We start from the raw sequence: 144,179 nt of genomic DNA on the forward strand, positions 1-144,179 counted from the left end.
AAGGCCTAGTTAAGAATTGTGAAACAGAAATTTGTTGAGGTGAAATCGTTAGATGCACTCCATCCGGAGAACAGTAAATTACAGCATTCAATTCTTTCAACAGATTCAACCCCAACACATTTTTGCCACAATTCGTCATCAAAAGAAATGGACATGAATCAATGAATGGCCCCAGTGAAATCAGTACCGGCTGATAGACTGGACTAACCTCTGGCTTAGCAGAGAACCCTACAGAAATGTTATTCTGCCCTGACAGAGGAATATCCAGAACCCGTGAATGATCAACAGAACACTTCTGTGCTCCTGTATCTATGAAAAATAGATGCTTCCTAATCCCTGCCTTCATTTCAACGTAGGGCCCTTTCTGATCGATGGGAATAGGTGCTGGTTCCAGACTCTGCTTTGGGCTGTCCTAACGGAACAGGACATCATCAAATGTAAGATCCTCTGAGAAATAGACAGTCGAAGGATTACCAAAAATGTTCCCATTATTAACACTGTGCTGCTGACTATCCTGTGATAATGACTGTTGATTCTGAGCAAACTGACTTCTACCAGGACCCCCTATCCCAGGACAGCCTATGGATCGTCTACCCATGGTGCCATATGTGTTTTTCAATCGCTGCTAAAGGATCAGGCATTGTGCTCGCCAATGACCTTCTTGTCTGCAATAAGCACATTGGTTCATGTGTACAGGACCCATCTGCGCATTAATCTGTGGTGCAAACTGTCCTCTAAACTGTGTATTCTCAAGTCTAGTTCCTCTTACCATTTTCTGCAAAAATACTTTTGTTTTTAAGTCTCCCTTCTTCTTTTCTATCCTTTCTTTTTCAGTATTAACCCTGTTTTCATAATACTGAGCCATAGGCAATTCTTCAGTCTGCAATTTTGCTTGCTAGGCGCTTTCGGAAATCATAATTTGTGATTGGATATCACTCAACAATCCGCGCAAAAATGTGTCTACAAACAGCCTTTTTCCTGACGCGGTACTTAAGTCCTTACCACTAAAATCTGAAAACACTTGTTTGAACCGATTAAAAAAATTGGTAGCGCCCTCAGATTTCCCCTGGATACAAGCTGTAAGCTTGTCCCAAACTATTCTTCTCTGGAACCAATGTTTTCAATTTAGTTACTATTCTGTCTGGCAGTGTCAATATCACCTGTGGCGGTTTCTCACCAGCCTTACTTTCTCTATCTATCTGTACCAAGTTGGCCCATGTATCGCCCGGTCCTGCCTGATCATCTACAGTTCTAATCTGTTTCCATAAATCAGCAGGTAGGATCACAGGGAACATCAAATCTATATCACCCAGCGTGAAAACGGACTAATGCAAGACAGATTCAATTTCTTTATAAAATCCGGTTGGATTTTTCCTGATATCTGGAATCATCTGTCTAATGGTATTCACTTCCTGTCTAGAAAATGGGACATGAACAAACTGTGAAACATAATGAGCTTCAATAGCAATGGCTGCTGCGCCTGTTGCGGCATTAGCTGGAATTTCTACTTTAGAAACAAATGTCGGAGGAACCTCCCTCATTGGCAATTGAGAAGTAGGCAATTCTGAACGTTCATTAAGCAACAAGGCTAAATCAAGTGACAAAGTAGTCAAAGCAGTATCGAGCGAAAATGCTCTCTTATAAATGTCCATCAAATCTGCGGGACAACAAACCTTTTTCTTCATAAACTCATCCTGGAGGTACTCTACCATTACCTGTAACACTTTCCTTTGCATTGCCAGAGCATACTGACTAAACGTGTCATATACTTCAATGGGAGAAATTGAAGCATACGAAATCCATCTAAGAGCTTCCCTTGTGCAAATGCGTGTTTCTTCACTCATTGGTTTCAATGAAGGAAGAAATTGTTTCTGCACATATGGGGCTTCCAATCTATTACCATCTAATTCATCATTCTGTAACCGATCTAGCTCCCTTTTAAATTCAAAAACCTTCTCAACATGCTCATGTACTTTCTCCGCAGTGTCCCTTGAATGGGCAAGGGCATTCAAATCTCTCAACCCCTGTGGGACATTCATGTCTGTCAAATCACTCCAAATATCAGCTAAGTGCATTCCCATCCCCTCTATTAAAATAGCCTGTTCGGGAATACTTTCTTGGACACAAATCGCAACTAAAACAGCTGATTCTTCACCATCTTCTATATATTTCTTAGCCCATGCACACAATTCTCTCTTTTTAGCTTTAGATACTGTACTACGAGCTACTATTCTTAAATCAGCATGCGCCCCTTCAATCGCTACAAGTGGAGCAGAATCACCTGGGAAAGAAAGTTCAGACAAATCTTGTACAATAGGCAGTGGAGACACTACTGCTGGCGGTAAAGACGGAATTAAGGGAACAGCAACTCTCGGTAAGGGCGGAGATGCAGAAGGGGGAACAACAACAGGAAGAGGAGCAACAACTGGAGGAGGAGAGACAACAGGAGGATCAGAAACAACGGGAGGAGGTGCAACAGCAGGAAGAGGTAAAACAACAGGGAGAGTCACATAAGGAGGTGGTGCAGTGGCAACAGTCCTACGCTCATTTAAAAGTTTATCAATTAGCTCGTCTGAGGTATGAAAATCCTGAGATGGATATATTTTCTGTACTCCAAGTTGAAAACCCCTATCTATACTTCTAATAGATTCCGACTGTTTCTGTTGATCATACAATAATGCTTTTTCAGAGTTGGACATATGTCGACGTGCATGTTTCTCTTTACTCTTAAATTGCTGCATAGCTTCCTTTCTCCAATCCTTAATTACATCAAATGCTGCAGGCCTAGCCTTTTTCTTCAACAATATAGACTCTAAATACTCTATACGGCCTATTTCAAAACTACCATGAACTGGCCACTGAAATCCGGAAGCATGTCTAGATTGTCTGTGCCAAATATCGCTGAATACAATACTACCTAGGCTGTACTTGCAGTACATAGTACAAGCCGACGAACCAACAGGTGGCGCCAGTCGGCCGTGTCTCAAAGATTGTCTGTCTCTGCGGAATAAACCCCTGAAACAGGCAGACAATTTCCCAGGCATGTCCGATTACTGGTGTTACCTGGCGTCGTTTGTACTTGCAAGTGCAAAACTGCAACCAATATCAGGATTCTTAGGAATCGGGAACGACTCACCTGATTTCAAATTACTAAGGAGGTACGATCAGATTACAATAGATCCTCATGGTTGGCGATTTCAGCAAACATACCCGCCTCGATATGGGGACACTCGTCAAGATGTCCTCTTGAACCGCTTGCTCACCGTTCAGGGATCAGATTATGCAGTACTGTCGAGGTGTCACATCTCATACAAAAAGGGGAACAAATGGTTTGCTGTGCTGAATTCCCCAATTTCCTGGCTTTCAAGAACAGATTGAATGGAAACGAAAAACCATTATTTTGATGTGGTTATCAACCGTTTTGTGAGAGGTAGGCAATTTTGGCCATTTTTGCCAATTGGACATGCATGGACGGAATGGAAGAAAAGGGTAGGAAAGCCGAATTGGAGGAAAGAAAGGCATATATTTCTGAAATGTAGACAAAATTCCAAGTTTAGAAAGGGGTGATTTGTGTAGGTCGGGCAACAACTATGTTGGGGGAAATGCCATACATTGCGGGAAAAGATGACAGAAAAAAAGGTATGTGTTGGACATGGTTGGCTTGGTATGGCAATGGCTTCTATGAATTTTGAGAAAAGCAACGCTCTGCTACATTCTCCCAACTCTTGCAGTTAGGAAAGCACACATTTTTGTAGTGTTTTACAAAACAAGCAGTACCACAAGCCAAACACTGAGCCATGGTACACAGGAGTTTAATGCTCACGGCCTGAAAAGATGCACTTAGCACGTGTAAATAGGGAAAACCAATGTGGTGAGGAATGGAAAGCATACATTTTTGAAAGAGCACAGGCAGACCTTTTCAAAGGTAGGTGACTTGTGGAGGTTACAAAAGTGTTAGGTGCCAAAAGCAGCGACTAAATGTAGGTCACATCTGGGAATTGAAAGGGTTGTGTGACAAACGGCACCAGCAAATGGGTCAAAACATTATGAAAACCACATGAATACAACAAATGTTATACCTTCCCGCGTTCCCACAGGAGTCCCGATTTGCGCAAATCGGCCCAAAATGTATTACCCAGAATCCCCCGCAATGTCTGAAATGTGGGGGAAAAAACACATTTTCCGCATATTTCACACATCTCACCCATCGAAACACGCTGCCAACAACACATGGCCTACCGTCCCACATTCCCACAGGTATCCCGATGAAAAAGGTACCTCACATGTGTGGGTCCACCTGCCTGGGCGCCAAGGGGAAAGCCTAAAACACAAGTAACCCCAAGTCTGTTGTCACACCTGAATTTCACACTCTCTGCAGACGGGCACATCGTACAGAAATGGGCCTCGGGTGTCCAAGCCACCAAGGAAAACAGGGAACCCCATGCATTTCCGAAAAGAGGACACCCGTGGGAATCCGCAGAGGTATGATTTGTGCAAATCTGCCCAGAATGTATTATCCAGACACCCCCGCAAAGTCCAAAATGTGGGGGGAAAAAACGCATTTTCCGCATATTTCACACATCTCACCCATCGAAACACGCTGCCAACAACACATGGCCTACCGTCCCACATTCCCACAGGTATCCCGATGAAAAAGGTACCTCACATGTGTGGGTCCACCTGCCTGGGCGCCAAGGGGAAAGCCTAAAACACAAGTAACCCCAAGTCTGTTGTCACACCTGAATTTCACACTCTCTGCAGACGGGCACATCGTACAGAAATGGGCCTCGGGTGTCCAAGCCACCAAGGAAAACAGGGAACCCCATGCATTTCCGAAAAGAGGACACCCGTGGGAATCCGCAGAGGTATGATTTGTGCAAATCTGCCCAGAATGTATTATCCAGACACCCCCGCAAAGTCCAAAATGTGGGGGGAAAAACGCATTTTCCGCATATTTCACTCAGCTCACCCATCGAAACACGCTGCCAACAACACATGGCCTACCGGCACGCGTTCCCAGAGGTTTCCCGGTGAAAACAGTACCTCACATGTGTGGGTGCACCTACCTGGGGCCAAGGGGAAAGCCTAAAACACAGGTAACCCCAAGTCTGTTTTCACACCTGAATTTCACACTTTCTGCAGACGAGCACACCATGTAGATATGGGCCTCGGGTGTCCAAGCCACCAAGGAAAACAGGGAACCACATGCATTTCCGAAAAGAGGACAGCCGTGGGAATCCGCAGAGGTATGATTTGCGCAAATCGGCCCAGAATTTATTATCCAGAAACCCCTGCAAAGTCTGAAATGTGGGGAGAAAAACGCATTTTCCGCACTTTTCACTCGGCTCACCCATCGAAACACGCCGCCAACAACACATGGCCTACCGTCCCGAATTTCCACAGGTGTCCCGATGAAAACGGTACCTCACATGTGTGGGTCCACCTACCTGGCGCCAAGGGGAAAGCCTAAAACACAAGTAACCCCAAGTCTGTTGTCACACCTGAATTTCACACTCTCTGCAGACAGGCACACCATACAGATATGGGCCTTGGGTGTCCAAGCCACCAAGGAAAACAGGGAACCCCATGCATTTCCGAAAAGAGGACACCCCAGGGAATCCGCAGAGGTATGATTTGCGCAAATCGGCCCAGAATTTATTATCCAGAAACCCCTGCAAAGTCTGAAATGTGGGGAGAAAAACGCATTTTCCGCACATTCCACTCGGCTCACCCATCGGAACATGCTGCCAACAACACATAGCCTACCGTCCCGCATTTCCAGAGGTGTCCCGATGAAAACGGTACCTCACATGTGTGGGTGCACCTACCTGGGCGCCAAGGGGAAAGCCTAAAACACAAGTAAGCCCAAGTCTGTTTTCACACCTGAATTTCACACTTTCTGCAGACGGGACCACCATATATATATGGGCCTCGGGTGTCCAAGCCACCAAGGAAAACAGGGAACCCCATGCATTTCCAAAAAGAGGACACCGGTGGGAATCCGCAGAGGTATGATTTGTGCAAATCGGCCCAGAATTTATTACCCAGACACCCCCGCAAAGTCCAAAATGTGGGAAAAAAACGTATTTTCCGCACATTTCACTCGGCTCACCCATTGAAACACGCTGCCAACAACACATGGCCTACCGTACCGCGTTCCCAAACGTGTCCCAATGAAAACGTTACCTCACATGTGTGGGTGCACCTACCTGGGCCCCAAGGGGAAAGCCTAAAACATAAGAAACCCCAAGTCTGTTTTCACACCTGAATTTCACACTTTCTGCAGACGGGCACACCATACAGATATGGGCCTCGGGTGTCCAAGCCACCAAGGAAAACAGGGAACCCCATGCATTTCTGAAAAGAGGACACCCATGGGAATCCACAGAGGTATGATTTGCGCAAATCGGCCCAGGATTTATTACCCAGACACCCCCGCAAAATCCGAAATGTGGGGAAAAAAACACATTTTCCGCAATTTTCACTCGGCTCACCCATCGACACACGCCGCCAACAACACATGGCCTACCGTCCCGAATTTGCACAGGTGTCCCGATGAAAACGGTACCTCACATGTGTGGGTGCACCTACCTGGGCGCCAAGGGGAAAGCCTAAAACACAAGTAACCCCAAGTCTGTTTTCACACCTGAATTTCACACTTTCTGCAGACGGGCCCACCATATATATATGGGCCTCGGGTGTCCAAGCCACCAAGGAAAACAGGGAACCCCATGCATTTCCAAAAAGAGGACACCCGTGGGAATCCTCAGAGGTATGATTTGCGCAAATCGGCCCAGAATTTATTAACCAGACAACCCTGCAAGGTCCGAAATGTGGGGAAAAAAATGCATTTTCCGCACACTTCACTCGGCTCACCCATCGAAACACACCGCCAAAAACACATGGCCTACCGTCCCACGTTCCCACAGGTGTCCCGATGAAAAGGTTACCTCACATGTGTGGGTGCACCTACCTGGGCCCCAAGGGGAAAGCCTAAAACACAAGTAACCCCAAGTCTGTTTTCACACCTGAATTTCACACTTTCTGCAGACGGGCACACCATACAGATATGGGCATCGGGTGTCCAAGCCACCAAGTTAAACAGGGAACCCCATGCATTTCTGAAAAGAGGACACCCGTGGGAATCTAGAGAGGTATGATTTGCGCAAATCGGCCCAGAATTTATTACCCAGACACCCCCGCAAAGTCCAAAATGTGAGGAACAAAACGCATTTTCCGCACATTTGACTTGGCTTACCCATCGAAACATGCTGCCAACAACACATGGCCTACCGTCCCGTGTTCCCATAGGTGTCCCGATGAAAACGGTACCTCACATGTGTGGGTGCACCTACCTGGGTGCCAAGGGGAAAGCCTAAAACACAAGTAACCCCAAGTCTGTTTTCACACCTGAATTTCACACTTTCTGCAGACGGGCACACCATACAGATATGGGCCTCGGGTGTCCAAGCCACCAAGGTAAACAGGGAACCCCATGCATTTTTGAAAAGAGGACACCCGTGGGAATCTAGAGCAGTATGATTTGCGCAAATCGGCCCATAATTTATAACCCAGACACCCCTGCAAAGTCCGAAATGTGGGGAAAAAAAGCATTTTCCGTACATTTGACTCGGCTCACCCATCGAAACACGCCACCAACAACACATGGCCTACTGTCCCGCGTTTCCACAGCTGTCCCAATGAAAACGGTACCTCTCATGTGTGGGTGCACCAACATGGGGGCACCAAGGGGAAAGCCTAAAACACAATTAACCCCAAGTCTGTTTTCACACCTGAATTTCAAACTTTCTGCAGACGGGCACACCATACAGATATGGGCCTCGGGTGTCCAAGCCACCAAGGAAAACAGGGACCCCATGCATTTCCGAAAAGAGGACAACCGTGGGAATCCGCAGAAGTATGATTTGTGCAAATCGGCCCAGAATTTATTTCCCAGAAACCCCCGCAAAATCTGAAATGTGGGGAAAAAAACGCATCCGCACATTTCACTCGGCTCCCCCATTGAAACACGCTGCCAACAACATATGGCCTACCGTCCCGCGTTTCCAGAGGTGTACCGATGAAAACGGTACCTCACATGTGTGGGTGCACCTACCTGGGCGCCAAGGGGAAAGCCTAAAACACAAGTAACCCCAAGTCTGTTTTCACACCTGAATTTTACGCTTTCTGCAGACGGACCCAACATACATATATGGGCCTCGGGTGTCTAAGCCACCAAGGAAAACAGGGAACCATATGCATTTCCAAAAAGAGGACACCCGTGGGAATCCGCAGAGGTATGATTTGCGCAAATCGGCCCAGAATTTATTACCGAGACACCCCTGTAAGGTCCGAAATGTGGGGAAAAAAGCGCATCCGCACATTTCACTCGGCTCACCCATTGAAACACGCTGCCAACAACACATGGCCTACCGTCCCGCGTTTCAAGAGGTGTCCCGATGAAAACATTACCTCACATGTGTGGGTGCTCCTACCTGGGCCCCAAGGGGAAAGCCTAAAACACAAGTAACCCCAAGTCTGTTTTCACACATGAATTTCACACTTTCTGCAGACGGGCACACCATACAGATATGGGCCTCGGGTGTCCAAGCCACCAAGGTAAACAGGGAACCCCATGCATTTTTGAAAAGAGGACACCCGTGGGAATCTAGAGCAGTATGATTTGCGCAAATCGGCCCATAATTTATTACCCAGACACCCCTGCAAAGTCCGAAATGTGGGGAAAAAAAGCATTTTCCGCACATTTTACTCGGCTCACCCATCGAAACACGCCACCAACAACACATGGCCTACTGTTCCGCCTTTACACAGCTGTCCCAATGAAAACAGTACCTCTCATGGGTGGGTGCACCTACATGGGGGCACCAAGGGGAAAGCCTAAAACACAATTAACCCCAAGTCTGTTTTCACACCTGAATTTCACACTTTCTGCAGACGGGCACACCATACAGATATGGGCCTCGGGTGTCCAAGCCACCAAGGAAAACAGGGAACCCCATGCATTTCTGAAAAGAGGACACCCATGGGAATCCGCAGAGGTATGATTTGCGCAAATCGGCCCAGAATTTATTACCCAGAAACCCAGGCAAAGTCCGAAATGTGGGGAAAAAAACGCATCCGCACATTTTACTCGGCGCACCCATTGAAACGCGCTGCCAACAACACATGGCCTACCGTCCCGCGTTTCCATAGGTGTCCCGATGAAAACGGCACCTCACATGTGTGGGTGCACCTACCTGGGCGCCAAGGGGAAAGCCTAAAACACAAGTAACCCCAAGTCTGTTTTCACAACTGAATTTCAAACTTTCTGCAGACGGACCCACCATACATATATGGGCCTCGGGTGTGCAAGCCACCAAGGAAAACAGGGAACCCCATGCATTTCTGAAAAGAGGACACCCGTGGGAATCCACAGAGGTATGATTTGCACAAATCGGCCCAGAATTTATTACCCAGACAACCCCGCAAAGTTCGAAATGTGGGGAAAAAACGCATTTTCCGCACATTGAACTCGGCTCACCCATCGAAACCCGCTGCCAAAAACACATGGCCTACCGTCCCGCATTCCCACAGGTGTCCCAATGAAAACGTTACCTCACATGTGTGGGTGCACCTACCTGGGTCCCAAGGGGAAAGCCCAAAACACAAGTAACCCCAAGTCTGTTTTCACACCTGAATTTCACACTTTCTGCAGACGGGCACACCATACAGATATGGGCCTCTGGTGTCCAAGCCACCAAGGTAAACAGGGAACCCCATGCATTTCTGAAAAGAGGACATCCGTGGGAATCTAGAGAGGTATGATTTGCGCAAATCGGCCCATAATTTATTTCCCAGAAACCCCTGCAAAGTCCGAAATGTGGGGAAAAAACAAATTTTCCGCACATTTTACTCGACTCACCCATCGAAACACGCCACCAACAACACATGGCCTACTGTCCCGCGTTTCCACAGCTGTCCCAATGAAAACGGTTCCTCTCATGTGTGGGTGCACCTACATGGGGGCACCAAGGGGAAAGCCTAAAACACAATTAACCCCAAGTCTGTTTTCACACCTGAATTTCACACTTTCTGCAGATGGGCACACCATACAGATATGGGCCTCGGGTGTCCAAGCCACCAAGGAAAACAGGGAACCCCATGCATTTCCGAAAAGAGGACACCCGTGGGAATCCGCAGAGGTATGATTTGTGCAAATCGGCCCAGAATTTATTCCCAGAAACCCCTGCAAAATCTGAAATGTGGGGAAAAAAACGCATCCGCACATTTCACTCGGCTCACCCATTGAAACACGCTGCCAACAACACATGGCCTACTGTCCCGCGTTTCCAGAGGTGTCCCGATGAAAACGGTACCTCACATGTGTGGGTGCACCTACCTGGGCGCCAAGGGGAAAGCCTAAAACACAAGTAACCCCAAGTCTGTTTTCACACCTGAATTTCACGCTTTCTGCAGACGGACCCACCATACATATTGGGCCTCGGGTGTCCAAGCCACCAAGGAAAACAGGGAACCCCATGCATTTCCAAAAAGAGGACACCCGTGGGAATCCGCAGAGGTATGATTTGCGCAAATCGGCCCAGAATTTATTAACCAGACAACCCAGCAAGGTCCGAAATGTGGGGAAAAAAATGCATTTTCCGCACACTTCACTCGGCTCACCCATCGAAACACACCGCCAAAAACACATGGCCTACCGTCCCACGTTCCCACAGGTGTCCCGATGAAAAGGTTACCTCACATGTGTGGGTGCACCTACCTGGGCCCCAAGGGGAAAGCCTAAAACACAAGTAACCCCAAGTCTGTTTTCACACCTGAATTTCACACTTTCTGCAGACGGGCACACCATACAGATATGGGCATCGGGTGTCCAAGCCACCAAGTTAAACAGGGAACCCCATGCATTTCTGAAAAGAGGACACCCGTGGGAATCTAGAGAGGTATGATTTGCGCAAATCGGCCCAGAATTTATTACCCAGACACCCCCGCAAAGTCCAAAATGTGAGGAACAAAACGCATTTTCCGCACATTTGACTTGGCTTACCCATCGAAACATGCTGCCAACAACACATGGCCTACCGTCCCGTGTTCCCATAGGTGTCCCGATGAAAACGGTACCTCACATGTGTGGGTGCACCTACCTGGGTGCCAAGGGGAAAGCCTAAAACACAAGTAACCCCAAGTCTGTTTTCACACCTGAATTTCACACTTTCTGCAGACGGGCACACCATACAGATATGGGCCTCGGGTGTCCAAGCCACCAAGGTAAACAGGGAACCCCATGCATTTTTGAAAAGAGGACACCCGTGGGAATCTAGAGCAGTATGATTTGCGCAAATCGGCCCATAATTTATTACCCAGACACCCCTGCAAAGTCTGAAATGTGGGGAAAAAAAGCATTTTCCGTACATTTGACTCGGCTCACCCATCGAAACACGCCACCAACAACACATGGCCTACTGTTCCGCGTTTACACAGCTGTCCCAATGAAAACAGTACCTCTCATGGGTGGGTGCACCTACATGGGGGCACCAAGGGGAAAGCCTAAAACACAATTAACCCCAAGTCTGTTTTCACACCTGAATTTCACACTTTCTGCAGATGGGCACACCATACAGATATGGGCCTCGGGTGTCCAAGCCACCAAGGAAAACAGGGAACCCCATGCATTTCCGAAAAGAGGACACCCGTGGGAATCCGCAGAGGTATGATTTGTGCAAATCGGCCCAGAATTTATTCCCAGAAACCCCTGCAAAATCTGAAATGTGGGGAAAAAAACGCATCCGCACATTTCACTCGGCTCACCCATTGAAACACGCTGCCAACAACACATGGCCTACCGTCCCGCGTTTCCAGAGGTGTCCCGATGAAAACGGTACCTCACATGTGTGGGTGCACCTACCTGGGCGCCAAGGGGAAAGCCTAAAACACAAGTAACCCCAAGTCTGTTTTCACACCTGAATTTCACGCTTTCTGCAGACGGACCCACCATACATATTGGGCCTCGGGTGTCCAAGCCACCAAGGAAAACAGGGAACCCCATGCATTTCCAAAAAGAGGACACCCGTGGGAATCCGCAGAGGTATGATTTGCGCAAATCGGCCCAGAATTTATTAACCAGACAACCCAGCAAGGTCCGAAATGTGGGGAAAAAAATGCATTTTCCGCACACTTCACTCGGCTCACCCATCGAAACACACCGCCAAAAACACATGGCCTACCGTCCCACGTTCCCACAGGTGTCCCGATGAAAAGGTTACCTCACATGTGTGGGTGCACCTACCTGGGCCCCAAGGGGAAAGCCTAAAACACAAGTAACCCCAAGTCTGTTTTCACACCTGAATTTCACACTTTCTGCAGACGGGCACACCATACAGATATGGGCATCGGGTGTCCAAGCCACCAAGTTAAACAGGGAACCCCATGCATTTCTGAAAAGAGGACACCCGTGGGAATCTAGAGAGGTATGATTTGCGCAAATCGGCCCAGAATTTATTACCCAGACACCCCCGCAAAGTCCAAAATGTGAGGAACAAAACGCATTTTCCGCACATTTGACTTGGCTTACCCATCGAAACATGCTGCCAACAACACATGGCCTACCGTCCCGTGTTCCCATAGGTGTCCCGATGAAAACGGTACCTCACATGTGTGGGTGCACCTACCTGGGTGCCAAGGGGAAAGCCTAAAACACAAGTAACCCCAAGTCTGTTTTCACACCTGAATTTCACACTTTCTGCAGACGGGCACACCATACAGATATGGGCCTCGGGTGTCCAAGCCACCAAGGTAAACAGGGAACCCCATGCATTTTTGAAAAGAGGACACCCGTGGGAATCTAGAGCAGTATGATTTGCGCAAATCGGCCCATAATTTATTACCCAGACACCCCTGCAAAGTCTGAAATGTGGGGAAAAAAAGCATTTTCCGTACATTTGACTCGGCTCACCCATCGAAACACGCCACCAACAACACATGGCCTACTGTTCCGCGTTTACACAGCTGTCCCAATGAAAACAGTACCTCTCATGGGTGGGTGCACCTACATGGGGGCACCAAGGGGAAAGCCTAAAACACAATTAACCCCAAGTCTGTTTTCACACCTGAATTTCACACTTTCTGCAGACGGGCACACCATACAGATATGGGCCTCGGGTGTCCAAGCCACCAAGGAAAACAGGGAACCCCATGCATTTCTGAAAAGAGGACACCCATGGGAATCCGCAGAGGTATGATTTGCGCAAATCGGCCCAGAATTTATTACCCAGAAACCCAGGCAAAGTCCGAAATGTGGGGAAAAAAACGCATCCGCACATTTTACTCGGCGCACCCATTGAAACGCGCTGCCAACAACACATGGCCTACCGTCCCGCGTTTCCATAGGTGTCCCGATGAAAACGGCACCTCACATGTGTGGGTGCACCTACCTGGGCGCCAAGGGGAAAGCCTAAAACACAAGTAACCCCAAGTCTGTTTTCACAACTGAATTTCAAACTTTCTGCAGACGGACCCACCATACATATATGGGCCTCGGGTGTGCAAGCCACCAAGGAAAACAGGGAACCCCATGCATTTCTGAAAAGAGGACACCCGTGGGAATCCGCAGAGGTATGATTTGCACAAATCGGCCCAGAATTTATTACCCAGACAACCCCGCAAAGTTCGAAATGTGGGGAAAAAACGCATTTTCCGCACATTGAACTCGGCTCACCCATCGAAACCCGCTGCCAAAAACACATGGCCTACCGTCCCGCATTCCCACAGGTGTCCCAATGAAAACGTTACCTCACATGTGTGGGTGCACCTACCTGGGTCCCAAGGGGAAAGCCTAAAACACAAGTAACCCCAAGTCTGTTTTCACACCTGAATTTCACACTTTCTGCAGACGGGCACACCATACAGATATGGGCCTCTGGTGTCCAAGCCACCAAGGTAAACAGGGAACCCCATGCATTTCTGAAAAGAGGACATCCATGGGAATCTAGAGAGGTATGATTTGCGCAAATCGGCCCATAATTTATTACCCAGAAACCCCTGCAAAGTCTGAAATGTGGGGAAAAAACAAATTTTCCGCACATTTTACTCGACTCACCCATCGAAACACGCCACCAACAACACATGGCCTACTGTCCCGCGTTTCCACAGCTGTCCCAATGAAAACGGTTCCTCTCATGTGTGGGTGCACCTACATGGGGGCACCAAGGGGAAAGCCTAAAACACAATTAACCCCAAGTCTGTTTTCACACCTGAATTTCACACTTTCTGCAGACGGGCACACCATACAGATATGGGCCTCGGGTGTCCAAGCCACCAAGGAAAACAGGGAACCCCATGCATTTCCGAAAAGAGGACACCCGTGGGAATCCGCAGAGGTATGATTTGTGCAAATCGGCCCAGAATTTATTCCCAGAAACCCCTGCAAAATCTGAAATGTGGGGAAAAAAACGCATCCGCACATTTCACTCGGCTCACCCATTGAAACACGCTGCCAACAACACATGGCCTACCGTCCCGCGTTTCCAGAGGTGTCCCAATGAAAACGGTACCTCACATGTGTGGGTGCACCTACCTGGGCGCCAAGGGGAAAGCCTAAAACACAAGTAACCCCAAGTCTGTTTTCACACCTGAATTTCACGCTTTCTGCAGACGGACCCACCATACATATTGGGCCTCGGGTGTCCAAGCCACCAAGGAAAACAGGGAACCCCATGCATTTCCAAAAAGAGGACATCCGTGGGAATTCACAGAGGTATGATTTGCGCAAATCGGCCCAGAATTTATTACCGAGACACCCCCGCGAGTTCCGAAATGTGGGGAAAAAAACGCATCCGCACATTCCACTCGGCTCACCCATTGAAACACACTGCCAACAACACATGGCTTACCGTCCCGCGTTTCCAGAGGTGTCCCGATGAAAACATTACCTCACATGTGTGGGTGCACCTACCTGGGCCCCAAGGGGAAAGCCTAAAACACAAGTAACCCCAAGTCTGTTTTCACACCTGAATTTCACACTTTCTGCAGACGGGCACACCATACATATATGGGCCTCGGGTGTGCAAGCCACCAAGGAAAACAGGGAACCCCATGCATTTCTGAAAAGAGGACACCCGTGGGAATCCGCAGAGGTATGATTTGCACAAATCGGCCCAGAATTTATTACCCAGACAACCCCGCAAAGTTCGAAATGTGGGGAAAAAACGCATTTTCCGCACATTGAACTCGGCTCACCCATCGAAACCCGCTGCCAAAAACACATGGCCTACCGTCCCGCATTCCCACAGGTGTCCCAATGAAAACGTTACCTCACATGTGTGGGTGCACCTACCTGGGTCCCAAGGGGAAAGCCTAAAACACAAGTAACCCCAAGTCTGTTTTCACACCTGAATTTCACACTTTCTGCAGACGGGCACACCATGCAGATATGGGCCTCGGGTGTCCAAGCCACCAAGGAAAACACGGAACCCCATGCATTTCTGAAAAGAGGACACCCATGGGAATCCGCAGAGGTATGATTTGCCCAAATCGGCCCAGAATTTATAACCCAGAAACCCATGCAAAGTCTGAAATGTGGGGAAAAAAACGCATCCGAACATTTCACTCGGCGCACCCATTGAAACGCGCTGCCAACAACACATGGCCTACCGTCCCGCGTTTCCAGAGGTGTCCCGATGAAAACAGCACCTCACATGTGTGGGTGCACCTACCTGGGCGCCAAGGGGAAAGCCTAAAACACAAGTAACCCCAAGTCTGTTTTCACACCTGAATTTCAAACTTTCTGCAGACGGACCCACCATACATATATGGGCCTCGGGTGTCCAAGCCACCAAGGAAAACATGGAACCCCATGCATTTCCAAAAAGAGGACACCCGTGGGAATCCGCAGAGGTATGATTTGCGCAAATCGGCCCAGAATTTATTACCCAGACACCCCCGCAAAGTCCGAAATGTGAGGAACAAAACGCATTTTCTGCACATTTGACTTGGCTTACCCATCGAAACACGCTGCCAACAACACATGGCCTACCGTCCCGTGTTCCCATAGGTGTCCCGATGAAAACGGTACATCACATGTGTGAGTGCACCTACCTGAGCACCAAGGGGAAAGCCTAAAACACAAGTAACCCCAAGTCTGTTTTCACACCTGAATTTCACACTTTCTGCAGACGGGCCCACCATACATATATGGGCCTCGGGTGTCCAAGCCACCAAGGAAAACAGGGAACCCCATGCATTTCTGAAAAGAGGACACTCGTGGGAATCCGCAGAGGTATGATTTGCGCAAATCGGCCCAGAATTTATTAACCAGACACCCCCGCAAGGTCTGAAATGTGGGGAAAAAAGCGCATTTTCCGCACATTTCACTCGGCTCACCCATCGAAACACTCCGCCAAAAACACATGGCCTACCGTCCCGCGTTCCCACAGGTGTCCCGATGAAAACGTTACCTCACATGTGTGGGTGCACCTACCTGGGTCCCAAGGGGAAAGCCTAAAACACAAGTAACCCCAAGTCTGTTTTCACACCTGAATTTCACACGTTCTGATGACGGGCACACCATACAGATATGGGCCTCGGGTGTCAAAGCCACCAAGGTCAACAGGGAACCCCATGCATTTCTGAAAAGAAGACACCCGTGGGAATCTAGAGAGGTATGATTTGCGCAAATCGGCCCATAATTTATTACCCAGACACCCCCGCAAAGTCGGAAATGTGGGGAAAAAACACATTTTCCGCACATTTGACTCGGCTCACCCATCGAAACACGCCACCAACAACACATGGCCTACTGTCCTGCGTTTCTACAGCTGTCCCAATGAAAACGGTACCTCTCATGTGTGGGTGCACCTGCATGGGGGCACCAAGGGGAAAGCCTAAAACACAATTAACCCCAAGTCTGTTTTCACACCTGAATTTCACACTTTCTGCAGACGGGCACACCATACAGATATGGGCCTCGGGTGTCCAAGCCACCAAGGAAAACAGGGAACCCCATGCATTTCCGAAAAGAGGACACCCGTGGGAATCCGCAGAGGTATGATTTGTGCAAATCGGCCCAGAATTCATTTCCCAGAAACCCCCGCAAAATCTGAAATGTGGGGAAAAAAACGCATCCGCACATTTCACTCGGCTCACCCATTGAAACACGCTGCCAACAACACATGGCCTACCGTTCCTGCGTTTCCAGAGGTGTCCCGATGAAAACGGTACCTCACATGTGTGGGTGCACCTATCTGGGCGCCAAGGGGAAAGCCTAAAACACAAGTAACCCCAAGTCTGTTTTCACACCTGAATTTCACGCTTTCTGCAGACGGACCCACCATACATATTGGGCCTCGGGTGTCCAAGAATTTCACGCTTTCTGCAGACGGACCCACCTTACATATATGGGCCTCGGGTGTCCAAGCCACCAAGGAAAACAGGGAACCCCATGCATTTCCAAAAAGAGGACACCCGTGGGAATTCGCAGAGGTATGATTTGCGCAAATCGGCCCAGAATTTATCACCGAGACACCCCCGCAAGGTCCGAAATGTGGGGAAAAAAACGCATCCGCACATTTCACTTGGCTCACCCATTGAAACACGCTGCCAACAACACATGGCTTACCGTCCCGCATTTCCAGAGGTGTCCCAATGAAAACATTACCTCACATGTGTGGGTGCACCTACCTGGGCCCCAAGGGGAAAGCCTAAAACACAAGTAACCCCAAGTCTGTTTTCACACCTGAATTTCACACTTTCTGCAGACGGGCACACCATGCAGATATGGGCCTCGGGTGTCCAAGCCACCAAGGAAAACACGGAACCCCATGCATTTCTGAAAAGAGGACACCCATGGGAATCCGCAGAGGTATGATTTGCCCAAATCGGCCCAGAATTTATAACCCAGAAACCCATGCAAAGTCCGAAATGTTGGGAAAAAAACGCATCCGAACATTTCACTCGGCGCACCCATTGAAACGCGCTGCCAACAACACATGGCCTACCGTCCCGCGTTTCCAGAGGTGTCCCGATGAAAACGGTACCTCACATGTGTGGGTGCACCTACCTGGGCGCCAAGGGGAAAGCCTAAAACACAAGTAACCCCAAGTCTGTTTTCACACCTGAATTTCAAACTTTCTGCAGACGGACCCACCATACATATATGGGCCTCGGGTGTCCAAGCCACCAAGGAAAACATGGAACCCCATGCATTTCCAAAAAGAGGACACCCGTGGGAATCCGCAGAGGTATGATTTGCGCAAATCGGCCCAGAATTTATTACCCAGACACCCCCGCAAAGTCCGAAATGTGAGGAACAAAACGCATTTTCTGCACATTTGACTTGGCTTACCCATCGAAACACGCTGCCAACAACACATGGCCTACCGTCCCGTGTTCCCATAGGTGTCCCGATGAAAACGGTACCTCACATGTGTGAGTGCACCTACCTGAGCACCAAGGGGAAAGCCTAAAACACAAGTAACCCCAAGTCTGTTTTCACACCTGAATTTCACACTTTCTGCAGACGGGCCCAGCATACATATATGGGCCTCGGGTGTCCAAGCCACCAAGGAAAACATGGAACCCCATGCATTTCCAAAAATAGGACACTCGTGGGAATCCGCAGAGGTATGATTTGCGCAAATCGGCCCAGAATTTATTAACCGGACACCCCCGCAAGGTCTGAAATGTGGGGAAAAAAGCGCATTTTCCGCACATTTCACTCGGCTCACCCATTGAAACACGCTGCCAACAACACATGGCCTACCGTTCCTGCGTTTCCAGAGGTGTCCCGATGAAAACGGTACCTCACATGTGTGGGTGCACCTATCTGGGCGCCAAGGGGAAAGCCTAAAACACAAGTAACCCCAAGTCTGTTTTCACACCTGAATTTCACGCTTTCTGCAGACGGACCCACCATACATATTGGGCCTCGGGTGTCCAAGAATTTCACGCTTTCTGCAGACGGACCCACCTTACATATATGGGCCTCGGGTGTCCAAGCCACCAAGGAAAACAGGGAACCCCATGCATTTCCAAAAAGAGGACACCCGTGGGAATTCACAGAGGTATGATTTGCGCAAATCGGCCCAGAATTTATTACCGAGACACCCCCGCGAGTTCCGAAATGTGGGGAAAAAAACGCATCCGCACATTCCACTCGGCTCACCCATTGAAACACACTGCCAACAACACATGGCTTACCGTCCCGCGTTTCCAGAGGTGTCCCGATGAAAACATTACCTCACATGTGTGGGTGCACCTACCTGGGCCCCAAGGGGAAAGCCTAAAACACAAGTAACCCCAAGTCTGTTTTCACACCTGAATTTCACACTTTCTGCAGACGGGCACACCATACATATATGGGCCTCGGGTGTGCAAGCCACCAAGGAAAACAGGGAACCCCATGCATTTCTGAAAAGAGGACACCCGTGGGAATCCGCAGAGGTATGATTTGCACAAATCGGCCCAGAATTTATTACCCAGACAACCCCGCAAAGTTCGAAATGTGGGGAAAAAACGCATTTTCCGCACATTGAACTCGGCTCACCCATCGAAACCCGCTGCCAAAAACACATGGCCTACCGTCCCGCATTCCCACAGGTGTCCCAATGAAAACGTTACCTCACATGTGTGGGTGCACCTACCTGGGTCCCAAGGGGAAAGCCTAAAACACAAGTAACCCCAAGTCTGTTTTCACACCTGAATTTCACACTTTCTGCAGACGGGCACACCATGCAGATATGGGCCTCGGGTGTCCAAGCCACCAAGGAAAACACGGAACCCCATGCATTTCTGAAAAGAGGACACCCATGGGAATCCGCAGAGGTATGATTTGCCCAAATCGGCCCAGAATTTATAACCCAGAAACCCATGCAAAGTCTGAAATGTGGGGAAAAAAACGCATCCGAACATTTCACTCGGCGCACCCATTGAAACGCGCTGCCAACAACACATGGCCTACCGTCCCGCGTTTCCAGAGGTGTCCCGATGAAAACAGCACCTCACATGTGTGGGTGCACCTACCTGGGCGCCAAGGGGAAAGCCTAAAACACAAGTAACCCCAAGTCTGTTTTCACACCTGAATTTCAAACTTTCTGCAGACGGACCCACCATACATATATGGGCCTCGGGTGTCCAAGCCACCAAGGAAAACATGGAACCCCATGCATTTCCAAAAAGAGGACACCCGTGGGAATCCGCAGAGGTATGATTTGCGCAAATCGGCCCAGAATTTATTACCCAGACACCCCCGCAAAGTCCGAAATGTGAGGAACAAAACGCATTTTCTGCACATTTGACTTGGCTTACCCATCGAAACACGCTGCCAACAACACATGGCCTACCGTCCCGTGTTCCCATAGGTGTCCCGATGAAAACGGTACATCACATGTGTGAGTGCACCTACCTGAGCACCAAGGGGAAAGCCTAAAACACAAGTAACCCCAAGTCTGTTTTCACACCTGAATTTCACACTTTCTGCAGACGGGCCCACCATACATATATGGGCCTCGGGTGTCCAAGCCACCAAGGAAAACAGGGAACCCCATGCATTTCTGAAAAGAGGACACTCGTGGGAATCCGCAGAGGTATGATTTGCGCAAATCGGCCCAGAATTTATTAACCAGACACCCCCGCAAGGTCTGAAATGTGGGGAAAAAAGCGCATTTTCCGCACATTTCACTCGGCTCACCCATCGAAACACTCCGCCAAAAACACATGGCCTACCGTCCCGCGTTCCCACAGGTGTCCCGATGAAAACGTTACCTCACATGTGTGGGTGCACCTACCTGGGTCCCAAGGGGAAAGCCTAAAACACAAGTAACCCCAAGTCTGTTTTCACACCTGAATTTCACACGTTCTGATGACGGGCACACCATACAGATATGGGCCTCGGGTGTCAAAGCCACCAAGGTCAACAGGGAACCCCATGCATTTCTGAAAAGAAGACACCCGTGGGAATCTAGAGAGGTATGATTTGCGCAAATCGGCCCATAATTTATTACCCAGACACCCCCGCAAAGTCGGAAATGTGGGGAAAAAACACATTTTCCGCACATTTGACTCGGCTCACCCATCGAAACACGCCACCAACAACACATGGCCTACTGTCCTGCGTTTCTACAGCTGTCCCAATGAAAACGGTACCTCTCATGTGTGGGTGCACCTGCATGGGGGCACCAAGGGGAAAGCCTAAAACACAATTAACCCCAAGTCTGTTTTCACACCTGAATTTCACACTTTCTGCAGACGGGCACACCATACAGATATGGGCCTCGGGTGTCCAAGCCACCAAGGAAAACAGGGAACCCCATGCATTTCCGAAAAGAGGACACCCGTGGGAATCCGCAGAGGTATGATTTGTGCAAATCGGCCCAGAATTCATTTCCCAGAAACCCCCGCAAAATCTGAAATGTGGGGAAAAAAACGCATCCGCACATTTCACTCGGCTCACCCATTGAAACACGCTGCCAACAACACATGGCCTACCGTTCCTGCGTTTCCAGAGGTGTCCCGATGAAAACGGTACCTCACATGTGTGGGTGCACCTATCTGGGCGCCAAGGGGAAAGCCTAAAACACAAGTAACCCCAAGTCTGTTTTCACACCTGAATTTCACGCTTTCTGCAGACGGACCCACCATACATATTGGGCCTCGGGTGTCCAAGAATTTCACGCTTTCTGCAGACGGACCCACCTTACATATATGGGCCTCGGGTGTCCAAGCCACCAAGGAAAACAGGGAACCCCATGCATTTCCAAAAAGAGGACACCCGTGGGAATTCGCAGAGGTATGATTTGCGCAAATCGGCCCAGAATTTATCACCGAGACACCCCCGCAAGGTCCGAAATGTGGGGAAAAAAACGCATCCGCACATTTCACTTGGCTCACCCATTGAAACACGCTGCCAACAACACATGGCTTACCGTCCCGCATTTCCAGAGGTGTCCCAATGAAAACATTACCTCACATGTGTGGGTGCACCTACCTGGGCCCCAAGGGGAAAGCCTAAAACACAAGTAACCCCAAGTCTGTTTTCACACCTGAATTTCACACTTTCTGCAGACGGGCACACCATGCAGATATGGGCCTCGGGTGTCCAAGCCACCAAGGAAAACACGGAACCCCATGCATTTCTGAAAAGAGGACACCCATGGGAATCCGCAGAGGTATGATTTGCCCAAATCGGCCCAGAATTTATAACCCAGAAACCCATGCAAAGTCCGAAATGTTGGGAAAAAAACGCATCCGAACATTTCACTCGGCGCACCCATTGAAACGCGCTGCCAACAACACATGGCCTACCGTCCCGCGTTTCCAGAGGTGTCCCGATGAAAACGGTACCTCACATGTGTGGGTGCACCTACCTGGGCGCCAAGGGGAAAGCCTAAAACACAAGTAACCCCAAGTCTGTTTTCACACCTGAATTTCAAACTTTCTGCAGACGGACCCACCATACATATATGGGCCTCGGGTGTCCAAGCCACCAAGGAAAACATGGAACCCCATGCATTTCCAAAAAGAGGACACCCGTGGGAATCCGCAGAGGTATGATTTGCGCAAATCGGCCCAGAATTTATTACCCAGACACCCCCGCAAAGTCCGAAATGTGAGGAACAAAACGCATTTTCTGCACATTTGACTTGGCTTACCCATCGAAACACGCTGCCAACAACACATGGCCTACCGTCCCGTGTTCCCATAGGTGTCCCGATGAAAACGGTACCTCACATGTGTGAGTGCACCTACCTGAGCACCAAGGGGAAAGCCTAAAACACAAGTAACCCCAAGTCTGTTTTCACACCTGAATTTCACACTTTCTGCAGACGGGCCCAGCATACATATATGGGCCTCGGGTGTCCAAGCCACCAAGGAAAACATGGAACCCCATGCATTTCCAAAAATAGGACACTCGTGGGAATCCGCAGAGGTATGATTTGCGCAAATCGGCCCAGAATTTATTAACCGGACACCCCCGCAAGGTCTGAAATGTGGGGAAAAAAGCGCATTTTCCGCACATTTCACTCGGCTCACCCATTGAAACACGCTGCCAACAACACATGGCCTACCGTTCCTGCGTTTCCAGAGGTGTCCCGATGAAAACGGTACCTCACATGTGTGGGTGCACCTATCTGGGCGCCAAGGGGAAAGCCTAAAACACAAGTAACCCCAAGTCTGTTTTCACACCTGAATTTCACGCTTTCTGCAGACGGACCCACCATACATATTGGGCCTCGGGTGTCCAAGAATTTCACGCTTTCTGCAGACGGACCCACCTTACATATATGGGCCTCGGGTGTCCAAGCCACCAAGGAAAACAGGGAACCCCATGCATTTCCAAAAAGAGGACACCCGTGGGAATTCGCAGAGGTATGATTTGCGCAAATCGGCCCAGAATTTATCACCGAGACACCCCCGCAAGGTCCGAAATGTGGGGAAAAAAACGCATCCGCACATTTCACTTGGCTCACCCATTGAAACACGCTGCCAACAACACATGGCTTACCGTCCCGCATTTCCAGAGGTGTCCCAATGAAAACATTACCTCACATGTGTGGGTGCACCTACCTGGGCCCCAAGGGGAAAGCCTAAAACACAAGTAACCCCAAGTCTGTTTTCACACCTGAATTTCACACTTTCTGCAGACGGGCACACCATATAGATATGGGCCTCGGGTGTCCAAGCCACCAAGGTAAACAGGGAACCACATGCATTTCTGAAAAGAGGACACCTGTGGGAATCTAGAGCGGTATGATTTGCGCAAATCGGCCCATAATTTATTACCCAGACACCCCTGCAAAGTCCGAAATGTGGGGAAAAAAAGCATTTTCCGCACATTTTACTCGGCTCACCCATCGAAACACGCCACCAACAACACATGGCCTACTGTTCCGCCTTTACACAGCTGTCCCAATGAAAACAGAACCTCTCATGGGTGGGTGCACCTACATGGGGGCACCAAGGGGAAAGCCTAAAACACAATTAACCCCAAGTCTGTTTTCACACCTGAATTTCACACTTTCTGCAGACGGGCACACCATACAGATATGGGCCTCGGGTGTCCAAGCCACCAAGGAAAACAGGGAACCCCATGCATTTCTGAAAAGAGGACACCCATGGGAATCCGCAGAGGTATGATTTGCGCAAATCGGCCCAGAATTTATTACCCAGAAACCCATGCAAAGTCCGAAATGTGGGGAAAAAAACGAATCCGCACATTTTACTCGGCGCACCCATTGAAACGCGCTGCCAACAACACATGGCCTACCGTCCCGCGTTTCCATAGGTGTCCCGATGAAAACGGCACCTCACATGTGTGGGTGCACCTACCTGGGCGCCAAGGGGAAAGCCTAAAACACAAGTAACCCCAAGTCTGTTTTCACACCTGAATTTCAAACTTTCTGCAGACGGACCCACCATACATATATGGGCCTCGGGTGTGCAAGCCACCAAGGAAAACAGGGAACCCCATGCATTTCTGAAAAGAGGACACCCGTGGGAATCCGCAGAGGTATTATTTGCACAAATCGGCCCAGAATTTATTACCCAGACAACCCCGCAAAGTTCGAAATGTGGGGAAAAAACACATTTTCCGCAAATTGAACTCGGCTCACCCATCGAAACCCGCTGCCAAAAACACATGGCCTACCGTCCCGCATTCCCACAGGTGTCCCGATGAAAACGTTAACTCACATGTGTGGGTACACCTACATGGGTCCCAAGGGGAAAGCCTAAAACACAAGTAACTCGAAGTCTGTTTTCACACCTGAATTTCACACTTTCTGCCGACGGGCACACCATACAGATATGGGCCTCGGGTGTCCAAGCCACCAAGGAAAACAGGGAACCCCATGCATTTCCAAAAAGAGGACACCCGTGGGAATTCACAGAGGTATGATTTGCGCAAATCGGCCCAGAATTTATTACCGAGACACCCCCGCAAGTTCCGAAATGTGGGGAAAAAAACGCATCCGCACATTCCACTCGGCTCACCCATTGAAACACGCTGCCAACAACACATGGCTTACCGTCCCGCGTTTCCAGAGGTGTCCCGATGAAAACATTACCTCACATGTGTGGGTGCACCTACTTGGGCCCCAAGGGGAAAGCCTAAAACACAAGTAACCCCAAGTCTGTTTTCACACCTGAATTTCACACTTTCTGCAGACGGGCACACCATACAGATATGGGCCTCGGGTGTCAAAGCCACCAAGGTAAACAGGGAACCCCATGCATTTCTGAAAAGAGGACACCCGTGGGAATCTAGAGAGGTATGATTTGCGCAAATCGGCCCATAATTTATTACCCAGACACCCCCGCAAAGTCCGAAATGTGGGGAAAAACACATTTTCCGCACATTTTACTCGGCTCACCCATCGAAACACACCACCAACAACACATGGCCTACTGTCCCGCGTTTCTACAGCTGTCCCAATGAAAACGGTACCTCTCATGTGTGGGTGCACCTACATGGGGGCACCAAGGGGAAAGCCTAAAACACAATTAACCCCAAGTCTGTTGTCACACCTGAATTTCACACTTTCTGCAGACGGGCACACCATACAGATATGGGCCTCGGGTGTCCAAGCCACCAAGGAAAACAGGGAACCCCATGCATTTCCGAAAAGAGGACACCCGTGGGAATCCGCAGAGGTATGATTTGTGCAAATCGGCCCAGAATTTATTTCCCAGAAACCCCCGCAAAATCTGAAATGTGGGGAAAAAAACGCATCCGCACATTTCACTCGGCTCACCCATTGAAACACGCTGCCAACAACACATGGCCTACCGTTCCTGCGTTTCCAGAGGTGTCCCGATGAAAACGGTACCTCACATGTGTGGGTGCACCTACCTGGGCGCCAAGGGGAAAGCCTAAAACACAAGTAACCCCAAGTCTGTTTTCACACCTGAATTTCACACTTTCTGCAGACGGACCCACCATACATATTGGGCCTCGGGTGTCCAAGAATTTCACGCTTTCTGCAGACGGACCCACCTTACATATATGGGCCTCGGGTGTCCAAGCCACCAAGGAAAACAGGGAACCCCATGCATTTCCAAAAAGAGGAAACCCGTGGGAATTCGCAGAGGTATGATTTGCGCAAATCGGCCCAGAATTTATCACCGAGACACCCCCGCAAGGTCCGAAATGTGGGGAAAAAAACGCATCCGCACATTTCACTTGGCTCACCCATTGAAACACGCTGCCAACAACACATGGCTTACCGTCCCGCATTTCCAGAGGTGTCCCAATGAAAACATTACCTCACATGTGTGGGTGCACCTACCTGGGCCCCAAGGGGAAAGCCTAAAACACAAGTAACCCCAAGTCTGTTTTCACACCTGAATTTCAAACTTTCTGCAGACGGGCACACCATATAGATATGGGCCTCGGGTGTCCAAGCCACCAAGGTAAACAGGGAACCCCATGCATTTCTGAAAAGAGGACACCTGTGGGAATCTAGAGCGGTATGATTTGCGCAAATCGGCCCATAATTTATTACCCAGACACCCCTGCAAAGTCCGAAATGTGGGGTAAAAAAGCATTTTCCGCACATTTTACTCGGCTCACCCATCGAAACACGCCACCAACAACACATGGCCTACTGTTCCGCCTTTACACAGCTGTCCCAATGAAAACAGTACCTCTCATGGGTGGGTGCACCTACATGGGGGCACCAAGGGGAAAGCCTAAAACACAATTAACCCCAAGTCTGTTTTCACACCTGAATTTCACACTTTCTGCAGACGGGCACACCATACAGATATGGGCCTCGGGTGTCCAAGCCACCAAGGAAAACAGGGAACCCCATGCATTTCTGAAAAGAGGACACCCATGGGAATCCGCAGAGGTATGATTTGCGCAAATCGGCCCAGAATTTATTACCCAGAAACCCATGCAAAGTCCGAAATGTGGGGAAAAAAACGCATCCGCACATTTTACTCGGCGCACCCATTGAAACGCGCTGCCAACAACACATGGCCTACCGTCCCGCGTTTCCATAGGTGTCCCGATGAAAACGGCACCTCACATGCGTGGGTGCACCTACCTGGGCGCCAAGGGGAAAGCCTAAAACACAAGTAACCCCAAGTCTGTTTTCACACCTGAATTTCAAACTTTCTGCAGACGGACCCACCATACATATATGGGCCTCGGGTGTGCAAGCCACCAAGGAAAACAGGGAACCCCATGCATTTCTGAAAAGAGGACACCCGTGGGAATCCGCAGAGGTATGATTTGCACAAATCGGCCCAGAATTTATTACCCAGACAACCCCGCAAAGTTCGAAATGTGGGGAAAAAACGCATTTTCCGCAAATTGAACTCGGCTCACCCATCGAAACCCGCTGCCAAAAACACATGGCCTACCGTCCTGCATTCCCACAGGTGTCCCGATGAAAACGTTAACTCACATGTGTGGGTACACCTACACGGGTCCCAAGGGGAAAGCCTAAAACACAAGTAACTCGAAGTCTGTTTTCACACCTGAATTTCACACTTTCTGCCGACGGGCACACCATACAGATATGGGCCTCGGGTGTCCAAGCCACCAAGGAAAACAGGGAACCCCATGCATTTCCAAAAAGAGGACACCCGTGGGAATTCACAGAGGTATGATTTGCGCAAATCGGCCCAGAATTTATTACCGAGACACCCCCGCAAGTTCCGAAATGTGGGGAAAAAAACGCATCCGCACATTCCACTCGGCTCACCCATTGAAACACGCTGCCAACAACACATGGCTTACCGTCCCGCGTTTCCAGAGGTGTCCCGATGAAAACATTACCTCACATGTGTGGGTGCACCTACCTGGGCCCCAAGGGGAAAGCCTAAAACACAAGTAACCCCAAGTCTGTTTTCACACCTGAATTTCACACTTTCTGCAGACGGGCACACCATACAGATATGGGCCTCGGGTGTCCAAGCCACCAAGGTAAACAGGGAACCCCATGCATTTCTGAAAAGAGGACATCCGTGGGAATCTAGAGAGGTATGATTTGCGCAAATCGGCCCATAATTTATTACCCAGACACCCCCGCAAAGTCCGAAATGTGGGGAAAAAACTAATTTTCCGCACATTTTACTCGACTCACCAACAACACATGGCCTACTGTCCCGCGTTTCCACAGCTGTCCCAATGAAAACGGTTCCTCTCATGTGTGGGTGCACCTACATGGGGGCACCAAGGGGAAAGCCTAAAACACAATTAACCCCAAGTCTGTTTTCTGCAGACGGGCACACCATACAGATATGGGCCTCGGGTGTCCAAGCCACCAAGGTAAACAGGGAACCCCATGCATTTCTGAAAAGAGGACATCCGTGGGAATCTAGAGAGGTATGATTTGCGCAAATCGGCCCATAATTTATTACCCTGACACCCCCGCAAAGTCCGAAATGTGGGGAAAAAACAAATTTTCCGCACATTTTACTCGACTCACCAACAACACATGGCCTACTGTCCCGCGTTTCCACAGCTGTCCCAATGAAAACGGTTCCTCTCATGTGTGGGTGCACCTACATGGGGGCACCAAGGGGAAAGCCTAAAACACAATTAACCCCAAGTCTGTTTTCACACCTGAATTTCACACTTTCTGCAGACGGGCACACCATACAGATATGGGCCTCGGGTGTCCAAGCCACCAAGGAAAACAGGGAACCCCATGCATTTCCGAAAAGAGGACACCCCTGGGAATTCGCAGAGGTATGATTTGCGCAAATCGGCCCAGAATTTATTACCGAGACACCCCCGCAAGTTCCGAAATGTGGGGAAAAAAACGCATCCGCACATTCCACTCGGCTCACCCATTGAAACACGCTGCCAACAACACATGGCTTACCGTCCCGCGTTTCCAGAGGTGTCCCGATGAAAACATTACCTCACATGTGTGGGTGCACCTACCTGGGCCCCAAGGGGAAAGCCTAAAACACAAGTAACCCCAAGTCTGTTTTCACACCTGAATTTCACACTTTCTGCAGACGGGCACACCATACAGATATGGTCCTCGGGTGTCCAAGCCACCAAGGTAAACAGGGAACCCCATGCATTTCTGAAAAGAGGACACCCGTGGGAATCTAGAGAGGTATGATTTGCACAAATCGGCCCATAATTTATTACCCAGACACCCCTGCAAAGTCCAAAATGTGCGGAATAAAAGCATTTTCCGCACATTTGACTCGGCTCACCCATCGAAACAGGCGACCAACAACACATGGCCTACTGTTCCGCGTTTACACAGCTGTCCCAATGAAAACGGTACCTCTCATGGGTGGGTGCACCTACATGGGGGCACCAAGTGGAAAGCCTAAAACACAATTAACCCCAAGTCTGTTTTCACACCTGAATTTCACACTTTCTGCAGACGGGCACACCATACAGATATGGGTCTCGGGTGTCCAAGCCACCAAGGAAAACAGGGAACCCCATGCATTTCTGAAAAGAGGACACCCATGGGAATCCGCAGAGGTATGATTTGCGCAAATCGGCCCAGAATGTATCACCCAGAAACCCATGCAAAGTCCGAAATGTGGGGAAAAAAACGCATCCGCACATTTCACTCAGCTCACCCATTGAAACGCGCTGCCAACAACACATTGCCTACCGTCCCGCGTTTCCAGAGGTGTCCCGATGAAAACGGTACCTCACATGTGTGGGTGTACCTACCTGGGCGCCAAGGGAAAAGCCTAAAACACAAGTAACCCCAAGTCTGTTTTCACACCTGAATTTCAAACTTTCTGCAGACGGACCCACCATACATATATGGGCCTCGGGTGACCAAGCCACCAAGGAAAACAGGGAACCCCATGCATTTCCAAAAAGAGGACACCCGTGGGAATCCGCAGAGGTATGATTTGTGCAAATCGGCCCAGAATTTATTACCCAGACACCCCCGCAAAGTCCGAAATGTGAGGAACAAAACGCATTTTCCACACATTTGACTTGGCTTACCCATCAAAACACGCAGCCAACAACACATGGCCTACCGTCCCATGTTCCCATAGGTGTCCCGATGAAAACTGTACCTCACATGTGTGGGTGCACCTACCTGGGTGCCAAGGGGAAAGCCTAAAACACAAGTAACCCCAAGTCTGTTTTCACACCTGAATTTCGCACTCTCTGCAGACGGGCACACAATACAGATATGGGCCTCGGGTGTGCAAGCCACCAAGGAAAACAGGGAACCCCATGCATTTCTGAAAAGAGGACACCCGTGGGAATCCGCAGAGGTATGATTTGCACAAATCGGCCCAGAATTCACACTGCGAACAACACATGGCCTACCGTCCCGCGTTCTCACAGGTGTCCCGATGAAAACGGTACCTCACATGTGTGGGCCTCGGATGTCCAAGCCAACAAGGAAAACAGGGAACCCCATGCATTTCGGAAAAGAGGACACCCGTGGGAATCCGCAGAGGTATGATTTGCGCAAATCGGGCAGGAATTTATTACCCAGAAGCCCCTCGGGGGTTCTGGGTAAAACATTCTGTTCCGCTTTGCGCAAGTTGGACCTCTGTATTCCCACTGGTTCCCTCTTTTCAGAAATGCATGGGGTTCCCAGTTTTCCTTGGTGGCTTGGACACCCTAGGCCCAAATCTGTAGGTTATCTCCCCAAACCCTTTTGTGGGTACCAGTGGGTTATTTTTTTCCCTTTGCGGCTAGATTGGTGAACCCACACATGTGAGGTACTGTTTTCATTGGGACACCTGTGGGAACGCAGGAAGGTATGACATCTGTTGTTGGCGGCGTGTTTCGGTGGTTGAGCAGAGTGAAATGTCTGGAAATTGTGTTTTTTACCCCCAAATTTGGACTTTGCCGGGGGTTCTGGGTAGTAGATTCTGGGCCGATTTGCACAAGTCAGACCTCTGTGGATTCCCACGGGTGTCCTCTTTTCAGAAATGCATGGGGTTCCCTGTTTTCCTTGCTGGCTTCGACACCCTAGGCCCAAATCTGTAGGTTGCCCACATGAACAAAATGGGCAGTGGCGAAAGGCTTGGGGTTACCACTCGGTTACCCTTTTCCTTTTGCGCCCCCGGTAGGTGCACCCACACATGTGATGTACCGTTTTCATTGGGACACCTGTGGGAACGCGAGAAGGTATAACATCTGTTGTTGGTGACGTGTTTCAGTGAGTGGACACAGGGAAATGTCTTGGAAATTGGCTGGAAATTAAGACAATTCTCAGACATTTCGCTCTGGCCACCCACCGAAACGCACCGCCAACAACACATGGCCTACCTTCACGCATCCCCACACGTGTCTCGATGAAAACGGTACCTCACATGTGTGGGTGCACTTACCGGAGGCGCAAAACGAAAAGGGTAACCCACTGGTAACCCCAAGCCTTTCGGCACAGCCCATTTTGTTCATGTGGGCAAGCTACCGATTTGGGCCTAGGGTGTTGAAGCCAGCAAGGAAAACAGGCAACCCCATGCATTTCCAAAAGGAGACACCCATGGGAATCCACAGAGGTCTGCCTTGTGCAAATTGCCCCAGTTTTTATTAGCCACAATCCCTGACAAAGTGTGATATTTAGTGGGGGAAAAACACAATGTTCACTTTGTCTGGGGTTCTGGGTAATAAATTCTGGGCCGCTTCGCCAAGTCAGACCCCTGTGCATTCCCACGGGTGTCCTCTTTTGGGAAATGCTTGGGGTTCCCTGTTTTCCTTGCTGGCATCGACAACCTAGGCCCAAATCTGTAGTTTGCCCACATGAACAAAATGTGCTGTGGCGAAAGGCTTGGGGTTACCAGTGGGTTACCCTTTTCCTTTTGCGCCCCCTGTAGGTGCACCCACACATGTGATGTACCGTTTCCATCGGGACACCTGTGGGAACGCGAGAAGGTATGACATCTGTTGTTGGCGACGTGTTTCAGTGAGTGGACACAGGGAAATGTCTCTGAAATTGGCTGGAAATGAAGACAATTCTCAGACATTTCGCTCTGGCCACCCACGGAAACACACCGCCACCAACACATGGCCTACCTTCCCGCGTCCCCACACGTGTCCGGGGGTGTCATGATCACTGCTTCCAAGGAGTCAGGAACAGCCCAACATCCTTGGAAGCAGGCCCCTAACCGTTATCTTAGGCACCAGCCGGTCCCCACTGGGACCTTTTGGACCTTGTCCTGGCGCCGGTGGCACCAGGCTCATCAAAGCCATCGGTCCCGGCACTGGAAGCGCCGGGCTCATAATATGTATGAAGATGCTTGGGTGGACTTACCTGCAGCAGACCATGCTGCTTACTTACCAGCCACATAGGAATCCTCTGTGAACAGGAACTACTTTCTTACCTGGGTGGGGCAAGCTCCACTCCCTGGATACAACACGGGAACTCTTCTGGAACTGGAACTCTTTTCTTACCTAGGCGGGGCCGTGGAGGAAGACGCCTCATCACTCCAAGGCTATTTAAACCACACCCGATTGAACAAACGTGCTTCGCGTTATTCTGCATCTGCAGCAGAACGCTCACCGAGTCTGTTCCAGCCTTTCTTCCTTCCGATCCTGAACCTGCAAGAACAATACTTACCACTCCTGTATCCAGTATTCAGCAGCACCTGCAAAGATAAGAAACAACAGGTTAGCACTGCAACCCTTACACGCAGCGCTTTCCTTACCTGATCCATCGGCAGCGAACATTTCTTCACGCTGCACCTCCGCCTGTGAAGACAAAAGCATTGTTATTACTTACCGGCACTCTGCGAATTCCGGATTTCTTCAACGCTGCAACCCAGCATCTGAAAGACAAACGAAGAGACATTAGACAGGTATTTACTCACGTCCATCGCGCTCGCCACAGTAGAACGCCTGCAAATACTCCGGCGTTTTCCAGCATCTCTTCAGCACGAACTCACAGCTGCAAGGGAAAAGAGACAGTTAGAGCGCTTGCATTTACTTACGCATTTCCAAGCGCTTCATTCCAAGGCTCTGGCTCCAACTTCGGCTCTCTTCACACCATCTCCTATCTCAAGAGCCCTACAAGACAAATAGGAAAAAGCATTATACAGAGTCCTGTTCTATATTAACGTGCCCGCGCACCTAAAGACTAAAAGGACTAAAAAGGTGTCCAGAAACTCACCGCTCGTGCAGTTAACGACGGTAGCGATCCTCTGATGTCAAGAGGCCTATGTTTCACCAGTGAAGGAACTGGCAACGGCACCCTGCACCAGACGCAGATGGAGAGTCCAGCATTCACCTATCTAAGGTAAGCACGTTGACCTGGGGGCTCTACGGAGAAGCTAAGAAGAGAGAGAGAGAGAGGGACATTCAACAACCCAGATCATTAACCCCCATATTCTTTCACCTGCAGAAATCTCACTCTTCGAGTTCGACACACAGTGCGAAGAGGTTCGGCCCCAGAAGCAAATCGAGTCCTGCACATCACTCTTCGGGTCACAGACACCTTCCTGCCAAGACCAGCGCCTCCGTGGGAATCAGGTGAGCGTTACAGAACGCGAAGCCCACCGCAAAACTCCTACCCAGGCGCAATGGAAACCTCAGACACTGATCAATTAGCCCAGTTGCTTGGGGAACTAAGAGCAGAAGTGCATGCAGCTCGTCAGGAAACTGTTCGCAAGACATGCACAAGGGCAGGCCTTGGACAATGAACTTCTTTCGTTACGACAGGGTAATCAAGAACTCTTGACTTATATAGCCTCATTCAACAGACTTATAGTGGAAACTCAATGGCCTGAGGATAAGAGAATAACGCTCTTCTACAGAGGCCTGCGTGGAGTGCTCAAGGATGTGTTAGCTCAAGTCGTGAATCCTCCACAAGAATGCTCAGACTATATTGACTTAGTTGTCCAATTGGACCACAGATTACAGAACAGGAAGGCTGATCGTTCCAAATTAGATACCCGAATGTTTTCTAAACCACAGACCTCTACTAGGGGAGCTGACACTGTGGAACCCATGCAAATAGGGGGCATGAAAGGACCTTTAACCCAAAAGGAGCGGGAAAGAAGAAGACAGCTGCAATTATGCCTCTATTGCGGAAACTCGGGGCACTTTCTTCGAGACTGTCCAGTGAAACCAGCTAAGAAGGCTGTAGGAGCCGCAGATACCTGTACCACAAATTCTGAGCAGGGAAATGACCTAGCCCGACAAGTGTAGAGGTCCTCTTGCCGAGTGTTAAAATCTGTCCCGTGACCTCGCATTTCGTGGTGCCTATGGTCCTCATTAGTCCTGAACGTCCAGATCGTTTGCATGCAATTGAATCTTACATCGACAGCGGAGCAATCGGTAATTATGTGGACCGTGAACTGGTATCAAGGATGAATCTACCCCTTGTCCCTAAGGCAGTAAAAGACGTCATTACTACAGTGGATGGCACGGAGATAGACTCCGGACCAGTAACGCACGCCACCCAAGAAGTGACGTTAGTGAGCCAAGATGGACACCGGGAGAAAATAGTGTTCGATGTGATCAAGGCCCCTCAGTTCCAGATCATTCTGGGAATCCCTTGGTTAGAGAAGCACAATCCTCAGATAGATTGGCGAGCAAAAACGGTTCAGTTTCCAGAATGTTTTACCACTTGTTATCCTCGGCCTGATGTTTCACTGGCGGCAATCTCTTCTGAGGTTCCCAAATTACCTCCCGAATACCAGGAATTCCAAGACGTCTTTCGGAAGGACCAAGCTAATACCCTGCCTCCTCATAGGTCTTACGACTGTCAAATAGATCTGATACCCAGAACAACTCCTCCTTGCAGTAGGATTTATGCCCTCACCGAGCCAGAGAATCTTCACCTCAGACAATATCTGGACCAGTACCTAGCTAACGGGTTTATTCGTCCTTCAAAATCTCCAGCTTCCTCGGCTTTGTTCTTCGTTCCGAAAAAGGAAGGAGACCTTAGGACTTGTATAGATTACCGTGCCCTGAATCAAATCACCGTTAAAAACAGATACCCGTTACCTTTGATCCCTGAACTCCTGGACCAAGTCAAAGACGCATGTATATATACAAAGTTGGATCTCAGAGGAGCCTACCATTTGGTACGAATAAAAGAGGGCGATGAATGGAAGACGGCCTTCCGCACCAAGTATGGGCTGTTTGAATATCAAGTTATGCCCTTTGGACTTTGCAACGCTCCTGCCGCCTTCCAGTATTTTATGAATGATGTCCTTAGAGAACTCATTGATGTGTGTGTTGTTGTCTACATTGATGACATCCTCGTCTATTCATCATCTGAAGAAGAACATCGGAAACACGTTAGAGAGGTCCTCGAGAGATTACGTCAACATAACCTTTTTGCTAAGCTCAAAAAATGCGTTTTCAACGTAACTGAAGTTGAGTTCCTGGGATTCATATTGTCACCTAACGGAGTCCATATGGATTCAAAGAAAGTCGATGCAATCATCAAGTGGCCTTCACCAACCTCTGTAATAGGAGTCCAAAGCATGTTAGGCTTCGCTAACTTTTACCGCAGATTCATCCCTGAATTCTCTCGAATAGTCCAGCCCATCACCGCTCTGTTAAAGAAAAACAAACGTTTTGAGTGGTCTACCGAGGCAGAACAAGCTTTTCAGGATTTAAAGACTAAATTCATTTCTGCACCTGTTCTAAAACATCCTCGCCCAGAACTCCCCTACATCGTAGAAACAGATGCTTCTAGTCTTGCTATGGGGGCAGTTTTATCACAAAGGGATCCGGTCACACACCAATTACATCCTGTAGCCTTTTGGTCCCACAAATTCTCGGCTCCCGAGATCAACTATTCAATTACAGACAAGGAACTTTTAGCTATCAGATCGGCCTTTAAAGCCTGGCGGCATTATCTTTTGGGAGCCAGACAGACAGTCACCGTAATGACTGATCACCGCAACTTACAGTATCTGAAGACAGCCAAAGCTCAGTCTTCCAGGCAGCTTCGCTGGGCTCTGTTTTTGGCTGAGTTTGACTTTATAATTACTTATCGACCAGGCAGTAGAAATGGAAAAGCAGATGCCCTCTCCCGGATGGGAATAGATGAACATTTAACCAATCCAGAACCAATACCCATAATCCCAGAACAAAGGATTTTGGGCTTGGTCAGCGCTCAATCCTTTGAAGACATTAAGACTACAGTCAAATCACTTTTAACTCCGGTCGACTTACAGGACTGGCAATTAAAAGGAAAGGAATTCTCAGTGGATCGAGACCTACCATATTTCCGAGGACGATTGTACTTGCCCAGTGAGAAAATACAAAAACAGGTAATCTCCTGTTATCACGATTCACTAATGGAGGGTCACCCTGGCATAACCAAAACCATGGAAAAGGTCAAAAGACATTCCTGGTGGCCATCATGGAAGAAGGACATTAGAGACTTTGTAATCTCCTGCAGTGTGTGTGCCCAGAATAAGAGTCAGAAGGAGAAACCAGCCGGTCTCTTACACCCACTAGACATCCCTCCCTGTCCATGGCATACCCTGTCCATGGATTTCATCACGGACTTACCTCCATGCTCAGGGTATAATACCATTATTAGCCCAAGAATTCTTAGAAAACATCGTTCGGTTACACGGTTTCCCCTCGGTTTTGGTCTCCGATAGGGGAAGTCAATTCATCTCCCACTTTTGGCGAAGTTGCTGTCGTTTAGCCCAAATTGATGTGAGACTTTCTACCAGTCACCATCCCCAAACTGACGGACAAACCGAGAGGACAAATCAAACTCTAGAGCAATATCTACGTTGCATGCTCCAACAAACTGAAAACCCTTGGAAGGACATTCTTTGGAACGCTGAATACGCCTATAACAATTCGACTCATTCTGGAACTGGGAAGACTCCCTTCTTCCTATTATACGGACACCATCCTAGAACCTCTAACCTGGATCCTCCCCAAGAATTCGAAACACCTGCTGTGGATCACTTGCACTCGGAGATCACTCGTGCTTTTAAGGAAGCCACTGCCCATCTGCAAAGAGCTAAAGCTCAATTTAAGAAAGGAGCAGATCAGCACCGTAAAGAGGCCCCTCACTACGCAGTGGGAGATCAGGTCTGGTTATCCACTAAGCACCTACCTCTAAAAGGACCCCGCACTTTCATCCCGAGATACCTTGGACCCTATCTTATCTCTACCATAATTAATCCGGTGGCTGTTAAATTGGAATTGCCTTCGCATATGAAAATACATCCAGTATTCCATGTCTCCTTACTAAAACCAGTGCAACCAGGAACCCGATTGACCGAACTCCCGGAACCTGTTTTAGTAGATGGAGAACTTGAGTTTGAAGCAAAGAACATCCTAGACTCCAAAATCTCCAAATCTAAATTATATTACCTGGTTGATTGGAAAGGATACGCCCCCCAGGAAAGGTCTTTGGAACCCTCAGAGCATGTCCACGCACCTCGTCTGGTCAAGAAATTCCATTTGAATCACCCCGACAAGCCAAAACCCCCGGAGAAGACACGCTTGGGAGGGGCCTTGAGGGGGGGTGCTGTCATGATCACTGCTTCCAAGGAGTCAGGAACAGCCCAACGTCCTTGGAAGCAGGCCCCTAACCGTTATCTTAGGCACCAGCCGGTCCCCACTGGGACCTTTTGGACCTTGTCCTGGCGCCGGTGGCACCAGGCTCATCAAAGCCATCGGTCCCGGCACTGGAAGGGCCGGGCTCATAATATGTATGAAGATGCTTGGGTGGACTTACCTGCAGCAGACCATGCTGCTTACTTACCAGCCACATAGGAATCCTCTGTGAACAGGAACTACTTTCTTACCTGGGTGGGGCAAGCTCCACTCCCTGGATACAACACGGGAACTCTTCTGGAACTGGAACTCTTTTCTTACCTAGGCGGGGCCGTGGAGGAAGACGCCTCATCACTCCAAGGCTATTTAAACCACACCCGATTGAACAAACGTGCTTCGCGTTATTCTGCATCTGCAGCAGAACGCTCACCGAGTCTGTTCCAGCCTTTCTTCCTTCCGATCCTGAACCTGCAAGAACAATACTTACCACTCCTGTATCCAGTATTCAGCAGCACCTGCAAAGACAAGAAACAATAGGTTAGCACTGCAACGTTTACACGCAGCGCTTTCCTCACCTGATCCATCGGCAGCGAACATTTCTTCACGCTGCACCTCCGCCTGTGAAGACAAAAGCATTGTTATTACTTACCGGCACTCCGCGAATTATGGATTTCTTCAACGCTGCAACCCAGCATCTGAAAGACAAACGAAGAGACATTAGACAGGAATTTACTCACGTCCATCGCGCTCGCCACAGTAGAACGCCTGCAAATACTCCGGCGTTTTCCAGCATCTCTTCAGCACGAACTCACAGCTGCAAGGGAAAAGAGACAGTTAGAGCGCTTGCATTTACTTACGCATTTCCAAGCGCTTCATTCCAAGGCTCTGGCTCCAATTTCGGCTCTCTTCACACCATCTCCTATCTCAAGAGCCCTGCAAGACAAATAGGAAAAAGCATTATACAGAGTCCTGTTCTATATTAACATGCCCGCGCACCTAAAGACTAAAAGGACTAAAAAGGTGTCCAGAAACTCCCGCTCGTGCAGTTAACGACGGTAGCGATCCTCTGATGTCAAGAGGCCTATGTTTCACCAGTGAAGGAACTGGCAACGGCACCCTGCACCAGACGCAGATGGAGAGTCCAGCATTCACCTATCTAAGGTGAGCACGTTGACCTGGGGGCTCTACGGAGAAGCTAAGAAGAGAGAGAGAGAGAGAGGGACATTCAACAACCCAGATCATTAACCCCCATATTCTTTCACCTGCAGAAATCTCACTCTTCGAGTTCGACACACAGTGCGAAGAGGTTCGGCCCCAGAAGCAAATCGAGTCCTGCACATCACTCTTCGGGTCACAGACACCTTCCTGCCAAGACCAGCGCCTCCGTGGGAATCAGCTGAGCGTTACAGGGGGGTTAGGTAATGACATTGGAAAATACATGGCAGACGTTAACAGAGTATCTTGTAAATGATCCAAACATGTTCTCATATCACATAGACAGATGTCCAGAGCATATAACAGTACACTTTCAATTTTAAGCAAGAAAAAATCAATAAAAAGGCACTAAGGAAAATGTGCAATATTTTGCATAAATCAGTTTCAATTGGGAAAGTAGTAGCCTACTCTTACGGTGCAATAATTCCATCCAAGCAGTAATCGAGTTTTTCTCTGATAAATAATAACCGTCATATTGTCGTTCAAAAGTGCATCTTTACGTCGTTTAGCGTGACTTTTGACGGCACGCAGATGCATCTTTTTAGTGCGATGAGAAAAAAAGCTATGATTATTGTCAGCAGGAGAATCAGTTCTCTCATCTTGTTTCATGGTATCCATGGTCTTTAAAAGGGCCGAGGGACTGTCAGGGGATTCGGCCTGGTGTAGAGGCTTCAGAAGAAATTGACTAATGTATTTTTGTCTTCAATGGCAGCTTTTAGCTCTTTCAACTCTGCGCTGCAATTACAAGCTGCCAAATTAGGGGAAAGGGTAGAAGGAATGGAATCTGATATAGAGGATATATGCATGTTCACCGCAGATAGTTGTGAGGGGTCTGAAGTATATTGCATGCTTTTGTGGTTTCGAGAAAGTACAGATTTAATAGGCCGAATATTTGTCAAATCCTCATTCTTTATTCTTAGGATATCAGCGGCTATTAGAAATCCATCCACCTTATCCATTTTTGAGCACATGTGATGCATAGTAGATTTAATTTCTCTCAATTCAAGATGAGATAAATCATGCCCTTTATCTAGTAGATCAAGAATTTTGATTATAACTGGAAAAGTTTGGGGGGACCTGCCATCACTAATCTCTTGTGAGTAAGAATGATCAGCAGATATGGGTTGTGAGAATTTTGAGCGTGCATTCGTGAGATCTGGAGAATATGTCAATTGGGTAGGCATGGATTGGTTATTTCTATCAGCCTCTATATCTTTGTGGGCCCCATAAAACTGCATATGGTCTGTTGGCGATATAGATAGCAAGGTTTTCACTTTCTCCAGTCCGGAGACAAGTGGCGTTAGCATTCTGATGGAACGCCGTACCTGATCATCCAGCGCTGCCATTTTGCGCAGCGCAGTGTCAAACTGACCATTAGAAACAGGGGAGCCAATACAATTTAAAAGATCTTTCCTAAGCCTCTGTTTCTCTGAGCTAGTCCCATTTTTGTTATTAGGGGGTTCTATTTGTAAAGCAGTAACGGCAGATACAGAGTCAGCAAAATGGATTTGGGCGGCATGAGATGTAAGCACAACACGATTTACGTGCGCTTGTGTGATGTCTGCAGCCGGGGTGTCAGGTATTGTTGGTTCAACATAGGAGGTTCTGCCGGCACATATTAATGAATCAATACTTTTACAAGTAAAGGCAGCCGGTGTTAGTTTGTTGCAACGGCCACTACGTAGCCCGCTCGCCATACTTGTTCCAAAACAGAGGTGAACAGAGGTGAACGTTACTAACAATTCAGTGTTGGCAGAATTAAAGAGAAATACACACCGTCACCGACAATACTTATAGGACAATGTTATATAAGTGAGGCACAGAGCATATAGTTTTATTAGCGGAGTACAGCGAACGGCTGCTTACTGTCTAGATATACACAATGCTCCAGCAAAGGCGGCGGTGTACTACGTTGCCAACTGGAAGTCAGGCAGTCAGGCATCAAACGTGGAGTGATTGTAAAAATAAGAACCAAATAAGAACCAAGGTGACACTAAGCTGGAGGCTGAAGCTGGGAGCTGGCGAGCCAGCGAACAGCAAACAGCAGTACTTGAGCGAGTACTTGATGCGTGCGTGCAGATGCGCACGGCCCGGAAGTTATAAGGGCTTCTGGGTAGAAGGGGCGGGGCTACCTAAGAAAAATGTAAATATAGACACTATTAGAGTTTGATTTATAAATCTAAGTAAAGTAAATTGGTCAGGTACATATCAGGTAGTCCACAATAAGTATACCCAAGAAATAGTCCAATCAGTCCACAGAGTACAGTTGAATTGGCGTAGAGCAGATTCCGGAGCAGCGTGGATGGCCAGCAAACAGCAGTACTTGAGCAAGTACTTGATGCATGCGCGCAGATGCGCACGGCCCGGCGGTTATAAGGGCTTCTGAGTAGAAGGGGGTGGGGCTACCTAAGAAAAATGTAAATATGGACACTATTAGAGTTTGATTTATAAATCTAAGTAAAGTAAATAGGTCAAGTACACATCAGGTAGTCCACAATAAGTATACCCAAGAAATAGTGCAATCAGTCCACAGAGAACAGTTGAATTGGCGTAGAGCAGATTCCAGAGCAGCGTGGATGGCAGCAAACAGCAGTACTTGAGTGAGTACTTGATGTGCGCACGCAGATGCGCATGGCCCGGAGGTTATAAGGGCTTCTGGGTAGAAGGGGGCGGGGCTACCCAATAAATAGTCCAATCAGTCCACAGAGAACAGTTGAATTGGCGTAGAGCAGATTCCAGAGCAGCGTGGATGGCCAGCAAACAGCAGTACTTGAGTGAGTACTTGATGCGCACGCGCAGATGTGCGCGGCCCGGAGGTTAAAAGGGCTTCTGGGTAGAAGAGGGCGGGGCAACCCAAGAAATAGTCCAATCAGTCCACAGAAAACAGTTGAATTGGCGTAGAGCAGATTCCGGAGCAGCGTGGATGGCCAGCAAAGAGCAGTACTTGAGCGAGTACTATACATATAGCATATTGCCAGCCAGGCCCAGCCAGGCCCACTATCTGACTTCCACAACAATTTAATTAATCATCTCGGGGAAAATCTAAAAAACACCAATAAATCCATTCTCCTGGGGGACTTCAATTTGGACTTCAATGATCCAGCAAAAAGTCTTCAATCCTACCCACTGTAAAGGTCGCATCCTGGATTGGGTAGTAGACCACTACTGAGGTGTGGACATCAGCTCCAATACTCCGACCCCATGCCTGTCCCAGCTGCTCTAGTGAGATGCTCACGAAACTTAACCAAAGTTAGGATCCATCCTTACTTAGAGATTCCAGCACTCAAGCCCCTACTCTGCTCAGAACCGTCTGTGCTGGCTGAGCTCTACAACACCAAGCTCAAAACTGCAGTTGACGCCATTGCCCCGCTAGAGAGCAAGAAAGCCAAAAAAAAGAAACATACTAATTTGGATTTAACCAAAGGACTTTTTGGAGAATATCTGGATACTTATCCATGACACAAGCATGACTACAAGACCCAACAAGACCCAACAAAGGGTAACCGGCAGGGACAGAACACACCATATAAACTGGGTACTGCACCAAAGATCATTGCCTTGAGAACGACCTAGCATCGAAACACGTGTCGGCTGAACACAAGAATAAATCATTGTGCATTACTATCAATGAACTTTGTCAGCATACTTTAATGATTACTAAAGTATATTAAGATCTTATTACTGGACTTATTGGCTGTGCGCGAATTACTTCACAACAATTTCTAACCATCTCTTAATGTTGTCTTCACGTGTTGTGAACCCTACTTAGCCAAATTGATATCTCCCCACTCCCGTGTTCACCACAGAGCAAAGCATGACGTGTTTAGTATATGTCCCAGTTGGTAATACGTAATTAAATGCAAAATCCCTGGTATATGTCCCAGTTGGTAACACGTAATGAAATGCAAAATCCCTCAGACCCATCTGGTTACACTGTCAGCCATCTTAAATGGTGTCCTGACAAACCTAGGTAGTACCCAAAACATGGTGTTAGTTCATTAATAAGAATACTAGTTACACTTCAAGTTTAAAACTTCCAATAATAGCATATATCCTATTTTGCAATGAAATTGTCAGCATCACAAAAAAAACATGATACACTTGATCATATTTGTAGGAATTTCTGTGCGAAGCATGGGTACAACTGCTAGTATTTATATAATTGTTTTCTTTACATGACATTTCTGAAGATATTAAAAACAATAGAGGCCCCTTTCCATTATTGAGATAACCATAGGTTCCAGGTAGAGTTAAATAATTGCAAACCGGGCTCCGGATAAACGGCATAACTGCCAATTTGACTCCATAAAATGATGCCAATAATCTCCAAAATGAAAAAATAGGAAGTAGCCAGGACTACTTTCTTAATCTCTTTATGCCCCTGCAGTGCTAAAGGGATGCATATAGTTTAGTTTAGTTTATTTACTTATATAGCACACCTCACCCAAGGGTATCTGGGCACTTATATAGACCAGTGTCATGTGCAGCACCTTTGATAAAGTGGACCTCTACTATAGTGCGGTCAGTTGTTTAGGTGGCCCATATGCTAATGGTTCTTTTCATTTACGGCGATTGTTAACTACAAAGAATATTTGGATTACATTAAAAAATGCATTACCCTAAAATTAAACTTTATTTGAACTAGCCTAAAATTGCTCCAGCTGAGAATGAGAACTGGGTTTTTACTCTCTAAAAACTCCTTTTACTCAAACTTCTCAAAATAAGGAGTACAATATTTGTACCACAAATTGTTTTCTGGAGCTTCAATTGCAAATCAATTAGTGAAATAATTCAAGATTGAATTAGTACGGGATGAATCGCCTGTGATTCCACCATGGACCAATATCAAACGATTTATGTACAGAAAAGCTAAAGGAATCTGGGAACAATTATTTCCTGCAATAGAAGAGATATAGGGCACCCAAATTGCAAATGGATGGCCAATGACCAGGTTGTCGTTTTCTTCTCTGAGACTGATAGAGGTTGCCCAGAGCCTTCATCTTCCTTTCAAAGCCACACAAAATGGACGGGTTCCATAACTAAAATAGAGGCAACAATAAAAGCATTCTTTATTATAAAAAGGTGATAAATATAGGTGACAATGTGTAAGGACTCTCTTACTACCTTTTTTATGATTTGGGTGCTTTTTTACATTTTAAAGGCAGGGCGGGTTATCAGATGGAACATACCTAATGGCCATGCGTTCTCGTCTACCTGCACAATTATTTGATTTAAAAAAACAGTGCATAATTGTCATGCTGGTGTTAAATCAAAGAATCTAGAAGCAGGGACGCACTATCTATACTATATGATGAAAAGTGCATGGAGGGGACATATTGCATGTCAGTGCAAATAGGGCCATTTCGCACTGTGCAATGGCCACACGTTTTAAATGAATCTTTTATGATCGTAATTCCAGCTAGTTCCAAGGTGGAGTTATTTGGTGGGAAGTCCACCAGATCTTTCCAGTCACTGCCACATACATTTTACATTGCTCAAAAGTTAGTTCTTCCTCATCACTTCCAATGGTGTCATTTCAATATAAAAGGTCTCAGCTTACTTTTGAATGTGTGATATTCTTTTGGTCTCAAGTCAATAAAGGTTTTGAACTACCACTCCCATTAATTGCTGTTGTTTTTCCTTGAGCAACCTCATCTTTTAAGTTTTGTGAATTCATTGTGTGCAAAGACCACTTTTTCAAATCTGTGAAAATGACAAATATCATCACAATAGATACATATGATAGCCTGGTGACCATTTTTACAAATGATAATTTTGATACCCTTGACAGAAGTTATAACGTTCCAAAATGTCTCTCTATTGCATGATTTGAGACCATTCCAAATTATTTTGTTGCATTGATTATTTCCATTGCCCTGGTCTAGAATAATAGAGTGCTGTTGTAATCTTGCTTTCCCACAAAGATACAGCTCAAACTCTATCGTGTGCAAAGGTAACCGTTATTCTTCTTCATCTCAGTTGCAGCTAAGTATAGCTCTGAAGTGAAAAAGACGAGACGCGGACCAGGTACATCGACTACCTTGCCAGCTCCACCACTCACTGACACTGTCAGACCAACCCCAGGCATCACTCACTCAGCATCCAACCCTGCATCGCCCAGCCATGCATTACTTAGCAACACCCATCCAATCATATTAATGCTTGTCACAACACATCGCCCCCAATAAGGACAAGACAGAGAACAAGCATACAAATCAACCTGTCTTGCACATGAAACAAACAGGGCATTGCACACATCAGTCTTCTAGCAAACGGAAGAAGACAAAACATATCACCACTTAGATGTACAACAATGGTCAAAAGTTTAAAGTAGCTAACAAGTTGAAGCAACAACATTACGGCATACTACACAAAAGGGCTAGGTCGAACACAGTTTCAAAATGGCCAAATCCCAAATCACATAGCCACCCAGAGAACATAGAAAAACCTATAACCTATGGCAGATACTGACCACAAGGAAACCTAATGCGCCCTACTGCAACACACAATAAAACCACCACTACATACTATATACAGCAGAACTGCTCTAAGCCATCACACAACCTCGGCACTGAATACTACCAGGATTGGTGCTGCTGTACCAAATGGTGAACTTTGACAGAGTTGCTTGTGTTATAATTATTTTTGGTATGGCAGCTGAGATAGTGGTGGTTGCCCAACCAATGTGCAGTTCCTTAGAAGAAGCCCGATGTGCAGTGATGTGTTGCCTGTTCGCTGGTCCGCATATTGATAGTGACATGAATGGTGTGCATGGCAAAATCCATCAGGGATTTCCAATTGTGCCTAAAAGTGTTCTGTGACTGCCGCGTCCAGGTGGGTCTAGCGCAGGTGTAGCATGATCTGAACTTCCCCCTACATAGGTTGTGTCTGCAGATTGATTGCACCCAGGAGCATCATGACCCCAGCAAGGGAAGAGGGTTAGGAACACATTGTCAGTAGCTTGTAGGCATATCTCAATCAGTGCAGCGAAAAATCTTCATATGTTAGGGGGTGCCATTGCTCAGATGCAACCCAAAATATTGTGTGCTCTATCACAGCGTTGGCGGTATCCTGGTGGTAATTGCACTGGGATAACGCCAACGCAAATAGGATTACCGCTACTTGGTCCGACGCAATTTGCGTCATATCCTGAATAGTGGTAAAGCTGTTAATCCCCATTTGTTTTAGAGTCCATAGGACTCTATGGGGATTTCCGGCACTATTACCACCAACGGCAATAGTGCCAGCAGTAACACCACCGAAAACATCCAACTTTCCACCCAACTCATGATTGGGCCAGCGCTTAAATGCAGTGGTAATAGTGTTAGTGATGCATTTAAGGGCTACCAGCCAATTCATAATGAGCTCCGCTGTCTGCCAATACCCATATCTTAGAAAAATGTAATGTTGGAGGGTATTGCTTCTGCCATCCGCCAACATGTATTTTTTCTAACATTAGGAATACATTGATTGATTAGGTAGAGGGTTTGTAGGATGATTGGGAACATGATTTAGAAAAGCAAGGGCATGGATAAGGAACAGTAGGGAAAGCCATGCTCATTATCTCCGGGGTGATCTTTCAGAGAGTTGTTTGAACACTTATCACTTCTGTAAACATTTATCAACATGATACACTACTCATTGGCATTGTTTCAACTACTTTACAGCAGGGATGGATGTCTGTTTGACTGCTTGCATTACTGCGCCATCTTGCACATTCTCAGGCCTGAAAGTACACGCTAGAACGTTTACTTCACAGCACAACTCAAAGGACAAACACTGTACATGTCTATGAGCAAGTCAGAGTTGTACGTCTAACAACACTGCTTGGTGCGTTCAGATTTAGGTGCTCTAGAACCTCTTCGTGCTTGTTAATGTCAGTGTGCAGATCGAATTGATTCTGTAAAAGGAAGAAAGGTGCGGTGCTGACAGTCCCTCAATAACACTGCAGCACACCTCAGTTTAGGAATGACAAAGAACTTAGCTGGCACATAGGACCAACTTTCCCCACTCGTGTGCTCCTACATTTGGTGCCAGGATTTCCCTGGTAAAAGATTGAAAATGCACTTAGCCTGCTCGACTGCAAGGGCATGCAGTGGATGGGTGTGGGATCTGCCCAGCTTGTACGCCTGAAACTCCCAGCAGGACTGAAACACTCACAAGGATTGCTCCACTACACTTCCTCCCGCTCAAGCAGAGTTTCATAGGATCAATCCCAAGATGGCTGGCAATTAGTAGTTCCCAGGCAATTCGTGACTGGGAACTGTAGTCTTTTTTTCTTGATTCTTTGTCTTTTGTTCTGCCACCTTTTCTCGCTGTGCCTTCCACGAACATGTAACCAAGCAGAGTTTAGGGACCCTGATACAGGTATTAAAGCCCTCTTTTGTTTGTCATTGCTTACCAACGAATACATACCTGTGACTGGGACTACTGTTTTCTGATGTTTTGTCCTAGGCCCCTACTCTAGTGTTTTGTCTTTGACCTCTTTGCTCTTGACCCACGACAGTGTAGACAATGCACTGCAACCGTGAAGAAATATGTGCAGCTGGGTACCTGATATTTTGGACCAATCGCTTTGACTTTTTCCCATAACCTCTTGGTGTCCACCAACCTGTAGCGCAAGAGTTGAATTTCAAACATTTTGCCCAGCTTCCCATCATGAAAACACAATAAGGGAAGGTTTCAGCAGTACTTAGTACACTTGGCGAAATAGGGCATACCTTCTGGCTTGTTGACAAGACTGTGATTGTGAAAGAGTTCTGGTTGGAGGGCTTCTGGCTCACTAAGTGACGATGATCATGCACGGGCAGGGGTGTCAGCTCTGACACCTGTGGTCAGGTGTAGGGGGCATTGGGTTTAATGGCCTTTTCCATGAATTTAGATGTGTTCCAACAGGTCCAGAACCATCGTCTTCTTCCTCAACCGTAAGAATTGTTCTTTCAGGAGAGGTTCCAGAACCAGACCCACAATGACTCTTTTCCTGATGAGCATGCAATCCCTCGTGATGACTATATTCCAATTTCCATTACAGTCCATCGTCAACCGAAGGAATTGCCTTGTGCAACCGCCGCTGGACCATCTTACGTTTTGTCAGTGCTTGCCACCCCTCCTGTGTCTGTTCCTGATCCCCTAGGATAGTCTCCAGCGCTAGAGCACCAGTCAGAAAAGGCCCCCTCTTCCCCCAAGATTCACATCCACCGTGGGCTCTGCAGCACTTTTTTCACCTATTCCACGCATGGGTCTGCAACCTTTGGCTCTCCAGATGTTTTGGACTACAATTCCCATGATATGTGGAAATTCACTATGCTGGTTAGGAATGATGGGAGTTGTAGTACAAAACATCTGGAGAGCCAAAGGTTGCAGACCCCTGCGACTAGTGGGTGCACCTGATACACAAGGCGGTGACTGCTGCACTAGACTTATTTCAAAGGCGTGGGATAGTTTTATTCCAGTCTGAGCCACACTAGTGATTTTCATGTAGGAGGCATGTCCTGCTTGCTCCGGGTTGGTTTTTTCTGTGTGTAATTTTTCAGTAAGACTTCTCAGGAAATTTGATTTAATTAACTTCATATTGTCTGTACATTATACAACGATGTGTGAGAATGCATGCACTATGCACTTGCAACAGCCAGGTTTCTTGGGAACAATACAATTGTTGAGTCACATATATTCATATTGTACATTTGTTTATAAATGTATTCGTATGAAATATTAACATGTAAACATTACGGCTTGCTCCAATTGTGAGTTCGTGTGCACTACTTTAAATGTTACAAGCTTGCTACAGTTTCGGGACTTTTTTCTTTTTTGCTCACTTCTGATTAAACTTTCCATTGTGGATTGGCATGCTTCTCAGCTTTCCCCCCTTGTGATTCCATTCCGTATGCCCATCAGACCACAAAATGCAGCATTTCATTAAAAAACAAACTTAAGAAATCAAAATTAAAATAAGGCAAAAAAACAATTTTACATGTACATTGATTATCACAAATAAAATATAGCATAATTGTAATAATGAATACAAAATAGAATTATGAATCAAAAATATTTATCAAGATTAATACAATAAACTGTTATATCTTGAATGGGTGATGCATGAATGAGTGATGGAACAATGCGAAGGAATGGCGTGATGCCTAGAACCCTGCATATAGCAGGTGAGCGTATGTTCCATGAATGCATTAGATAGAACGGGTGAATGAACGGTGGATTCTAACCTGATACTTACTACTATATGTATCTGATGACCTGACCAGCATAATATCGAGAATAAATCCCTGTTCTCATGAAGCCTGTCTCCAGAGTAATTGGTGCAACTGTGCAGAGTAATTGTGCATTCTTCCCTATAACATTAACAAATAAAGCAATAAGTCTTCAAAAACACAATAATAAGACAATATAAGGTTAATATTTATCCGCTCTAATAATCAAGTTCAATGACACAAAGTAAAAATACGAGAATGAATTCATAATCGAGATTAAAATAATAACTAAATAATAATTACAAATTAAAATTATTAATCAGAATTAGTTAACAAGAGCAATAGAAAACAAATAAATTGTAATACTTTATGAAAAATACAATATTAATACGAAATACAATTACTAATAAATATAAGTAATAATCAAGATTAGTAAAAAAAGAAAATTGAAATACACTACAAATATAAAACACAAATACATTCATCACAATTAATTTAAAAGGTGTTAAATATCAATAATTAATAAAGAAAAATGCCATTATAATCCAAATGAATGAGCACGATTAATAAAAACAAATGCAAATAGAAATCATACATGATAAATATGATGTTAGGACAAAATACAACTAATATTAATCAAAATCATCACTGAAGAATAATAAAAGAATGAAAAAGAAAAATAGTGGTAATAAATGGAAAATGAAAATGTCAAAATAATGTTATTAATCAAAATGAATAATCAAGATTTAAAAACGATCTAAATGTTAATATTTTTTATATATTATACTTTATACAATTATGAATCAAAATTAGTTATGAAGACAAATGCATTCAAAAACTTAAAAAAATACATGAAAAATGCAATATTATTACAAAATCACAAACAAATCATACATTGCAAAGACAGGATAAATTACAAAAACATATTTATGGCCCTCCATCAGCATCATCCACCTCTCCAAAATAGTTTAAACAACTAAAATCTATATTAATAAATTATCTAAATGACAAACAGTAATTTCATACACAAGGCATATCACTATAAAACAATAGTAATGAAAAGTCTCGCTATGCTAGAAATATCTATCATGAAGTATTCCAAATGATAATTTTTTATTTTTTATTTATTAAGTGTCATTTGGTTAAATATAACTTTTAACACTATAAAAACAACAAAATACAGTAAACGAACATTGTTAGAATAAAAATTCATAACCATAAAATACATGAATACATTAGATATGTCCACAAGATACCGTTTAAAATACATGTTATACACTTAAAAGCATCTAAGAACAAATAGCTTCTGCTGTTTATACCGCTGCCCAATACATGATCACGGCTATTATTATTGATAATAATTTTCACATATGGTACTCTGTTCAACTATCATATTTAATATCAAATACAGTGCACATTCTTTAGATTGCTAAAAAGTGCCCAGCCTCCACAGAGTTTAACAAAATGTTAATTGCTTGGCCAACGAGATTGCACCGAAGTCTCAACTCCCCACCCACTCACCAGTTACTTGCTAAGTCTCCATTTGCTGTGCTTTGCCTTCTTAGAGTCCTGTTAGAAATCGAAGCGGGAAAAGGTTGACATCCAGTGGCTCTATGGTAACATTTGAGCTGTTCAGTGGGTTTCTCGTTAAGTTAATGTTCTTCTTTCATACAACATCCCTTATCTCACGTTGGAAATATCTTCAACCAGCTACTATTTTAGGTTTCCAGTGGAATAGTGAAATTTTTTAATTAAACTATGTACAAGTCATATCCCGGTGGGGATTAGTGACCAGAACTTCTTTTAGTAGTCCCAATGCAGGACTTCGATCGGCAAGATCAATTCTTTTACAGAAAATAGCACACAAGTTCAAGGGTTGGTACCTCAATTGCCTAATGACACACTCTAGTATATTGTATCAGTGTGGATTGTTTAACACCAAGGAAAGTAGGCAAGAACGTTTCTTTCATTCATTAAAGAGCTGTTTTTCCCATGTGTCGCCATATTTCACAACCAACGAAAAAGGGCGGTAGTGAGTTGCGCATATATGTTTAAACCTACAATACTCCTGCACAGCACCCAACATCCACTGGAGGTTTTTTTGTATTTTCCAGTTTTACTGTGCAACCAGCTGTCACACTTAGACGTGACAATGTGATATCTTCCTAATATTCTACTGACATTGTTTCTGCAATACTTAGTAATGCGAGGATTACTTACCTGTAATGTTCATTACGCCTAGTCCTACTCATCCTCACCACAGTACTTATCCTATGAAGGCCATATACCTTCCAACGGGACAGTTTCAAAAAATGATTCCTTTTTTTCTTTTGCCCCTCCCACTGATAGCCCATGGTATAAAGCATTTGACCTGTCCAATAATCCTTCTGACTTTACCAAAATTACCTGGACACTCTTACCACCGGGGAGGGAGAAGGAGGCCATCAGTTCTGTGACGAGGAAGAGTAGGACTACGTGAAATGAAGATTATTGCTAAGCATTCAGAGTATTTCCTCCACGTTCCTTCTTCTTGATCCCAGTACTAACTCTATGAAGCATACCCAAAATCAAAAGACCGAACCAGCTCTCAATTCGACTGGAACAGCCATGATCTCCCCCCTGAACTTTGTATGCTATGACCATCCCTGGGGCATCATCTGCAATCCCCTCCAAGGAGATAAAAAAGAGAGGGGGTGTTGAGTACACACCTAATAGTGATCAACATGGGAGAGCAAAGAGTTAGGCACTCCAAAATGTCAAGAAACTTGACAGGCTCACTTCCAGCCCTGAATGCTCCAACCCCAGGGACTGCCAGGGAATAAAAGAAGACACAGCCTGTGGTCAGGGAAAAAAGCAGCTCAAAGCCAACTCCCAACACGTGGAACCCGAAAGTGAAACCCAGCAGGTCAGGGGCCTGCAGCAGAAAAGGATAACATCTTCAACTCTATTCCAAGAGAAAAATGATCAGGAACAGTGTATCATAAACGATCTAATCCAAGAATACCCCCCTACTACCCACCAGAAGTCCAAGTGTGGAAACAGCTAACATTGTGTAAAAAGGGCTGCAAAAAAGCTACCTTGGGTCGTGGGATGTCGAAGGAGAACCAGGGCAGGCACCCTTCACAAGGGCCTGGAAATGAGGTTGTAGCTCCTAAGACCCTGATAGAGAACAAGTGATCCCTGATCAAGGGGTACGTATCCCCCCAACTGAGGGGGCTGCATTGAAGACCTCCTACCCAGAGGGTTGTGTCTCAAAAGTAATCAACGAGCAAGCCCTCCCTCCAGCCTACAGCCACTAAAGCCACCCCACAGATGGGCTGAAGAATCAAATACCAAAAGGAGGAAGGGCCAGGTGCCAAAGAGCCCAAATACAGGCACGTATCCACAACATCTCATATGATGTACCAGCAGGTCCTAATTGCTACCTTTGCAACAAAAGGATCTGATGTTTAAAGAAAAGGGAACCAGTTGCTAAATCAGAACTGTCACCAAAACCACCAAGCAACACTGGTCAAACCACCTGAATGGGAGGGGCAATAACCCCTCCCCAGCATGGGATCGACCTCATGACCACAACTAACAGGACAGTCAGTGGACTGAATGGGAGCACCCACTCAACTATGTTCCAATGCTCCAAGCATGGCCCACTACTACATTGCTAAGAACAGGTCACAAGCTACCTGCAGGTATAAAAAATGAACCATAAGAAGGTCAGCAGCCACCACAATTGTTCACCATGGAAGGAGTTGTGGTTATTTCAACCTAAGGACGCCCCTGAATAAAAGAAGGAAAGAAGACAAGAGCGAGGGATTTGCCTAAAACAGCGACCCCACCCAGTAGCATGACCAGGCAGGAAAATCACACCTGCTTGTAGGGCTGAGACCAGAGGTTTAAAGTTACACCCCACCATGGCACTTAACGTACAACCATGGGATATCCTATCCAGCCCAGACAGGAGACGACTGGTGCCATTGAGACTATCCCCTCCCAATCTGTGGTCAGAAACTGGAGAAAGGTGGGAGGTGGAACCTAGAGAGCACTCGAGGTGCTACTAACTACCTCGCTGCACCTCAATACCATGCTGCCGGGCCCCACCTGCTGGTGCAAACATGGCAAACAAAGAAAAAAGTCAGAGCTGGATGAAAATCCAGAAGGCAGCCAACCTGGTGACTGCCAAAAAAAACATGAACGTGGTAGTCCAGAACCTACATCCATCGGTTCATGTTCCCTGCAGCATGCTCAAACAACTTACTACCTGAAGGGCTATCGAGGCTCACCCAAACCAGAATCATCACTTTGACCCTTTGTATCGGCATGATCAAACAAAAAGCACAAACACCTTGTGGGTTTGAGGACCCACAGACATACTCCTGATCATATTGTCCTGAACCAGACTATGTGCCCTGTGACTACAGAGGACAAAGATAAAGGAGGCAACACATGTTCACATTTCTTTCACAGGAAGTTGCTGTTTTGTGTGAAGGCAGTAGCCCACATGAACATCTGTGAGGCACAGTTCCCTTGTGTTTTAGGTTGCAATGGGCCCGAACAGTGAGTAATCCAGTGAGTAATCCAGGGAAAGGATTATTTTATTGAAATACCCCCAGTGGCACCACACCCGATTAATATATGAATTGTGTGCATTGAGATGACTTTAAGTGATAGGACGTTCGCTGTTGCATTAGCTTTTGAGATGCGCTGTCTTGAGATATTATTACAGGAAGTCTGCTATATGTAGGGGTCTATGTACAAAGTACATGAGAATGGAATATAGCAACATACCTGCAAATTTGCATGTACAGTAATTAACTCGCAGGAGTCACAGGACTTGTGGTCTCTCACATCGATGGCAGAAAAGCCCTCCTGACGGGACTCTCAGCTGCTCACTTGGCTCCCCTAAAAGCAGTCCCCCATGCTGCAGCACGTCTCATTACAGGTGCATGGAAATTTGACTGAATAACCCCTGTACTACGAGAACTAAATAGACGACATGTATCATCTACAAAGCAGTCATGAGTAGCACACCATGAATAGAAGTCATGAGTAGCACACCAGTTTACCTGGTCAGTAAGCTTCAGATATCTGGTGGCCGAGGCTCCTTGAACAGCAAATCAACCATCAACCAACCAGCTAGAATCACAACACGTCCACAAAGAGAGGGCGCACAAATAATACTTCTTTTGTCATGCACCCACCATCTGGAATTTGATCCTGGTATCAGTTTGGAATGCCCTCAAAATTTTCCAATTTTGAAAATCTCAAAAAATGCAGCTTTTTCAACCACACCTGACAAAGGTCTATCGCTATGGATGCAAAGATCGACGCACAGGCTGCAACTCACTACATTTAATAGATGCCAGCCCAAATGCTGACTACCTACACCCTGTACAGTGCTCCGTTGCTCTCAAGTTTGATCTGTGCATTGAACAATAAACTAACAAATAAAATAAGATACCTTTTTAAAAGTGTTTCCTTGGCATGCCAGGAAAGCGATCACATATAATACCCAAACATAAGCAATTGACTCGGATGACTTGTGAAAGTAGGAACTCTTAGATTTGTCACTGAGAAAGCAATCCGGTTTTGTATTTTATGTGCCAAGGGCAAGAAATACTGCCTCTTGGTGGTGGTCGTCATTGCTGCTTGAAAGGAGGCAGTAGCGCTCATGCAAAAGGTAGGCTTTGAAATACCTTTTACTTATACCATATCTTGAGAGCTACAGGAGGTCGAGAGTTGTTGAATTGTAAGGGTTCATGGTGCATTACCAGTCCCTCAGGAATGCTTCCTTCTCATAGGCCCTTCCACTAATGCAATCTGTTGTGCACACCAGCTATCTCTCTAGTGAATGATAAGAAGACTTTAGGTTTAGCAAAAGATTAAAAATATCTTCCTAAATGCACTTCACCAGATTGTGATCCAGATCCCTGGGCGTTGTCCACTAGATGAACAATTGCTATTGATTTGTTGTGAAATAACATTCAGAAGTAGATGTGTGAGTCTTGGATTTGTCTGTTTTTGCGTTCGGTGCAACAGGCTATTGTTGCATCACATGTTGGGTAGCCCTGTATAAATGGAGTGTTAGGTAATTGTAATTCAGGAGCCTGGCACAATAGCAGATGGCACAGAGTTCACTGTGTGATATTTGAGTGTGTGCTTGGAAATGTTGCTTCTTCTTTTCATTCCAGTTTAGGGCATGTGCCAAAACAAGTGTGGGGAGCTTGCCTAAAGAATCCCCCGGCCTTAGGTTTCTCCCAGTGGCCCATAGCACTTAATACTGGTGATCAGCAAGGTTAAATATGTTGCCAATTTTAGCATACCAGGAAATTGGGGCTTATTTGTATTTGTATTTATTGGAAGAGCATGAATGTCAGTTTCAATCAGAAATGACTTACACTAACAAATTTGCAGATAGTGGAGAAATTCCCACGAAGGGTGCCTGTATAGTAGCACAAAGATGAGAACAAGCGGTGAGCCAGTTGATGATGATGTAAAAAAGTGGAACATGTACCATGGACAAAACAAACAGAAATCTATGTAAAATGATGTACCAGTGCCACAGAAGTCAGGTCATGGGGAGAAGGGGAACATAACCTAGATTTACTGCTTCTACTTTTGGCAATTAAAAACTTTGAAAGAGGCAGATGAAGGAAAACTGAATCTAGTATTTATGAGGTTTGCAGTTTAGACAAAACCAGGGCCAGATTAAAGAAACATTGCAATGGTTTGCCTTAGCACAAAAGCCTATTCTTTCAATGCATTTTTGCAACAGGGTAAAGTTTGCTAATCAAAGAGGTCAAGTACTGCGTCAACCCGCTACTCAACCCTGCCATACCACACTCCATTGAAAAATCCACTGCCATCAAAACCTTCTTTGACAAAATCAGCAAGATTCCCCAGCACATAGACACCAGCTCTTCATCCACAGACCCACTGCACGTCCCTTATTGCGAAATCTCCACACCCTGGATAACATTCAAGACACTGTCTACAGAGGACCTGGTAGAAACCCTACCCAGTCACACAGCAACATTGTATATGGACGACATCCTTCCAGCATTCATCCTCAAAACCCTCCGCACAGGAGTGCTCCTTCCCTACTTGGAGATTATCAATAGCTCCCTAACGGAAGGCACCTTCTCATTGGCCCTAAAGACATGACAAATCCTCCTTCTACTAAAGAAAGCCACTCTGTATCCCAACTAGCTAGGTAACTATCGTCCCATCATCCATAGATAAGATCATTGTGAAAGCGGTAGCTGCACAACTGCAGCAACACATCAACACCAACAATCTCCTCTAAACCTACCATCCGGGTTCAGACCCAAATGCAGCACGGACACGGCAACCATATAGGTGGTCAAGGATGCCCTCAACATCCTTGATGGCAGACACTTCTGCCTTCTGGTTCTACTTGACCTCTCTGTCATTTTTCGACACAGTTAACCACTGGGCACTAACGGACCCCCAACATCAACGATTGAGGATCTGCAACCTTGTCCTACACTGCTTCAAGTCCTACATCATCAACCGCCAGCAGTTTGTTCAAATGGACTCCTCTAGATTGCCAATGGTACCCGTCACCTGTGGAGTCCTGCAGGGTTCCATTCTCTCCCCTGTGGTCTTCAATCTATGCATGGAGCAGCTGGGAGCCCTCCTTGCCACACATGACATCCACCAATACACATATGATATTGGTGGATGTGGATTCGACTCCTCAATCTCCTTTTCTCCTCACATCCCTGATGTCTCCAAGAAGTCTAACTACCAACCTCACCTCCTCAGAGGTATTCTTCCTTTCCTCTCCTTCCCCCAGAAGCTCACTGTTTCTAGAGCTCTGGTTCTCTCTAGGATGGACTATTGCAACAGCCCTTTTCTAAATCTGCCTGCTTCTACCCTCCGCCCTCTGCTGCTCCTCCAGAACAGGACTGCGAGACATGTCCTTGGCCTCAAGCCCTGGGATTGTATCTCTCCAGCCAAGAAATCTCTTCATTGGCTCCCAGTGGCTGCAAGGATTAAATTCAAAACACTTTGCATTGTCCACAAGCCTTTCTGGGGCCGGGTTCCACAATACCTTCAACTCTCCCTCCTTAAATACCTTCCTACTCGAGCTCTTCGCTCCCCTACCTCCAACACCCTCATGGTCAGTCGTTTCTCCAAGCAACGAATTGGGGGTAGATCTCTTTCCTCGGCTGGGGCCTCCCTCTGGAACAGCCTCCCTGCCTCTCTGAAACTTGAGGAGAACCATCTTTGGTTCCAGAAGCACCTCAAGACCTTCCTCTTTGCTTCTGTCTTCTGCCTTTGCTCTTCCTCTCCCCTGCTTATCTGTCTGCTTTAGCACAGGGCACCTGGTCACACTCTGATTCTCGGGCCAGGATCCCTGCCCACCAGCCACACCCCCACACTGCCTCCTGGCAACCCTTCCACTTGGGTCTGTATCTTCAACCCTGCAGTCCCCTTACCTGCATTTATTAGACACCCCTGTCTGCGCTTTAACCTTGTACTTGCCGCCTGCTGGCTGCACTACCTGTTGTTTTATCCCGTGTTCAGCACTTTCCACTCCTCACCTCGCCCTTGCACTTTTCCCCTTTCCCTCTCCCCTGCACTTGCGTGTTCTCAATGTCACTGTGCCTAGTAAGATCGTTGTTTTGCCTCCCTTGTTACCCTCCCTTGCTTCATCGCGCTCTGAAACACTTGTGTATGAGCGTGATACAAATAAAATATATCATATCATATCAATTAGCATATGATACACAACTATACCTCAAGATTGACTTCATCAAGGACATTCACATGTTCAAAACCTGCCTCTTGCCGATCCAGTCTTGGATGTCGAGTGCCTACTCAACCCCTCCAAGACTGAATTCCTGCTCCTCACCAACAACACTGAGCTGGCTATCAAAATTGAACCCTGAGGGCTTCACACCCAAGCGCACATCTTGGGCCAAGTCCCTCAGGTTCCACATCGACAAACACCTTTTTTTCAAGACACGCATAGCTGAGAAAACTCAGTCACCTTGGTATCAGCTCTCCCTCCTCTGGAAAGTCAAGCCCTTCCTCCTTCAGGCAGCTTTAGTTCCACCATTCAAGCACTGGTCCTATCCCACCTGGATCGGGACAATACCTTCCTCAAAGGCCTCCCGTCATCCTTCCTCATGCCCCTGAGAAGTGTCCTGCACGCGGCCAAATGCCTCATCAAGGGTCTTTCGCGCTCTGAAACACTTATGTATGAGCGCGATATAAATAAACTATCATATATCATACGCAGATACAGCCACATCACCCTGGCCCTAATCAACCTTCACTTGTTCCCACTGCACGCATGAATCACCTTCAAGTCTTGCAGCACCATCTATAAGGCAGTCACCCTCAAGTCACCCAGCTACCTTACAGAGAAACTTAGCATCTCTAGCGGGCAGTGCACCACCCGAAGCCAGGACACATGCAGACTTGAAATCCGCTTCTGCCAAAAGGAAAAGACCAGAAAACAAACCTTCTCTGCCTAGGCCCCAAGACTATGGAACCTCCTGCCCGTCAGCATCAGACTTGCCCCCACGCTCCTTCAATTCAGAAAATACCTCAAGACCCACCTCTTCAAGGACTCTCTCCTCCTCAACACATAGGCCATCATGTCGCCCCCTGCGCTACCTGACTCACTAGGCGCCACCTGCCGCTCTTTTCCCACCACCATGTGCAACTATGCCCCTCCTCTGTGTCCCTCTGCATCCTAGCCCCTGTTCTGTTGTTACCTCTGAAAAGTGCTCCGTCATGCATCTGTACTGATGTACATCTCTGTAAAGCTCTCCCTTGCTTCTTGAAACTAGCTCTGCGTATAATAAATACAATAATAATGATAATAATAACATGGAATGGTATTAGCACTAGTACCAGCTTTGCCCTGCTGCATAATTTCAAAGAAGGCATAAGATTGTCCACTATAGTGGTAGTAGCACTTAGGAAAAATGCACTTGCATCATTCCAAAGTTTCCGTAATCTGTCTTCAGATGCATACATTAGTTGTGATAGTTTCCCTTCCCGACACAAAAACCAAGCATTGGCAATTGGCAACAGTTTTGGCTTTTGTTGTAAGCATTGGAAAGGTATTTTCCATGCACAGCCATAGTGGTATTAACTTGCCACCGATGGTAGCAGCTTCAAAATGATGAATGTAGCTGGGCATATAATAGCAAATGCCTAATACTTATACACAAGCTAAAACTGCTAGCTTTTGTCAATGATTGTTTTTAACAGGACTACAGTAAAGGACAGGCCTAGTGCTTATAAATTTAGTGGCTGAAGGCAGACCTAGTTAAGACATTTCTATTACACCAGTAGCATATTTAGAGCTCCAATTAAGTCATTAAGACTGCTTTGAAAAAACACTTGCAGTCACTTTGAGCACAAAGGTTGATGGTAAGGCTTGATAAACCTAGCTCAAAGAGATCCCGGAGTGTGTGTTTTGGGTGGATAGGGGCATGAAGTGGATGGGAATGGCCATAGGGATTCACATGGCCATGGAAAGTCAATGGGTGGGTAAATAACTGAAGAACACCTACAAGGTGTGTGGCCCTCTTCATATGCCGTTTCTCCCTAGCTATATTCTAATGCAATAGTGTCATCCTATAGGTGGCGCTTAAGTGCCACCTCATAGACCAAAGTAGAAAGTAGGGAAACCAACTCCACGTGAGACAGACCTCAAAATAAGCCTAATGACTGACACACCTTACCATTGTGTGGACATTTATACTTTTCGTTTGCATTTGTTGACAGCAGCTCACACGGAAGCACTGTATATGAAGGATATTTTAGATGGAGTGATATCATTGCAGGGTGCTTTCAATAGGATCAATGCAAGCTGGTAGTTACATGAAAAGGTATATGATGGGGTGGAGGCTGAAATAAGAAAATGAGGATATTACAGGACTAAACAATATAACACATCTGCATTAAATAAAAAAAACTCTACAGCTATGATGTCATACCCAAATTCCTGCGATCCCTTAAGGGAGTGAATGTGCTTCTTGGGTGAGATCACAAAGGCAGCTATACCTGGACCAGCCTTGATTCCTCGGGGAAGAGAGTTGCAGTGGCACAAGGTGGACTTAGAATACAACGGGGACTGTTAGGATGTGTCAAGCCTGGGAATTGATGATGCATCAAAAGAGTAGCAGAAAATAGAGTCAGTCATGTGGGGAGTTTGCATAAGGATAGACCTGTAGACAAGGAGAAGGATATTAAAATAATGCATGCATGTATAACCAACCTGCATGTCTGTGCAAGGAGGTGGCAGTGTGGGAGGGTTTAGCGGGTGCTGCTGTAGAGGGTGTGGGTATTAAAGTTTAGCACTTTTTTGAGCGGAGCAAAGCATTGGGAAGGGAATACCATAAGGGGATTTCAGCAGTACACAGGTGATATATTTTTGCCTGCGTTCAAAGTGAGATGGCGACAGATTTCCATGCTGTCCAGAAGGTTGAGCTTGGCAGCCATGGTGCTAAAAGTGATACATTGTGAAGTTTAAACTTCCTGTCAAAGAGAACCCCCAAATAGTGATGCATGGAGGATGGGTGAGGAAATCAAGTGGAAAAGATATCAGGGGTGTTTGTTTTAAAGGCTGTGCAACTGATGTTTCTGTTATTTCAAGAGTTAAACATCAGGCAACATAGCGCCTTTCAGTGATGAATGGGAAGAGGGTGTTGGTGATGTGAGAATCATCATCAAATAGATGATAGTAGAATCTGAAGGAGGATATCAGTTTGCCAAGAGAGGATGTGTAAAAGAAGGGGAGTAAGGACTTGTGGGAGTCCTAACACGAGAGAGTTCCAGTAGCTTGGTAGCATATTATAGGCCTGGTAACAGGTGTACCAAGCAAGGAAACACCTGGAAGCCAAGGTGGAAGAGAGTATGTTAGAGCGAGAGATGATCCACAGGGCCTAAAGCAGCAGAGAGAATGAATAGGATAAGGAGGAAAAGAGGCATCAGTGGAGAGCCACGATGAGAAAGTTGGAGACGTGGGTGGACACCTTTCCTATGGAGCATCTGCCATGGAACTCATATTGGAGAGTTGAAATGTCCATTAGCTCCTAGGTATGCAGTGATGCACTTGAAAACCACACAATTTGGGACCTTTGAATAGTAAGGAAAAATATAGACAGGCCAATAATAAACTGGGCATTGAATCAGAGTATGAGAGACTAGGGAGAAGTGCCATATTGAGGAGCGGTGATTGACAGGAGAAGATCAAGTGTGCCAGTTACTTGACTGTTAACTGTGCAAATAGTTCAGCAGGGGCACGGGATGACTTGTTAGAGTGGAGGATGGGTGAAAGCTCAGCTGAGATGGTGGGAGGAAATTATGTTAGAGAGGGAAGGCTGTGGATGGGACATGGTCGAGGGAGTCAAAGGAGGTAGTTAGCTGTCACATGCCTCAGAGATTTTGGAAGAGCAGTGCCTTTGAATTTATATGACGGTGGAAATGAGGAAGAGGAGTGCGTTTGAGAGGTGGAATGGCAGTATGCATTGGCGTTTTATGGATAGCTTGCGAGAATGAGGTCTTGGAGAAGAGGCAGAATTCAGGACAGAAGAGAGTGTGAGGAAAGATTGCTTGTAGTAGATGAGGTGAGGGTTTCGTGCCCAAGTGGCACAGTTGGCAACACATCGAAGCCCTCAGCTGTTAAGCAGCTAGAGAAATCTCTGGTTAACATTGTAGGCACGATCTTTAAAAGGAGTGAGAATGGTCATACTACTTAAAATTAGATTCAAGTCCAAGGTTTTGGCCAACTGAGAAAAGTAAAAAAAAGAGAACTTGAGAGAGCACCTGACTTGAGCACGATAGAGAATCATGGAGATAGTTGAACAAGGTGGAAGGTCGATTTGAAGAAGAAGTGAAGCAAAGGAGGGAGCAGTCAGGATGGGAGTGATCAATTGAAGAGGCAGAAGAATTGAGTGAGGAGAGGAAGCCATGGTTGAGTGATTTTCCACGAATGTGGTTTAGCTAAATATGGAGCAGAGCAACAGATCAGTTGTAGGGAGTGGCGTTCATCTGGTATCTGTGGGCCTCTAAAATGTTTGGAAGGTTGATGTTATCTAGGAATATGTCAGGAACTGCAGTGGAAAGAGAGTTGTGTAGGAGGGCAATACTCATGAAGAAGAGGTTGGGGTGCTACTAGATAAGTAGATATGGATGATGGTATAAGGGGATTGTGCTAGATGTTGAACACCAATGTGTTAGTAGGAAGATGAGATCATTCTTAGGAACTTTAGAGGGACAAAACTGTTGGCTTTGGTGATCATGACACCAACCACTCTTCTTTCCTTAGTGAGCCAGTGTGCAATGCTGCAAGAGGACATGGTGAAAGGAGGGATCCATGTTCCGATGGCAGCCACCACAGAGAGATGAGGATGGTATGAGACCTGTGGTCACTAAGGAAGTTCTATTTATTATGCGTTGCTTGTCATCAGCATTTGTAATATCGACCCACACATGATGCACCCTTTTCACAAATAAGAGGCCCATTGTCTCATCGTGTGATCTTTGCTTGAGTTGTTTATTTTTTCTCATTGCAGACATGCATAAGGAGCCACTATCTGCATATCCACACTCTCGCCACAGTGTTGCACCATACAGAGACTGCACTGTTCATTCACACAATTGTGCATGAGCTGAGGGCAAAACTGTGGATGGGTTATACCTCATTGTGCTTCTGCAGGCTGCACTCAGACAATGTTGTGTTGGAAAGTGTATATATGACTTGGACCCCTGATTGAGAAGCAGTCATAAGAGTTGGGGTTGAGTACCACCCCTGTCAGAGCCTTTTTGGAATGTGCCCATGTAATTCTTTTTTATTGTATTTACTCCATAACTGAATTAAAATAAACAGACCTCTTTAATGAAATGTGGGCGACACGTCTTAATATTATAATGATGGCATTGGCCATACAGTATGAGGTTGAAGCCTACGTATCCTTAACACTTGATTAGCACATTAAATTGCTCAGCTGTTCAGCTGTAACTAATCATGTTGCTTAGATGGCCAAGAGGAAAGGTTGAGTAAGGGCTAACAGTTTCCACTCCACATTGTCCACCACATTTGAAAACCCTGTGCCACCCAATGCTTTTTTATTACCAAATTCAGTATAGTACCTTCACCACCGTTTGCTTATTTTATTGGCTTTTTTAAATTGTTTTTATTTATTTATTCATTAATTAATGTATTTTAGTTTATAAATAAAGTTTCACATAGTATATACATCATGAACATATTTAAATACATTTATAATCCATATATACAGACAAGGACAAATATCTAAAAATCATCTACCTTAATTCGTCCTTTCTACTAAAATCATATGCTTAGCATAATTCAAAAACAGAGGTTAAGAAATACATCTAAAACATATACTCATGAGGTCAATTATGTTTCTCCAAGTTAATTGCTTACTTATTCAGGGGATACATCATATGTGCAACAGTAAAGACCCCTTACCCCAACATAAATCGATATGCTGAGCAGATTCTCAAGCGTAAGACAAACATTATACATTGCAATAAAAATCTTCAAGTTGGAAGTGTTAACACTTTGCCACCAAAAAATGTCTTTGCCTATGTGTTTGATATCATGCACATATTTGCCGTAATATCTTTTGTACACGTTCAACATCTTGGGGCAACTGGTCAGAAGATGTTTCCCAGTCTCAACAATTTTGTTATCCTTACACCGCCGGCAATAACGATCCGCCATAGGGATCTTATCAGTTACACCAGTAGTTGCCAAGACTGGAAGCTCGTTAATCCTGACTAAAAGTATAAATCGTCTTAGTCTTGGCGTTGGACATAAATTCAAATATGGCTGTGGTTTTCTGTAAGTATATAATATATACTTTAGAAACTGATATTTTTTTAGACATTCTAATCGAACATAGTTTTCTATCCAGTCCCCCATATCGACTTTCCTTGATAAAGCAGATTTTACTGCTGGGCAATATTCCCCCACTCTCATAATCCAGTTTATCTCATCTAGATACTTCTCAATATTTGCCTTAAAGAGGGACTTCTTGGACTCCTTACTAAGTTCCTGTCTCATGGATAACAATAATTGGTTACTTGAAGCAGACATTATTTTCAAGTATAATTCGGCCCTTCTTTTTAATACCATAGATTTCAATGATGAAAGCCCTAATTCCAATCTAAGAACAGCCATAGGTATGCAGGTAGGAAGGCCCATGATCTTTTTCTAATACTTGCCCTCGACTACCTGCAGCCAATCAAGATCGATTGTCTGCAGGGCTTCTAGACCATAAACCATCATTGGCGCAAGTACTTGTAAATACAATAACCTGGCTGCCCAAATTGTAAAGCCCCCATGCGTCTTAGTAAATCGATATACGAGGGCTGTAATTTGAGCAGCTCTGACCTTTCTTGCTTGTATACATAGTAGGTAACCATTAGCCTTTTCAAAGTCAATGCCAAGATACTTATAACTAGGTGTATACAAGATCTCCAGTTCTTGTATCTTTACTCTAGTGCGAGCAATTCTTTTACTGGTAAACATCATTGCTTGAGTCTTCTCCATATTAATTATAAGATCGTTAGTTTTAGCATACTGCCACAGCGCCTCTGCCGATCTACGTAATACGTTGATAGTATGGTCAAGAATGACCAAATCATCTCTATAGGCGAGTACTGGGCACTGCTCCTGTCCTATCAATGGAGGACAATTATGCACAGCACATATTGCATCTGGAAGGTCGTACACAAACAGATTGTATAATGTAGGTGCCGTAACGCACCCCTTAAAATTGTTTAAAATTGTTTTTGATGTTTTATTGTGTTGCTTTTGTACCAAAAGGCAATATGGGACCAAAGCTTAATCTGCAAACAGTATATATGAAAACATGCAGTGGTCCTTGTAAAGTATGCACAGTTCAGTGCTCCGTCGAGGTCATCACCACTATTTTCTCTCTACTGTTAGGACCATCTTCTTTACATGTATTTCATGATTTCACTCCTAAGGTATCTCTCTTACATCGTTTTAATCTCCACATTATAATGGTGGGTTTGTGTTGTGGCCCCAAATAAAGCACCAAGCCTTAATAGCTGTTTTTAAGACAGTACTCAATAAAACAATGAAACTGCAGACTTTTACAAACGTTGTGTGCTGTTACTTTTGCCCAATGTAAAGGACTCCATTCTGTCATTCATTGCATATTTGTGTGGCAACCAGGACAGCATGTGTTTCTTTCACTATAACCATAGACATGTGACCCACATGAAATGAAACCCGTATTAGTTTGAATGTATTTATTTATCAGGCGCAGAGCCGCTGACATAGTGAGGAACCAGGGAGAATAAACTTCCTGTGCGCACAGATGTTAATATGTTTCAATCACATGTAAGATCACATATATAGAGAGAAAGACAAGAACCAATTATTAAAAAGGGAAAGTTTTAAGAGCTTTTCAAAATAAGAGATAGAAGTCGATCAATTTGAGGTCCCTGGACAGTGAATTCCATCTGTGGAGGCCCAACACCGAGGAACGTCTATTACCTCTGCGAAACAATTGGGAGGCAAGTACCACCAGCAAGCGGTTATTTAAAGATTGAAGGTGTCAAGCCGGGAGATAGGGTTGAGCTTTTGAAGTTAAGGGCCTCATCACTAGTTTGGCCTGAGCCCTTAAATGCAGTGGCAACGATATTACCGCCGCATTTAAGGACTGGCCAAATCACAAGTTGGGCGGAAAATGGCATTTTTACCTCCAGCTTTTTGCTGGAGGTAAAAATGTTAATGTCTGGGCTGTTTTCTGTGCTATTACTGCTGGCGCAATTACCGCTGGTGATAATAGCACTGACCCAATGGGGAATTGGGATTTCCCACCCCCTGCAACTTGTGATCCAGCGCACATTATACCGGACTGAGTTGCAGTAGCGCTATTAGCATTGGGCAGTATCCCAGCAGTATTTCTGCCGGGATACCACCCAACTCCTGATGAGGCCCTAAGAAAGCTGGGGCAAGTTCAATAAGGCATTTAAACACAAGGCAGAGAATCTTAAAGATAGTTCCCTGCCTTACAGGAAGCCATTGAAGAGACCTGCATTATTGTGAGATAGATGCAAACATTTTTACTTGAAACAAGTTGCATGTGTCCTCCAGGTTACCCAGAGGACACCTAAAAGTTACACCACAAACAGGACAATGGCCCAAAGCACTCCTTTTCAGTAGCCTTTATGGGGGAACATGTGCACACTTGGGTAAGAACTTCCCCAGAATCTCATCTAAATCCTGACTTGATCTTGAAATAAAATAAAAAGGTTCCATAAACACGAGCACAATCCCAGCAACAAGGCAGAACTCTTGGAGGGTATCCGAACATTTTGGTGGCAGGTACTGACATTAAATACCTGTGGTATGATGATAAACTACATTATCACCCGGCGAGAGAGAATCAGAATGAAAGAACCATTTTGATTGGCCCTCGCCAGGGCATTACCCAGTCGGGAATCCCTCGGATTCCACGCCTTTGTCCCTGGCGGGGGCGTGGCAGCCCCTCAGCCAATAAGGAGGTTCGAAGCAGGGCCATTCCTGCTCCGAGCCTCCACGCGGCTGGAGGCCACCTTCGTCCCCCGCCAGGGAGTCAAGAATGTTTGGGTTTTTTTTAAGGATGAGGAAAATGTGATGAGTGCCACTGGTGTTGGGGGCAAAAGGAGACGTGGATAGGGTACAGGTGGGAAGGTTGACAGCTGCCACTGGTCCCGAGGTCTAAGGGAAAGGAGTGCGAGGGGCACAGATTCTACCTTTGTATCTACAACCATGTGTGTTTTTATATTTTACAAAGCTGAGTGTGTGTGTGCGCTCTGACCTTGCCTGTACGAGTGTGGGAATAGTGGCCCTCAGAAGAACAGGAAAGCCCACTTGGTTGTTCGATACATTCACTTGCACCACTTTATATACTGCTCAAACATGATCAAATATTTAAATAATATGAGGAGCAAAATTCCCCAGGCAGTGCTTACAGGTGTTAATAATCACTTGCTCATAATCTACTGAAATCTCACCTTTGGATTCCAACATGGTGCCTTGTGGGGAGCGGATGGGAGCTCCGAGGTACCGCCATCCTAGAAAGCAACACAGCGACCTCCTGACTCCCTAATGAGAATGGGATGTCAGTCAGACCGTGGGGACGGCCAAAGATTCCCTGAGCCGGCAGCCCAGGCAGTGCAGGGCTGTGTCTCGCCTGCATGGGAGCTCAGGAGCCAGGAACGGGAGTCACAGCCACCATTACAATCGGAGGTGGCGTTACCGCACTGAGCAGAGGACAGCGATAAAGGCTGGGGGCGGCCTCGGAACTCCCCCAGCTGGACCCAGCAACGCTCCCACGTGGAGGGAGAGGGGAAGCAGGGTCTACACAGTGCTACACTCCAACGCTGAGGCAGCTGCACACCTGACAACGGGGTGGTGAGGTAGCACAGGTGCCCAATGCAATCGTATTCATAGGCCAATGGCCCCTTCTGACCCTGCCCCGGGATGGTGAGTCAAGCAAAGCCTGTTCACCATACTTAACCTCCTTCCAAGATCAAGAGACCTGGCGGCTGAGAGCAGATGATCCGTTTGGGGGACTACCTCCATGGGCGTCTCGAGGGTTACTTAAACCCTGCATAGATTGTGGGGAAACATTTAAGTCCCCAATCCAACGCCTTAAAAGCAGTGGATCCCATACAACAGCAATATTTCTGAAGGGCAGGAGCCACAAGAATACAGCTGGGGACAGAGAAGCTTCAGCTGAAAGTCAGACTCCAACAGAAACCATCTCGAGCTCAGCGAAGAAGGACATGGTTTCTACCAACAATTCAATGGCAAAGGGACAGAAGGCGGTCTCCACCCCAGGAGCAAGATCACAGAGCTCCCTTCCATGGGGACATCCGGAGCCAAAGGCTAAGATGCAGGAAAGGCATCAGGACATGCTGTCTGGGGAACAGGCCCAGTTGACCTATAAATGCCCAGGGATCTCAAAGACGGCTTTGTAGCAATGTTTCTCTTCCTATCAGGACACATTTAGTCAGCACACAGGATGAAACCAGGTGCAGCAGGACTCACAGATAGATTAAGGAGGACACCTCCTAAGCAGGGCCACATCTCCTAAGGATGAAAATAGGATACAAATACTGCAAGGGTAATTACATGGCCGATTGTTGACTATTAGATTGACTACACAGGCACAGCGACTGCACTGGCCAGGAAGTGGAATCAATCCAGAGAGTCTTAGGGAATCCCTGACCAGTTTTGGGCCATTTGACCTGGCCTGAGTTTTAGTATCCTCAGGGCTGATGGGTAATATGGTCAAGGCCTCCTTTTGGTAGGGTAAATTTATATTTTTTGGAAGCGGTTTGTTTATTTGATGGGGTTGGCAGGAGAGGGGATTTGCACGTGTTTCCAAGGGGAGGGCATGAGGAGGGCACAGGCCCACCAGTATATGATGCACACATGATTCTAAAGACACTCAGAAGCAACACTTACAGAGAATGGACACTCAGAAAAGCTAGGTAAATCAGGAAGCTGGTAATTCAGGGTACTCACACATAATATAAGGGGACTTCATTCCACTACAAAGAGAACGTTAATAGAGCAACTTCTCAGGGAGGATAAACCCGATCTGGTTGTGCTACAGGAAACCCACATATGTACTAGAGATAGGAATATGATGAGGACAAGCAGGTATTCTCAAACATTCCAGTCCACTCTCACCAATAAAACCTGTGCAGTTATTTTGTCCTTCAGAGATAATCTAGAGTTCACAGTGGACAAGGTTAAGAGGGACGACTTAGGCAGGTATATATTTATTAATGGTCCAGCTGAGCCCACAGCACTCACGTTCACCACGATCTACACCCCAAATGCGGGCCAAGAGGGATTCATCTTACATACCCTGGAGAAACTGGGAGACTTTATGAAAGGAGAACTGGTCCTTATGGGAGACTTTAAACGTGCATGGTCCTAAACGCTGGACAGAAGCGATGATAGGTCAAGGGGATAGGCTGTAGCGTCTAAACCCCTTAAACAAGGAATGGATATATTTTACCTCAGGGATGTGTGGCGAGAACTGAGATGCCACGACAAGGACCTTACATTTTTTATTCGAAGGTACACCACATGTCTTCTAGAATTGACTACATCTGGGGTCGGCAACTATTATGGGCAAGGTGACGGAAACCTCAATAGTTAACATTACTCTATCTGATCACACACCTGTTCAGGCATTCTTCAGGGGTGTGAAAATGGTCCTTTGCAATAGAATTTCTTAGGGACCCAGTACTATCCGAGACAATAAAAGGCAAGATAGCAGACTTTTTTACAGATATTTTGCCGGGTCTGACATCTGAAAGTACGACGTGGGACACTTTCAAGGCAGTGATTTGGGGGGACTTAATATAACTGAAATCTGACACAAAGAAGCACTTAAAGATAGTAGAACAAACACTGGAGGGAGAAATGAGGGACTTGAAGGAGGCACTAGGGAGAAATTCCTCAAGCACTAACCTTAAGACCTCTAGCAGGAAAGTGGGCTAATTAGAGCTGATATGGACCAGAAAGGCGCTGTTGTGCATAAGGCAAACATACTACACCAAAGCGAATAAGCCAAATAAGCTACTCGCCATGGTCCTACAACGGCAGTGAAGTTCAAAGTTGATTAAGGTAATAAGAGACAACCAGGGAGAGAGGACCACGGGAATATCTACACAATTTGTTAAATACTACACAAATCTGTACACATTGGAGTCCCCCAAGCGAGTCCCAAGAGAAATATTTCACTGATCCAGATCCCCAATATTTTCTTCAAAGGATTACAAAAGAAAACCTGTGCATTCATCTGGAAAGGTAAGAGACCTAGGTTTTCAAGCTCAGTTCTGAAAACCCCAAGAAGTAAAGGAGGTTTATCTTTCCCTAATTGCAGGCTTTATTATGAGGTAGTCCAAACAGGGTCATTAGAGAGTGGTTTACAGAGTACATGACAAGACTAGGATGGATAGAGCCATGGTGGGTAGGCCCCTGAGTGAAATCTTATAGGTCACTAGGGCAGATAGACCAGCAAACATTCATTGGAGTGTAATAATGCAATTGGTGGGAGAGACATGGGACAAGCTATTGAGGAAATGCACGATTTCCACCTTTCCATCACCATTCACACCACTGTATAGAAAAACAAAATTCTCCCTGGGCTTTGAGCAGCAATAATTTGCAGGATGTAAACGACTGGGGGACATGTATAGTGGTTCTACCATTAGATATTTCATGACTGCAAACACTCATTTCAGTTTACGGAGAAGGAGCTACATCAGTATTATCAGCTACGGCATTGGGTGTCCAATACTGACCAATTCGACCCTTTAGAGAAATATCTATTATCTCACACAGCGAACAGGAACCTCTTGTCCTCTCTGAATAAACTAATTGTAGAAGGTGCCCCACACACTGAACTGCCTTACGTTATTAAGTGGGAGAGTATGGAGAACCATGACATTTCAAGACAACAGTAGGAATGCCTGTGGAGTCACATATCAAAAAAAGCCTGAGCCATACAGATTAGAGAAAGGTGGTATAAATCATGCTGCAAATGCAGTATACTCCTGCTAGATTACACAAAATGTTTCCACAAAACCACCTAATTGTTGGAGAGGGTGCACTGCATGAGGGAATTGGGAACATATTTGGTGGTCCTGCCCAAAGATGATTGCATTTTGGGATGCAATCCGAACTAATTAGCACAAAATGGTTGCAGTCACGCCACACAACTCACTAGCTTTTTATCTTCTAGGAATAGGGGACTATGAAACCATTCACCTGTCAAAAGCGGAAGCAGAGGCAATAACGATCCTGCTAGCAGCCACGTGGCTTTTGATTGCTCAACATTGGAAATCTGAAGGAGTTCCCTCGGAACAGGACTGGATATGCAAAATGTGGGATTTCGTCACCCTGGAATGGATAACATATATGCTGCAACAAGTCTACACTAGCATCCAGAGAGATTTGGGAGCATTATTAAGAGTTTCTAAAAGACAACTTCAGCAGCCCATTATGCCTGCAAAGGCTAAAGCCAATACATATAGGTTCATCGACAGAAATACCATCTACTTGGAGCCTGATAATTGACTTGGATCTCCAATGGGGGTGATGAGACGGGGGGGTGTAATGCTATTACTGAAGTGCTGAATGTTATTATGCACCACTATATGCCATTTGTCTTAAATCCAATAAAAACAACTTGAACAAAAATAAACTGATTAAAGAGTTTCCAGTATGTAATGTGATAACTGAGTATATAGATTATTCTTCCAGGGAACAACAAGATAGGGGCAAGTTCACATGGCACATGAGGCATCAAGGGGGAAAGGGGATGGAAGACAGTGCTGTCAGAGGACCAGTGTGACCTGTCTGGGTATGGGTGAGGTGAAGCTGAGGGTGCCAGGATGGGGACAGCTGGGGAGACGGTATGGATACAAGGGTGGGGGCAGGTGAGGAGAAGGTGTAGTAAAAGTCTGGCAGAAGGTGGGAGTACAAGGGATGTGTTTGGTTAGAAGAATGCCATAACACAATGGTTAGAGTGGATGTTGAGAAGAGAGGGGCACATGGGTGGGGACTGGTGAGAAGAAGGCAGGGCTACAAGGGTAGGCATGGGTTAGAGAAGGCATGAGTACAATGTGGGGTCCTGCTCGAACATCATCCTCGGATGCTCCTCAAAAAGTTCAAGTTCAAAGCTGGGAGCAGGCCATCTCCTTGCTCTCCACCAGCATTTCAACATATCAACAGTGCCCCTTAGTCCGTGAGCTCAACCCACAAGAAGACACAAAAGCCTTTTGTGAACCACTAGCTCTGAAAACACCCTTTACATACCAGGTGCTGGGGATGGAGTGGCAAAGGGTTGGCTTTGGTCGACTCTGCAGTTATTTACCCTTGGTCAAGCTGGGACCATCCTTGGGTGTGGGTTCATCCCACTCTCTGGTGTAGCCCAATGCATCCTTTTTGAACTGAGTGGTTTCTTGGGAACTTCTGCTACGAACAATGATATCATATTATTATGTTATATTATGTTTGCACATCACCCCATAGCAGAACACATTGCAGTAGTTGAAGAAGAAAGTGAGAGCGAGAGTTATAGAGAAAGATATCGATATATAGTGAGAAATACAGTATAGGGAGAGAGATATATTGGAGAGGTACTCAGAGACATGTTACAGTAGAGAGAGAGAGAGAGAGAGAGAGAGAGAGAGAGAGATAGAGAGAGAGAGAGAGAGAGAGAGAGAGAGAGAGAGGTATAACCTACAGAGATAAAGATACATACAGTACAGAGAGAGAAACAGAGACATAGAGTAGAGATAGAGATGTCGAGATATGCATTAGAGAAAAAGGAAGAGCTAGAAAGCGAGACATGGATATAGAATGTCCGTGCCAGAGGAAGAGAGACATATAGTAGAGTAGAGAGGCATACAGTACAGTACAGAAAGAGAGGTATAGAAATACAGTAGAGAAAGAGAGAGCAAGACAGCAGAGAGTGAGAGAGATATAGAGACAATACAGTATAGAGTGACATATAGAGATACAGTGGAGTGATAGAGAGACATATAGTAGGGAGAGGTACATAAAGAAATACAAACACTACAGAGAGACACACAGATACCTAGAGAAGAGAGTAAAGACATGCATTAAAGAGAGAGAAATGAGAGAGGCAGAGAGGCATACATTACAGGGACAGAAAGAGATGGAGAGATATAGCAGAGGGACATACAATAGAGAGCGAGAGAGAGAGAGACATACAATAGGGAGTGAGAAGCGCACATAGAGACATAGCCACTTCTTCGTCCCAGTACTTAGAGCCTTCTGGAAATTGAAGTACCAAGGATTACCTCAGAATTTTAAGTTCTGTTGTTGCACATTTTTATCTTTCTAACAGGCATCTTCACTAGCACATGTTAAAGACTTTTTAGAGGGGTTATATACGTGTGAAGACAATTCTGCTTAAAAGGTTCAACAGACGTGGATTCCAAGACCTTATAGTTAAAGGGTTCTGTATAAAGGCAGCAGGCCATCAGTAAACTGGAATTATAGTTTCTTCTTCACTCTTATGAGAAGAGTACTGCATTGAACCAAAGGGAGGACAAGAAGTTGTGTTCTTTTGAGTCCAGGAAATCCAAGTTTGTTGGAAAATAACTTTGTTATACCAACCCTTTTGTTAACCATCCTGCAGAGTACAAAAGGCTGTTTTTTTCAATATATTTCATCCCTTATTGAAGAAAATAACATTTTCCTTTTTCACCTTAAGGAAAATAACCAGGTAGAAGGAATTTTCATTATCCTTAAAAGAACTTTGATGAAACTGAATATTTCCACATTTCCTTTACTGAACCAGTTCAGTGGAAGGGAAACTAAACGTAGAAAACAAGGGTTGACTTGTTGAAACTGTATGTATAAATATATATGATGTTTTTCCTAACTTGATTGAATTGATAACAGAAATTGTTTTATATGTTAGTGTGAGGGATAGATCCATTTGGGCACATAGTCAGCTTATTTTAGTTTTGTTTTCATAGGAAGGGACATTGTCCTTATGTTAGGGAAAGATAGGCCTTTTTTCCAAAGCCTTTTTATTTTATTTGAATAAACATGGTAAATATTGAGAATACTTCTACTTTGTGTTCGCCTCTCATTGCTGACTCCTCATTTATGGTGTCTGAGTGGGATCAGACTCAGTTCATACAAACTGGGGATCCCTCATCAGTATGATAGACTCCAGTCCTACCTATCTTATGTCTACTGAGGAAGGTCAAAAGAACACTTTTTTCACTAATGGGTCTTTCTCCGAAGAGAATGAAACTAATTCCCTTTCCTTAACCTCTATGTCTTGGATAAAAGACAGCCCTGGTCCTTTTCCCATTACAGGAATTGGATCTTTAAGAGAAGGCTATGGAGAAAATATGTCTTCTAATTTTTGTATGTGGTTGATTTTTCAGATATTGTCCAATCAGGCTATTCTACCCATTAGGAAACATGTAGAAAGTAATATTTACCATATTTTCTGTCTTCCAATTACTTAATATCTGGTAAAGATAAAAGAATCATTTCTCTACAGTTAAAGGAAGAGTTCCCTGCTTATGTGTCAGTCTATATCATTCCCTATAAAGAAGGAAACGTGACAATGTTTCTCCTTCTGTGGTGTGGGTAAGAACTGAAGTTAATTATCTTGAAACTTTCTCCAGCACCTGTGAAAATCAATCAAGGAAAAATATTAGGGAATCTGGTGTATGACGTTTCTTGGGAACCACCTAAAGACAAACCTAAGAATTCCCAGCAAATTTATATCTCAGAATTATTTTCATATACTGTGCCAAAAGAAGCTGATTGTCAAATAAAAAGGGGGCCTTTAACATAACAACTCAGTTAGAAGAGGCTTCTCAAAAATCTTTAAAGTGTGACGACCCACAACCTGAAGCCTCATATTTTGAGGAACTGGATTCTTCTTGAGAAGGTCCTAAATCTTTTGGAAATTTTAATTCATCAGATTCAGAATGCTTCATCTGTGGGAGTTTTCAACATATGGCCCACTGATACCTTGTTGATACTGTATATATAAATATATAGGATGTTTTGCCTAACTTGATTGAAGTGATGACAGAAACTATGTTCAGGAGGAGAGGAAATTACTGACGGGCCCATTGGTCAGTACTCAACCCCTGAGAACTTGTAATACTAGACAGCTGCACCATGTGAGGACAGGGTGCAGGATTCACATACTCCAGCACATCTCAAAAATCAGGACTCAATAAATTGGCAAAGGGAAGTCCATTTAATAATGCATACATCATCATATGGAAATCAGTAGCATCTCGTACACCTGTCTCCCTCCGACTTCCTTGAGCTTCAGCCGAACAGCCGTTTTTACAGGCTAAACTCGTCATAATTGACGTCTAATTCTACAAAAAATCATCACGCAATATAATTGGTTGGGAAAGGTAACTTAAGTATAGGTGTTATATCTATATATGACAATAGAGCATGCGTATTGGTTAACTCTTATCTGGTGGGCGTCTACGCCCATCCCTCTGCATCACACGTGATTGACGTCACCATAAGTACGACGTCCTATTGGTTACAGTATCTATAGGTCTCCAGATAACTTGGTCCATTGTGATTGGGCAGGTTACACCCCTAAACATAAATCTCCACTTTAATTAACAGCAAGCAGGCTGGACACCCAGGTGCCTAGTGTCCCAAGATTCACCCTGCCTCCCTTCCATCAATCAGTGGTTTTAGCGCAATGTGTCAATTAGTTGGCTAAGGAAAGCCTTGAAACTGTGGTCTCTTATCAGGGAAAGTTATGGCGCACCTCGGATCTGGGTGACATCAGGCGGTGGTACTTCTTCGCGCCTGGCTGGTCACGTGTTGGTTCACCGTGAATCTGCTTCAGTTTCCAGCTTTTCGTGTATTTAATTCTGCTTCGGCCCTGCCACCTGCCTGGGCCTCTCTTATCTTGACTTTCACGGGTGAGCTGGTATGCTCTGGAGTTTCGATTCTCCTTAGCTGACGCTCGCCTCCCTCTCTTGGGTTGACCTTGATTTCCCAGGCCTGAGCCATCCTTTGTTGAGTTTCGATTCCACTCTTTCCCCTGGCTCGGGCTTGGGTATGAGACCCGACCAGTTAGGCCTTGGCCACCTGGGCGTACTTCTGCTTTTACAAAATGGAGTCGCACGTGTACATTGTGCCTTATTGAGGTATATATATGGTTGGCACTTGCCGCTCTATCTTCTACTAAGCATTGCAAGCAGCATCGATTTCTTAGCATCTTGCATTTCAAGCCTATTTACACACATTTACCAGGTTGGTTGCTTCCATATTGTCACCTAGCACCGTTTCCTCACATTTTAACATTGTCTCTTCTCTGTGTCCATTACATTTATTTTTGTAGTTACTCACACTGGCGTGCTTGTCTTTCCTCATGCATTAGTCTGTCCGGGCCCTCTTCTCATCATCGTTTGCCTTCCATCAGGGCTCCTTGTGTCTCCTCATGGACAGTCTGTAAATACTCATCGTTTCGCATCAGCAGCTGGTATGGTTGTCTGATTGGGTACCGTGCTGCTCTGGGCTGTCTGCTTATTGGCATTTCAACAGGTACTGATCTTCTAATGTACACTGGGCAGAGGCCCAATGCAGCTCTTTGTTGGTTCAGTTGCTCCTCATACGTCACATACCTTGGCGAGTATTTTACTGGCAACTCACAATGGGCGCAGGGGTGCAGGCCATATCTGGGACCTCCTCTACACTCCCCCCTCTGGTCGGTTCATCAACCACTTCTGCTTCCCACTTTATATTTAGTTTCTTTGTTTCTTCAATATCTTGTTCATCGTCTTCTGGGCTTGCACAAGATGGTGTGAATGTATGCAATTTTGGTGTCCATATCTTTATCACCCCTTTCAAGCTTCCTGCTGTTTTCACATTCTCATCTTTGTTCCAGGTCATCAGCTGGCATTGTCCAGTTGGACTGCAATAAATCAATTTTCCTTCATACCTTCTTCGTTTCTTGGGATAAGTGAATTTTGTTCCCTCTGGGGCAAATTCACTGGCCTTCACGAAGTCCTTTATCTCTTCGTCAGTCAGGTCTCTGGGCTTCCAATCTCGCTCGATATCGACCATAATTTTCGTCCCAATGGCCTTCTTTGTAGTTTTCTGGCACTGTGTGATGATTATCTTGATAACACAGAACCCTAGCAGCACCATAGCTAGTAAGGCTCCCAGAAACTTGAATATGTCAGCCATCCATTGCGGGACCCAGGAGAATAAGTTCCCAAACCAGCTGTCATCGTCCACTTCATCTGTTTCCTCAGTCATCTGGTTCTTTAGGCTTGTCAGCATGTCTATGGCCTCAGTGAGGGTTCCATTTTCCTCATCGTGCGATGGGGTAAATGTGCAACACGATTCTTCGATTTTTGCACAAACACCTCCATCCATCGCTGTAATCATGTCAAGCACATATCTATTCTGGAGAGTCATCAGTCTGATTGCTCTTAGCTCTTCTTTGATCGCGTTGAATCCTTTTATAGTTGTATTGATGATCTGTAATAACTCCCATCTGGTTATCTGCAACCGTTTAGCATTCACTCCAACTTGGATGTGGGGCAAGAGTAGTGTGAGTACTGTTGAGGTGAGGCTGAACAGCCTGAGTTCGTACGGGATTGCATGGAATGCCTCTTTTGATTTAGGAGAAAAGTAATTTTCCCTCTTCATCCTGGATACCAGTTCCACAGATCTCCTTCTTCTTAGATGAGCATCTGCTTTTGGGAAACTGTCCTAATTCAGTTCATTTTTTTTAATTACCAGTGCAGGAACATGGACATTCACCAGTGTGCATATGCCTCCCCATTTCCTTGGTAGTCTTATATATGCCTTGGATCCACATGCCCAATAGTGGTCCATCAGGACTGCAGTTCCTTGCAACACCGCTGGGGCTTCATATATTCGCCCGCAGTTTTGATTCTCCCCCATTTTCCTTGTGCCATTACTTCTGAAGCACAGTTTTGGGTTTTCCAGTGGTACTATTTGCAGGGGTCCTTGTAAAGACTGGAGGTGGGTGTCTGTACTTCCGCTCTCTATATGGTAGAGGAGAGGCACAGAGGACCCCAGCCAAGATTCTCTATTATTGGTAACGTAGTCGAGCAATCAAGGCCTAGCTTCTCAGGAGGTGATGCAGGCTGGTTCTTAAGTACAGTGTATTCCCCAAATCCCCACAAAGGAATGTCCACACACTGTATTACTGAAAACACAGTGTTTATATAATTAATATTCAAAGATATGTACACGATCACAATAATGCACTTTGTACTCGGAAATCAACAATGATAAATATATACAATTCTAAAGTGGTACCACAAATGTTATCGAATCTCATTAAAGTGCATCAACTGTACGGTTAAAATATCACACAGATCACAGATATCTGTAAAATAAAGATATATAGCACAAGCCCAGTCCACATATTGTTCACTAGTCTTATTTCCTCCTATTAAGGTTTTACCCCCCAATGTACCTGGTGGAGTAGAGTTCTTCAAAGAGTTCTTCAAAAACACGTCAAAGGATCCTTCTTGAGTGACTCCCTTTAAAGTAGGAGCCACGGATCGTCGAGAGGCGTCAAAGATGGTGAACTTGTCGTCGACGGCGGCAATGAGAAGTTCAAGGGTGCTGAGACCCGGATGTCAATCCAGGCGGTGCTCATCAGCGACGTCCTGCGAGGATGAGGTGTGCGGGGCACCTCCGCGATGGATTGTTCAGGACCGCAAAGAGTTTCAGAAGAACTGTGGCCCAGCAAGGGTGTCTGGTCGTTGAAGTCTTTGTTGCCTTCAGGTGGCGGGAAACCCACCGGCGGATTCTCCTCGGCTCATTGGTCGTCCTCGACTTTCTCCGGCGGGACAAAGCGGTCGACGTTGCGGACAAGGGAGTCCTTGGATTCAAATGTTCTTAGGCAAAGGAGCGGGCGGCTCTGGTCGTCAGTGGCACGGCATTAAGTGGTCCTCCCGCGCTGGGCAACACAACTTCAACGGCCCTCCAGCGGTTACTCAAACCTGCGAACCCTGGTCGACGGCAGTAGACTTCGACAACGGCGAAGTCCGGGTGCTTTGCTTCGTTCTCCTCAGCAGTCCCTTCTCGGGTCGGCAGCCTTTCGAGGGTCTGACTTCCAGGGAGCTTCGGCGAAGTTTAATGGTGCTCGATGGTCCCTGGGAGCACGGGAAGAGGACGCCTTACCAGGTCCTCTATCGGATCAGTCCTTGACGAGTTCGGCAGCTTTCAGATCAGGTTGAAGCAAATGCAACAGCAAGTCTTCGCCTTCCAGCTGGGCGTCGCGAATCCGCAGTTCCAGTTACTCTTAAAGTGTAGACACAGCTTCTGAACTATTTCCAGTGGTGAGAGGTCCCCAGATATACGATCTTGTCTCTCATCCACACTGCTGGGTCACTCTCAGCAGCCAATCATACAGAAGGGCATTCAGGCCATCCTCCTCCCTCTCAGACACTCACAACAAGGTATGTGGATTGGGACAAGTACCCAGCCATTCAACACTACACACTGCATTCAGGCCAGTTTCGGGCAGGGCTGTCTCAGTCTTTGTCTCTCATACCAGAAACCAGACAGCCACAACAAGAAGTGCATATTGGTCACAGACTCCATTCACCCAGGTCCCACCCACAGGGCGTACCCACAACATACAGTCACTGGGAAGGCTCCAGTCAGACTGGACTGGACTTCACAACAACACCATACATGGAACTTCCACCCAACAGCCAGTCAGGGGGAAGGGACAGAGTCAGGGCTTCCCAGGACTTTGGGAAAACAAGGTAATAGGTAATAGAAAGCAAGAGGCCACAGGGGCCATCTTGCTTTCCATCAGGAATGAACCAATGGCAGGTCCTGGGTGTCCCAAAATGGAGGATACTCAGCGCACCTGTCAAATTCAGCATGGAGCTGCCACCAGCCCATACCCTGCTCTGCGGGCCACCCACAGGTGCCCAAAAACATACACTAGGGGCACAGGGTTGTACCCCCACCCATGGGTGCCGTAAGGGTATCCCACGGGTCTGTTCACCAAACCAAAAGAGAGAGAGCTGCACCGCCAGGAGTCCCACATGAACTCCTGCGTGGAGAACACGACAGAAAACACGATAAAAAGGCAGTAAAGGACAAGGATACGGAGGCCCTGTCCCTCCGATGCATTTCCAACATCACAGTCCTCCTCTGTCTTCGACCCATGTCAGCAGTTTTACCAATCTTGGCCACAATGGTTTGCATAGTCTTTGTGAATTTTCTATTGCCTCTTGGCAGGCTCCAAGGACCATCCAGGCTCGGCAGATCACGACCATTCTTCCCATCCGTTTGGGGACACTACTGACCCCCAGATCTGCATTTGGCCTCGCTTCTTCCAGATTTGAGCTTCTTCAGCTGTTTTCCATTGTACATTCAGTCTCGGGTTTATTTCCCATCTTATTCCTGATCCTTTCATGTCAGGCTTCTCATATCTAATCACCTGATCCTTGGTGTGCGCCCTGTTTCTTGTTTTAATGTCCTGAACAAAACCGTCTTCATCAGGGAAATCCAATTTGTTGGCCCATATCAGGGAGGCGTCTCTCCCCATAAACTGCCCTCTAGTGTTGCACATTGCTACGTGTGACATGCAGTGTGCAGTGGGGACATCAACTTCTATCGCTACAAAGATTTTGGACTTGCCCATGCTGTATGGCAGGAGTGTGCAGACAAAACATTCCCCTTCTGATTGCCTCCTTCCAATTTCCTTCATGTGTTGGTATCAAATGTTATTTAATAGGTGGGCTGTACTGTCCAAGTAATCGTTCAGTACGTTGTCGGTTTCATATGGGCTTCTCTTGATTCTTAACGTTTTGCTGTAATTGGCTATCATATGTCCCTGAATGCGTCTCTACTGCTCTTCCGTTCGGGTAGGCTCTTGGGTATTATTCTTGGTGGGGCAGGTTTAATCTCCTGCCCTGCAGTAATAGGGGGATGTTTTGCATCTCTTTTCCTTCCCTCATGCATTCTTTTGTAGACCTCCTTCCACCACCATTGGCTCGTCATTTTCCCATTATGTGTCGGCATTGTAGGCCTGATGCTTATTTCTGGCATTGGAGCAGGCGTGCTCGTTATTACAGTTTCCGTGGTTTTCTTGCTCAGCTCCTCGTGTAGCTTTTCTGCTCTTAGTATGAGCGGGAACACATACCCAACCAACGCATGTGTTTTCTAAGTAAGTTCTTTTGTGGCTTCTTCCGGTTCTTTGAGGGATTCTGTCATGCCCCCTCTACTTGGGTTCTCGCCTTGCTCCTATTGTTTACTTCCACTATTTTCTGGAGCAGTTGTTCCGTAGGCAGTTTTTCTTTTACTGTTGATTTGGTCTGAGGTTCCGTAGCCATTGACACTTGCCCTTGTTTGTGTGCATTCAGTGTGTGGGTGCGTGCCATGGACAGTGCTATGTTATCATTCATTCTGAGCTGACCCTGTTTCCAGCTTTTCTCATCATTCATAACCTCAACCGTGTAGCTGTCACTATTTATTACATTCAATTTCAGTTTGTTTGCTTTACCACCAGCTTTTCTTGGAACAGGGATGACAATATATGGTCTGGGTGCTTTTGTGGGTCCCAGATATTCGTTATCTGGTGGATGCACAGACAATGGGACACTCCGTGCACCAATAAGAAATGCGGTTCTGATAGTTAGAGACAAAAACACAATAATAATCACTATACATATACATATAATGGCTTTAAACGATAGCTTGCAGCATCTTCTTCCAGGAAAGCGGGGGCGCCCCTCCGCGGGTGGCAAAACTAGGTTACTGTTCTGGGCCCCCATGCCGATCAAGTCCATAGTCAATAGTTTATTTCCTTTCTTACTTTGATCTCGTTGCTCAAAAGGGTTCAGCAAATACTAAAGTGATGAGTATTATTCAAATGTCCCCTTTATGGGTGTAACCAGTCGTCTCGAGATATGCGGCACAGCACCGTTTAGCTAGACTATGGAGAAAGGCTAGACTACCGTCTTTATCATATCATTTTCATTTTGCATTTCTATAATAAACACAGTCCCAGGGCACTCCTCCAATTCACCTTGGCCCTGAGGACATGCAGGAATCTGTTTGTAATGACACCATGAAGAGATGGATTCACTACAAATCACGCAAAAATAAAATGTTGAAAAAATAAACATAATAATAGAAGTGAACATATGAGAAGGTAGGAAAAAATAAAAAAGATGTTGAAATCAGAAAACACGATGGTGAAATTCTCATGTCCGTTCCTTCCAATTGGTCATTCATTGGCACGTTGAAGAATAGTGTCTCTCTCCTCCATCTGCACCACAGCAGAAAGATGATGAAAAATAGAAGAAAAATACAGGAAATAAAAATAAAAATAAAAATAAAATACAAGCACAAAGTGGTTATCCTTGTTTCCGCTCTTCTCAGTTTGTCCTATGTTAGCGAATGGAGAACTTTGTCCTTGTTTTCTTACTCTGTCCTCGGCGGAAGGATGATGAAAAGTTTTATCGTGGATCTCCCCCTTCTAAGGCTCTCCTCAGCAATGGATGTCCATAATTGCTTCTCAGCTGCGAGAAGATAGCTCTCAGGTGTCTGTTGAGTTGCGCGTTCTTTGTTGGGTCGCTGAGGAAGGAGGGCACGTCGACAGTGATGGGTCTACCCACTAGTTCTGGAAAGTTCTTAATGAGGTGGAAGAAGACTCGGAATGCGTATCTGCTGTCTTCTGGTGTCAACGACATTCGCTCTTACTTTCTGGCCTCTAGATCACAGGCCCCCCTTTTTTTTTAACAGTCTTTGTACTTCCCTCGATCTGTCCCTCGGCGAACAGGCTCACAGGAATCTCCTTAGTAACTCTCGCAGGAAGTTGGACAGATCCACTTGGAGCATAATCCCGTGGAGAAGAGTCTTCATGTGTAGGAAATTGACTGGATCTCTGAGGAAAGTGGCAACATCAACATCAGCAGGCCTTCCCACCATTTCTGGATAGTCTGTGACTAGTCTAATCAGGACATTGTGGGCTAGCTGCATGTCTGCAGGGGACAGGGACATTTGTTTTGTTTTGCTGGGTCCCGATCACAAGTCTTTCGTTTGTCGTGAGCAGTTTTTGCACTTTCCTGCTGCGTTGATTGCTACCACATGGTTCAGTTTATACCACACTTGGATCAAAAAGTCCTTGTTTTGGGGATCTCTGATAAAAGTCAGTGTATCTGTGCTTCTCCCGACAAGTCCTGGGCACTCCTCTATGATTCGGAAGAATAATGTGTACGTTATTTCATCAATGATCACTTGGGGTGGGAGCATTAGTCTCTTGTTCACTATGCTCGGACAACTCGGTAAAGACTTCTGTGATGACAGTCAGTAGTTGCCTGATTACCTTCTTATTTTCTGGATCTAGAAAGTATTCTGTAACACTTGTTCCTCTCCCTATGAGTGACGGATATGTTAGGAGCACGAGCTGAAGGTAGGTGAGTACATCCCACTTGAGACTTCTGCCGGGAAGTTCTGTGCACAAAGTCTTGGTACTGAATGCTTTAGGATAATGTTTTTTGGTTCTCAGAAATGTCTTATTTTACTACTTTATCAGAGTCTTAGAGTTCATGTTCAATGCTTCGTATGGTTCAACATGTTCGAGTTATCAGTTTCACTGTCGTTCCAGAATATATGATTCTCCTTTTACCCTGCACCTTTGGCTGCACAGAGTGTTCGTTTGCTTGGTTTTGTCGTTTTTTTTTGCATAAAGGAAAAGTTCAGTGTGGACACGATTTTCACAAACAGGCTCTTTTCTTTTCTTCTCTGCTCATGCGTCTTTCTTCCTCGCCATAGATCTTGTTTGCATGTGCTGAGGTCCTTCCCTGTTGTCTGTAGATTCCTCGGAGGTGGATGCAATAGGAGTACTCTCCCCTATAAACGGTTTGATGTTGTTTAGGAAGATCCAGGCTCTTCTGCCCTCGAGCTTGAAAGCGGACGGGCTGCAGTCCTCTACGATGAAAGGGCCATTAAACCTTGGCTGATCCCATTTTTTCCTTGTAAAATTCCGTATGAGTATGCTGTCGCCAGGGAATACAAGGGGCACATAAAGGCTGTGAGCTGCGCCTGCATCAGCACTGTCTGTTGTGGTTTGTGCTGTGCTTTTCCCTTTACACCGTCGCTGCAGCTGGCCTGAAATGACAGTGGCGCTGGATGTGAGACAGTCAAGGTAATTCTTCATCTCTGCTCCCAGAACCTCCCTACTAGGCTGGGCCTCACATCTAGCCCTGTCTCGGGGGTAAGAGGGGTCCTCATCCTTCTACCAGTAACAATTTTGTGCGGCGTAAGATGATGGTCCATACAATGCCAGTGGTAGACAGTGCAGCCATCCTTTCGTTAATGTGAGCTTTAATTTAGCTATTCTCTCTTTTAACAGGCCATTGAGCCGCTCACATATCCCATTTCCCTCTGGGTGATACGCCGACGAGAACTTGTGCTTTATACCAAGCAACAAGCTAATCTGCTCAAACACTGTGTTTACAAAATGGGGCCCATTATCTGATCTCATTACCTCGCACACCCCCCACCTAGGGAACACTTCCCTCACCAGAAATTTTGCGGCATAGGCTGCATCGGGGTGTGTACAGGGACCTGCTTCTATCCATTTTAAGAAAGGACACACCACCACAATTAAATACCTGTACCCATTACACACCTGAATCATATCGACATAATCGATATGTAGGTGCTGGAATTGTCCATTAGGTCTGGCAATGATTCCTCTCACTACTTTTAATGTGTGCCCAGCGGTGAATTGCTGTCAAATTATGCAGTTTTCTATAAAAAATGCAACATGCTCTGCTAAATTTGGCGTGAACCAGTCTTCTGCGAGCGTTGCAGCAAGATTTTCTTTTGACATGTGTAAGGGGTAATGGAGCTGTTCTAACGCTACCTTTAGAAGGGTTGTCAGGCATTACTGGTTTACCAGTGCTGTCTTGCCTCCACAATCCGTCAGAGGGGTTTAAAGAACACCCTCGACGCTTCCATACATTTTTCTCCTCCTGAGGTGCCTCCCCTTGGAGCTCCATTAACTGAGTCTGCCCCATATTGCTATAGGCTTCTGGTGTGGCTCATGCTACCATCATTCGTTCATGGGTACGTGCCACCTCCACGTCCATGATTGTTTCATTCTTGGATGCCATGCGCTTGGCTTCTGTGTCAGCTTCATGGTTTCCACGTGACACGAAATCTGTCCCCTTGGTGTGAGCGGCGCATTTCACGACCGATATGCACACTGGGAGCTGTAGTGGTTTTATCAGCCTATCCAGTAAGGCTGCATGTTGCACTGGCGTGCCGTCTGCTCGGAGGTAACCCCTCCTTTTCCATCATGCTAAACCTGCGTGCACGGTGGAAGTCGCATAGGCAGAGTCACTGTACACCATTACTTCCTGATCTGCATGATTTTCGATGGCGAGTATCAGTGCCACCAGTTCTGCAGTTTGGGCTGAATAGTGAGAGGGTATTCGCGCACTGACGAGTACCTGAAACTCTCCATCTGCCAGGTGTTTCACCACAGCTACGCCTGTATACCTTTGTCCGTCTTCTTGGTTGATTCTTGAAGACCGGTCAATGAAGACGACCTCCCCACTTGGCAGGGCGTTTTCCTTTACCCTTGGGATTTCATCGTAGAATTCTTCATAGTTTGCACAGTCATGGACTGGTTCACCCTCGGTTACTGGTTCTATTATGAACGTTGCAGGGTTCACCGTTTTACATCAAACTATTTTGATCAATGGATTAGAGATGATTACCTCATATGCGGATGCTCTCTGTTAGGTCAATGTGCCTTTTGGCTTCTCCAGTATGGCGAACAGTGAGTGCTCGACATACAATGTCATGGAGCACCACATCACAATGGAAGACGCCTTCTCGATGGCAAATGCGGTGGCGGACAGATTTTGTTCACATGGGAAGTGGCCCCTAATAACCGGGTCCAGACTCCCGCTGTAATACGCTAGAGGTTTGCACCCCAGCGATGTTCGTTGAGCGAGTACTGCCATCATAAAATTGCCATCGGTATGTGAGAATAGATAGAATTCTTCTGCATAATTAGGGATCCCAAGAACTGGGGCCTTACAAATTGCCCCTTGAGTTCTGAAAAACCCTTTTCCATTGCCTCCGTCCACTCGATTTCTTCCTTTGTCGCTTGGGCCTTCTTCAGGGTGTACGAGCTGTAGTCAAAGACCCAAGCTCGGACATAATTACACAGGTCTAAAAAGCTTTGCATTTGCTTGATTGTGCGTGGCTTGGCTGTGTTCATGATGGCTTCAGCCCTTTCTGGGGTTATCTTTTTCCCTTCATGATAGATTAGTTGCCCTATGTACAGCACTTCCTGCTAACAGTATTGCAACTTTTCCTTGTCAACTTTGTACCCCTTCTTAGCTAGTATCGTTAGTAGCTGGACAGAGTCACTCCTGCATTGCTCCTCAGTAGTGCTGCAGATCAGAATGTCATCTACATACTGCAAAACAACACTGTCTACCGCAATATTGCTTAGGTCCATTTGCAGGACTCTGTTAAAAATGGATGCGGACTCACAATACCCATGTGGCAGCCTCGTGCTTTTCAGGTGCATTTGCCTGAACGTGAACGATGTCAAGTCTTGTGAGTCACGGTGCAACGGAATTGAGAAAAATGCATTTTTCAAATAGATCACCGTGAAATATTTTGGCTCAGTGGATATGTTACCCAAAATTGTAGACGGGTTAGGGACTAGAGGGAACTCGGCTTCGACAATGTCGTTCAATGCCCTTAAATCCCAGATTAAACACCTAGACCCATGTTACATGGTGATTCTGACGTCACTAGGATGCCCTGTTCCATTATGGCGGAAATTGTCTTCGCAATCCCCTCATCCGCTTCTCTGGACATGGGATACTGTCGTGCTCTTGGTAGGATCGCTCCTGCTTTTAGTTTGATTTTCACCTCTCCCGTCCCCTTCAGGAGTCCTACGTCATAAGGCCCTGTTGTCCATACTGCGACAGGCACCTGGGCCATGTCCTCCTCGAAGTATTCTGAACGTACCAGCGCCAACATCATTCTCTGTGGCACTTCTCGTTTGATCATTTTGACCCAGAATATGAGACTTACTTCCACTCTTGTCTCTTCTAAGTCAGGGTGTTCTTCGAACAGATCGTCATCCGTGATGTCAGTCACTCAATACCCTTCTTCAATGGCGATAACAGCGCACCATTGCCTTCCTTCGTCATCATATCCTTCTACCAGGACCACCTTCCCCTTTACTGCGGCAGATTGTATTTCCAAGGGAAATATTTGTCCCTCTTCCTCATGCATGGGTATTCTTGGTCTAAATAGAAATTCGTCAGGGGTTCTCATAGATTTGTCTGCGAGGCCTGGCAATTCCGCCATAAGCACTCGTACGCCAAATGCGAAAACTTCTGGCTCCAGCGGTATAGCTCTCATGGCTGCACGTCCAGAGTATGCTCTGATCATTTTGCACACATTAGAATAGTGCATTCCTGGCGTGGAGCACACTATACCATCCTCAGACCATCCTCAGTAAATGAGATTGTCATATTCAACTTTGTCATCAAATCTCGACCCATGATGTTTACTAGGTTCTGACGTGAGTACAATAAGGGCACATTCATTTCACGCTCTCCCACTGAGACTGGGAGTGTGTCCATAAAGGGAACTCTGCTATGAGCTCCAGTGAAACTCTGAGTATCTATAGCCTCGCTGGACAAGGAAAACTTGCCTTCTCATATGCACGAACGTGTTGCACCCATGTCAACTAAGAAGGAATATTCTTTACCCCCTATGGTGACATTTACCCTGGGTTCCCTATTAGGGTCTGGTGTCACCGATAGTATAGAGCACATCAGAGTTTCCCGTGAGCTGTCCTATTTTATGTATAGGTTCGGCCCACTGTAAGTTTGTGGAATACCCCCATTCCCGGGGTAGGTTCCTCCTCCATTGTTCATTCCTTGTGGCACCGGCGGTGGTGCCTTTTGGGGCTGCCCCTGTTGCAAGTTCCCCATGTTTGAGGGTTGAAACCCTTGTTGTGCACCTTGCTGCAAGCTTGCTGCCTGCTGCTGTACTATGTGGCCCTGCGCACTGCCTTGTTGTGGGGGGCAGGCTGATTCACCATACCTGCTCCCATTCCTTGGCCATTTTGCCACTTGCCTTGGTTTCTGCACATGCACGCCACATGTCCTGTCATTCTACACAGCCAGCATACTGGCGGTGGTTGGACCATCTGCCCATCCGGCATGGCTTGACCGTTCATCTGTTCATTCTGAAATCCGCCTTGGTTATTTTGAAAACCTCGCTGATTACTATGGAAACCTCCATGATTACCATGGAAGCCACTTTGCCATCCTCTTCCTCTAAATACTCTACCCCTCGGATAATATCCCGTATTAGCTTGGTTATTTACTTGCTGTGTGCTGGGCCCGGCTGGGCTGGTCAACATGGCTCCCTCGAGAGTATACTTCGAGAGCTTCCTTTGTACTAGCTTCGCTTCCTCCCCCTTACGGGTTGCTTCCTTATTTCGGTTCTTTTCTTGTAACAATCTGCAGTAGTGTGCAATTGTCAATTCAATTTCGGCCCATGGTTTGGCTTCGATCCCTACCAATTTCTTGAGCTGTTTTTGCACTGGTTCAGGCAACCCTTGTCACAGTACGTGGTAGAAGGCAGGGATAGACTTTGACCAAGACTCATGCGTTTCGAGCACCCACCCGTCTTGAAAATTTTGGATATAAATCAACAGATCATCTGACTCTTTCATTTTCCGAGTCATTATATCTCCCATGTCTGATGTGTCTGGGTATAGTGTTCGCAGCGCTTTCCACACTGCTTCTCTGCAATTATTAAATGGTGCTCCATCATGGATAGTGTTAGTTATCGTTACCCTTGGATACCCAGCCCATTTCCACACATCGTCAGCCCTTTCACCAAGTATGGTGATCAGGAGTCCCTTGATGTCCCCTATAACTAAGGTGACTCCCCGGTTATCTTTTCTAACTCGTGTATCCATTTCCCAGCCCCCGATGTCAGCATTGGAAGCTTATTTTTTAAGTTTTCTCGGTCCATGTGTGGCCATGGAATGTATTGTGGCCTCACTCCCCCTTTTTCTAGCAGCGGGAATTGAAAGGCACAATCTTCCTTTTCTTTCCCCCCACTCCTTCCGACTACTGGCGGGGCACAATTACCACCTTGCCGTCTACTCGGCAATGCCCTTAATCTGCCTGTATAGGTGGATGCTGGCTCCCACCTCTGATGCGCCGGTGTTCCCTCACGTTTGCCATGTGCTTTGGTAGGCTTCGATGTCCTAGGTTCAGATTCACTGGCGTCGGACCATCGTACCCCTTGGCCTCGAGGGAGCGGCTTTTCACATCGTCTCCCTTCCTCCTGTGCCTCGTCCTCTGTATCCCCACCAGAGTCCGATCCTGAGTAATCCCAGTTTACGCAACCCCTTGCATCCTCTTCGGTTTGCCTGATCTACAGTCTATCAAGGGACAGTCCCCTGCTCCCACTACCTTGGGTGGTATCCTCAGTGTCATATAGATGAGTGCTCTCTAAGCGCTCGTCTTCCGTTCCCCCTTGGTGGGCTACCTCTAATCCCATCGCGTCATATATTTTATCAATCGTTTCCCCGATGCTTCTGGTATCGAAGTCATTGTCAATATTTATCCCGCTTGTACCTGGTACCGCATCGCTTGCAGGAAAGAATTCTTATATGTCTTCCCATTCTACTGTAGGATTAGGTTTAACGACTACCCGCTCCAAATACTCAAGATCTCGTGCCCTTTGTCTGTGTTTTCGTTCCAATTCCTCATCTATCTCCTTTCGCCTTTTCACTTCTTCACTAGCCTTATCTACTTCTCTCATTCGTTCATTTCTACGTTCCTTTGCCCTTCTATTCTCCTTGTCTTCTCGCTTTTTCACCTTCCTTTCGTGCACTCTCCTTTCTTCCTCCAATTTTAACATGTTCAGCCTGTATTTTTCATAGGCTGCATACTGTGTGCGACTGAGCGGTATTCCTTGCTCTTCGCGATATAGTTGTTCTCGCCTTAATCTATCCTTCTTTCTCGTCCTTTCATCCCTTGCTTCTTTCTCCTTTGCTTCTTTCTCCTTTCTTTGCTCTTCATCATGCCTTCCTCTCGTCCGCACATCATCACCTCCCTTTCCATCTAGCTTTAATAGTATCTGTCCTCCCATCCATTCGTCTTTCGCAAATGCTGTCTCATCACTTCCTTTCCACTTCTTTCCCTCTCTCTCTTTATCGAGAGGTGCACTCGCTTGTGCCTGATACTTACTACCATCGCCGTGCCTCTCCTTGTCCCTCGGGACTGTGGAGGCCAAATCAGTTTCCTGCTCCTGTTCTTTAGTTTCGTCACTACTACATGTAGGTGACTCCTATGCGGGGTTACTGTACCCCGTGGCTGCTTTGAGTTCTCATAACGGGTAAAGAACCTCTGATTTGCTTCCCTCAATGACTAATTCTGGCGGGGCTGGTGGCGCGGTAGGCATCTCACCCCCCTCCGTACATACATTTAATATCCAGTCTGCAGGTGGTTCTTCTTCCTTTGTTTGCTCAAACATCTTCTAAAGCTCGAGAACAGCAAGGCGTTTCTCAAGCTTCTTGCCAGTATATGTGGCATGTTGGAAGGTTATCATGTGCCGTAAAACAGCCTTAGACAATGACCCATTCTGGGGCCAAGGCATAAACATCTTATTGGCAGCACCCCTAACCCACTCCAGGCTATATTTCTTCAATTTTGTTGCATGCTTGGGCAGTTGCTTGCACAAGTGCGCAAGTGGGGTAACCTCTTCCATTCTCTTAACTCCGACACCAACAATATTTACACAATCTTTTAATCTTCCCACTAGTATGAGCGAGCACCACAACCACAAGCTCCAATCCACTTTTTGTATACTATCAATTCATTCAAAAGAAACCATCAATTCACTGGCGATTCCCTCTTAGTTACAGAATCGCGTAAGGCCAAAATGCATTTCAATCAATCACCAATACAATTGTTGAACATTTAACATGCAGTAGGACACATATGACGGACACTTGACAGACTAGACAGACACCAGCTGGTTATACATGTACCTGCCTTCTAATTAATACCCCATCATGGGATTTGAACGAACCCCGTTAATTCCGTCTTTAAACAAAATCGTTGCCTAAATTGTCCCCCCTCTGTGGGCTCTGGGTTCATGTTCCTTCTGACCACTCTTTAAAGCGCAGGAACAAGACGAATTCTCGTTTTTCTCTCGGATGTCCCCCCCAGTATTCTCTTACGTTTTAGCTCAGGTGTCCCCCTGGTATTCTCTTACATTTTGGTTCAGGTGCCCCCCTGGTATTCTTTTACGTTTTGGCTCAGGTGCCCCCCTGGTATTCTTTTACGTTTTGGCTCAGGTGCCCCCCTGATATTCTTTTACATTTTGGCTCAGGTGCCCCCCTGATATTCCTCTTTATATATGTTTTTCTTTTTATACTCGAGTCATTAACCCTTTAAATATATACTGTCTTCTCTACATCTAGCTACTTTATTTTTCTCCGCCACCCTCCGTTACCTTTCCCCTACTTCCTCTAATGCCTATGAGATATTTGCCAAGGAAACGAGTTTCCTTGTTTCACTCACCGATCGCCTCTTTTCCTCTTTGGAACTTCAGGATCACCGCCCCTTCCTCTTCCCGCTTTGAACGTTTTCGTCTGATCAGCTGCCCGTGGGAATGAGAAGGGTTATGCTTGGAAAGGCGGGTTCCTTCAGACCCACTGCAGATATTTTTTAAAATTATTTACTCTATCATTGTCAACGGGGAGCTTCTCGGCCTACTCAACCGGAATGGCGAAAGGACTCGTGATGTAACCGAAGGCCCAGAGTTACTTTGTGCCGTCGGTCTAAGGGTGTCTTATAACTATATCAATCGATTATCAATAATCGATGGCCAAAACCATCCTCACGCTACCAAGTGTTCAGGAGGAGAGGAAATTACTGACGGGCCCATTGGTCAGTACTCAACTCCCGAGAACTTGTAATACTAGATAGCTGCACCATGTGAGGACAGGGTGCAGGATTCACATACTCCAGCACATCTCAAAAATCAGGACTCAATAAATTGGCAAAGGGAAGTCCGTTTAATAATACATACATTAGCATATGGAAATCAGTAGCATCGCGAACACCTGTCTCACTCCGACTTCCTCGAGCTTCAGCCGAACAGCCGTTTTTACAGGCTAAACTCGTCATCATGTCTAATTCTACAAAAAATCATCACGCAATCTAATTGGTTGGGAAAGGTAAATTAAGTATAGGTCTTATATCTTTTTATGACAATAAAGCATGCGGATTGGTTAACTCTTATCTGGTGGGCGTCTACGTCCATACTTCTACATCACACGTGATTGACGTCACCATAAGTACGACGTCCTATTGGTTACAGTATCTATAGGACTCCAGATAACTTAGTCCATTGTGATTGGGCAGGTTACACCCCTAAACATAAATCTCCACTTTAATTAGCAGCAAGCAGACTGGACACCCAGGTGCCTAGTGTCCCAAGATTCACCCTGCCTCCCTTCCATCAATCAGTGGTTTTAGGACGATGTGCCAATGGGTTGGCTAAGGAAGGCCTCGAAACTGTAGTCTCTTATTAGGGAAAGTTATGGCACCCCTCGGATCTGGGTGACATCAGACGGTGGTACATCTTCACGCCTGGCTGGTCACGTGTTGGTTCACCGTGAATCTGCTTCAGTTTCCAGCTTTTCGTGTATTTAATTCTGCTTCGGCCCTGCCACCTGCCTGGGCCTCTCTTATCTTGACTTTCACGGGTGAGCTGGTATGCTCTGGAGTTTCGATTCTCCTTAGCTGACGCTCGCCTCCCTCTCTTGGGTTGACCTCGATTTCCCAGGCCTGAGCCGTCCTTTGTTGAGTTTCGATTCCGCTCTTTCCCCTGGCTCGGGCTTGGGTATGAGACCCAACCAGTTAGGCCTTGGCCGCCTTTACAAAATGGAGTTGCACGTGTACATTGTGCCTTATTGAGGTAGATATATGGTTGGCGCTTGCCACTCTATCTTCTACTAAGCATTGCAAGCAGTCTCGATTTCTTAGCATCTTGCATTTCAAGCCTATTTACACACATTTACCAGGTCAGTTGCTTCCATCTTGTCACGTAGCACTGTTTCCTCATGTTTTAACATTGTCTCTTCTCTGCGTCCATTACATTTATTTTCGTAGTTATTCGCACTGGCGTGCTTTTCATTCCTCATACATTAGTCTGTCCGGGCCCTCTTCTCATCATTGTTTGCCTTCCATCAGGGCTCCTTGTGTCTCCTCATGGACAGTCTGTATATACTCATCGTTTTGCATCAGCAGCTGGTATGGTTGTCTGATTGGGTACCATGCTGCTCTGGGCTGTCTGCTTATTGGCATTTCAACAGGTACTGATCTTCTAATGTACACTGGGCAGAGGCCCAATGCGGCTCTTTGTTGGTTCAGTTGCTCCTCATACGTCACATACCTTGGCGAGTATTTTACTGGCAACTCGTAATGGGGGGCAGGGGTGCAGGCCATATCTGGGACCTCCTCTACAACTGTACTGTACCTTTTTTTATATGTTAGCTTGAGGAATAAATGCATTTGGACACAAGGTCAGCTTATTTTAGTTTTGTTGTCATAGGAAGGGACATTCTCCTTTGGTTGGGCAAGATATGCCTTTTTCCAAACCCTTTGTTATTTTAATAAACATGGAAAATATTGAGAATACTTTAACTTTGTGTCCGCCCCTCATTGCTGACCCCTCACAGAGATGACAAAGCAAGAGTGATGCCTGGAAATATAAATAACATAATGAACACAGAATGTTCCATGTGCACATTTTCAAAGCGGAATGATGCAAGTGAGGCCTTGCTTCTACAGGAGGACAACTGTCAACTCTTCGTCAGGGTTTTTGTTAAGAAAAATTATTATAATATTATTATATTATATATTAGTACCTCATTCTGATGTAGGACAAATTGCGGTAAATTGGAGAGGGAGGGAGAAGGAGAGAGTGAGATAGGAGAGAGAGAGAAAGAGAAAGAGAGAAAGACATTTGGAAGAGAGAGAGAGAGAGAGAGAGAGAGAGAGAGACATGCTGTATAAATTCCAATAACCTACCGTTCTGTAAAATAACATAATGAATGCATAATCTATGCTCAAAACAATGCAGAAAGTTACAGAAGAAAGGGAGAGAGAACGAGCGGGAGAGCAAGAGAGCAACAGAGAGAGAAAGAGAGAGAAATGGCTAAGACTTCACCACAATGAGAGAGAGAGAGAGAGAGAGAGAGACAGAGACAGAGAGATAGAGAGAGTTGTGCAGTATCAATCCGAGTTTGCATTGTATTACAGAAGATAGGGAGAGAGAGAAAGATAGAGTGAAAGAGAGGGAGGGAGAGGGGGAGATTACAAAGACCACACCTCGCCATACATAGAGAGAGAGCGAGAGTGAGATAGAGAGATATATATATAGAGAGAGAGAGAGAGAGAGAGAGTGAGAGAGAGAGAGAGGCCGTGCAATTGGCATTGGAAGCAGTGTGCACTGTAAATCCCATTAACATGACATAACTTAATGAACGCAGAATGCAGATAAGGAGGAAAGGGAGAGAGTTTACTAGCTGGACAGTACATTACTTACTCAGTTGAACCCTGGGTGCCTTTTTTTTACTTCCCACTTTTGCAGGTTAGACAGGCAGCTAGCTTGTCAGCGTGCTTTGACGTCACAGTTTGTTCTTCAAGGACAGGTGTGGGCCTTCAAACTTGGGTTGACTAAAATTGAGATTCCATAGTAAGGCGCAGGTATTTTTGAAGTGTTTTGCTTCTGTGTTTGGTGAGAAGTCCAATCCCAAGAGCAATAGTGTTACATCAGAATATTGCCTGGTCTTCAAAGTGCACAGGGATCATTGTCCTAGTTTCAGAGTCATCCTTATGCTAATTGCAGCATCCCCCACATGTGAGTGATGCCAAAGGTAAGGTGCTCACAGATTGTGTGGGGGGCGGGTTGGGGGGGTCAGTTAGGCCTAAGTGAGGAATGACTGCAGTAATTTTATTGTGCTAATCTGTGTCATCAATCAACTTCCCGTAATGATCCACTAACTAGGGCCCTGTTAATTGGACATTACTAAAGTTGGTGCCAGGAGAGAAGCCAAATGTTAGAGGTGAATGGATTGCATTTCTTTAAGAGCTATTAAAGGCAGGGTACATTTTCACATAGGACCCAGTTGCTGTCAGGTTGGAACCCGCTGGGCAAATGGAGCTAAGCAAGGAGGTAGGTGGGGGGCAGCTTCACTTGAACACTGCTTTTGTACAAGAGTGGGTTTTCCCATCCATTCAATGTACTGGAAAACAGGAGGATATAAATACTGTATAAATAACTGAATAAATAATCAACTACTAAAAATACACACTGCACACGTTTGCTAGCGTTTATTTCCAGTGCGTATTTCCTGTTTCCCCAAAGTCACATAAAGTGCATAAACATGCACTGGATAAATCACAAGCAGATCAATAAATGAAACAGGTGTCAAATGAATCATTGTTTACGCCTCGTGCCCTTAGCCAACAGTTCTGAATGTAACAGACAGGCGATGGGGCTTTCTAAGCACTGCAGTCCTGGCACGGGAAGCTCAGAGAGCCTAATTCGCATTCCATCAAAGGGAAACTCATGAGAAGTAGATGGAACCGATATCTCCTGGGACGTGTGGAATGAGGACACTACCTTAAGCCGGAAAGCAGGGTCACGGCTCAGGGGTATAGTGTCAGGCGAGACTTACAGATAAGGAAGATGACAAAGCAGGGGTGCCAATTCCACCAGCCTCCTGGTGGATGGAGTAACCATAAGGAACACTGACTTGTAGATAAGGTGCTTCAAATCAGCTTGTGCCAGGTGCTCAAATAGGGTGCCCTCTTGGTCCTTTAGTACCATTGAAGGATCCCAAGAAGGGGCAAATGGTCTTGCCCTAGGCCGAGCAACCGAGAAGTTCTAAGATAGTCAACTAATGAAAGATAAATCTGCCCACCTCCCAACCAAAGTTCACGGAAAGCCATACGGTCTGCCCATTGAGCATGGGTGGAAAGGACACCAGCCCCAGATGAAAATCATCCTACAGGAATTCGGAAACCGCTGGGCATCTTGAAGATTTTGAGCAATACCCCTTCCTTGTGGTATTCAAGCCACACAATACTTGCCCTGAAGTCTTCCATCGAAGGGAGAAGGTATCTCAGCCTGCCTCCAGTCTGCAGGCCCTTTCGTTCAAGCAGTAGTTGATTGTTTCCCTGGAGACTGGATTCCCTCTGCCTACAAATGTGAGCCAATCTGAACCTTTGAGGGGCAAGGCTGGTCTTCTTCTTGGGTTTGCCAATGTGCTTGTTCTCTTTAAGGCACCTTGTGCACTTTATCTTCTAGTTCCCCTTCAAACAACTTGGCCCCCTGGAAAGGCATATGGATAGCCATCATCTTTTCTGCGATCCCGGTGGCCCAATCCCTAATGTGAATGGGCAATGAACTGGGACAGCTGTGCCCGTGGAGATGGCTGCAGCTATCACTCCACCGAACATGACATCCAACAGTAGTTTGGACTTCCAACCCATCAGTCAATCAGTAAAGGGCCCACCGATCTTCCCCCACTTCCAACTTGTTATCAAGGTCCTGAAAACCATATAGGAACATATATCTGTAGAAAATACATACTTATCTGTCCTGAAAGAAATGTCTGCAATAGAATAATTCTTCTTTAGACAGGTGTCCACCTTCTGACCCATGGGGACCCCTACTGCAACATTCTCTGGCACCATAGAGGGCAGGACCGTAAGCCTTGACGACAGAGACTCCTCCTTTAGAGAAGTGAGTAGCATCTATTCCTCGATGAGGGAGAGATACAGATTTGCCATTGATTTAGGAATAGCAATCCTCTGAAGGTCTTCCCCTTGCTTGAGCACATCATTTCTTGAAGGATGGGGGAGACCTTTTTAAACTGTTTCAGTAAAATGCCTCACTGCGGGTGAACAGTACTGTCTTATCAAAAGACATCCGCATGGAAAGCTTTAACTACATCTTCCTCGCTTCTTCCCAACTGTGGTGTTTTCCCTCTGGTTTTATCTGCACTGGGCCTCTCAGGTGAAGACAGGGATGAAGAGGAAAAGGATAATGCGTGTGAAGAAGATTGCCTTTTGCACTTTTGGGCCCTTTACTCCTCTCTCAAGGATTCCTGATGAGGTGTTAAAGTCGCTCCTCCGTCTTACATTTCTGCTTCTTGGGCTACTTCCTAGAGGGAGAGGCTATGATATGATATGATATTTCATTTATATCGCGCTCATACACAAGTGTTTCAGAGCGCGACCAAACAAAGGGAGCGGAACAAGGGAGAACAAAATAAACAACGATCATACTAGGCAAAGTGACATTAAGATACTCACCCCAGACCTCAACTGTGATCACTGCTACGCTGGGGCAGTAGGAGATCCCTTCCTGCCTGGTTCCGCCCCACTGCAGGGGGTGGTGCCCTTTTCCCAGCACTGTTATCCCCAAATCACTGCCCAGGAAGGGCAGAAAAACAAACTGAAAGAACGTGACTGGGCTAATGTCATACTCAGATCTCAACATGTTAAAAAAAGAAGCAAAGATAGAGATATTAGAATCACTGTGGGGAAAGTGGGTGGCCTTCATGATATACGGCGTGGGACATAGAAGCGAGAAGTGGGGGAAATAAGCTTGGTCTTCTATACCCTAGAAAGGGAATCCAGTATGGGTCACCCTTTATGGATTTTCCGGGTGTATAGATCCTCTGGCATGATCAGGCTGTTCCCAACCCCAAAGCCATGTGTGGTCAGGGAAGGTTATGTCAGAAACATACCTCAGAAGATGATTCATCGCAAAGCCTATTGCAGTGTGGGATTGTCATGGAGCCTCTAAGCTAATGAACATTTGGGGAATAAGGAGATAATGTTAAACAAAGTGTTCCCCTCCAGTAGCATAACTTTATGTATTTTTGTGCAACTGTGCCTTTCCATAACGGAAAAGAGAAACAGAAAGACATTTGACCTGGAATGCAGATTCGATTTTAAAAAGAAGATTGCACGCTGAAACCTGCTATAGAAGTGGGATCCGTGTTACCTGTGTAAGCGTTGTTCTAATCTCATTGTGCCCCGGCGTTCATGTACCGGTGGCATGTTCTAGATAAGGGTAAGTGCTTGCTCTGGTAGACCACCATTTATCATCGGGGGCCGCGGCTCCAAAGAGTGCAGAATTATCCGCCTAAGATCTCCCTCGCGCGTCCCTGCTTCAGGATAACGAATGGACAGACTTGCTGAAGTTTCAGCCGTGCAGTGTCGCAGCGAAGCCAACCAAGTACACGAGGCGTGCAGAATGCAGTACCCCAATCTCTGGGGGCCCAAAACATGACCAAGACGTAAAATACAATGTGTCAGTGTGTGATGCATTAAACTGCTCTTACATTTACTGATTGACAGTTGGCCCAGAAAGTGTAAAGCATGTTCCAAATGTATTCTGCTGCGACATTGAATTTTTAAAATTGGATTGTTTAAAATCACTTGGTAAATGATAGTGAAATTGAATTTGTACACACCAGTTGCTGCTTGGAATGTATTTGCTTTTCTCTACTTTTGCCCCTTTCTGTTAAATCTTTGCAAAGTTTGCAGTGACCTTTGAAATAAGAAAATGGGCTTTGACAGAGAGAAGATTGGGTTCATTAATGACAGGATCTGGCATAAACCGCTTGTTTACACAAACCATAACCGATGAAGGTATGTGCGAAAAAATGCTTTACGTGGTAATAACCGAAAAAACAAGCATTGGCTATGCCCACATTTTGGAGTTTTGTGTAGGCACAGGAAAGGCATTCGCACTGCCGTAGTGTTATTAACTGGGCATCAATGGTATATGGTGACGGTACATGGGCATCTCATAACAGTGCCTGGCAAATGCCTACTACTTATAGACACGCCAAAACTGGTGGCTTTGCCAATGCTTGTTTTTAGCAGGACTTCAGTGAAGGAAGTGCGTATTGCTTATAAATCAAGTGGCTGAACGCAGGCCTGCTAAAGACATTTTTATTACACTAGAAGCGCTTTTACAACTCCAATTAAGTCACTCTCAGAACACTGCTTTGAAAGAATCGGCAGGCACTTCGAATGCAAAGTTTGATGGTAAAGCTTGATTAAAGCAAGCTCAAACAGTTCCCATGAGGAAGTGTTTTGGGCGGGGAGGGGCAGGAACTGTGTGGGGATGGCCATTGGGATTAACATAGCCATGAGCAGCCAATGGGTGGCCAATAACCAAACAACAACTCAGGGACGTCATTTCACCAAAATGCAAGGGGTAGCGGAAGTGACATCACACGACCCTGACCCCCTGATGACATCGAGGGAAGTGATGTCATTTGACCCCACCCCGAGGTGAGATCGCGGGAAGCAATGAAACACGACCTTTCACTCATTGACAAAACAGGAAGTGGCATCACATAGCATTGTACACTACGAGAAAAATATGGTTACGATATCACTATAATGTGATGTACATTTCATACAAGAATGGATCGCCATATGTATTGTTAAGATCAGCGTGTATAGGCCCAAATTACCAAATTACTGTGAATGCAAGCAGACGTCCATGACCAAATGATAATGATGTGATATTATATAACATTTACGCTTAAGCGCTTTATATAGAAAAAAATACACACCCAATATCACCCAACCTGTGTTGGTAATCATTTATTGACCTCAGAAGGATGAAAGGCTGAGTTGAGGCGTTTAAGAACAGACTAAATCAGTGACTCATCCCCTGAAGTGTGCCTGAAATAAACCTTTAATGAGTCTAGCAATTATTGTATAGAATTCTAGAAAGACACATTATTTGGTATTCCTATTCTTTCTTGTTTAGGGTCAGTGCTGAAAGTGTTAGACCTGTGGCACTCCTGTTCTTATTTTTCTTTTTTTTTTAAGGGGCCTAAACAAGAAAGCCAGCCACTCCAGAAGTAAAGAGCCACATGAGCTTGCATTTTAGAGGTTGCAAGGGAGAGCTCAGAGGTCGCAGTTGCGACCTCTGGCGACCCCTAAATGACGTCTCTGCAACAACTGTGTCCTGCCTCCGTATGCCATTTCTCCCTATCTATATTCTAATGCAATCGTTTTGGCTAAAGCGCCACCTCGTAGCCCAAAGTAATGATGGTTGGCTGCACAGCTGTAAAGCTCAATAATTTGATGCTGCGTGTCAGAGAGTGGCTTAACTCATGAATGTTTGGAAATTTGAGAAGCCTCCAAAAGATTGAGTGCAGACCTAGGGTTGGGTTAACAAAGCCAGGCTGAGATCACATACACCACGGCAATGCTCACAAGCCATAGTAGGTTAGCTCCCCTCCCTCTTCCCCCTCTGCTCTTAAATATTGTGTTGTAATTGTAATGTACTTCCCACTTTCCCTTCCTCCCTGCCCTGTGGGGACTTTGAAACAGTATATTCTTATTGTATAAGCGCCTTACAACCAAACAATAAATAAATAAATGTTGCTTCTAGCTCCTGTTTGCGGCATCTTCCAAAGCATAAGGAAGAGCTTTTCTTCTGTGGTGTTTTGGTTTTGAGTGGTGGGGAAGCACTGCCTGTCTGGGATGTGATAAGAGCAACTAGCATTTGGCACACTCTGTGTGTGGTGTGAGCACCTGGGTATCTGCTGACAATGGTTGGCATATGGGGCAAATACTTACCCTTTAATGGAAATGCCCAGCACACGCTGATCATTTGATGATGATACTTGCTATATGATCTGAGAAGCTGGCATTTGATGGCACTAACTGGATTATGATTTTCTTACTTCAGTTTATGAGTGCAATATCTAAGGCTGCTTATATTGAATTGGCTTGCCTGCTAGATGATGCGAATAAGTGGAATACCTGGCTTTGGATGTGAGCACTTGGCAATTAAGGTAATTGCCTGGCATCAGTGTTTTTTCAGAGTGGGGTGTGCTGGCATCACCTGGCAAAACAAATAGCATTTGCTAGCAATTATGGTGCGAGTGTAGCTAATAGGTGAACGCTTTCGGCTGCAGCATGTATGTCAGGAAGTCTGCTTGAGGAAATGTTTCACAGACCACCGCTCTTGTTGGTACCAGGAAACTATCACATTTCTTTGTTCTGGCTGAAATGAGAAACAAATCACACCATTGGATAAGGTCTTATTCTTAAACACATATGACGTAAGTCAACAAATATGTTAGCAGGCCTCAACATTTTCAGTAGCCATTGACTAGTGATAATGGACTCTTGGTAAGTAAGGAATGGAGTACTCTGCGTATGTGAAGAATTGAGGGGGTGAGTGACTATTAATGCCTGGCTAATAGCTTGGAACTTGTAATGTTTAGCCTTGATGGTAGTGCACTGTAATTGGAGCTTCATGTGTGTCGTTTCCTTAAGTAGTGCAGCTCAGTGCTACACTGTGTGTGTTACAGGAATGGGGCCTCTGTAGGAGGTACAGGTTTAAAAACCATACATCATTACTCCTTATGTTCAGTGCTTAAAAGCATGGCAGATCACACAACAATTTAAATAAGCACAGATTCTTTAACTAGCATAGTGGGCGAGACATATATCACTCATTCTTAATGCAACCCTGCAAGGCTAAAAACAAAACTACAGCCTTTTGTAATGAGGGTCTGTGTGGAGTGGCATGTATGAATCACACCTGTTGAAAAGGATGTTCAGAGTCTTTGCACTTCAATCACAAGCTCACTTCTGAAACACAAGGCAAGTGCAACAGCATTGAATAAACAGCAGCCCAGATGTGCTCTGAAGGTGCCATTGCAAAGTTTAGCATCAAAGGTTCTGCTCGATGTGGAGTGGCACACCGTCTTATCAAAACTGTACGAGTCGTGTTGAGAGAGTTCTCGATACTGTCCCATTGATAGTTTAGGTGCCTTACTGGCAAGTGCTGCACAGTTCCATTAAAAACACAGCATTCGATTCCATGCTAATACAATTAATAGCAGACCGTCTGAAAGGTTCTCTATAGAGCCATGAAAAGAGCATTCGAAAATCTTTCTTCTGTCCAATCAAATGCTTATCAGCTCTGCTGAAAGGAGCAGTCATGTCAAGCAAAAAGCATGTGTTTCTGCATGTAAAGTATTGAAGCTCTTGTGAGAAATGCCTGTACAGTGACATGAAGTGGCTGCGAGGTGGCACTGAACGCTATGTAAAAATTGCATTCGGCAATATTCCTCTAAAGAATCGATCCAGTACATGCAGGCCGGGCAGCTCTATTATATTACATACTGTGGCTATAATTTAAGGCCAGTCATAATAGCATATACAATTCTAATATAACACATACAATACTATGTGGATCTGCAGTGTGGGCCTCAAGAGGCCTTTTTGACACAAAAATAAATTGAGGGAAAGTGCTGGAGACCTTTGTTGGGATTACCCCAGAGCAGCCCTATGGAATTCATCTGGGGTGATTTTGAATTGGCAGCTACCGAGATTCTAACCCAGGGTTATGCTCTGAGTCTGTATGTTAAATGAATGAAATCATGGGCATGTACTCCTAAATCGTTGCTAAGCAAAGCATTGCTCAGAAACTCTGTTTGCTAGAAGGTGTGTTAACTTGCTGGTTAAGCATGGCATTAGTGCAGCGGTATGTGAAGGCCTTAGCCGCATACTAGAGCAGATACAAATCAAATTGAGCAGTCTTGATAGTTTTCCAACACCTGTGTACTAATGTCAATTGAGTAGAATATGTAAAATAATGTCCTGCAGTACTCAGTGGGCATTACACCATCTCACGTGGCACAGCTGCTTCTAACAAGCAGAAGTGCTGAAAATATTGTTAAGTACCCAGAAATCAAATATTTCCTCCTCTCTGCACAATTAACAACGTTATCAAGTGTCCATAAGTATTCTTCCATCTCAGAATTGGTAGACATCTTTCAAAGGATGTCTCCCACAGAAAGAGCTTTATTTGCAAGATGGAGAAGCTACTGTGGATCCTCCTAACTGTTCCAGTATCTTTCTGTGAGGCTGAGAGGAGCTTTAGTGCTTTGCGACGGATGAAAATGTGGATGAGTACAACTATGACTCAGAAAAGACTCAATCATGTTTGTGTGTGCAATATACACAAAGATATAATGGATCTAGTTGACATGCAAACACTAGCAAAAGAATTTGTCAGACGTATCGAACGCCACAAAAAATATTAGTTTGTTTTAACAAATGTGCATGAGCATCACTTAGTACAAATAAATGGGCACATTTGACTCTGTGGTTTGTGTCTGTAGCAAAGTCCTCAAGGTGTCCCCCGTCCCCCTCCCCAGATTATATATGTCTCCTACACCCCTGCTTGCAGTGGCACCATCCCCAGAAGTTAACTGCAACTTTTCTCTCCCCCACCAGCCGGGCACCCGTGGGTTGCGCTCTGAAAATGCACCACCACCTCTCGAGGGAAAGTGCTCCCCCTGGTGTCAGACTGACAATCCCAGTGTGTTGTCAATACAAAGCATCTGCTCAAGCAATATGGATTCCTTCATCTGCATGGAGCATGCCCCGGTGTGAATGAGGGCACCTCCTGCAATTGCCTTACTGATATTAAGGTGCAGCCTCCACCTGGAAAACCGCAATCTTTTTGCATATGATGGTATGAGTAGCATGTTTTACAATGGAGCCCTTAAACTGCCCCAGCAGCTCTGGGCGCATTCCAGCATGGCTGCCCACCTTGAATTTGAAAAGACAGGAACTTTATGTCCCCTGTTTGTGACTGCAACCTCGTGTGGGGGATGCTGTAAATGTAATGTAAATGTAAACGTAATACATTTACTGTAAATCAATGTATTCCGCATAAACTCGGGAGGATAGCTCAGGGGCAACGTGCTTGCCTTGGAAGCAAGAAGACACAGAGCAACACAGGTTCGATCCCCGGGTCCGCGCTTAGAAGCTTCAGTGTATTAAGCCTGTTACAAATAACCTCTCATATATCATATCAAACTAAGGCCAAAAGGCATCTGGGCGATTTCAGCCAAAAGCCCACCAGAAAAAAAAAATAACGAATCGCACAACCTCCTCAAAACAAAAAAGTTCTACGGAAGCACAGATGATCTGATATCTCCTGCAGGTGTGCAGGCAGTGTATTCCATAGTGTAGGGGCTAAAACCGAGAAAGAACTCCCCCTGCTCGGGTTTTACAAAAGCGCAGAACTTGCAGCAACTGAGCAGAGGCTGAGCGCAGGGAATGTTGGGGACTATAGCGAGTTCATTTAGAATAAAGAAAGATGGGCTCGTAAGAAAAAAAGCATGATGTGTAATTTATTTATTTATTTATTAGTAATAGGTTTATAACCGTATCAGGTTTTACATTTGTTACACAATCATCTTTCAATTTCTAACAACATTCATAAGATTAAAAAGAGAGTCTCATACATAAATTCCACAGGTTAAATCGTTTAGAATGGTTAAAATCAACTAATAAAATTTCATCATGTGAAAAATCAAATTCATGTCGTTCCCTTCCATCAATATTTCCCATATTTTTTCAATCCTTTCCTCTAGGCAAGAGTTCTTATATCTTAACAGATATTTTTCTCCTAGCTGGTTGAGGCTTTCACAGTAACATATCAAATGTTTAGCAGTCTTGATGTCTAGAAGCCAGCACAATCTGCATAGTCTCAGGTTTTTCTTAATACCAATTTTCGCTCCTAATATCTCCATTGTCTTGCATCTATTAAATGTAAACATGAGGTATAATCTAACTGTTGCCTGGTGGGGATATGCATATTGATATCTAGGTTTCTTTGTCTCTAATGTCCACTGTTCTAAAAATAGGCCACTATTTGACTTTTTAGCCAAATATATCATGTCTCTTTCTTTGGCAACTCTATAGATATCAAGTTGTAATCGTTGTTTTGACTATTGCATGAGAATACATCAACCAGCTATCTACATTGCCTTTGGCCCATTTAACATACGATTGATACAATACATTCAATCTTTTAAAATTACTAAAATTCATTCCTTCCTTAAAACAATTAATCAAAACCACCACCAATGTATTGATATTCGGGGTGCTCAGTTTCACATATAACATAGCTGCCTTATACTCTAAAATATCTCTTGCATATCTAAGATCACATTCTAATAAAATATATTCACATGTAACCCCAGTACGAAGTCTAGAAAGCCATTTTAGCATTTTTCCTTCTAGCTTACTTATTTAATTTACAAACTTGGTCCCCCATATCTCTGCCGCATGTAGAAAGCTCGATATTATTTTGCTGGAATAGAGTAATAGTATGGTGTTCACCGAGAACCCACCTTGTCTTCCAATAAAAAGACTCAGGGCTCCTGCTGCTTTCAAACATTTAAGTTTAGTCTCATTCCAGTGAGGTTTCCATGATAGTTTATAGTCCACTAAGACACCTATGTATCTATAGTTTTCAACTACTTCAATTTTAGCATTCTTTATCGTACACTTAAACTTATTTGAGCGTGATTGCATTGTAGTGCCTAGGAATCTCATCACCTTTGTTTTAGAAATATTTAAAACCAACCCATTGTTGTAAGCAAAATGGATCAGACAGTTTAGCCTATTTTGTAAGCCTACTGGTGTATAGTCTAACAGGACAAGATCATCCGTGTATCCTAACCAGGATACCTGGAAATAACCAATATTTACCGCATCAGCAGCCACTCCTAACTCATTCAAACAATCAACTAAATACAAATTAAATAACGTGGCTGCTAGATTGCAGCCTTGTTTCACACCACGCACTGTGGGAATCGCCTCGGCTAGACGGCCTTCACCATCTAGTCCATGGGTGCACAACATACGGCCCGCGGGCCAGTTGCGGCCCGCCATGCTCTTTTGTCCAAAACACTGGACCTCATTGGCTCAGGACACACACGCACCACGTCGCTCCTACGAGCCACGTAATGCGTGTGTGCTGCACCAATGGAGGGGCAGCATTACGGCTGGCGTGGTCCATAAGGCTTGATGCCGGAAGGCATTTCAGCCTTGGACCACGCCAGCCGTAGTACGATTCCAGCGTTGCCGCTTACCTGCCTTTCCAGCACGTCTCCGGTAAGCGGTCTGTTTGTGTTTGTGTGTCGGGTCTGTTTTGCTTTATGTTTGTGTGTGTTTGTTGCGATTGAGGGTGCGGGGGGGTGTCGGATGTGTATGAATGTTTGGATTTGAATGTATTTTGTGTGTATGTTGAGATGCGGGGGTGGGGGGTGTCGGATGTGTATGAATGTTTGGATTTGAATGTATTTTGTGTGTATGTTGAGATGCGGGGGTGAGGGGGGTGTCGTATGTGTATGAATGTTTGGATTTGAATGTTTTTTGTGTGTATGTTGAGATGCGGCGGTGGTGGGGTGTCGGATGTGTATGAATGTTTGGATTTGAATGTTTTTTGTGTGTATGTTGAGATGCGGGGGTGGGGGGGTGTCGGATGTGTGTCGGATGTGTATGAATGTTTTGATTAGAATGTTTTTTGTGTGTATGTTGAGATGCGGGGGGGTTGTCGGATGTGTATGAATGTTTTGATTTGAATGTTTTTTGTGTGCAGAGTTGGGGGGTGGGGGGTTCGGGTCTGTATGGGTGCTGGTTTGTGTGTGTGCTGAGTTGGGGGGTGGGGGGTTCGGGTCTGTATGAGTGCTGGTTTGTGTGTGTGCTGAGTTGGGGGGTGGGGGGTTTGGAGTTGGGGGGTGGGGGGTTCTGGCCTGTATGGGTGCATGTTTGTGTGTGTGCTGAGTTGGGGGTTGGGGGGTTCGGGTCTGTATGGGTGCATTCTTGAGCGTGTGTGTGCTGAGTTAGGTGGGTGGGGGGTTTGGAGTTGGGGGGGTGGGGTGTTCGGGTCTGTATGGGTGCATGTTTGTGTATGTGCTGAGTTGGGGGTAGGGGATTCGGGTCTGTATGGGTGCATGTTTGTGTGTGTGCTGAGTTGGGGGGGTGGGGGTTTGGGTCTGTATGGGTGCTGGTTTGTGTGTGTGCTGAGTTGGGGGGTGGGGGGTTCGGGTCTGTATGGGTGCATGTTTGTGTGTGCAGAGTTGGGGGGTGGGGGTTCGGGTCTGTATGGGTGCTTGTGTGTGTGTGTGCTGATTTGGGGGGGGGTTGGAGTTGGGGGTTTCGGGTCTGTATGGGTGCATATTTGTGTGTGCTGAGTTGGGGGGTTTGGGTCTGTATGGGTGCATGCTTGAGAGTGTGTGTTCTGAGTTGGGGGGTGGGGGGTTTGGAGTTGGGGGGTTCGGGTCTTTATGGGTGCATGTTTGTGTGTGTGCTGAGTTGGGGGGTGGGGGTTCGGGTCTGTATGGGTGCTGGTTTGTGTGTGCTGATTTGGGGGGTGGGGGCCCTGGGGCATAGTGTTTGGTTGGGGGTAAGTGGGCCCTGGGGCATAGTGTTTGGTTGGGGGTGAGGGACATGGGGCATAGTGTTTGGTTGGGGGTGAGGGGGCCAAGGGGCATAGTGTTTGGTTGGGGGTGATGGAGCCATGGGGCATAGTGTTTGGTTGCGGGTGAGGGGGCCATGGGGCATAGTGTTTGGTTGGGGGTGAGGGGGCCATGGGGCATAGTGTTTGGTTGGGGGTGAGGGGACCATGGGGCATAGTGTTTGGTTGAGGGTGAGGGGGCGATGGGGCATAGTGTTTGGTTGGGGGTGAGGGACAAGGGGCATAGTGTTTGGTTGGGGGTGAGGGGGCCATGGGGCATAGTATTTGGTTGGGGGTGAGGGGGCCATGGGGCATAGTGTTTGGTTGGGGGTGAGGGGACCATGGGGCATAGTGTTTGGTTGGGGGTGAGGGGGCCATGGGGCATAGTGTTTGGTTGGGGGTGAGGGGGGCATGGGGCATAGTGTTTGGTTGGGTGTGAGGGGACCATGGGGCATAGTGTTTGGTTGGGGTGAGGGGGGCATGGGGCATAGTGTTTGGTTGGGTGTGAGGGGGCCATGGGGCATAGTGTTTGGTTGGGGGTGAGGGGACCATGGGGAATAGTGTTTGGTTGGGGGTGTGGGGGCCATGGGGCATAGTGTTTGGTTGGGGGTGAGGGGGCCATGGGGCATAGTGTTTGGTTGGGGATGAGGGGACCATGGGGCATAGTGTTTGGTTGGGGGTGAGGGGGCCATGGGGCATAGTGTTTGGTTGCGGGTGAGGGGACCATGGGGCATAGTGTTTGGTTGGGGGTGAGGGGGCCATGGGGCATAGTGTTTGGTTGGGGATGAGGGACATGGGGCATAGTGTTTGGTTGGGGGTGAGGGGGCATGGGGCATAGTGTTTGGTTGGGTGTGAGGGGGCCATGGGGCATAGTGTTTGGTTGGGGGTGAGGGACATGGGGCATAGTGTTTGGTTAGGGGTGAGGGGGCCATGGGGCACAGTGTTTGGTTGGGGGTAAGGTGGCCCTGGGGCATAGTGTTTGGTTGGGGGTGAGGGTGCCATGGGGCATAGTGTTTGGTTGGGGGTGAGGGGCCATGGGGCATAGTGTTGCACTCCAAGAGTGAACCCAATAATAAAGCTAAAACAGGCACAGTTAGGAGAAGTTAATCGTTGACTTTTTGAGGAAACCTGACTCAACGAAGGCCATACTCCTCTTGGGCAACCCAAACAGCAAACTGTAGCAGTTCAAAATAACGGCATGTCCAATCTAGGGTCAATAAAATATATATAAGTTAATTAAACAGGCAAGATACAATAACTAAATAGAAATAAATTATAACAATGGAAAATGTGTAGTACAAAATGTAAGTTTGAAATGCAAATAAAAATCCTTAACCCTCAAAAACATTCTTTTTCCATGTGTTTAGTACAAATTGGGGGTTTAAAAAGCCTCCTGCCACGCCCCGCCTACCGCCCCGCCCACATTTACTTTTCGGCCCACTATAGCCCTCATGTAAGGTACTTTCGGCCCTCTGTCAAAATCAGTTGTGCACCCCTGATCTAGTCGAATTTTCACTGTTGTGTCCGAGTACAACAGCTGGATCATGTAAAGTAGCCCAGATGGTATCCCCCATTTAGTTAGTTTTAACCACAGTTCCTCTCTCACAACAGTGTCAAATGCTGCTGTGAAATAAATAAATATCACGTATATCAGAGGTTTACGGACCTTCCATGAGTATTCCACTGCAGACACTAGGTTTAGGATATTGTGTATCATGGAGGATTTAGCACGAAAGCCTGCTTGGTTGATCGGGAGGATCTTTTTTTCGGTTATCCACTCATTCAATTCTTCCAGCAGAACCTTTGCAAAAATGTTTGCTGGGATATCCAACATAGCTAGCATTCTATAGTTTTTGTGATCTTTCCACTCTCCCTTTTTATGTACGGGGAGAATGATACTATTTCGCCAGGATTCGGGAATTATCCCATTTTTGCCTATCCATTGGAACAGGATAACCAATGCTCTTGCCCATTCCTCAGGTGCTCGATGTAATAGGGCGTTACAGGTCCCATCGGGGCCAGTTGCCCTAGATAAATGTAATTGGTCAATCGTTCTTTTTAAGGAGGCCTCAGTAAAATTCCCATGCCAAATAGACTGTGTTATGCTGTAACTTTCCCCTTCAGCTATATTCGCACCAATAGTGTTTTTTATGTGGATTATCCAATCACTTTTTTCTACACTATTAATGGGGAGACTTCTTATTTTAGCCTCATTTATTGCCTTCCACATACCCAGATGATTGTTGCTCAGGGCATGCTCGGCAATATTCTGCCATTCTTCCCTCGTTTTATCTCTTTTTTATGTCTAGGCAGCCATTTCCCGTGTTGTTTCTTTGCCCATCTTATCTGTGTTGTGGCGTCATCCTTTTCTAACTTTACTATCGATTTTATGAGGTGTCTAAGTGATCTTTTGGCTTTATTTATTTCCCAATCATAAGTGTTGTGATTCCCATGAGACGCATTCCATCTTTCACTATTACTGCAATACTTCAGCTTACAGATAGAGACTGCTTTGATTTTATTCACCAAATTCGCAAATTTACCAATGGTGACTTTTGCGACTTCTTTTGATTTAGTCTCTAATTGGTCAGCAAATGCTTTCAATTCTATTACTGCAATAGCATTTGCTTTTTCTAATTTAGTAGGGTTCCAAATTATCCGATTTGCGGCATTATTAACGTCAATATTGCCGCTCCAGAGATATGTAATCTCTATCTTGGGATAGTCCAGCATCACATATAGTGGTAGATGGTCACTTTCTTCTCGACAGCCAATCGCCACATCCAGCACCAGTTCATTGGCTTTTCCATTCACTAAAATGTAACCTATAGTGGATAGCCTGCCTTCCCCTACCCGGGTCGCACTTCGCTTGGCGTCCCCCTTGTTTTTCCCATTTAGCATGATTAGATGAGGATTTAATATCAAATTACCCCATGATCTAACATATCTATTCGAGGGTTCATATTCAACAGGCCCAGGTCCTATGTCTTGTGATTCATTCTCTTCAGGTAGAGTAATCCTGGCATTAAAGTCCCTGGCTATAATAACCGGTAACTCAGGATCACATTCCTTTAATATTTTTCCATTCTGCTATGGTTGGCTTTGTTATGTATTACATTAGGCGGGTTATATATATTAATCACCAGTATGTGCGGAAATTGTGGAAGGGTGGTGCGGACCTTTACCACTAACACCATGTCAGTTGACCAACTGGATTTCTCTCCAATCCATGGATGTTTCGTGGCTGTTAATAAGCCACCTTTTGGCCGTCCTCTCTTTCCTTTCATTGCTAAACTTTGAAGACAACACCAGCCATCAATGTCACACGGCTCATGGAGCCAAGTTTTTTTGTAATACTAAAATGCAGAAGTTATGTAAATTCGCCAGAAGCCCATCACCACTTTCATAATGCGAATTACGACGGGTGTTCCAAGAGATCATCAAATTCAATTCATCAGGGACGCTGGTCAAAATGAGTTTTAAATTCCATCGGTAGCCACTGCCAATAACATTCAATCTTACTTACACTTCTTGGCTCACTTATCTGAACAGGCTTAACATTTCTTACAGAGCTTGGGTTTTCATGGCACATAATCTTTCCTTTAGCCCCGGGGTTCCATTTGACTGTGCTAGATGTGTAATGCAAAGTGCCTTCAACTTTCTATGGCTTCTCACTCTGAGCCAATGAAGATTAGGCAGTAAAAACAAGGCAGAAAGACCGTCTCAGGGCATTCAGCACCAATGGTGCTGTAATATTTTGCAGTATCTGCAGTCGTTGTATCAGGAAATCAGCTTGGCCCAAATAGATGCTGTTGCAGTAGTCCAGCAAGCCCATTCTAGAGTCTGTGTCTACAGTTGAGTAAAACTTCAGAGAAACAAAGGGAGCAATTTCCTTAAGAGTCTCTGTTTAAAGAAACCTGCATTACTGACTGATGCAATCTGCCCCTCTCTTGAACCAGAGAGGAGGAACTTAACCCCTAAGCTCTTAATGGAGGTGCTGGGGGCTGGACAGGGTCCCAAAGATTTGTGCCAGAAATCAGAGTGCCAGAAAGAATGGGCGTTCAGTGGACCGACTACCAGGACCTCTGTTTTCTCGCCGTTTAGCCTCAGCCAATTTTGAGACATCCAACAACCAATCTCCAACAAACATGATTTTAAATTAGAAGGGGGTTCAGATACAATAGAATTCAGCCTAAAAATGTATTGCATGTTGTTGGCGTATGTATGAAAACATACGCCAGATGAGGTAATAAGGTTAGCCAACGGGCGCAGATACAGATTAAAAAGTAGAGGTGATAGAGATGAACCCTGAGAAACACTGCACAAAATTAGGGTAGGGTTTGTATAGAAACGAGGCAGTGAAACAGTCTCCATACGGTTCGACAGGAAAGAAGAGAACCATGCCAGTACTGGTCCTGACAATCCTACTTGCTGCAGACGCTGCAGGAGAATCTTGTGATCAATAGTGCTGAAAGCCCTAGAGAGGTTAAGGAGAATCAGGACTTTGACCTGCCAGCGGTCCTGAAGCAAAGCCAGGTCACCCAGGATTGATATCATTACAGATTCCATCCCAATAAGTGGCCTAAGCCCATATTGAAGAGGTTGCACCTCAAGAAACCCAGGAGAAAACGGGACGGTAACTGGCCGAGGACAGGTGATCCAACAGCGGCTTCTTTAGAAGTGGCATCACCATTGCATGTTTCAAGGAAACCAGAATCAACCAGCTTGTAAAGGAATAGTGAGAGTGGCAACAAAGAATCCAATGGTATCAAATGGAAGGCATTGGAGAAGATGCAGGGGAATTGTGTCAGAAGGTGATGCTGATTTAAGCCTGCAGATTGAAGCCAGAACAAATACATCTGAAACCAGCACAAAACTAGAGAAAACCACAGGGTCAACCCCAGTAGGATGGTCCCATAAAACAGGACCCACTGTCCCCAACCTTGTCATCATGATCGATTTCCTGATCTTATCAATCTTGGCTGCAAAGAAATAAGCTAAATGCATTCAAGTGTCTTGAGAATGGGAGAGGACAAGCTGGACAGTAGAGGGGGTACTGAATTCCTTTGTAACTCTAAACAACACACAAGAAACACAGGGAGTGGCAATTATGAGTTCTGCATAGTGCTGAGACTTGGCTGCCTTCACAGTCAATTTATACTGAAGTTGGATCTGTTTATATTTTTATTTGGCTGCCTGATCATAGCAGATGCGCCATTTGCACTCCGCTAGGTGACACACCTGCTTCAAAGCTCTGAGGTCTGGTGAAAACCGGTGATGTTGGTGTTGGCTGGGCAAAAAAGCAAAAGTGGAAAATGTGGTCATGAGTGTTACGTCCTCTCCAACTGCGGAGCCGGCGAGGGAGAGCACTTGTCTGCCCCACAGGCCGAGGCCCTGCTGCAGAGTGCAAAGGAATACACACACACTCATGGATCTTGTTTGGCCTGGAACTGCCTCCTCGTGGAGGGGGCGGGGCTTTTATTAGAGCGCCTTATGTCTCTGCATCGCGGGACGTAAGGCGTATACAACATTCCTCCTTTTTTCCAACAAATTATAACACAACATGCTAACTATGGTCATATGAACTGATTTAACTTAACTCTACTGTGCATTCTAGTCCAGCACAAGTCTTTTAAGTTTTCTAGGGCTCTCGGTGCAGTTCTTAGGGCATAGCGCCCACATCTAGGGGATGTCCCCGAACTCATGTCCTGTTGCGCCTCACCTGCCTTCTCTGGAGATGCCTCCCTCAGTTCATCCATTAGTTCGTCTGTCCTGTGCCTCACGGTCGACTCCTCCTCCTCAGGTTGTTGATGCACGTCCTCCGGCGGTGACCCAGCTTCCTCTGAGTGCTGCTGTTCCCCGTGACTCCACATTTGTCGTGGGACTCCCTTGAACCATGATGCGTTCCTGGTGATCTGTCGCTGCCCTCGTGTGGTCGTTATCATGGTTCCTCGCCTTTGAGTTATGGTCCAGGGGGCCACGTCGTACTGGGTGTCCACTTTCATTTTTGAGGGGTTCCTCTTGATCGCCTACTTGGTGTCTGGATTCCTTTGCATGTCTCTTGGTGCTCATGCGCTCATTCGCTGTGATCCTTCTTTGATGAGTGTGCTCGCTGTCATAGGTGTCTGTGCTCCTGCTTGGGTGGTGTGGAATGGATGAGTTTATCACTGTCCCATACATGACATCTGCCGGTGGTAACCCCATGGTGCTATGGGGTGTCACTCTGTAGTTCCTTTGGAATCAGTACAGGTCCACCCTCCAGGGGCTAGAGTGTGCCCGGGACAGGCGTAGCACCTTGTTAAGGGTACACATGAACCTCTCCACAACTCCATTGGCTTCGGCCATCTTAGCATGATGTGGTGGTATTGGATGTTCAGATCATCCAGGTATTTTTTGATTTCTGTCCCTTGGAAGGGTGGCCCGTTGTCGCTCTGGATGCGGTTCGGTAGGCCATGGGTGCCAAAAATCTTCTCCAGAGCCGGCTTCACCATGTCAGCGGAGGTAGATGACACGATTTCCACCTTGGGATATCTTGAGTAGTCGTCAATGGCTACTAACAGATATGTGCCCTCCTGCACCGTGCAGAAGTCAACGCTGATCGTGTCCCATCTTGAGGATCCCCGTTCTGCTGCTTGTATGGGTTTGGGGTTCGGTGGTGTGCTTGTGATCTGACACGGAAGGCATGCTGTTATTAGTTGTTCCACCTTGGTGTCGATATGCTGGAACCATACTCGGTGCTGATCCTGGCTTTGGTCCTGACCATGCCTTGGTGACCTTCATGAGCCAGCGTAATGACCCTGTCTTGCAGCCCTGCAGGTATGATGATTCGAGCTCCTCTTAGTATGAGTCCTTCCTTGCTGACGGACAGCTATTGCCATACCGGTAATATGTCCGTGAGGAAGTCTTCGGCTTCGGGTGTGCGACTGTGCACGTTTCACAGAAAGGATTTACATTCGCAGGAGATGATGGAGTCTTTGACGAGGTCACAGCAGGGGTCAGCTTGTGTTGCTTGTATGATGTCCTCAATGCTGATTACTCTGGGTTTCATTGTGTGAACGACCTGGCAAATGTGTTCCTCGGTTTCTTCTGCCACATTCACTTCTCTAGGCGTGGCCACTCTCGGGTACCTGGACAGGAAGTCTGCGGGGTTGCTAGTGCCAGGTTGGTATGTCAGTTCAAATTCGTATTTTTGCAGGTGTAGCAACCACTTCCCTATCCTCAACGGGGGGGTGTGAGGAGGATCCTGTGAATATGGGGATGAGCGGCTTGTGGTCCGTGTATGCTTTGAATTTTCACCCATATAGATATAAGTCAAAGTGGCGGCAGCCCCACAGTACCGCAATGGCCTCTTTCTCAATGTGGGAGTACCGTTGTTCAGTGGGAGTTAGAGCACGGGACGCGCAGGCAATCGGCTTGGTTTCTCCTGTCTGGGCAACTTGGACCAGGATCGCCCCGAGGTCGACGGGGCTTGCGTCAACATACAGTTCCGTTGACAGTGTGAGGTCGTAGAATGCCATTGTGGTGTCGGCTGATAGGGACGTCTTGATCTGCTCGAAAGCCTCCTGGCAGTTGGGGCTCCAGAATCATTTTGTGTTTGATTTTGTGAGTTCCATGAGTGGCTCGGACATCGTTGCCAGGTTGGGGATGAATCTCCCACAGTATGTCACCATCCCCAAGAAGCTGCGTACTTCTGTAGGTGTTGTTGGGGGTGAGGCTGCTTTGATGTCCGCAGATTTTTGTGGGTCGACTGAGACTCCTGAGCCGTTAAGCACATATCCGAAAAAAAGTGATTTCTTCCTTCATGAACTCGCACTTCTCCCGGTGAATGGTTAGCCCTGCGGTCTCCAGCCTGCTAAGTACCATCTGAAGGTGACGCATGTGTTCTTGCCTGTCGCTGGCATGGATGAGGATGTCATCATTGACACTGAGTACCCCCGGGATGCCCTGTATCACTTCCTGGATGGCTTGCTGGAAAACTTCAGCTGCTGAGGATATGCCGAAGCTCAGTCTTTTGTATCGGCGCAAGCCCAGGTGTGTGGAGAAAGTCGTAATGTATCTCAAGTCCCGATGCAGTTTTATCTGATGGTACCCAGCATTGAGGTCGATCTTGGAGAACACCTTTGATCCAGTAAGGTCTGTGATAATTTCGTCAAGCGTGGGGGTGATGTGCTGTTCCCCCTTGATAGCTGCATTGGAGAGGCGTATGTCAAGTCAGATTCTCACTTTCCCCGGTTGTTGCGGCTGCTTAGTCACCACCATAGGTGATACCCACAGTGTCGGCCCAGTTACCGCCCTATGATACCGGCTTCCTCAAGTTCATGCAGCTCCTTTTCGACTTCGTCTCACATGTGAAAGGGTGTCCTTCTGTGATGCACCGCTCGGGGCTGTACTGATTCGTCAATATGGAGTTTGATGAGTTTTCCTTTCAGGCATCCGATACCTTTGAGGAGGCCTGGGTGCTTGTGCAGGAGGCTGGTAATGTCTGTTGGGTCTGTAATGGTACAGACGAAGCGTGTTAACTCTAGGTCTTCTGCTGCATCCCCACTCAGCAGGCACTCGATGGCCGCGTCGATGACATATACCTTGGATTGTAGTGTGCGGTCGCACCTGCTGAGAGTTGTCTGAAAGCGCCTTACCACTGGCAATGGAGTTTCGCATCCGTAGGTGAATAGAAGCGTGTCTGTCTTCTTTAGGACTGGGGGGCGTGCGTAGCTTTCAGAACATGGTTGCCGGCATGACATTCAATGATGCCCCAGTATCGATTGTCATTTGAGTCTCTTGGCCTTGTATGACCACTAGGCATTTCCGTCTTCTTTGCCTTTTTGTCGACTTTGTGCCTCTGTGGTCAAGTGCTGAGACTAGGTACTCTTTCCTCCTTCTTCTCAGTTGTTCACTTTCTGTCTCTTTTGTTGTGACGCCGTCCCCATCACCTTCTTCGTTGGTGGATTAGTTGGCTGTCTCAACACAGCAGGCATTGGTCTGTTTCTTTTTTTTTCTGGGCCACTTTTTCTTGTTGCAGCTGGGGGCATTGCGTGGGCCCTGACGATCTGCAGACTCTCGTGTAGTGATCCTTCCAGCCTCTTCTCCGCACGTGGTTCCTTGTGCTGAGCAGTTTCGCCTTCCATGATGTATGCCTCCACACCACACACATTCTGCGGCCCTGGAGTTCTTGATTGCCACCGAGATGAGATGTTTGCATCGTTGGAGTCTTCTCTTGACTGTTGGCAGCTGGCAATTTGCACTTTCATCGCTGTCGTCGGTGTTAGCTGGAGCTTCTGCTGGGTGGTGCTCATGTGTGCTGCCCTCGCATGTGATAGTTCCCTCTGACATCCGTATTCAAGGATTCTGGCTAGTGAGATGCCCTTTTCACCCAACACCATCCTGCATAGTTTTTCCGAGTGCATGCCGTTGATGATCTGGCGTCTGATTTCTTTTTCGACGTTGTCGAACTCACATGATAGCGCGAGTTTCCTGAGTCTCGTGTGATATGCGTTGAGCGTTTCCTCTTCTAGCTGGATGGTGGTGCAGAAAATGAAGGTTTCGTAGTCCTAGTTTAGTTGTGGCATAAAGTGGGCTGTGAGGGCGTTCTTTGCTAGCTGGTAGATGTCTAAGCCATCTCAGAGGACGAGAGAGTTAAAGATACGTAGGACTTCATCACACACATTGAGTAGGAGGTGTGACCTCATTTTCCTGGGCATTGTGACGTCCTTGCAGTCCATAGCCATTTCTAATTTCTGGACCCACAACAGCCACCGGGGGCCCACAGATGAGGGGTCTGTGTATGGGTCAAAAGGTCCGAATGCCATTGTGTTTCTCCCTTGCGGTCGCGGGGACGGTGTTGCGGCCGATAGATTTGCTGCAATCCTCAATGGCCTGCTAGGAGTGGGTGTGGATAGGCCTGTCGCCATGATGTGCTGATGTATGGGCTGATGTAGAGAGCGTGCGCTGAAGTTTTCTCACCTCAGGGGGATGGTTGCTGGCGGTGCTGTGTTTCCTGGTCAGCCTGGAAGTCTGTTGGTTAGCTCCACTCATGCATTGGCATCAAGCCTGCCTCGTTTGTGTTGTTCTTGTGGGAAGCCCATTGTGTTTTGGGACAGGAACTAGATGCAGTGTGCCAAATGGGAGAAAAGGAGAAAAAAAATATTTATTTTGAAACAAACATTTTTTTTTCTTTTTCGGTGGGGGATGGGCCCCCCACCGTGTTTCCAAAAATGTGCCCGTGTCGAGGGCTTATTAGCGTTGGCGTGGCCAACGCACGTGGTGTGTTGGAATCCATTCCTTTGTTGTCAGTGTTATGTCCTCTCCAGCTGGGGATCTGGCAAGGGAGAACACGTATAGGACCCTGCAGGCCAAAGCCTGGCTGCTGAGCGCAAAGGAATACACACACACTCATGGATCTCGTTTGGCCCGGAACTGCATCCTCGTGGAGGGGGCGGTGCTTTTATTAGAGCGCCTTACGTCACCGTGTCGCGGTACTTAAGGCGTATACAACAACGGGTGCAGAGCAGAGAAACACTGAGATGCTCAGGGTGCTATTGCTGCCTGGTTAGGAGTCCTCCTGGGTAGAGACAAGTACTAAATGCCTTCCCACTGTGTATTCCAGGGGATGCTTTAAGCATCTACATGATTTTTTACCGGAAGCATGCAGATTCACAAAGGGATGTCTCACTATGGCTTACGGGGGGCAGCCAGTAGAGGGCGCCAAGAGTGCCCATGGCCTCCCCTTTTTGGCAGACATTTTTGGGCTTTGGGACTGCTGTTGATAGTCCAGGCAATGGTGTCATAGGAGGAAGAGGCGTTGCACTGAGGCGCATCCATATAATGGCTGATGGAGCCAGGCAACAGCCTCTTTTGCTGCCGCTGTGCCTTAACGCACCTCTTCTCTGCACCCGCCCATCCCTTTTCTTGGAGTAGATGGTATATTAAATGTTATGAAATGTGTGTCATTTGTTAGCCTTTTGTATGTTAGTATAGCACATATTCTGATATGTGTTGTTGATGCTCAAACTGTGGTCATAATCAATTTGTACATTTTTACCTGTAAATTCTGTCAACAGATTAAAGCCTAATTGACGCATTTATGGACCATTTATGGTGAGATGGACAGCGAGGTTGGCGAAGACCCACTCAGTTTGGATTACATCATAGTGTCATCATGCGTGTGATTTGGAATCTTGATGTTTTCACCAGTTGTCTGTGATGGGGTTGTCTGCTCTACTGGTGACTGACGGTCAGGGGCAGTAAACTGACACCCAGGGTTGCACCTGGGGATGGGGCAGATTGTCGGGCTCTGGGGAATGCCCTCATTTACCACATATTTTCTGGGATCTCCTATCTGAACAATATCTGTCCCTGTTAGACTGACAGGTTTACCGGGGCATGGGGAAGTGCTTCTGGCCATCTGTAATGTTCCAATATGACACGACGCTAAGAGGTCGCCTTCAATCGTACAAACATTGGTATGAAAATGTATCTGAATAAATGCAGCCATTCAACAGCCATTTGTGAGTCACATCAAGTTCCTTTGTGCTTGAGCCGAAGGCTACGCCTATTTGTCATCTAATAGAATGCCGTCATTTGCCTGGGAAACACCCATGTAAACGAGGGGATAATGCCCCTTTACACATGTGTGGGAAGCCCATGACGTCCCAATATTCAGGATTACCATCAGCAGTATGTACCAGCTGCCGCCTTTTTTGTAGAACCAAAATTGTGCTGGCAGCAGGCTTGGGCTGGCCTATAGGGCAATAGGGCCATGGCTGAACCAAAAATGCAAAATGCCATAGTGGGCCCATTTTATGGGTCAAAGTGGGCCAATTCTTTGGCCAGTGTGAGACAGTTTGATGAGTTACTTCACTATGCGGCTAATAGTTTCGACCAGTGTTGCTGAATACATCCTTTTTTTAATGCACAATTTGTATCACATTTTATCAAAAATCTCACCCTTGGGTGCTATTCAAACAGTGCCACAAAAGGAATGAATAGTCATTTGCAACTGTGGGCCACTTTTTCATTGGTGCCCGAGACAATTTTATGGCCCAGTCCGACCCTGGCTGGCAGCATCAAGGCAGGACCCGAAGGGGCTCCTCGAATGGAGGGGCTCCTCGAGTGGAGCGGCCACTTCGTCTGCAATTGGGGCCATTGGGGGTGACACAGGGAAGCATGATGATGCATGTGCACCAGCTCACGTGGCTTGACTAAAGGGCCTGTACCTCACAGTGAAGAGCCTCTTTCCTTGGCACCAGCTCATCAGTGTTGCCCATGGTGCATTGTGTGGCGTGTGGACAGTTTGAAGCCTTTGGCACAGGTTTTAAATAGACGGTTATAAAATGGGCAGTCTCTGGCCAAATACTCCTCTATTTTGATCATTATTTTACATGGTGGGTAAATGTGTGGAGCAAGGCAAATTCAGCCACCAGCCAGCTGGGTGCCTTTCAGACGATGGCAGAGGGCTTGGAAGTGCTACTGGCTCCACAGAAGATGGAAGGTCCAGCTGTGGTATTGAAATTCTGGGGACTGACCTGGATTCTGTCACGATGGAGTCACTGCTTCTGGCAGACAAGGTAGCAAGGATAACCCGACTTGTTGGATGAGGTGGCTAGAGCAACAATTGTGAGATACAAAAGGTACAACAGCTGTCGGGGCACCCTAACTTTGCATGCAAAGTGTGGCTGCTGCCAGGGATTTCTGTAGGCAGTCAGCCTGGGCATTTCCAGAGGGCAAGCAACAGAACAATAGAATAAGAGTGAGGGCAAGTATCAGTCATAACCTGAAAGTTTGACTTGAGTTTTGGACTCAATACAATGGGATGCTGATGTGGCTCCTGGTGGAACCAGTTCAGTGGAGATTTTTTGGGATGCAGCGGGCTCCACGGGACAAGGCATTTACTGGGATGGGAGGTAGTGTGCTAAAGGATGGCTGACTTAGTTACAAGGGAGGAAACTCAGCATCGCCTTTCAAGAGTTCTTTGTACTGGTGACCCTTCATCTATGAGATAATGAAAGAAGGGACAGTAGAAGGATATTTGTGGTAGACAGTGAGAGCCTTGTTGTATTTGGGAACAGGCAATCTATCAAGGACTCGTGGCTTTTTGAGATTATTACAGAGGTTGGTGGTGTTGTGTTTGTGATGGAATATTGTGTTCAGAGCAGGCCATGTCCCAGCAGTGGAAAACTGCATTGGTGGTGCATTGTCACAGTCACAGTGGATGAGACTCAGTGGGTGGGCTGCAGCTGCAGATTGATGGTCAATATTGTCTGGGGCCAGGGGAGATGTGGGAGCTACAGGTGTGATGGTGAGAGCCCAGATGGAAGGTTAACTAGCAAAATTGACACCGATGTCATGCAGAATGTTGTGGGTTGAATTTCAGGAAAGAGGGACACAAGCTAAGGAGGATTGTGAGTGAGAGGTGTGGGAAAGGAGGAGGGACAACTCAGTCAAATATATTTCGTCACTTACTGCAAGGGGTTAGTCCACAGTGGTGATATCAACAAAACTGTGTGGGATGGTGTTCACCGGTGTGTGCTATTTTGACTATTGAACTTCGGCAGGCATACTAGAAAAGAGGCTGATGCAAGTTTGGGCCAGACAGAGGGTGTGTGGAAGGATTCTTCCAGCCTAATATGGACAGTGTAGTGTTTGATTGCACTGGGAGTGCCACCTGATTAAGCCATGTTCGTAGATTTATGTTTTGGGACTTTTAGGGGTTCTGAGATGGTGTAAGTGCAAGACTCGTATGATCGAACATAGGAGCTGCCTAAAGAACCATATTGATAAAGCTCCGTTAGTAAAACATTTCGATGAGAAAGGACATTCATTTTCTGATTTTAAATGGTGTATACTAAAAAAGATCAGGGGTAGATCCCAAGATGAAATCAACAGGAAATTAATTAATTTGGAGCAGAAGTTAATTTTTCTCAGCAATAGTCACATTACAGGTTTGAATGAGAATATTGAGTGGCACAATGTTAAATAAGATCACCTTGGGTCTCTCAAGGACATATGATTGTTGCACTTTCTGGTGGTTACCTGATTTATTTCGAGGCTCAGGAGTGAAGAAAAAATGTTAATTGACATAAGGCGATGGCTGGGTGTATTGGTTGTTGCTTCATTCAGACTTACATCCGCCCCATGAGGGTTCCTCTTTATTGTCTCTGTGTGTTCCCGGTGACCCGGTTTTTACATCAGGGACAGAACTGTGTACTGTATGCTGACGGTCTGAGAGTGTTCTATTGACCTATCAGGGTTCCATTTTAATACTGTGAGGCACTCTGTCCTTTAGCTTTATGAATTCGCTGCGTTGGTATGAGGAAACTCTGTTTTGGCCCTTCATGAACGCGTTGTATTTTGTGAGCCTCCTTGCCCTGACGGTTGCCTGACTTTGCCTGACTTGGGCGGACGTCATGACGTGCGATGTCATCGCGCGTCATTCAGCACGTCATCGTCATGACGTTGCGGATGTTTCCCGCAATGATCTAACTTTAATGGCGGTTCGCCGGCATTGTAGAGGATTTGTCGGCTTGTTGCTGTATTTGGACTCTAAACTGTCTGCATTAACTGGAAGACTGGGTGTGCACCGTTCCTGTAATAAGTGAGTGTTAGGACATATTGTTCTGTGAAATTGAGGATCGGGTCAGAGAGTGTTTCGCTGACATTGTTTCCATTATGTTGGTCTTACTCGGTTCCTATTTTATTTTAGAACGAGTGGGATTTCGAAGTCGGATGTTTCCCGCAGTGGTCTAGTTGGAACGGCTGATCGCCGGCATTGTAGAGGATTTGTCCGTTGGTTGCCGTATTTTGGATTACAGCTGTCTACATTAACTGGATGATTGGACGTGCAACTTTCCCGTAATAAGTGAGTTCTATGACATATTGCTCTGAGAATTTGAGGATTGGGGTATGGTGTGTTTCACTGACATTATTTCCGTTATGTGGGTCTTACTTGGTTCTTATTTATTTTAGAACCTGTGGGATTTCGGCCTGATAGAGAGAAGAGGTCCTATTTTGCAGGACGTTGAATTGATTGCAGATTGGAGGACTTTTGAAATAGCCCATGGTAGGTAATAACTTCCAGGGTGAGGCAGACTCATAGGGTTGTATGAGCATTTTGCCTAGTACCTTTTTTATGAAATCTTTAACCTTAATATGACTCCCACGTTATTTGATAGGTTACAACTACCTATGATTGGGGTATTGGCCCTGTCAGTATAAATTGGAAAGACCTAATTATGGTTTGTGAATAGACTATTCATAGTACTCTTTAGTGTTTTCTGCCTACTCTAGTACTGAAGAGTCAGAATGTGTTTGACTTATGAGGTACAAGACATGAAATTCTTGTGACCATGGTCCAGATATATGATTTACTGTATACTGGACACCCTTTTGGTGATGGGGGATTGGCTATGGTGTATAAATTGAACCTATTATGCCCGTATCAGTGATACGTTTGTGTTATGTTTTTATCCTCAGAGATAGCTATTGGTGTATTAATGGGAAGACTCTACCTAAAGCACAGTACTACTTCTGCCCCTGATGAATGTCCGGTTACGTTGAACACAGAGGACAGAAACTTATATAAGTTGGGCTTTGTCACACAATTGAAAATGAGATTCATTGAGTTGCCATGAGCGTGGTGTGCTGGTTGAATATTTCAGCATACTAGTTTCGATACTGTGAGGTGGTAGTGATTTTATCATGTATATGATTATGTGATGTGTATATGTTTTTTAAAGAATTTTTGTATTACTTGTGCTTAACAAGAGATTAATATATTAAAAATGATATTTTGTGAAGAAAATGTTTTCTGATGATGATTTGAAACACAGAATACAGCCTATATCTGTTTAAGGACTGTGTCTTGAAATTGCTATCTGAGGTGAATATGTTGATTGTTCCTTCCTTTTGTAGAAAAATATGTGACGCAAGGGATTACATGATCTGTGGGTCAAGGGCCTGAAAGTGTGCAACAGCAGAGTATGTTTGATAAGAAAGAGCGAAAATAACCGGATGAGTAAAGGCTCTGTTTTGGTGCTGGGCTGCTGAAGGCGAAAAGTGAATTTTTCCAGTGTCAGAATTGGACAGTATCTGGAAGATAATGCAGACAGTGGTGGGAGGTGGTATTCCCTGCACAGCGACAGACCTTGTGTGAATGGGAAAAAAGTGCTGGCATTGTTGTGAACATGTATTGTGGCAGCATGGAGGAATCCTGCAAAATTTGGGACACCCTTGTTCGGCACAGGGGCGGCATCTGAGGGCTCCAGACTGGAAATGATGAGTGGAAAGTCCAAAACACTAGACTGTTAAACCATATTTGCATACAACCGTCTGGTTATGAACATTGGCCTAAGCACATTCGCATTGTACAGAAAACCGTGTTTAAAATGCCTTGAATAGAAGTCAACTTCGCTGCCATCTGAGAACCATCCACCATTTTGATTCTAACTCCTGCTTTCTGTTCTAAAATGGTAAACTATGTTTTCGGCTGCAGCTGAGCAGAGTGAACTTTAAGCAATGTCAACATTAAGACTGCTAAGAGCAGAATGTTTGTTCTGTGCAATGAAATCTTGTGACTAGAATGAAATGCAATCCAAGTGGTATCTGCACCCACAGCCTCATCCTCATTCAAAATACAGGAACAGAATGCAAAACAACTAAAACCGTGTGCTTTGGCAGAAACTCTTTGGGTCATTCTTGAAAATTGACTTACTCCAGGCCTGGAGAACAAACATCTCCATTGAATCTTCATGGACAAGTAAATATGTCAAATGTGTTAAACAATATTGTCAAATTTGTCATGTGAACTGGGCATGAACCCTTGTATGTAACTTATTAGTTTGGAGAAGGGCTGAACAATGACCAGGATGGTGTATAAATAGAGCACGCTTTGGGATGTCCAGCACTCATTCCCCTCACGGTGTCTGCGGGTACAAACTGCGAGGTGTTGGGAGCCCAGATAGCTATCTGATTTTGCCTTTGAATCTGTACAGAAATAAAGATACTTGTATCTTTTGACCCATGATTGGCGTATTTCATTTTGTGGTACTAAGCCTCGATATTTCTTTGGTCTTTCAAGGCAGGTGGTGGTCCACTAGGTATCTGGGGCACGTGAGACAGCTGATATAAAGCTAAAAGTGCAGGCACTGGCTAATTTAATTTTGTTTGATTTAAAATTGGACCAGCGGGTGGAGTGGAGATATAATATGAAGGCACTCAATTTTGATATGGTCAGTAAACCAGGCTGATATAAAGAACTTATGGGCAACAGCTAAGTATCCTTATAGCAAGGGGGGCTGGTATGATCAGGGATGGGGTTGCACAGGAACACCTATTGCAGGTGCTATTCGAACTTGGTGAGTAGAGGAAGGGACCAGGCCTGATGAATATACACTTGGAGGGAGAATGACTTGTTTCAGATGACTTGTTTGGAAATAATTAAAATTGATGAAGAAGAGTTGGGTATAACCAGACAGGTATGACTGTGCACAAAGGTCATGTGGTCCCAGTTGCTCCCACGAAGAGAGTGGTGGGGCAAATAAGTTGGCAGTAATTGACTGGGCCATGAGGCACCAGGGTGGTTCTCCTACGGGGGAGCCATGGTGCTACCCCCCCCCCATAATTTACACGACCCTCTTAGTCCCAAAATCTAACCTGGCTGAAAAAAATTGATTTTATTTGCATTATGGAGTGAGTACCTTTCACTCGGTCCACAATGCAATTATAGTCTTTGTAAATGCAAAGAATATAGTAACATTTAAAATCTTTACAAATGCCATGACTTGTGTCTCTAATGCCCTGCACATCTCACCTGTTTTGCACGGCCTTGGCCAGAAACAGCACACACGTAAGCCCTGCCTCATGCACAGCCTATGAAAGTCATTAGTGAGGCTGCTATGATGTTATGTTCTTCAGATTCCTCAATGAATGTTAAAAAATCCAGCTTAGTAAGGCATAGAAAGGCCTCCTCACCTGTCCCTCTGCCTGCCCGTCTCAGGCCAGGGGCAGGGTGCATTTACGGATTCCAGAGCAGGGAAAAAGAGGGGTTAAGGAAGGCTCCTAACCCCTGACCTCTTACCATACCTGGAGGAAGTTGTTTGGAAGGAGATTATGTCACTGCTGCTGCCCATACCTAAGAGTTTAAAACAATGTTTACGTATTTGTGTGTGCATGTTTCAGTGAATGTATATTTTTTTGTGGTAGAGTTTCTTTAAATTAGGGTGAAAGTTTGTGAGTCACTGACTGACTTTGTTTACATAGATAGGTGTGTCTGACTGAGAGTGTGTGTGTGTGTGCGTGTGTGTGTTAGGATGTGATGGTGCAAGACTGGCTCACCCTCACCATCTGTGTAATGGGGAGAGGGGCTACAGTTCACCATCTCACCTCATCTACCCTCATTATTCTTCACCTCTTACTTCTGTTCTTACAGTTGAACTTTGGTACGCCCGTTCCATCTGCAATACATCCCATTCTATTCTTGAATAATGTTTCTGTCTTAATTTACAATTTCTTTGCATGACCGAAACCTGGCTCACTCCACACAATAAATATAATACTGCTTTTCTTACTACCCCTATACTAAATGTATCCACTCACTGCGACCCACTGGCCATGGTGGTGGCACTAGCATTCTCTTCCACTTTTCATGGACTGCTTCCACTTCATCATCCAGCTCTCCTATCTATCCTTCCTTTGAATATCACCATTCTTCATTTCTAAACCCTATACGATCACTGTTCTTACTATGCTTCACCCTCCTGGTTGGCGGCCTAACTCTTTTTATGAAGACATATGTGCACTACTTTTGGTAAGGATAAATATCCACACACTCATTTGGGTGCAAATCACTTGGGTTTCATTATTTGTAAAACTGACATGTTGTCCATGTGTGGTCAGCTGAAACGTGTTTCGACCTCTAGGGCTCTATGGTCTTTATCAAGGCTAATGGTTCAAGTTAGGGCTTGATGAGTCCTGGCCTGTTTAGTCCTGTGTAGGTTGTAGTTGGTGAGCTCCTGGGGTGGCCCTCAGTGGGCTAATATCAATTCCGGATAGGCTGATTCCCCTGTGTCATTCCACGTATGCTTCTCAGTGAGTCGACCCATAGGACTCTAACTTGAACCACTATCCTTGATAAAGATCCTAGAAGATGAAACACGTGTCGGCTGACCACACATGGACAACATGTCTGTTTTACAAATAATAAAACTAAGTGGTTTCCACCCAAATGTGGATATTTATCCTTACCAAAAGTAGTGCACAGATCCGGACAACACCTTATACTCTTCACAAGAGGAGGCGAGGGCACCGCCTACAAATAAGGACAGTGTGGCCCAAATAATCAAATTCACTACATTACAGGAGCCAAGCGCTAGGAGTGTTCCACACTAGGGCCCACCTCCCCTTCCTTATTATTTTCAACGTCCGCAAAATATGTCCTTAACTATCCTTTCATGCAGCTACATTTTTTTATTACTTCTTCCATCCTTTCTTCATCTTGACTACTGCTCTGCCCTGCTCATTGCCCTTCCTTTCTCACACCTCGCTCCTCTATGCACAGTTTTGAAATCTTCAAATCTTCTTTTTTCCCTTCCTGCTTGCTGTTCTATCATGCCCTCTCTTCTCTGTTTCTCTTTTCTCCATCATGGCTCTTGTCTTCTCTTTTGTGTTCTCTGCATTGTCTTCAAGTGCTATCATGGCCTGGCTTCCCCTATCTTGCTTATCTTGTATTCCATTACTCTCCATCACCTTCGCTCTCAACATCTTCATCTCCTTACCATTCCGAAACCTCCTGATGATCTCTTGTGTTTCCGTTCTTTCTCCTTTCTAGCCCCCAAATACAGGAATGCTTTACCACCTGACATCTGCGCTCTTCCCTCCCTTCACATATATTGTTCACACCTTAAGGATCACCTTCTCTCTTCTCTGTCATCCTCCTAAATACTGTTTCTCATGCTCATTGTTATTGGATTCATTAGTTCATTATTTTACAACGCATTTTTATTTTTTGTACGGCACCTTGGCGAAGCACTTAATATATTCAAATAGAAATACCATATAAATGTGTTTTTCACAGACATATATCCCATATTAATGTTATATGTGAGCCGATGTAAATGACAAATATTTCAAATGGCAGTAGGGGGCCTGACTTGTACCAAAGGAATGTGTTTTACATGGCAATATGGCATTACAGGCAGACTTGGCAGTGGGCTAGGCCAGCCCAAATGGTTTACTGTGGCAAAAGTAACTGACACTGTTGGGCAAAGTCATGAAAAGTATTTTCTTACAGTTGCTGGTATAACTGACATTAGGCTTATTGGGCAAATCAATTATAGGTGTGGTCTTGTAAGGCTGGCCTTATTGGGCAAAGAAAAATTGTGTGTTATTATAATAGCTGTCAGTACTGGCCATATGCTTCTTGAGCTTCCACCATGGGTGTGTTCATACAGTACTGGAATTATTAGGCAAAACCAAGCAAAGTGTGATCTTTCAGGTACAGTACTGGCATTATTGGGCAAATACAAAAACGGTCTTATTGTGATGGCTAGCAGTACTGGCCTTAATCCTGTAGGGGAAAGCCATCATTGCACAGTACTCACATTATTGGGCAAAGCCAAGAAGAGTGTGCTCTTATCATTGAATGTACTGGCATTATTGGGCAAAGCCAAGTGAATTGTGTTCTTATAGTGACTGGGAGTATGGTTCTTAGGCTAATTGGGCAAAGGTTTCATGCATGTGTACTTACAGAAATAGTATAATACTTCCAGTCACTATAAGAACACCTGGCACCAGACTTCTGCCTAGAATTAGCCAAGGTGAAAGGTCATGGACATGCAATACAATCAAATTTTGCTGTGTATAGTGTAACATGGAAAGGGAATATTTAGGTGATGTATCTTCTCTGCCTTCCGGTGGAGACCTGATTCATTTTGCTCACAAAATAAATAAAGGCACTTAATATGAAGAGAATAATAACCTAAAATGTGTAATCATAACATTAATCAGTGTATCGCAGTGCAAGGTCCTATTGACCCCCAGAGTTTGACAGTTTGTTGATAATAGTAACCTCTATCACAATCTTTAATAAAAAAACTATGGACCTCATTACGGGTCCGGTGGTAACCATGCCAGTGATACCGGCAGGTTGCCGCCAGACCCGTAATGATTTACTGGTGCCTGACTTCCCAGTAACACCAGTGGATTACAACCCCAGCAGACCGGAAAGTCAGGCGGCGGTAAATTGTAAGTCCCCATTCCCATAGAGTCCAGTAGGACTTTATGGGAGTGGAGACCACAGAAACACTAGCACCGTTAATAACAGTGCCGGTGCTTCTGTGAAAACTCTGTGGGTGGGACGGCTGAGTTGTAGTGTGCTGGTCTGGAAACAACAGTACCAGTAAGCTTACCGGCACTTTTGTTTCCAGACCGGCGCAGTTAGAATGAGCCCCAATATGTCATCATGTTTGCAGTTGGCCAAAAATGATAAAAACGTGTCATAGTGTTACATTTTATTGCACAATATTAAGTAATTTATACATGTATTTGTCTCTAAATCTATGCAGAATCTAAAAATGTAAGCTTTATCAAGGTAGCACATATGTGTCAAAATTCATGGAAATACAAAATGAGCATCTACTTAACAGAAGTGGTTGCCCTCTCACCTTTGGGGGTTGTAAGCCACACCTCTATCATAAGGCAGAGGTGGAGCTAGTATAGTATTTAGTTTTATACACATGGGACAGATGATTATGGATGGTTGGGTGAGGAGGAATCAGAAGTGGAACGAACAGGAGATTGAAGAGCAGAAGAGCAGGCCTGTCCATTGAGAGAAACATACTAGTACAGCCCATGGAATGAAGACTAGTAGGCACTTGGGGATTGATTTCCGAAGAAACTACCTGAATTGAGGGATATAGGATTGGTGTGCAGCTGACTGGGGTTTTCGGCTAATTCTCTCCAAACCAGAAGTTACATCTGGAAAGGTAAATCCACCCAATCCCCAAAATGTCCAATTTCATTAGGGTAAAGTATGGGAAGGTAAAAGGACTGGGAATGCAATTTGAAAAGAGGGACACAGGTGGAAATATCCCAATGTTCTGTGTTCCTGGTTTATATCAAATACAAAGTGAGATATTGCTCTGAAAGGCCTAATTGTTTTTGTTTTGTAATACGAAATTCCATACTGAATACATTTTAGTGCCACTGTAGGGTGGAATTGTTTTTGTAAAGATAAGTATTATTGGAAATATAAGTAGTGGTTTAAACTGGAGTAGATCCAGGGTGGGTCATGGTGCAATGGCAAGTGCTATCACCAGGGATTATACCATGCATGTAATGCAGCCAGTAAGACCCATAGTATAGACTGGATATGTTTGCAACAAAATGCATGCTAAACAAATTCATTCTGTTAATTACGAAACCATATGAAGTCAAATCCTCTGCGTTCCCCTTTCAATGTTCAGGCAGAGTCAGGTGTAATGTGGGAAGGAAGGAGGTCTTCAACTAAGTATTTGTTACTGGACAATAGTACATCTCCAGCCCAGTAAATATAAAGATACTGAAAGGATTATATGTAGGCCCCTTTAAAACTGTGCATGCATCTGGACTGAAAGGAATACATTCAGATTTAATGAAAGCCACATACCCATGCATATAGAGCGTGCACACACACACATTCAGTAAATGTATTGTACACATGGGTACAGAACATATAGCTTCCCGAGAACATTACCTGTGAATTAAAACTTACATGAGCCATTTCAAACAAGTTTACTTTTGCATCTACATAGCTTATGACACAGTCCCATGGTAGCCGATCATTGTCTATATGTCAAGTGGCCTTTACATATCAACACATTCACTATCTCATGCCTGCATAGGGGGGTTTGTGGAGTGTAAAAGTATCTTGATTGTTGTGTTTCCATTAACTTTTTCCGGTATCATACCATACTTTTGTTGATGCTGCGGAAAATCAAACATCTTAACCATACTTGCATTATGTGAAATTGTTACATTGAAAAACTTGGTTATTATCAAGAAACTAAAGCAGAAATGTTAGTATGTCTAGTGTCTTTTAGATTGTCATAATATTCAGAGGAAGAAGGCATAATTGAAAATGGATGTCTTTGTGGACTTATAATAGTGAGATCCACATAGGCAGGTGACCTTTTGTTTTTGTTTACATATTTATTTTGGATACATTCCATATTATAGTGGTCTCCAGGATAAAGCTGAAGACCCAATTTTCTGAAACTGAACTTTCTTTGAAATACATGTTGCTTTTTGACGACCTCATGGTTTGCTCTTTGCCCTAAATTTTGGGGGTATGATTGTATAAATGAGAACATTAGATTGGTGTGTCACTGTGACAAATCAACGTCCGGGGAAACACTGGTGCAGGGGTGAATATCGGTTTCTAAACCATCAATCAACCCCACACCTCTAATACACCAGAAGGGATCTGAACAGATTGGAATATCAAGCTAATTATAAACCTCCTTGTCCAATTTTGGTAACATGGCGGAATGGCAGGCTTATCTCCGAAATGTTATGAATGGTTTGTTAGATGCAACACAGAGAAAATCAAATTATTACCCAATTATAAAACGGACTGTCCAGTCATGTATAAAAATATCTACTTTATTATTACACAACAGACAATCTAACAATAGTACGAAATACAACTCATCCTGTTAGGACTGCAGAGGGCAGACCAGACAGTTCTAAGGTAAGGAGGGTAGTTGGTATGGAAAATAACCAAAACAGTTTAAGGTTTCTTAGCTTCAGCACAAAGGGAGCAATGGGTCTTAAAATGTCGTTCGGGACCTTCTGGGAAGGACCAGAGGGACAGAACCACAATGCACCTTGTGCTGTAAATGTTTTTGTTGCTCGACAGGGTTGACTGACCTCAGGGTGCTCTGTAGGCTTCTGTGACAGAGTTTGAGATGGAAGTCAGCTGTAGGTATCAGGCGGCAAGACAGCTACTCATATGAAGCTGGATGAACAGCTGCAGTCTGGCCTACACAGCGGTTTGGTGTCAGGATTCATTGTCTCAGCACTGATCAGCGGTTCTGAAGCACTTGTCAAGATGTCACAGATGTCTTTAAGCGGTGGGAGCTTGACAGCAGTCAGTGTTGCCGTCGGTTGCAGATCGAGAAACTCAACTGGCTCGAAAATGTCCTTTAAGGTGGACGTCGGTAGATGCTTGTCGAGGCACTGCTCCCAGCTTCATCAATGGGCTTGTGTCGTCCTTTAAGGCCGTCGGCCCAAGGCTGAGGAGTGTGTTGCAGGCAGCTGCCTTGCCCTTGGTTTCTGATTCAGAGACCCTCTGACACTTCCTACCTAGGAAGCTATCTGCAGAGCCTAGCAGGGCACGCTGTGTGATGGCTGGGTACCAGTTCTGGAGCTGTGGGGTCCTCTGGATTCGGTATCGCTCTCTGTTCCCTGTGAGATGTTTAGGAGAGGGATCTTGCATCCCTTTTTGTAGGTCCTGGCCTTCCTTCACCAAAAGAAGATGTAAGGCAGACTGTAACTTCAGCCATCGTCCCATGGTGAGTTATTCATGCTACTCCTTGCAAAGTCTTTAGATGATCAGCAAAAAGAGGGGCTAAGCCTCTTTTAAAGCCAAATGGCCCATAGTGATTGGTGTAGGCTAAGACTACCTTAATTAACCAATCCTGGGGTCCCCACCAACAATCTCCTGTATTCATGAGTCATAACCAGAGTGCTTTACAAAAGGAAAGGTGAACGGGTGAAAATAGATAATATTAAGTCCCACCAATCTTCCTGTCTGTTGTGGATTAAAGAGTCTCTCTGGTTAATTGATCTCTCTGTGGTTCCTGATTAAAGCAGCAGGTCTCCCTTGAAGCTGCAGCAAGACCAGACACTCTGGCTCCTGCAAACCACATTTTCATACATTATGAATGCGGTCCCCCTGCGGGCTTGGACTACTGTAAACAGGCAGTCCCAGACATGACATTTTACTGTCATTGATACTGAAGGCGGGAGCTGGCTTCAGGTTGACACAGTTGCATATGAAAGGTTATTGGGGTTTCCTGTCTCCTTTGTTAACCTCTGCAGCTATGCCCCATGTGGGCCTGTTTGAATTACCCTGTAATTGGTACGCAAATCTCTCCCACCAGCTGCCGAGCCCAACAAAAAAGCAGGCGGATCCATGGAGCATTTGTTAGTTAATCAGGCTGGCCATGGCAGGGGGAAGAGTTGGTCCTCCCCCTGGAGATGCATTGTGTACCCCTGACTGCCATATCCCAACTAAATATAACAGGGGGGACTCTGTCTGTAGGCTTTGTCCACCCAGAGTACACAGGTGTATGTGTTTGTCATGCTATAAGCAATGGAAAATGTGTGTGAATTAGCCCCACACATGTTCTTGTGGTTGGTCTATCATCATTCCATTTAATTTCAAAATTAATTTAAGCCCAGGTGAGCACACACCTACCGTGCAGATGGTCGAATTCCTCACAATCACATCTGGGTGAACCACTAACAAAATATAAAAATACTCAACAATATAATGTATTTTCTCTTTCCTGTGCACTGCCAAGACTCGCCTAAATATTAAACACGGCTGTGAAACACCTGCCCCAGAGGAGGATCCATGTTCATACGAGTATGTGTTAAATGCAGTCACAAAAAACAAGGGGGGTCCTGGGAGTCCCTCTGCCGGATATTAGTCCCAGTCACGAGAGACTTACCCAGTGTCTTTAGTTCACTATCTTTCACAGAGGAGAAATACCTAAAACATATCAGTCTTTGTCCTGCACTAGGGCAGTCCAGCACCGAAATGCTAAGCAATTCTCATCTGACCCCTTTCGCACTATTCTTAGCGAGGCACAGCTCCAGCCTATTGATGAGGTCCAACCAGACCGAAACACGTGCCTGGGGTTGCTGTTGGTACTCTTGTTCAGAAGAGAATTCCCAGGCATTTTGATGCTGGACTGCCCTTGGGCGAGACAAAGACTGATATGTAGTGAACATTTCTCTTCTGTGACAGGATGGTGAGCTAAAGACTCTGGTTGAGACTGTAACCCAGGATATAAGCCGATAGTAGAGAAACTCCCAGAACCCCCTTGTTTGTGCATAGTAAGTAGCTTTGGGTTTTTACCCTAAGTTACAAGGGTAATCCAGATGTAGAACCCTTGCTCACTGTTCTTAAAGAGCCACAGCTCCACCTCACTGTGAGGCCCAACCAGGCCGAAACACGTGTCTGGGGTTGTTGTTGGTACTCTTGCTCAGAAGAGAATTGCCAGGCATTTCAGTGCTGGACTGCCCTTGGGAAGGACAAAGACTAATATGTAGTGGAAATTTCTCTTCTATGAAAGGATGGTGAGCTAAAGACTCTGGTTGAGACTCTAATCTGGGATATAGGCTGGTAGCAGAGAAACTCCCAGAGCCCCTGTGGTCGAAGTGGGCAGGAGCAGTCGGGAGCGGTGCTCCTCTACTTCTTTTAATTATGTTTTACCGTTCCTATACTTTTATTTTAAAAAGAAACCATTCGGGAACGGTTTCATTTTAAAATAAAAGTGTAGGAAAAATTTGGAACTTGCACTTTTAGTGCACTGCACTGGACGTTCCCTTAAACAGCAGGCACATGTGTTTTGGGGTTTGTATTGTCCATGGGAGGGGGCGTGGCGATGAGGTTTGTGGGGAGACCGGTAGGGAACATAGTTCCACTACTTCTTTATGTTCACTTCGACCACTGCAGAGCCCCCTTGTTTGTGCATATTAAATGCAGTCCCACCATCACTTAGTGAAACAAACTGCATACAATAAAACTATATCAGAGTAACGTTGCTAAAATTGCAAGTCAATTACCAATGTACTCTTGGACATGTCTTGATACTATCAACAACTCTGATTACCAAGAGCAACAGAAGTGCTTCTATGTACGAAGGATGCAAATCATGTCATGTTGGGCAATCCTGCAGAACTGGCAAGCATCACCTGACTCTCATTTCTATTCAGCCCTCACCTGACCTGTATTTCAGCAAATACCGCTGCCTCACTCTAGCTCAACATGAGGAAATGCCAAGATTGTGACACAGCCAAAAAGAGGCGGAAAAACGGTCAGTCCTCTCTGAGGTGATATTGTTCTCTGCCTGTTTCCCGTGGAAAATAGAGATGTGGGATATGCTGCCAATGTACAGAGGCGCTGCCCGGCTGCTGGTGGGGGTCATACATAGCGGAGGGCCGAGCTACCTTTTGACATCCACTCTTCATAAATGCGTCTTTTACACTTTGCAGCGATACTAACCGCATCTCACGAGGCCCTGCAGAGGGCCACGCTTGCCTTCACGTGCAAGCGGAAACTGTACACTCTGCAGTGTTATCCGGCAGTAAACGTGCATTCAGCTTTCTTTCGCATTTCCTGTCATGCGACTGCTTCTTTAGCCTACATATTGATCTGGCAGTGTGCAACACTATGAAGCGCTTTCCTTATCCTGAGGGAGCGAGATAAGCAGCCCCTTCCCTGGCTACACACAGAAAACCTAGAGACATACTGGATATCAGGGACGCCCTGCGGGATTCTGCGTACACAAGAGCATCATTTAAGTCTGTGTTCCTCCAGCTAGCGAGCTTGCCGCGAAGAGCTGCTCATTATGTCAGGGCAGGCGAGCTGGCTGCGTCACAGCCCGGCAGCGCCGTGCTCGGCCTGCTGAGCACGGCAAGAGGTCCCCTGGAGAGACGCTTCGCGTGTCAGGCTTCCTGGGGGTTGTCAGGGTTCTAAGCGACAGCTGATCTTGAGGGTTGAGAACACCCCCGCCACAATAAGACTGCCTCTTCCATCCCCTTCCTCGCGCCTCTTTCTTTTCCCATCTGAGAATTAGATTGACGCCGCCCAGGGGCTGGGGCAGTTGTGGGTAAGCTGCGTATGTGTCCTTTAAGGAAGGTGCAATACAGTGCCCCTTCACACACCAGCATGCAGGAAGGGGAGCACTTATGTCTACCTGGTTTTCATATAGCATGCAGTTTCAGATAGATACGATGAAGGCAGTCAATCCCCCGGGCAAAAGAGCAGAAATAACAATGCACGAGATCAACAAGAGGCGTGGAACTACAGATGGTCTCCCACCTTACACTTTCTTGAAATATAATTTTGTAGCACAGACATCCACATTTACAAGATGCAAGATTCGATTTAGGCAATGCTACAAAACGCTATTTGGCACTAAAGGCAACATTTGACACCTGTGCTATATCACGTGTGGTATCAAAATGGCATATTTTAAATGTTCTGTATGAACCGGAAGGATGTTTGCATGACTGTGTGATGGAGAAAAATCCGCTCTGGGGGTACATTATTTTTTTATCACAGTGAAGGAGACCCAAAGGACATGATTGCAGGTCTCCTAGGACCTACGCTCTCACTCCGGAAAGGGCTTTGATGTGACTGATATGTCCGGTTGCACATCACAGCCATCCATTCAAATATTATCCTTTTGATACATTTTATAGATCGCCTCTTTAGTCCACTTTCAGAATTAACAACACTTATGGCTCAAGTCGAGGGTACACACAGGTGGACAGAGTCCACCCCCCCCCCCCCCTTTTTCAGAGGGCAGCTTGATATGCTAATTTCTGGTGAAGCCACATTCAATTGGTATGTTAATGAGCCCCCCCCACCCCCACACTTTTTGATTAGGACTTGATTGCTGAAAGCCCTTCATCGTATGTTACATTCATGAAGTGGTGTCAATTCACCAACATCGTATGCATGGGAACTGACATCACGCTCCTTTTGCTCCCAGAAGACTTTGCTGCAAGAGTGACCTCTTGAACTTCAATTCTTCTCACTAGGCTTAAGCAAATAGGTTCATACGAACTCCAAAGCCCACATGTTCACACTATTTCGGATGAGCCTAGAATTTCCAACTGTTAAGAAGTTCTGGCTGGCTGATCCCTCAGGCTTTAGGAAGCCCCAGCGTGTTTCTGGACTTGTTTCTGGGAAGCGGTTGAAAGGGAGGAGGGATACGTTCTTGTTACTGTATGAGAGCTCACTTTAAGGAGAAAGGTAGAACGATATTCTAAAGGAAGCCGGTTAATAGGCTTTAACAGAGCAGACCCGTGTTTGTTATTTACATAGAGGGAGAAAGAACAATATTTCGTAGTGAATTTGATGCTGGCATGTTTTACTTTAAGTGGCATTTCGGGCAAAGCTTTAAAATAATTAATTTAACGTGTTCCTTATTTGTGAGAGGGGGGAGAGGGAGTGAGCGAGAGAGAGAAGGGGAGGTATAAAGAGAGAGAGAGCAAGTAAGAAAGAAAACGAGAAATAGCGAAAGGGAGATTGGGAAAGAGAAAGAGAGAGACAGAGAGAGAGAGAGAGAGAGAGAGAGAGAGAGAGAGAGAGAGAGAGAGAGAGAGAGAGAGAGCAAGTAAGAAAGAAAAAGAGAAAAAGCGAAAGGGAGATTGAGAGAGAGAAAGAGAGAGAGAGACAGAGCGAGAGAGAGACACAGAGAGCGAGAGACAGAGACAGAGAGAGAGAGAGAGAGAGAGAGCAAGACAGTGAGAGTGAGAAAGACAGTGAGAGTGAGAGTGAGCAAGAGCGAACTCTTTGAGGGAGGGATCTTTCGTTGAGAGGAGAACATGTGCAGTGATGGCATTCATGTAGCATGTTAGAGCGAGCTTACCAGAATTGTCATTGTTACATTGACACATTGAGCACATAAACAGAAAGAAACATTCTTTGGAAAGGCTGTCTTGTCTATATTTCGCCAGAAGACAGGTTCCATAAAGGGGATAGGAGAAGGCTTGACTATGACATCAAGATCTCTGCCAGAACTTCCACTGGCACGTTTGTATATGTTGTGCCAGGAGCCTTATTGGTTGCACACTACCTATAGCACATGTTCCTCGTATGTAACGGAGAACACTGCACGGGCGCCTGTGACTGCTTAAAGATGTAGCTGCTTCAGAGTGCACAACCTTACAGAGAGCGCATGTTTGCACCTTATCTCCCCGCACCCCTCATCCCTCGCCATGGTACTCCCAGAGAGCATTTCCCTGTAGGGAGGATGGGAGACAGGGACAGGGACAGGTTGCTCTGTTATGTGGCACCGCATCGCCAGTCGAGGATTTCATGCCAAGCACTTTATGAAATGTCCAGCAGCATTACAGTGAGCGATTTTGCCCCCTTCATTTGGCCCCTAATTTTGATTAAACTGATGGCATTAGACAATGGTGCTGACAGGCTGGGCATGCGTGTGGTGTGGCGTGGCACGCCACCTGTTAGAGGGTTTGCACCATTTCTTTTTCTTTTTAATACTCAACAATGCTACCGAGCGCCGGCACCTTCGATCTTCTTGTCTCCATGCCCCCAAACTCTGAAACTCTCTCCCCTAACATTTCCATTCATCCTTCAATGTTGCCCGTTTCTGCTCTTCTCTTAAAACTCACCCCATGTCTACATCAAATCGCTGGTTGTTTAATATCATGCCCATTGCCTTCCGTTTGTTTATTCACTCTCAATTTTCCTGCGTGTTTGTAATTTTGAACACCACGTAGGAATTAGCACTTTATACATTCAGATAATGTATGAGAGGCCTATGGCCAGCACCATAAGCCCATGTTTAACCATCAGACACCCCAATATTTCCTCACATGCTGCTTTATTGTCATTGTGAACCATAATAGCATCCTTGGCCATGTTCAGGCCACAGGTGCAGCCGCACACATCTGCATACGCCCTCATGTATGAGGAACTGTGGCGTATGCCTAGGTTCAACTTCACATGTGCAATTGCAGCCTTGTATTCCCTGGAATAGACTCACGTGCCAACATTACCTCATATGCTTCAGTTCAACCTTAAACCGCGACATACTCTAGTGATCAGGTAAGACCACATTGGCATGCCAGTTGCTTGACTTCCTCATCATTGCCATGTCAGTTTCCACAATGTCATGCTAAATGCAGTCCCAGCTGCGCAGGGCAAGCTCCCCTCACACTATCATCCCAGTTTCAGGGCAGCCATCAGCAGGGCACGCATCACTTAACACTCCGTGAACAGATAAACTACAGGAGACAGCGGGCCAACATGCACAGAACGGGTCCAGCGAAAAGAGCAGCAGCTACACGCTCCTCTCACAGACGAGGCCCATCACAGGCAGCAGCAGTGCCAGCTTCCTGTCTATTGAACAGGTACAGCACAAGAAACAGCAGCGTGCACCTGTTTCACGGAGCAGGACATTTCGGCTCGGCCGGTTTGGCGCGGGACGATTTGGCGCGGCCGGTTCGGCGCAGGAGCCGGTTTGGCGCGGCAGGCCGCGCCAAACTGGCCGCACCAAAATGTCCAATCGTGTTATTCCACAATTTGCTAGTGGAAAGTGCAAGTGCGAGCATAGCCAGAAAGCAGGCGCCATGAGAGCATTATATACCTGCCTCCTGGACATGCTGGGGCACATGGAATGGGAAACGCGCACGCAGCAGCGCACTAGGGAAAGTGACTTAACAAAAGCATTAGGAGCTTTGCAAATGTGGAAGTGAATTCCGTGAACCTGTGTAAACTTTATCGATTATTAAGTGGACCCTTTTGTCGGGTGTGCTGTTAGGGCTGTGTGTTCCGTTGGCAGGTGCGTTAACCCACTGAGGTGGCGCTCCCTCCAATCGTGCACCAGTTGACCTTTCAAAACAAGTCACGGTTTACACTCTGTGTGTAATGTGTCTGATTCCGTTTGTTTGCGGGTGGCCTCATTTGCCCACAGACTCCTTCCAGCTGAATACACGCATGCCATGTCGCCGTTTTGTTTCAGTCCTGCCGTCTTCCCCCGACTCAGCCACCAGTACTGGCGCGCCAAAACATCCCAGCGCCAAAACATCCCGTCGCTGAACTGGCCGCTCCGAGCTGGCTGTGCCGAATCGGCCCGCGCCGCACCGGCGGTGCTGAAACGGGGTGTATCGCCTGTTTCACACTCACTGAACTCGTGTGGCAAAGACAGCAGCAGTACACGCTTCCCTCTCTCACACAAAAGTTCAAAGATCAGCAGCAGCAATGCAAGTAGCCCTCGCAAAGAACAGACACAGCAGAGGCAGCAGCAGTGCAACCCCTATCTCACAATACCGATAAAGCACAGGCAGCAGCAGTGCAACCCCTATCTCACAATACCGATAAAGCACAGGCAGCAACAGTGCAACCCCTATCTCACAATACCGATAAAGCACAGGCAGCAACAGTGCAACCCCTATCTCACAATACCGATAAAGCACAGGCAGCAACAGTGCAACCCCTATCTCACAATACCGATAAAGGACAGGCAGCAACAGTCCGAGTGTCCTTCCTACAGAATAGGATAGCCACATCGCAGACAGCAATAGAGAACACTTCCTTTTCACATAGTATGTACCGCACAGATATTAGCACTGCACGCTTCCCCAAAGATAGCTCCAGTGCAAGCTCCCTGACCTAACAAGTCCAGCACGAGCAGTAACAATGCAAGAAACACAGCAACCGACAGAGGCAACAACAGCGCAGGGTTCCTTCCATGAACATGGCTTTGACTGGATGGCAACTGAATATTTTTGTGCCAAAATTGGGAGGGGGCCTTAAACTCCATAAACCCCTGATCAGTACAACCACTGCACCTGCCAGGTACACCTGCTCAACTTTGGCCTGCAGAAATGCGGTGAAGTGTTGCTCTTGGTTATTTTCTCTTTGTGTTAAGAGTTCTCAAAGGGTTAACTTCTACACCATCACCCAGTGGCAGCAGAACCATATAGGCCTTCACCGCAGCTAGTGCACACCTGTGGCACATGAAAGCCATGATTACACTTCTTGTGCCCACCAGTGAACAGCAGCTGTGCCCCCGCAGTGCATATCTCACATATGGAATTAGCCACATTATGAGTTTTGTGGTATTCCAGTGGTAAATCCACCAGAACACCACCTAACTGAATTACCATTAGCATTACTTGGTCCGGCAGAAATACCGCCGGATTACAAGTGTCGGTGGCAGTGTAAATCCTTATTTTGTATGAGTCCATAGGCCTCTGTGGGGCTTTTACACATTTTTTAGTGGAGAGGATGAGGATTTACCCCCAGCATCATGCTGGAGGTAAATCCTCCACTCCAGGGCCTTACTCGTAATATGGTGGAGCAGGAAGATTGGCGGTAATTCCATTACGGCCAATTTTTTCCCACTCCTCTATACTTTTAATGAGGCCTAAGTCAGAGACATTTTTATGGGAGGGCAAAAGGGGCACTTGCCACAGGCCCTCACCTGCAAGGGGGCCCCACAAGGCTGACCTATCTAAAGAAGTAATTTCCCACCGTTTCTTAAATACCAAACGTCAGGATATTTTATGGCATGCTGCTGAGAAGCTAAACCTATTAGCTATCCGTTGTTGACAAGTACATTCTGTTCAGATCACTGTGTTCATGTGCAAGATTACAATACCAAATTCCAGCAAGGTCGACTCAGCCTTCGCTATATCTGAAGTTGATAAACCTGCATGTATACGCACTTTCCTCTGTAACACAACAGATACCATTATCAGTAATGCACCTGCACCAGATAGTGGTTGCTATAAAAATGATCACAGCATAGCATCTGGTTTGTTGTAAAACTGCAGCCACCTCCAATGATGATCATCAAGTGTCATCACAAGAGGTGTTTAGGTATCTACATGCAAGACCGTGGAGCCAAAGCAATCATGCTTGTATCCTGGCGTTGACAGCAGACGATACAGTGATCCTGAATAAATCATCTTATTTCACTTCCCCCAGAAGCTCATGGTATCCCAAGCTCTGGTTCTCTCTCGGTGGGAATATTGTAACAGCCTCTTTCTAAATCTACCTGTCTATACTCTCTGCCCTCTGCAACTAATCCAGAGCAGGACTGCGAGACTTGTCCTTGGCCTCAAGCCCTGGGATCGTGTCTCTCCAGCTCTGAAATCTCTCCACTAGCTCCCAGCGGATGCAAGGATTAAATTCAAAACCCTCTGCATTGTCCACAAGGCTTTCTGGGGCCTGGGTCCAAAATACCTTCAGCTATCCCTCCGCAAATACCTCCCCTCTCGAGCTCTTCGCTCCTCTACCTCCAGCTCCCCCAGGGTCAGTCGTTTTTCTAAGAAACAAGCTGGGGGTAGATCTCTGTCTTCGGCTGGGGCCTCCCTCTTGAACAGCCTCCCTGCCACTCTAAAACTTGAGGAGAACTATCTCTGGTTCCGGGTGCACCTCAAGACCATCCTCTTTTCTCCTGGCTTCGCTCCCCCTTTCCCCTGGTGATCTGTTCTCTCTTGGCACTCTGCACCTGGCCACCCTCTGTCCTCCGGGCCCAGGTACCTGGCCACCCTGCCACCCTCCTGCACTGCCTCCGGGCCACCCCTTGCACTGTGGTCTGTATCTGTATCCATACAGCCCCCCCTTTTTCTTCCTGCACTTATCAGAACTACCCTGTCTGCTGCCTTAAACCTAGCGCTTGCAAATTGCTGGCTGCACTAACACTGTTTGTTGCCTTTCTTATTTATTTATTTATTTATTAATTATTATTTATCTGTTTCTCCTCTGCTTCACACTTTCCACTTCTCCCCCCTTCCATGCACTTTTCCCCTCCCCCTCTTCCATGCACTTGCGCATTCTCAATGTCACTGGGCCTAGTAAGATCGCTGTTTTGTTCTCCCCTGTTCCCCTCCCTTGCCTTGTCGCGCTCTGAAACACTTGTGTACGAGCGTGATAGAGATAAAATATCAATATCAATATCAACTGGCAATACTCTGCTATTTTCTGTGATAAGGTTTGTCTTCTCACATGCTGGTGACATTGTTTAGTCCATTTCCTGATTTCTTTTTATGTAGGCCATTTGAGTGGAATGGGTTTTAGAGAGAAGAGAGCGGACCAGGTATTGCAGGCCTCTGACAAGCATTTTTTAAGGTCTACTAATTTGACACAAAAATTGTTTACTTTTTTTGTAAAATGTAAAGGTTTTCTGTGCGTTTATAAATAACAATTTCACAAGCCTGTGTTTTTGACATATTTAAAGCTTTAAAATACAAAAGAGAAAACCATAGGAAATCTTTTAAGATCACATCAGTTAGTATTCTGGCACTTATTTATTACCCATGATGATAGAGACAATGAAGTTAGAATAATTCACATATTGCATAAGACGCTTCTATAACATTTTGTTTTTAAAAATGATTATGTTAGGTTATCTGATTTGTGTACTTTCCAAGTAAAATCTCTAAAATGGGATTATTTTAGTTAATGGTAAAAACTGGAAAAGAAAGTGGTAAATTGTGTAAATTAAAGAGTTGTCGGAAATCCCAGCGTCACTGGTTATCCAATGTGTTATCCTGGGTATCTCATTTAATCTTGTAATAGCTAACCTGTCAAAATTCCCAATCTCTAAGCCCTTCAAAATTGTCGCCATTTAGAGTGATTTCGTTCTCATGGTATGATCTTCAAAAAAGCATCACACATGGTTTCACTAGCTACGGTGTTGCTTCCTCTCTAGTAATATTGAGCATGGATACATTACACATAAGAGTCACTTGTTTCTTTGCTCTCTAACAGCAATGCCACTTGAAAACCATGGTCCTCTTCTAATTTTAGGCCATCTTCATACAGACACCTTCCTGGTAGTTTGTAATCTGCATCCACTGTCCATGCTATGGTATGTGTAACTTTCTCCTTGCTTCCAAGTGGTCTCCTCTATCCATGCTTGAATACTTTTGCATTCTTCGAGGCAGCTAATCTGAGTCAGATTTCTATTCTGGATTATGAGCACTTTTTTCATACGATCTGTGTGCTACATCTATACAATGGCCAGTATACCTTCTTATTGCCTGCTATTGATGAAGTGTCCTGTACCTGAGTATCCATGCTCAATATTACTATAGAGGAACCAACACAATAGCCAGTGAAACAGATCGCGGACTGCTAATGTTGACATTGGAATGCTACTTGTTTATCATTCTGATTGCAGCAAGCATGAAGAAGGTAAGGGGACTGAAAGTGAGAACCCATGTTTATGCTGATTGCTGCGATCAAGCATGTCAATCTTTGGGTTGTGATCATGAAAAGGGGGATGAGACCAGATATTGTTGATCTCTTAGTTTGTTGGATTCGATGGAGGGGGGGCCCAAAGGTGTCTGTGCCCAGGGCCTCAAAAGAGCATAAAATGGCCCTGGCCGAAGTTCTGTAGGAAGCCACAGAGTAGTCTGGCATGCTGGGTCATCTGAAGGAACACCATCCTCACAATACGGATCAAAATACACAGGCTTGGCCATCAGTGAACATTCAGCATTTTTTATACTCGCCAATATGACTTCCTCAGATGGTGTCTTGGGGCAAGCAATTGCTCAGAGATAGCCTGGTTTTAGAATAGCATTTCAGTTTGGTCACAAATGCTACCAGAGCCCTACATGTTCATGTCTGCTTAAGGGAAAACTGACGATGCTGACCATAGACTTCTGCTGCACTACCTTGCAGATATGGACAGTTTGAATTATGTTGCATGCAGGCGGCATCACAGTTATGTGGCAAGATAGTTCTTGCATTGGAATAGGCAATGGACAGGTCAAATGATAGATACACCCACTTCGTTATCAGTATGTGGATCAGAGAGCAAAGCACTAATGAAATGGCTTTGACAATGAACTGGAAAGCATGCCGGCAATAGGAGTCATCACAGTAGGTGCATTTTGTTTGTTCTTTGTGTATGAAAGTCTTTGACAGCAGGACACACAAGGAAACTGACAGATGCAAGAAAGTGGAGTAGGTGGTGGCAGAACTGTAATTCCCCAGCAGCTTTTCCTAGTTGTCATAACAGCATGCAGTAGCTCCATATTCATTGCTGTCTGGCAGCTGGGAGCAATATTCATGTCTCTAGTTTGCGTGCGTTCTCCAACTTTTGGTGACAGACTTTGTCAATGACTGTTACCCTGCACATGACATGATTGGCATGAAACATGAGATCTGCTCACGTTTCATATAGAGAAAGACATGCTCTGGGAGGATTTCAGATTCATCACAATCTGACACATCTCCACCTGAGAATGTTCATACCACTCTATTGGAATTTAACATTGAACATGCTCAACCATCTACCTGAGCAATGCATTACTTTGAACTGGATGATCTCCAAACAGCCCTTTAAGATGAGTAGCAGTACCCTCGAGATAGATGGGGATGCAGATTCGTACTCATGCATCAAATAATTAAGACAAATCAATAGTTTGGCAAAGTGAGTCCGTTTTAATGACAAGTTCATAAAACAGGGAGTACAACGAACATCAGCAATCGCTCGATCTTCTCGCTCTCTTTACTATTAGAAAAAACACA

Source organism: Ambystoma mexicanum, chromosome 6p (assembly GCF_040938575.1).
Source record: "Ambystoma mexicanum isolate Mex_15411 chromosome 6p, UKY_AmexF1_1, whole genome shotgun sequence".
NCBI classification, from domain to species: Eukaryota; Metazoa; Chordata; class Amphibia; order Caudata; family Ambystomatidae; genus Ambystoma; species Ambystoma mexicanum.